This window comes from Lacerta agilis, chromosome 4 (assembly GCF_009819535.1).
Source record: "Lacerta agilis isolate rLacAgi1 chromosome 4, rLacAgi1.pri, whole genome shotgun sequence".
NCBI lineage: Eukaryota > Metazoa > Chordata > Lepidosauria > Squamata > Lacertidae > Lacerta > Lacerta agilis.
In genome coordinates, this window is record NC_046315.1 from 11,215,044 (window position 1) to 11,337,499 (window position 122,456).

General features: G+C 45.2%; 3 protein-coding genes across 6 annotated transcripts; 1 reads left to right on the forward strand and 2 right to left on the reverse strand.

Moving 5' to 3' along the window:
* Positions 1 to 7,768: 7,768 nt before the first annotated feature.
* PRCP (prolylcarboxypeptidase) lies at positions 7,769 to 35,779 on the reverse strand. The gene is made up of 9 exons (XM_033146030.1): positions 35,616 to 35,779; positions 19,319 to 19,459; positions 18,041 to 18,142; positions 17,178 to 17,359; positions 15,127 to 15,284; positions 13,872 to 14,044; positions 11,253 to 11,417; positions 10,047 to 10,234; positions 7,769 to 9,291 (listed from the first exon to the last, which is right to left on the reverse strand). Exons 1-9 carry the CDS (start codon positions 35,775 to 35,777, stop codon positions 9,081 to 9,083), a joined length of 1,482 nt encoding a protein of 493 aa, XP_033001921.1. The 5' UTR covers positions 35,778 to 35,779; the 3' UTR covers positions 7,769 to 9,080.
* Positions 35,780 to 36,258: 479 nt separating this feature from the next.
* Positions 36,259 to 56,396, forward strand: DDIAS (DNA damage induced apoptosis suppressor). 4 transcript variants are annotated; one of them, XM_033146034.1, is made up of 6 exons: positions 36,259 to 36,372; positions 42,085 to 42,219; positions 43,949 to 44,074; positions 46,138 to 46,299; positions 47,764 to 47,881; positions 55,873 to 56,396. In XM_033146034.1, the coding sequence occupies exons 3-6, from the start codon at positions 43,965 to 43,967 to the stop codon at positions 55,933 to 55,935; spliced, it is 453 nt and encodes a 150-aa protein (XP_033001925.1). In that variant the 5' UTR covers positions 36,259 to 36,372; positions 42,085 to 42,219; positions 43,949 to 43,964; the 3' UTR covers positions 55,936 to 56,396. The 4 variants fall into 4 exon arrangements, with proteins under 4 accessions (XP_033001925.1, XP_033001922.1, XP_033001924.1 ...); XM_033146031.1 differs by lacking the exon at positions 55,873 to 56,396 and adding an exon at positions 50,506 to 52,990; XM_033146032.1 differs by lacking the exons at positions 42,085 to 42,219; positions 55,873 to 56,396 and adding exons at positions 38,395 to 38,530; positions 50,506 to 52,990 and having other exon boundaries at positions 36,271 to 36,372.
* A 1,217-nt stretch (positions 56,397 to 57,613) lies between these two features.
* On the reverse strand, positions 57,614 to 95,633 carry RAB30 (RAB30, member RAS oncogene family). Its single transcript, XM_033146035.1, has 5 exons — positions 95,254 to 95,633; positions 64,576 to 64,676; positions 62,470 to 62,553; positions 60,192 to 60,375; positions 57,614 to 58,093 (listed from the first exon to the last, which is right to left on the reverse strand). Exons 2-5 carry the CDS (start codon positions 64,666 to 64,668, stop codon positions 57,843 to 57,845), a joined length of 612 nt encoding a protein of 203 aa, XP_033001926.1. The 5' UTR covers positions 64,669 to 64,676; positions 95,254 to 95,633; the 3' UTR covers positions 57,614 to 57,842.
* Positions 95,634 to 122,456: the final 26,823 nt, after the last annotated feature.

Below are 122,456 nucleotides of genomic sequence, written 5' to 3' on the forward strand. Positions count from 1 at the left end.
CCAATGCCACCCCCAAAAGCAAAGTCTAGACAGCAGTCCTAGAGTCTGCAGCAAAGAGATTGACTTCTGAGCGGACATGTATACAATTACAGTATACCATAACTTTATACAGTTAATTTTTAATTAATGCTAGGTCTTTAGCTCTTGCGCAGTTGGTGACATATCCAAAGTTTTCATATTTTGCACCTGCCATTTGGGAGTGGGGATTCTTTAATACTTACAGGTGAAACTCGAAAAATTAGTCGAAACAAAATAGGAAATTCTTTCCAGTAGCACCTTAGAGACCAACTGAGTTTGTTCTTGGTATGAGCTTTCGTGTGCATGCACACTTCTTCAGATACACAAGTGTGCATGCACACGAAAGCTCATACCAAGAACAAACTCAGTTGGTCTCTAAGGTGCTACTGGAATGAATTTCCTATTTTGTTTCGACTATGGTAGACCAACACGGCTACCCACCTGTAACTCGAAAAATTAGAATATCACAGAAAAGTCCATTTATGTAAGCAATTGTTTTCATTAGCTACTGGAGTTTAATATATGAGATAGACTCATGACACGCAAAGCGAGATATGTCAAGCCTTTGTTTGTTATAATTGTGATGATTATGGCATACAGCTGATGAAAACCCCAAAGTTGAGATTGTTAATTTGGGGTTCTCATCAGCTGTACACCATAATCATCACAATTATAACAAATAAAGGCTTGTCATATCTCGCTTTGCATGTCACGAGTCTATCTCATATATTAGTTTCACCTTTTAAATTGAATTACTGAAAGAAATGAACCTTTCCACGATATTCTAATTTTTCGAGTTTCACCTGTATCGTGTGCAGTAGCATTTGCAGAAAATAACTTCAAGGAAGTACCAGATCTCAGCAGGGCCTACCACAAGAAAGATGTGTCCTGGTAGCTGGGGCAAGGCGAGGTAAAACTACAGAAATTCCAAGGATTAGAAAATGGCACAGAAGCAGGAAAAGTGCAAGGAAGGAGGGGACACCAGAGAAAGCAACAGAGAAGAGGTTGGCTTGTTTTTTTTTTTAAAAAGACCATCTCATCCAAGAGGGACTCGATTTCACCTTTCTGTTTCAAGTGACCCGGTTACATTGCCATGACAGCTTATTCCCACGCTGTGTGTGATAAGTGTTTTTTTTTTTTTTTTAAGCAGAAAAGGTTTACGTTGCTTGCTGGTTATTAATTTAAAATGATTCTGGGGTGCCAGGAAATGCTTTGCTCCCACCTCATCTCATCTCCACAGGTGGGTATTGACGAGAGCGCAGAGATGATACATGGACAAGACCAGGACCAATGAGAAGGGGGCGCCCATTTGGCCTTCAGCTCAAAAGGGGCCATCAAATTTAAACACTGGCTCATTTTTTTGCGGGGGGTGGAGTGGGGTGGAGAGATTTCATTAGTTTCACAACTTCTTTCCTGCATGCACCAGGCCAAAATGTGACACCCCTCTGCAAATCTAAGCCAAGTGAGAGATGGGATGATTTTCTCATTAGCCGACAAGAGATTTATCAGATTAACAATTCATAGATATTAATAATAATAGATCAGGTTCTAATGGTTGGGAACATGCAAGGATGGAAGGGACCTGAGACTTTTTGGAATGCTAAGAGGCCAGTCTGGAGCACATAGGGGGCGGCAGTAGCATGGGGGCAGGAGGGGCAGTCACCCACCACCACCACCACTACGAACAAGGAGCTTGCCCCCCATTTGATGGACTCCCCTCATTAACGTTTAGTTATTTTTCTTTCAGAGATCTTCGCATGTGAGAAGCAACTCACCCACCTAGAAGTATACTTTGCCCCTTCTGTGCCCCTGCCTATAATTCCTGCCCCCCCCGAAGTTGCCACTGCTGAGCACCTGTTCCTCCATAGTCAGCCCACCACCCTACAAACAAACAAACAAACAAACAAACAAACAAACAAACACTGATGCAGCTCACAAAAAAGCCCTATTGGAGAAAATGTTAGGAAAAGCTCTATTTTCTCATCACGCCCTTATTAAACCCTAATTCAAGTTTCCCACTGAATCCGGGCCACTGGGGATCCTTTAGCTCAGTTGCCTGAGTCGGGTTTCTTTTCTCTGCGGTATAAACACCCTGCTGTTTGTTGATAGTATTAATAATATGAGCAGCAGGAGTCCCTAGACGTTTGGGGCCTAGGCTGCGGGAATTGTTCTCGGATGACATCGGGCCGCCTCTGTAAATTACTCCGCGACCTGGGATTTCGGCAGGTTACCGCTATAACTCAAGGGCCTGCGGTTATTGCGTTTGCCCTCCTGCTGCCTCCCCGCTTATTGGCCTCTTCTCGACATGAAGAGGTGGCAGGCCCCGTCACTTCGGGAGAGACCTTGGAAGCGGTGTCTCGCAAAGGTCTTGTGCCATTGTTTCTACAAAAGCCTCAAGCACGGAGCTCAGGAAATTAAAGGGAGGGCATGAGACTGAGAGCTGCCGCTTCTCTTGAAAATGGTTCTTCCCGACTCAAAAGGCGAAGGCGGGCCAGTCGCGCCTGTTCGTTTTTGGAAAGAGGTGTGTCTGCATTAGAACGCCAGAAAAGCCATCAAGGCCAGCATCCCATTCTCCCGGCGGCCGACCAGATGCCCGTGGGAAGCAAGAAAGCAGGATTCAAGCAAAAGGGAGCTTTCCCTTTCTGTGGCTTCCAGCAATTGGCCTTCAGAAGCATTGCTCCCTGCAACTGTGGTGCCAGAACAAAGCCATTATGGCTAGTAGCCCTTGAAAGTTGCAGAGCTGGGAATTCTGGGTATCTCCACCTGGCTTATTTAAGGGACCGCCTCTCCTGGTATGTCCCATGTAGGACCTTAAGGTCCTCAAATAATAATCTTTTGGAGGTCCCAAGCAACAAAGACGTTAGGTTGGCCTCAACTAGGGCCAGGGCCTTCTCAATATTGGCCCCGACTTAGTGGAACAGCCTATCACAAGAGACCAGGGCCCTGCGGGATTTGGCATCTTTCCGCAGGGCCTGCAAGACGGAGCTGTTCCACCTGGCCTTTGGGTTGGTTTCTGTTTAATATTTATGCTTCATCTTTTACTGGTGGGATATTTTGAAATTGAGACCTGCAGCTTTAATTGAATTTTTAAATTTGTATTTTAATCTGTTATTTTAAATTGATCGTTTTTATGTTGCTTGCTGTGATTTTAATTGATGTTAGCCGCCCTGAGCCCGGTTTTCTGGCTGGGAAGGGCGGGGTATAAATAAAATTATTATTATTATTATTATTATTATTATTATTATTATTATTATTATTATGCTGGCCCAAGAACCTTTGCTGCCTGAGGTGACACAGCAGCAAGCATGTTGCTTACCTGACCTCACCCTCCACGCCCGACAGGGAGAAGCATACTTTCTGGAACCCCTTCCCCGCCTGACAACACAGCTTTGCAGTGGCTCCTCCCTTCAGGAAAAGCTGGAGCAAAGCCCTGCCACACTGCCAGGGCCCCCTGCCCAGCAGCAAAGTTGGGTGGTGGAAGACCTCCCCTCATGCCAAATTGGTGGAAGGGGAGGCGTTCTGCAGAGCTTTGCTGCCGGTCCCTCTCTGCCCCAGAGGCTGGGGAGATCAGTGGCAAAGTTGGGCAGCAGAACACGGGCGATGCCCCTTAGAGAGTGCCGCCTGAGGCAGCCACCTCATTCTGCCTCATGGGCAGGCCGGCTCCACCTGGCTGTAATGCATCCTTGTGTTGTGAATATTCATCTCACTTTCTTGGGTGGCAGATTAAGAGATGTGTGTGGATGCTGCAGAAGAGTCCTGTCTATTGCTCCGTGCCCTTTTACTTCTGGGCTTGCATGCAGCCTCAAGACATTTGGCCAAGGAAATGTGGCCCTCAGTCCAGAAAAGGTTGCCCAACGCCTGGGCTACAGCTATTGGCTAAAATGTTCCAGGCCTGTGTTCCAGTCTTGCCGCAGTCAGGAAACCACTGGGAGTCCTTGAGACAAGGCCGTCTCCTACCACTCTCTGCAATAGGGAGTAAATTCTGATTCGCCTCACAGTGCTGTTGTGCTGCTTCCGTGAAATGTAAGTAAAAACACTCTGCTCAAACTGCCACTTACCCACAATTGCGGAGCTCCAGGGAGGAACAGTCTAGGAAATCTAGGATGACGACGGCAGTCCCTGCTTCCCATGGACAGGGGCCAACCAACCAACCAATGTGGCACCATCCATCAGATGAAGAAGACTCACTTTCCTTTCCCTTCCCTGTTTGATTTTCCTTTTGTGTCATGTCTGAGATTGTGAACGTGCAGGCAGGGACTTATCCTTCAATAAATGTAGTTGCTGTTGGCATCCGTCAACAATGGAGTGTGCCTCTGGGGGTGACATCAAACTGAAATGACCTCCCCAGGTGACACAAGCTTGGGCAGTGTGTATAGAGGCGCTGGGCTGCCCAGGTGACAAGACGCCCCCCCCCAGCCTCACTGAGGGGGTCCAACAGAAAGCAGAGCAAGACATTTGGCACCAGCTTGGCTACAGGAGTTGCTGGAAGGAGGCATACAAAGACACAATCTAACCATTTTAGGGACATCACTCTGGATTTGTGTTTACTCCTTAGCCTTTTCTTCTGTAGAAGATATCCCACAAGGCAACAGAGGTTTGGGATCAGTATTTTCCTTCCCAGGTTCACAAGCCCTATCTGCCCCTCACTTCTCTCTACAGCAGGTGCAGAAACTGCCTTCTTTACCAATGAACCAACTATTGGTCTCGTCTGCTCAATCCACTGGAGCCTGTCTTCATATGCAGGGGAAGTCCCTAACTCACAAAGGGTTTGAGACCCATTGGCTACCCTCACCTGGTTTAGCCACGATGATGGCATAAATTGGTGGATGCTGAAGTGGGTGGTACTGCCCCATGGGGGGAGGTGGGATTACCTTGGGGTGCTTAGAGGGAAGTGCGGCAAGCAGGGGACACTGTAGGTACAAATGGCTTTGAAAAGCTGCTACCACTGGCTCAAGTTCAGCAGCTTTGTTGCATTAATTCAGCTAAATGGTTTTAACTGGATTTTGAATAAACATGCAACTAATTGTTCTCACTTTGGATTTTATTGTTATTATCTCCCTTAGTGGGTCTTGCAGACAACTATTCTGAATAATGCTTTTGGCGGGAGGCACAGTGGATGAATTTGTGGAACTATGGGGGAAACGGCCCCCAAACATCTGGGAACCACTGCTTTGATATATGCAGGTATGTACAGCACTCAGAATATTTTAGGTAATTTGCTGCAGCCGTACATAACACATTCTTGAAGACAAACCCTCTTGCCCGTTCAGTATTATGCACTGAATTGGCTGGTAAGGATCTGTTTCTGCAATGAAAGAAAATTCAGCAATGCTTAGTTTTCGGTTGTTAGCTTGCTAACGTTATTAATATTGTTTTGTGGGTTACGAGAGCTGTAATGCTTTGTGAATTTTGCAATATGACTTTTCTCATAGTTGTACTGTTTAGCCTATTTTTTAAGTTGTTTTGTTACTGGTGTTTTATGGAAGGTGGTTGTTTTACTGATGATTTGTTTATGTTGTGGTGTTCTACTATGTTATTCATGGTATGTAAGCAGCCTTGTGACTCGTGTGAGTGAAAAGCGGAAATACAATAATCATGATGAATTTATATTATATAGTTCCAAAACATTTTGGGCAGCTGGAGGCAAAACAAATGCTCATCTTGCTTCAAATTCCACAATTTAGCTTTTGTGAGGTTTTTTTTTAATATATATATATAATGCTTTTCAGAGTGCTCCTTAGCTACTTCCAGCAGCTTTGGTGGTTGTGTTTTTCTTCCCCCCCTTTTTTTTCTTTAAAAAGCGAGAGGCATTAGAAAAAGTGTTTTAAAAAGCTGCCAGCTACTCATAACCTCTGCAGACTAAGCATTTGCTCCTGTATTGAAAGAGCGACTGCCTCCCAATAGCATTGTCCAGCACATTAGAGAAAAGGATTAAGCCGATACATTCAGCTATTCTAACAGATTTCCTTTACGCCTTCAATACCCCACTCTCACATTCACTTGGATAATCACATTAGTTTTGTCGTTAAGAAAGGAGGGCACATCACCTCCCCTTCTATGGCAAATACCTAAACTGCTTACCCACCACCCAAAGGGGTTGCATAGATTAGGGAAACAAGACAATCGGAAGGGATTTGCCATCCTGCAGTTCAATGTTTCAGGACAACCCTTTATTTTTTTCCACAGCCAGGAGATGGAACTAAAAAAAAAAAAAATTCCCCTTTGCAAATGGAAACTGGGGGCTGCTGGTGCAGCAGAGAGGAAGCAACAGAAACCAGAGGCGATGGTTATGCAGAAGATGGGAAGGCATCTGAAAAACAATGGCACCCTCTTCAGTTAGCACCTTGAATAACAAGTTTCTAGGGGGTCACATTTCTGGATCTGCACAAACTAGCACTGTTGGCAAGAGCTTCCTACCTTCCTTCCTTCATTTATTTACAATTCCCTTCTAATTAATGATAAAATAAATGGGAAGAGCCTGGTGTATCAGGCCAATGGCCCATCTTGTCCATCTCTCGCAGCGGCCAACCAAACTTGGTTCTAATCCCTCCTGCAGCTGCCAAGATGCAGAAAGCTCGCCACTGGAAACGTAATTTTACATTACCTCTGGAAGGATGGTGCAGTCAAGTTTGGAATTTGGTGCAACCAGACTCACCCAATGAAGGAGGCTTGGCAGAAGAGCAATAAAATCCAACAAATATGAGATTATGCAGTGGCTCTTTTATTTATCCTATGCAACCAGAATGTATGAGACATCATCCTGGTTGCCACTTGCCTTTCTGATCTGTTTATCTCAACCCTAAGCTGCTGTACGTCCTTTTCTTGTGTGGGCCAATATATTTTCTTTTCTCATTGTACCTAGATTCCCTATATCCTTTTTAATGTTTTGTGCATATGCATGTGTTTAGAGCCCTCTCTGTGTATAGGTAACTTCTTCTCTTTATTATTTATTGCATCATTATTTGTTCCTTGTTTTTTATTGTTACTTGCTACATTGAAAACCAATACAAAAATTGATTTTTTTTTAAAGGAATAAGTAGTAGATTCCCCCACCCACCCCCGCGCGCATTCAGGTCTCCACTGCAGAATGTTGCAGGTGTGCTTGTCCATAGTGGGAGCAGCAGAATGGGCTTTCTGCTTCTAATAACAAATCTATGCGTGGCAAATTGGTGAGAATGGTGAACGGAACGCAATTCAAAGGAAAACATCAATGTTGCAACCACTCTAGACCCCAGAATATTCATTCATTTAAAACACCTGCCAGTTTAAGATGAGGGATAAGGCTTTGTCATATTGGCTCAAGCTGGCCGGTTCACATTAGCGGACAAAAATCCTCTCTCATACCTACTCTTTTAAGTAGTTTGACATAGTTTCTTTTGTCTAAATGGCATATAAAGAAATAGGAGAGTAGTTGTGTATAGTCTTCAAAGTGCCACAGACTGGGGTTTTCACTCCCGATACCATGGACTAACTGCAATTATTTAAAAAGGGCATAAGCTTTCATAGGCCAGCACCTACTTCCTCAGATGCATACACGAAGAATCAGACTGGGTGGATAGACAGTTGACTCAACTTCTTACCTATCCGATTACAGGGTCATTAAGCTCAGGAACACAAGATCTTAACTTCAAAACAACCTCAAGGTGGCATATGACTCCTGTTAGACTAAAATAAGTAACCATGATTGTTTATAGTTTTGTTTGTTGTAAAATCTGCTATGATTTAAAACTCAGTAACACACACACACACATATAAGCTTTAGCCTACAAAAACTGATACCATAATAAAAACAGTCGTTCACATCCCACAGACTCTTTCCTGTTGTTTTTCATGGTGACTAAGACACACTCACGGCCAACTGCAACAGAACAGTTATTGTCCCTGTAAAATATATTGAAGGTTTTATTTTTGTTTAATATTGTGGAGGCTCTTAGCTTATCTGGCCTTTTTTTTTTCTTAACAGCTTTGCAATCCGTTGGGCCCAACTGAGGCCTTGCAGTTCATGTGCCAATGAAAAGGTGAAGCTAGCCTAAGCCACCCTGTTTAAGGCAGGGTATAAATTCTTAGCAAACAAACACACAAACAAAATTACTGGCAAATAGGAACAAAGCCCCAGAGAATCATGGTAAAAGTGGTACAACACAGAGATGGGGCGGTCCTGTGCTGCAGCAGCTACTGTTGCAACTGAGTCTATCAGGTGAGACATTCAATATGCCTGGCACTGTTTGCTGGGGGAATTTGGGGGGGGGAGAAGCTTGAGCCCAACAGCGCCCCCCGAAAAAGTTTACACCTATGTCATAAACTGTGTAGCTTAACACAAGTGCATTGCTGCATCAGGCCAAGGATCCATCTAGTTCAGCATCCTGTTTTCTAACCACAGCCAGTGAGCTGCCTTCATGCCCTGCTTGTGGGCTTCTTGGAAGCAACAACCTTCTGCCATTCTTGTGATTCCCAGCAACAGGAATTCAGACAGAAATTCCATGATCAGGGACTTTGAGTCATAATGCCTTATAATCACTGATTTGTCATCTGTGAATTTACGCACTACAGCTTTAAACCCAGTGGATATTATAAGTTACTTATGTGCCAGCTTCCCACACATGAGGGGTGCTTGTGGGACAAGAAAGGAAAGCCTCTTCCCCCAACACCCTACAAACATACCCTACACTCCCAGTTTGGGTTCCAGTGCTCAACCAGGAGCAGTGGGAAATTCCTCTAAAGCAGCTTTCTTCCATAAGAGATGGTGGAGTGGGTGGGACCCTAAACGGCGACAATGCCATTTGAACTCTGCCAAAATTGTGAAGCGCCAGAAGAACATCAAGGAAGAGCCACCCATTTGGAGCCATACATTGCAAGGTTTAGGTTTGCCGCCTCAAAAGATCCTTTGTACAGCAAGACATCTGCCATACAAATAAGATGCTTCGGTTAGGAGAGAAAGAGGAAAGTAGGCATGAAACAATGAGGGGGGGAAACACTTGTGTGAAGTCAGCCATCCAGCCAGCAGATCCTCTCTCTCGGCGCTCACATGAGAAAGCAGAAACCACGAAACCCAGCTCTTTCAGTTACTTCGAACCATTACGACGATAGTTCCGCATCCAGAGTCTCATGTAGTGAACTTCCAAAAGACGGGCTTTCAGCACGGAGTCCGGGTCGTAAGGGCTGTTGGAGCGCAGGTCCAAGTGGTGAGCACCTTCTGGGATCACTATGGCAACGAGAGTGTCCGTGATATTCTGTGTTACTCCACCCCCAGACCAGGGGTCGAGCCCACCATTGCTGGAAGGGAAAGGGGGAGAAAGAAATGAACACCTATCTGCATGTTAGGAACATCCCAACTAACAAAAGGTTTGTATCCCATCCTAGCAATCTCTGCAGGTCAATGGAAAGGCTCGTTTTGTATTGTCACCCTGGAAACTGGATCAGGGTGTCAACTGTAAAGCAACTGTCAGGGGCCCCGAAGGTCGTGTGTGTGTGTGTGTGTGTGTGTGTGTGTCCATCACACCAATATGCCCCTGATTATATTGTACATTTGCACCAATTCTACTTGCAAGCCATTGTGGAAAGTAATCTTGGCTGAAAAGTGGGCCATGAATGTAAGATTCCAGCAAAAATTCAAGCTGACTCCTGCTATCTACTTCTGCACATGCACGTCTAAGACACCTGTTCCCAACAAAAGTCAGTCCTACGTTTAGCAAGCTATGCGAAGTGAGTGCAAGGCTGACCACATAAATCTCTTACTCATGCCATTCCAATATGCAATTATGCTATCATCCCCACTGCTGGCGTGGCATCAGGTTTGCATCATTTGCTGACTATTCCAAGTACTACTACCTTGCATAAAATGGAAAATGTAGACAAGAGAAGCAGTCTATTATTACAGTAGCTTCTGTTGGCCGACAAAGAGTCACAATACAGTCACGGGAGGAATTCTATGCTGCTCCAGAACAGCACCAAACGCCATCAGCTAGTGACAAAACTCACATTCCAGCCATGTCCAACACTTATGATTGACAGATGCACCAACACCTCACCTGAAGATGATGTTGCTGTGAGCACTGATGTTCTTCCCCCCATAGAGTGTGGGGATCCAGTCAGGACGAGGTCTCACCCCCCAAGTTTTGAAGCATTCATCTGAGTAGGTTTTCAAGTCCCACTTTTCGGGCTCAAACATGTCGTTGACGCCATCTGAACACATGGGCATCACCATTTCAGTGCAAGCCTGGAGCAGAAGCGTGAAGAGGAAAACAATGAAATTAGTTTAGAGAAGTAGACCACCTTTTTTAAGGGGGGGGAATGAACCAACTTATGATCCTCTGTAAAGCAATAGGCAGGTACATCAAGATTGCTGTATAAATAAGGCAGCCAGTCCACTTCTAAAACAATCGAGTTTTCTACTTCAATTTCTTACGGTACAAGTTCACCATAACATGAGGACAATAGAAAAGTGTGACTATTCAGCTCTTATTGCTTCATTGTTCTAAACTCCTGAGGCTCAGTGTATATCCGGAATGGGCACTCTTGAAACTGCAGTCAGTATTTTAAGTTTTTTTCTTCCAAGCTGCCCAACTTTGCTGTTGTCTTCCCTGGACATATTTCACAAGGCTACAGGAGGTCCAGTTCAACCTCAATGTCTATACATTTCTGTCGCAACTTGATGGCTTTTCACCAACCCTCAGGTGTGTATAATGAAAACAACTTCCATAGTGTCCTGTTTCACCCCTGCCTCCTCCAGTAGCTCAGATGGCACACTCTTCAGAGCAGGGACCCAGCTGGCCTCCTGTGCTCTATTATGCACCAGGCAGACTGAGAGCATCACATAATGGATGAAGAACCCTTTTCCACCCAAGAGCTACATTTCTCCACGGAGAATCTTCTGGGATTACTTAAAAATATATTACAATTTGGACATTTAAATATGATGAATTAGATCACAGAAATGAGTAGATAAACCTTTCCCAATGACTCAGGATTAAATGGAACATATTGTAAAAGGACTTAAATATTGAGATGGATCTATAACTGGGTCTTTATTGTGTTTCATACCAGGTTAGACCAGTTGCACCTGTAACCTTATCTCACAGTCTTTCCTATTACCTGCAACCTCCTGATCCTATATTTTTTAAATTGTAGCTGTCGGGAGATCAAACCTAGAACGTTCTGCATTCACATATGGGTCTCAAGTAAAGAGCCCCACTTTGTGCCACAGTTTCACAGAGCAAATAATGCTGCATACATACCTGATAATACCAGCCCTTAATCCCAAGGCTTTTTGTGGCAGTCTGAGTTAAATTAAGGCATGAAGCACGTCCTGTGTAGTTATAGTAGACATCTACTGCCTGCAAGATGTTTTGCAGCAGCAATTTGTCTGGCAGTTTGGGATTCCTCAAGTATGTACAAACTGCCTATAGAAAGACAGAAAAGGAGAAGAGATTTTTTTTAAAAAGAGTGTGTGTAAAGAAATCAGCAATAGACTAAACCTGCAGACAGGAGATGCTGCGTTTTCTGTAGACTCAGTTTGTCGGCTCTGGTTAGTGACAGCAGATAAGCAACCTCTAAACTACAGATAAGCAAATCAACTTTGCATCTTGGCATGGCCAAAACATTTGTTACTTCTACCAATAAACCAAATCATTACCACAGATCTGCAGCAAGAGGATTTCCTTCATTATACTTTAATAAAAGCAGGGGTGAGGAACCTGTGGTCCTCAAAATGTTGCTGGACTTCATTCCCCATTATCCCTTGGCCAGGACTGATGGGAGTTGAAAGTCCAGAAACATCTGGAGTCACAGGTTAGCCACCCTTGCTTTAAAGAACTCTGAGAGTTTAAGCTTACTAACCCCAAATGATTTTCATAGAGGGAAATCATCTACTGTTGAAGGCAGTACGTTACTGAATACAGGTTACTGGGAATTCTAAATGGGGAGAGAACTGCTATGCTCAGATCCTGCTTGCGAGCTTCCCATAGGCGTGTGGCTGGCTGCTGTGAGGGCAGGATGCTAGACCAGATCAAGCAGCCACTTATGTTCTTAGGTGCAGCTCCTGCAGAGCTGTTTGGTCTCTCCAAAAAGATTCATTCTAGTTTAAGATGGCTCCTTTGCAGCATAATTGTGGCTGCTACGGCAAACAGGCTGAGGATGAGGTAACAATCTATTTTACATTACTTTGAGACATTGATGTTCTGGTGCCTTAGTAAGGTGCAGGGGCGGGGGCGGGGAGTTCCAACAGCTTCGGTATTCACTTCTTGGCTCACTGAGCGAAGGGTGAAGAGCATGGGGGGGGGGAGTTAATCACTTATTAAGACGACTTCTAGCCTTTTCCAGCCTACTGAGCAGCTTCTCAGCTGGAAGACCAAGGATTCCTGAAAACTCCTTTACTAGCACAGATGTGCCATACGGAAGTTAAAGAGCGGCTTTAAGAGGCGGCAACCTTTTATGAAGGGCAGCGGGGAAAGGGGGTAGGTTTGGGGGGAAAGAGGGAAAGCCTGCACTTCCCCAGAGGACCATGGGCCCCATTACAGAGGAGGATTAAGCAGATATATTCAACTGTTCGAATGGATTCTTTCCCCTAAGCTCTCAATACACCTCTAAGTCTCACTCAGGATAATCACATTAGTTTTGTCATTGAAGTCCCCCCCCCCCCGTTTGAAAAGAAAGGAAGGGAGGAAACTGGAACAGCTTATGCCACCCAGAAAGGCTGCATACATTTTTCTCTTTTAAAAAAAATTTTTGCAACAAAAGAGAAGGAAATCTCTTGGTTTTAGGTGTTGGGGAACTGAAGTGCCTTGTCAAAAGGCTCACAAAGAAGGCTGCCCCCTCCCGAAATGGTTTCCAGCCATTAAAAAACCTCTAAAGCAAGCAATAACGAACAAAACAAATTTGGTTTCCAAGGTTTACCAAACCTGGATTTCCACGTATCTTCCCTCACCCCCCCCCCATAAAAGGCCATTAAACTGTCCCAAAGTCCTAGACTGGGCTTGAAGAATCTCTGGGCTGTGGACAATGCAACATCTTCCCACCAATCTGCGTCCTCCCTGGACTTTTAGGTACCTAAAGAGTCACCTCTGCCTATAAAAACGTGTTCATGCACTTGGATCTTTAAGGGAGGTTATTGTGTCATTGCTCCACTGGAGGTAGACTTGGCAGGTACAAAGGACAGGGCCTTCTTCAGTAGTGGTTCCTGAACTATGACCGTAGGTTCTTCTGGAAGCCTTTTGCCTCTATGTGCCATATCCTAGCATAGGAAACACAGCTCACTGAAGAATACACGTCCCCTACAATAAAGCTACTGCTTTCAACTACTATCTCGTAGCTCACTCCTTTTGCTCTTCTGTGGTGTGTGTGTGTGTGTGTGTGTGTGTGTGTGTGTGTGTGGGCAGGGGTGCTCCCCTCTCCCTGCTTAGGTTACATCACATCTTGGCTCTAGAAATTCTGCTAACCCCCTTATTTAAAAAGCATGCATCTCTTCTATCTTCAGGCATCAATTAAAAGCAATTATTTAGAAACAACTCACAATGCTGAAAACCACAATTTATGTCTGTGGCTGTGATGCCTAACGTGCTGGCTGCTTTTGCACACTGATGGTTTTAACTGAAATTATTTGCTGCCTTGGGAGTACCACTGTGGAGCCAAGAGGCAGAATAAAAATCCATTTAATGTTCAGTTATTATTGAACTACAACCTCCTCAATAAAGGAAAATCATCTGGAGGTTGTGCGATCAACCAAATTATGCTTAGAATTCTCTTATTATGGAATCCTTGGGCATCTTGTGTCATTGATATTTATACATGTTTGACCTCCTAGAGTCTTTTAAAAGAGGGGATAGTGAGCAAATGAAAAGATGCATTTGTTCAGTTACCTTAATAGGCCAGGCAGGGAGAGGTTGCAAGAAGTCAGCTTTATATGGGTAGTCAACCATTGCCAAATTAACCCAAGTCTCACTTAGCCATCCTTTGAAAGCAGCAGCATCTGTCACAGTTTTCAGTGGGCTACACAGGCGAAATGTACACGAAAGCCAATGCAAGCCTTCCTCTAGAAAGGAGAAAATACAGAGATTCAGTTAACGCATATTAAGCTGCCTTATGCCAAGTCAAACCATGGCTCCCTCTAGTCCAGTTGTTTCTCCTCTCTGGGCAGTGGCTCTTCTTGGGGTCTTTTCCAAGTCCTCCTATCCAGGAGTCTTAAAAAAAAAAAAAAAAAACTGGAGATGTTAGCAACTGAACTTCTATACTGAGTGGGAACCCCCCCCCCTTTTTTTTGGCTCAAGGGGCAAATTTCCTCATTGCCAACTTCCCGGGGGCTGCACTAATATTGGTGGGTGAGGCCAGAGACAAAAAGTGGGCAGGGGAACAAATGCAACTCTTTTTCCAGGAGGTTACATTCAAGCCACACAAAAGTCACACAACACAACCCTCTTCAGGGAAGCAAGAGGCATTACCTGGGTTCAAGGGCACATTTCACCCAGGCAGAAGACCTGAAGGGGGGCATCGAGTAGGGCTAGTGAGGTGAGCACCAAGTGCTAGATAGAGCAGCCTAGAAATGGCTCCTCCCCACCGTCAGTACGAAGAGTGCAGAAAAGAGGCTCTTAACATCTTGGGAGAGCCCTGAGTGAGATCCTATGGCCACTTCCAACAGGGATTACACAAGCAAAAAAAATGTGTGTGAAATGTATTTGGGCAGCATCATGAGCATCTACTGCATACTGCCTGTGCCCCAATAGGCTACAGATGACAACTCCCACCACCCCCAGCATTTGCACTTCTTAAAACCAAGCTGGGAAGAAAGTACCTGGTCATTATAATGTGTGAGATATGTAAAGGAAAGTGCAATCTCTGGAGAGTGAATGAAGTGGTAGCCTATTAAATCTGTATACCATCCTACACCCATAGGTCTCAGGGTGGTTCCCAACCTAAAGTTGCAATATTAAAATAAACACAAAATACATAAAACAATACTAATTTCTCCAAACTAATAAAAAACACACTTAATGATTAAAAACCCTTAAAAATCCCCAAGGCAGGCATGCTTTATAGAACTGCTAGGAGCACATCACAGCAGAGATCGAAGGCCTAGAGAAGGCTCTAGACTAGTTAGTCTCTTCATGAGCTGCCTACCTGTGGAAGCAAGACGGTCAATGGCTGCCCAGGAGTTCCTGATGCTTTCTGAGCAACAGTTTCCACTCTTTTTGAAATCTTCAGTTACAATACGATAAAAGGTGCCACAGGGAACCAGGCTGTCGAACTGCCAGATAGGGGCTGAAGCTGCAAGAGCTCTGTGAGCCAAGGGGGGGAAAGAGAGAAGATCAATGAATAAGGAGATTGAACAGCACTTGTGGCAACAAGAGCTTTTGCCATGGATCCAAACCTAGCAGTGAGCCAAATGAATCATCCTCCAAAGCCATTCAGTCTTGGCTTGTTTTTCGTAAGCTTTCCCCCTTCAATTAACAGCCTTCCTCACAGAGCTGTTGCTTTGTCGTTCTTCAACATGGGGGTTGCAACCCATGACTTGCTTGTGCCAATCTTAAGAGTGAGGATATGACAGTGGCAACAGCACTGTTTTTTAAAAAGGAGAAAGGGTAGTGGAGAAAGGTCACAAGACAAAATTAAAATGTGTCTTAACTTGCTGGACTGAGATCAAAATATAGCTATTAGATAAATGTGTGGTGAATTTCCAGGTGGGAAAAAGGCTGGAGGTTGCAGCTTTTGTTAATTCAGTTCTGCCCTGCCTTCTCAAAAGCAGCAAAGGTGACTTATGAAATAGGAGTCCAACGGCAAAGCATATGCCCGCGCTGCCCAGTTCAGGGTAGGAGAGGGTTGGGGAAGCTGCTGCTCACTCTCCTCCTGCTCTCCGCAGCTGGGTCAGACATGACCCAGCAATGGAGCTGCTGTGGCCGGGTGCGCCTCTCCATGGCTCAGAAGAGCAGCCGCCAGGTTAGAAGAGCAGCTGCTCCTGGGCGCAAGGTGTGCCGCCCACTCACCTGCCATTTTGTCACCCCACTCAGTCATGACACCCGGGGCAGACTGCACCCACCACACCCCCCTGCCTACGCCTCGGGAGGAGTGAAAAAACATTTGCACAGAGAAGCATTATAGAAATGATTGCACATGTAGGCACTGCTCGACTTACAGAGCAAACCTATGCAGGTCTGCCCAGAAACAAGTCCCACTGGGTTCAATGTGGATTAACTTCCAGGTTAAATGTGTGTTGTGTTTGTAGCTTTAATCACAGATAAATTCAGGGTGGTTTTCCCCTGCTCTCAGAACAAAGGGGAAGGAAGGGGAAGAACTTGGGCTCAGTGGCTCAATGAGAACAAACACTGAGTTGTTAGTGAAGCAGCACAAGCAGAGGTTGAGCTAAGGGAGGCTCCCAGTCTTAGGAAAGAGCACAAGCAAAAGGGCTGGACATACAGAGCAAATATTCTATCCAGAATACCCAAAGTCATATTTGAGAGGCTCAGAAGACCACCCTCCATTTTTTGCAAAGCCGTTCATTTTGGCCATACAGTCCTCCACATATGTTGTTGGAGTACAATGCTATTCGTTCCTGACCACTGGCAGTATTTGCTGATGTGTGTTTAGAGTCCAAAATATCTAGAGATCAAGATGCTGGGGGAGGTTGTAAAGGACTGTGATGTGTATGCCATCTGATGCATATAGTTAATGGATGCTATTGCAGATGCTGAAACACCAACAAATACTTCTGATGTCTTCAACTGGTTCCTAAATGTGGAAATTTCCTGAAGCACCAAGAACAGCTGGTCAGAGTCAGTACAAGAGAATTCAGATGCCATGGCCCATTTCATCCAGACCCACTCCAACCTTCCTAACATTCCTGAGAGCTAGCCCTTCTTAGATAAGAGTCCGTGCCTCTGTGTCCACTGTAAACTGCTGGTCCCCCCAAACTGAAGTAGTTTGCTCTTGTAATAAAGGAGTTTGTGTGTTTGTGCACGCGCATGTATGCACGCACACACACACCTTATCCATGAGATGAACACATCTACAAACACACACACACAAATCTGATATAATATATGTATTTATTTGTGTGTGTGTATTTGATTATTGGATATTTAAATCCAATTAGTGATAGCTGGTTCCCTGTGAAATATGCAGAATTTCCTATCAGACAAGATCATTTTCTGATACTCTTTTTGTACTGCACTCACCCAATTACTATATGAGGATATTTCATTCGAAACCATGCAGCAAGCATCCCTCCATAAGATCCCCCTATGGCAATGACAGGAGTGTCCTGGGTCCCAGGGATAGTATTCTTCAGGTATTGAACGAGTACTGCAAAATCAGCCAGAGCTTGCTCTGAAGACAGGTAATTCAGATGCTTGGCATCCTGAAACAAGATTGCATGACATTTGCATTTAACAACAGAAAATTGACTCTTAGTCTTTGCTACCCCAATGCAGGAGGTGAAAACGCTATTCATTTCTCACATGGCTCAATGGAAAGAGCACCAGAAACAATGATGTGGGAGCTCAGCAAAAAGGTACAGAAGAATCCACACACGGCAGCAGACTTGACTACTCACTGCACAGCAGCTCACATGGTTTCTACTGCAAAAGAGCAGGAATGTGTCTGGGATGTTCCCAACTACTTTGGATAGCACAAGCTCCACCTATATGACCATGTGATACAACTGCATCCTGAAATTGTGTGTTGTGGGAGGGATTATGCCATAGTTGGGTAAAGCTACGACAGTGGGCGAAACCCTGTCTACTTTTACCAAAGGAACCCTTGCAAATGTCACACGGCAAGACTGCCACCTCCAATGTAGCAGGACTATGAGGGAAGACACTGAGTTTTAGCTGTATTTAACAGGCTACCCTTGCTGAAACTCATCCCTATACCTCAAATTTCCATTTTGCAATTGCTCCAGAGCTCTCTATTATTTATGTATAAATTGCTTATGTTTTTTTTTCTATTACTGCACCCGTATCTCCCATTCTAGTTGTCCTCTAAAATTCTAAATTTTCTATTGAACCAATGACTAACCTGAATGCAAGGGGCTACTTACACTGAATGATTTGTTTCCAAAGGGCAGGGACTCTCCATAGTATCGGTGTTCAGCAAATACCAATATGGCATCAAGCTCTTCTGCTATGTTCCACATAAGACCCTGGAAGGAAGTAAAGAGAAAAACCAAGCAGAATAAATGTTATCTATTTACAAACTACCAACCACTAAACCATTTAACCATAATTTTAAGTTAGAGAACATCCTATGCATATATAATTACTACAAAGCAAAAGAGTTGTAAGGTTGTATATTCTGAAATTTATCATTCCAATTCATATACTATATATTTTGTAAAGCTGTTTGTTCACTATGCATTTGGAAATCTCTTAAGATATGATAACCAAATTGTGCATGATGGTTCCTGAGACCAAGGAGCAAGCTTTCATCTATGTTTGGATACACTTAGATGCCTTTTTGAATCAACATGAAAACTGAGCATTTGAAAACTGACCTGAATTTAAGCACTAGGGTTTTTTTTTTGGGGGGGGGGCATATTCTTAGAATTGATGAGCAATACCAGGTAGTAGGTTGTTAGTCTCAAATAAAGTTCATATTACTGATTATTCTTCTGTAATATGTTAATTTAGGGAGCAAAGAAAACTCAACAGCAGTCAGGACAAACAAGTTGGGATCCAGTGGATTTCTGGCTCAGTTAATTCCCAGCACACCAAGGCTATGCTAGCAAAAGTACCACATCCCAGCCTAACTCCCTTGTCCCAGATCAGCCAGGGTAAGCTCTGCCTGAGCTGAGACCAGTGGTTATTATGTTGGCATAAGCCCTGAAATAAATGGACATTCCAGGGGGGTGAGCAGAACTGGGCAGGGTGGCTTGCATTGGCTCCTAACTCCATTCAGATCAGCCACATGACCTGGCAACCAGTGTGAGCATATGCTGGCAAAAAGGGTGATATAAGCAAAATTTATGCTGGCATATTTCAAGCAACTTTGTCAGCTTCCTATAGTTAGGATTGTTCTGTTAGACATATTCTGTTCTACCATTCTGAAAAGGATGGAACAGTATTCTTTTTCCAGTTTTTTTGCTTTATGCATTTTTGCAGCAGCAGGATTTGTCACCACTTCCAAATCATTTAGAACAAAGTTCTTTAAATAATACAAATGGGATATTTTTTGCTCCAGAAATTATCCAGTCATTTCCATTATTATACTCCAATCCCAAAATATATGTAGGAAATTAGAATGCCAACGGTCTTCTAAGAACTGTACAAATAATAAATGGCAAGAGAGTTCCTACCTAGAATACCAGAATCTCCCTTACCGTATTATTGGCAAACCAAGTGATATCTCCTTCATTGCCAGTATAGAAGAGCATCGACCCGATATTTCTCTTCCAGTGCTGGTCTGCAATGAGGTAGCGTTGCTTGAATGTGCCATCTTCAGAAAAACCAAAGTGGTCGATCTGCAGCAACAGACAGAAGAGAGCTCATGATATGGAAAGCAGGTAAAACTCACCAATAAGGAATTTCCTAATTTTAGACCATTCTATCTGCAACTCTCTGAGTAATGAGATTCACAAGCTATTTATTTATTTATTACATATCCCACCTTTCCCCCACAAGGAGTTCGAGGTGGCATACATAGCCCTCCTCATTTTATCCCAAAAATAACCCTGTGAGGTAGGTTAGGCAGAGTGTGACTGGCCCTATGTTACCCAGTGAATTTCATGGCTGAGTGGGGTTTTGAATCCTGGTCTCCCTGGTCCTAGTCTGACACCGTAACCACTACACCAACTGGCTCATGTGCTATTCAGACATGCAGAACCTATCACAGTAGAAACAGACTCAAGGAAACATACTCAGCAAAGAAGACTGGGATGGGAGAAAGACAGTAGATGGAGCTGTTGCATAAACTAAAACCTTCTTCCTGTTAAAGCAAAAGATGTGATCTGAAGCTTTGTGCATTTGGGACTACAGTACTCCGATGGGAGCCCATATATGTTTCAAGAAAGGCTACAAACAGAGCCGTCTCATCCATAGAAGCCGGTGGCGCGGTGCGCCAGGGCGCTGGGCGCCCCAGGGGCGCCCCCGCGAGCCCGCCGGCATACCGGGCTCCTCCTCCCCAACCCGCCCCCGCCCCCACGGGCAGGCGGGCACTCGCGCGCCGGCGGGCGGGCTGTAAGCCGCCCGCCCTCGCCTCCCAGAGCCCCAGCTGGAGCGGCGCGGGGCTTTGCGCGACCTTCCAGCACTCCAGCTGGGGCTCTGGGAGGCGAGGGCGGCCGGCTCGCACTCCCGCGCGCAGCCGGCCGCCCGCCCGATGCAGCGCGAGCTGCCCAGCAGCGCCGCGCCGTCCAGCTGCGCGCGGAGCGCGAGCTGCGCGGGAGCGCGAGCCGGCCACCCTCGCCTCCCATCCCGGAAGCGCTGGAAGGGCGCGCAGAGCCCCGCGCCGCTCCAGCGCCACGCCCCTCACCCCCCGCTCGCCCACCCCCCTCCCAAGGGGCGGCAAGCGCGGGAGGGAGGCGGCGAGAGGCGGCATGGCGGGGGCGCCGGAGGGATAGCCGCGCCAGGGCGGCAGATCCCCTTAAGACGGCTCTGGCTACAAACAGTAACAGTGCTGAAGAAGTGACCTTTGAGGATCCTCAGAGATACTCAGAGAAGTTATTCAGTTCAGTATAGTCAAAACACATTGGGTTCAATGGGAGGTGGGGCTGCCAAAGTCTTTTTTCATGGATGCCCACCCCCTTTCCGCCTATTTATTTATTTGCCAGGCGTGTAAAGCTGAATACACACAAGTTTTTTTTTTAATGTATTTTTATTAAAAGATATTCTTGGTTTACAAAAGTATGTGCAATCTCTCTCTTTTTTCAAGTAACATTTTTTACAGATCAGTTTCATTTGTTAAGACATTAGGAAGAAAAGGGGGAGAGAGGCGGAGGGGGGAGAGGTGAGTGGAGTCGGGTGGCAATGTTTCTATTTTACTTAATATATGTGGGGGTTTGTGTCAGCATCGCTTGTGCAGGTTCTCTGCTATTCACTTGTGTTCCTTTGATGGTGAGAGAGGTTGGGGTTAGCCTAGGGTGTGGTTGTTCATTTGTGATTGGCTGTGGTGGTTGTTGTTTTCATGTGTGAGTGGGGTGGGTGGGTGTTTTGGATCAGGTTAGCCATATTGATTCATATGCTGTTGGTGGATTTTTGTCATTGTCTTGCTGGGCTGTGTATGTGATAAAGGGGAGCCATACCAGGGTGAAGGAGTCTTCTTCTGTTTGTCCCCATGTCAGTTTCAGTTTATTGGTTAATTTTTCTAGTAGGGCTGTTTCCCATACTGCCGGTATTTTGTACCATTGGTCCATGCTTACTCCTGACAAGTGGCAAGTCTCTCCAGTGTCTGGTTATGATGTTTCTGGCTGCTGAAAGTAGGTGGGTTATGAGTTCTTTGTGGTGTAAATGGGCATTATTGTCTCGGAAGATGTTTAGCAGGGCCAATTCTGGGGAGATTTCTAATACTTGTACACACAAGTTAATTGTGTGTAAGTTGTGGGCTTACTGTGCAGAATAGCAGTGGTGCTGCAATGGCAGGGCTTCTGAGGCAGGAGTCCAGAGCCCTGCTCAACACAAGGTTTTAAACTGAATGAAGCAATGCAAATTGTTTTATTGGTAACCAAAGAACAAACCCAGGTTGCAGAATGTGGTTACACTTGGAGTGAGATCACAAGCCTAGGTTCAGATTCAACATCAAGCCAAGCCATGGCTTAGTTCCCAGTAGCATGGCAGCAATAAGAGCAAGAGAAAAGCAGAGTGGCCACAGTTTTCTCTCCGTCAACAAACATGTTCATTGTGTGAATGGAATCTATTTGCACTATAGAATCATAGAATTGTAGGGCTGGAAGGGACCCCAAGGGTCATCTAGTCCAACCCCTGCAATGCAGTAATCCCAGCTAAAGCATCCATAATAGATGGCCATCCAACCAGTGCTTAAAAACCTCCAAGGAAGGAGAGTCCTTGACAAGATGGTATCTGCAGGCTGTCTTCCCCTGCAGATTGCCGTGATAGGTTAGGTATGCTGGAGATAAGACAGTCTTTAAGGAATCCCAACACTCCATTTTGTTCATCTATTAATTTCATTCCCTTGGTGGCTGTATTATCCCTCTGTGGAGCAAAGCTAATGTTGGGACTTTCATCCCTTGCTTTTTTCCAAAAGCCAGAGCAAAATAGGATATTACTCTCACACACTGCAATTTAGGTGCTGGTGCTGGATCCAAGCGTAAAGGAGTATCACTCTATGGATAAAATGTAACTAGTACAATTTTCTGATCATGGGGAAAGGCTTTAAGAATTCACACTAGTCCCAAATAAGACATGGCAGAGGGCAACAGGGCACATCCTGTCTATATTATTGTCCTTGTAAAAAGATTCGGGGAAGTCACAGGATATCCTCCTGCAGCTTACAAGCCCATGTCAAGAAGTCAAGGCTTCTTAAATCTCAGTTTTAAACGAAGTCTTACTTTTTAAAACATGTAATCAAATTTTTGCAACATCAAGAAGGGCAGGAGTAGGTACAGTGGCAAGGCTAAACATAGCAATCCTATGCATATTAATTCAGAAGTCTCACTGTGTTCAATAGGACTACTCCCCAGGAAGCATGTTTAGGGTTGATTCAGCATTTTTACACTGCTGAATCAAACGTCTGTCAGTTCATCTTAATTCTCAAAGCACTGATCGAACCCTAGCCCCCAGGAACCTAGAGGGGCTCAGGGCACCCACAAACCCATAACAATACTTTGTCTGGGAAAAGACATGTGTGAGCAAGAGTTACGGGGCAAGTCAGTCAAGACACATTATTACAAAGGTCCAAAAGTCCTTATACACAAGACTCGTCAACTGTGGATCTACCAAGAAAGCTTGTTCACTGCCTTTCACTCATTGGTCCTAACTTAAGGTAAGTTACCTACATAAAATGCAATACATATAGATGCATCTTTACCTGTTAATGAAAGGCATACAGTGTTAGTGCAAGATGAAAGGGGAGGTCACATTTCAGAGCCTGGAGGCAACCAGAATTATCATCATTATAGCAGGGTATTAACTAGGTAGACCTTTGCAAGGTTGCTTTATTTGTGTCTGTTCTGCATCACAGCAACAAAATTGGATCAAGTGACACTTAGTTCCAGGGCACCCTAAAGGCAAATGTTGTGGCACAAGCTCTCACATGTACTAGCGAAACAAAAGAAACAAAACTTATTCTGAAAGCTACTGTATTTGTTAGTTCTTCCTCAAAGTGTCTCAAAACAGCTGGTTCCGTTTGCTACACTAAGATGGTCATAACTCCTTTGCTAGAATTAGATTGGTGGAGTTTTACCACATGCCAGTTTTTAAAAGCTAAGGAGGAGAAAGTTAAATTGTGAAAACACGTACAAAAAAGGAAGCCAGCCTGGAAGCAGTTTCACAAAGCATCTTTAATTCCTGGCCCAGATACTGAAGAAAGATCAACACCTTTGTCACTGTAGTCACATTAAAGTAAAAGCAGGAAGTTTCAAAAAGCAGAAGGGGGGGCAGGAAGGAAGGATGGGAGAGACAGAGAATGTCTCTTCCCCAGAATGGAGGACTTATTCCATTCTGGTGGTTGTTCCACATGTAGTTTTTATTCAGAATCTTATTTTGCACAGGCATTCCCCTCGCCCCAGGAGAACTTCTGCTTTATCAGTGATGTACTGAGCATCATGAGGAACATGAAACTCATGCAGAGGATTTTCCAAGCTACCACTCCCAATCTTAGCTCACACACCCAGGTGAGGACAGTGGTTTACTCAAAGAACGGCAGGAACTCCACAGCCCAGGCATGCAATGAAGAGGGTGCTCAACACATGGGCCAGGCTTGCTTCCTTTCACTGAAGGAAGGGGAAAGATCAGTGTTCAGGTATCTACATAAACTACAAACACATACAACCATTCCTCTCTACTACAGAAGAACCACCTACAGACAGGCAAGTCCCTAGGTCCCCTAAACAAGACAAGGAACAACTTACCACCCCTCCCTGGCAATGCAGTAGAGGAGGAACTAGGAATCAATCTACCCTTGTTGCAGTGACTAAGGAGTGCATAATAACCACGTGGCAGAACCATCCTTCATAGTTAAGCTGGCAGAAAGGAGTCAGCAAGAGGCTTCAAAGCACAATGTGAAAAGAATCTATAATGTTGTGGGGAATGAAACTGCAGTGTTTCTAAAGATTTAATTGTTTAATTCAAGGTATGCATGGATTATGCCATGTCCCTCAGCAGTTGTTTCGTGACTGGCACCCACAGCAATCTACCGAAATGCCAAGTGTGCCCACTGGCCATAGAAAAGTTGCCAAGCCCTGATGCAAAGTCAATCACCATGTTTTATTGCAATACATGGAGATGCTTCATGCTGGCACCACATATTCTCAGCTGTCTGAGAGATGCCATTTCAACTGCATCTCTGACACCCAGTGTGGCTGGATGAAGATATGGCAACAGCTCCCTACTATCCATAATTTGAAAGATGGAAGCAAGCCTTGAGACTATGTGCCCTCCATCCTTCAAAGGGATTATCTATTTCAATCCTGGCCTAAACCATCTTTGTCATATTTTAGGACAAAATCTGGTTTGCCAATCCATCAATTTCAGATTTATAAGGGAACTGAGATTTTTGTCTGTATAAATCTCATGTGAAGTCACAGCTACTGGGGGAAGGGGGGGAATCTGGTCTGAAGGGTAGGTAACATGGGGTGAGGAATATAGATCCTTCAGGACCCTTCCCATTTTGTAAACCATGATTTGTCAAGCCTCTGCCTCAATCAGACAGGATCAGCCCCCTGAGGACCAGATGACCCTTAGGGTCCCTTCCAACTCTACAATTCTATGATTCAATCTTCTGATAAATCCTTGTCTAAAACCAAGACATTCATATTTCCTCCTCCCTTTTCACCTTTGGTAAGCCTCTTCACCTTTGGAAATTTTGCTCTACTTCTGCTTTTCCAAAGATAATCTTCAATCTATGTTTTTTAAAAAGGAGATGTTGCATCATGGTGTTTATATTGGATTCAAAATGCAAATTGACTCTTGCTTCCCTCTGCATCTTCCCAATCATAACTTCCCTCTAATACACACTGCAAGCTTAACGTTTGCTTGAAACGTATTCCCAGAATATATATAACCTTAAAACTGGTCATAAAATGTGAGCACTTTTATATAGATAGCTGAGTAATTAGATTTTATGGCTTGATTTATTTTCATCAGCAAGCGTGTGCTCCAGACACTCAACACAGGAATTGAAAATATCAGGTAGCAAGGGATGGGAAAACCTCTGCCCCAAATCCTGGACAGCTACCGCCACTCAGAGTATGTTACTAGCTCATTTCGGGGCATGAATCTGTGTGCATGACTAAAGTGATCATACCGGAAGCTGTGGAACAGAAGCAGACTTTGGTCATTAAGACTCTGGCTCATGGTTTAAGCAGGCTTGGATGCCATAAGCCAGGCTTCCTCAACCTCGGCCCTCCAGATGTTTTCGGCCTACAACTCCCATGATCCCTAGCTAGCAAGACCAGTGGTCAGGGATGATGGGAACTGTAGTCTCAAAACATCTGGAGGGCCGAGGTTGAGGAAGCCTGCTATAAGCTTTAAGGGCAGAAAATCCCATGTCTACCTTGACCCCTTCGTGGAACATGAGGAACAAAAGGCTTGGCAAGGCTTTGGCTGAACTGAGATCATGTGCCAGGTGAAGAAGATGCAAAACTCGTTAGCAGCTGAGTGACCTTCATGAAACTCTTTGTGCCCTGATAAGACTTGAGAATATGTCACTTCCCCAAAATAATTAAGTAAAACTAAAATACCTTTCTTTTTCTTTTACAGGAGTCTGCTACTGATGTCACTTAACTACATAATTTAATTTTAGTGAGAAAAGGTGATGTGAGAGAAATGAGTGAATTAGAAGACAGGAAAATTACTTTTGCTAGTTTTATGGTATAATTTTGCTGCTTTGATGAAGTCATGCAGAGTTCTTGGCACACAATCCACTGATAAAGATACCCAGATGGCAGTGGAAAGAGGGAAGTCCAATAGGAACTTCTACAAAGTCCTTCGACCCTACAGACAACAATAAAGACTCCTATTGTCAAATAAATCCCCCAGTGATTTGTTCACAATACATAACTATTTTTAAACAGCTCTTACGATATACCAACTCTTTCCATCCTAAAATTTTGATTAACCAAGGATGTTTTTCAATGAGAGTTTGATACTGGTTTCCGTTTGCTTGGGATCACTTGTATTTTAATTACAAATGCAGCCATCCCTACCCCTGCCTGATTTTTTTTTTTTACTACAGTGCAACCTTGATTGTCGAACGTAATCCATTCCAGAAGACTGCTTGACTTCCGAAACCTTTGACAACTGAGGCACAATTGCCGGTTGACATTTAAAAATAAAATAAAATGGAGAAACGTGCCTTGGAAGCTGTTTGGCTTCCGAGGCATGTTCAAAAATGGAAGCATTCACTTCTGAGTTGTCGGTGTTCGGGTTCCGAATTGTTCAGCTTTCGAAGCGTTCCAACAACGAAGGTTCCACTGTATATGGTTCAGTATTTCATGAAGCACATCACTCAATACTTCCAAGGTCAATTATTGCATAGTCCTGGAACATATTGCTTGCAGCACTGACATCAAGATCTTGACTTTAAAGGCTATTATAACCTAAGACCAGATATAAAGAGCTCTATTAGGTTGCTGTAAACATGATCAAGCCTGCCTGAGTCTATAGAGGCGCTCATTTCATCCAAAGTGGGAGCCTCCCGCCAACCCTAATGTATTTTAGAGGTACATTCAAAGATAAACAATAGGCCAGGAGCTTGCTAGTAAATACATACTGTTGTTCTGAACAAGAAGTCCAAGTAGATGTTCTCACAGAGGAGCACAATGTACACTTGCATACCAATCACACCGATGTTCTACAAACGACAAGCTTTCACTTTATTCAGGTTACAGCTTCTTTACACAGCAGTGTCAAAATATGCGACCTCACATCATTAATTTCTTCAGAGACGATATGTTTGCCTTCCTCCCCTCAAAATGGGTGTCTGAACTCCTACACCACTTCCTGTGACTAGAGATGGGAAGGCCTGGAAAAAAGCGGTTTTTTAGAAGTCCATGAGAAAAATGACAAAGAGGAAGAAGAAATGGAAAATGATAGCAGTAGTTCAGAAAATGAGAAAGAATAAACTGCATGTATATGTTGTGTCTTCTGTTGTTGTTGTTGTTGTTGTTGTTGTTGTTTTTAAAGCACTACTCAAAGGGTAGACCTTCTATGGAGCTTAAATATTGAGGTAGACCTTAACTTTATTTGCTGTTGGTGCTAAGGGGCAAATCTGATTATTATTTATGTTGATGGTTTCTTGCATTTTTTGTTGCTTTTGAGGGAAAGGGGGGTGGTTACCTGTTTTTTTGCAAGCATAATACTATCCACGCAATTTGTAAAACTACTCCACACTGAACTTTTTTTTTCAATTTTTCCAAAATTTCCATTTTTCCGGGAAGAAACCATTTTTTCCCCATGGCTTCAAAATTTCCAGAAATTTTACATCTCTACTTGTGACAGACTGGTGCACACAACCAGCATTCGAAACTCCCATTGTTCTAGGAACATTTTGCAACAGGGAATTTCACTGTGAGCAGTTTCTGAGCTCAGAAACCGCTCGCGCTAATGAAATTCCCTGTCGCATAATGTGCCTAGAACAATGGAAGTTTCAAACACTGGCTAAATGTTGCTTTTGTGCAGTTTGGTTTCAACATTTGACAATGTACATTCAAAAAGTTTACTATCCTTTGTTTTTAGTTCTGCCACCCAAGGAAGATACTATCTAGTAGGATATATCTACAAGGGCAGCTCTTCTAGAGTCAGATTCATAGGGCAGTTCCAGCCAAACTGAAAATAGGTGTCTTCGGGAGTTCCATGCTTGGGTGTGGTGGAAAGCCATCATACCACACAAAACTACTAGTCACACCTTTCCATTCTAATGAGTTTTAGGGCACGACAACATTTAAGCAACCATGATACTCCATTGTTAAGAAGGTATTGCTTAGTCAATGACAGCCTTCTCTTGGAATGTCAGGTGCTAAATCAGGATAGGATAATAAGGATAGATAATCCTATATTATATGTGCCACAGAAACAATCCTAATTTGGTATATGGATATGAAAGATGACTGAAGTAATTCCAGTAAGGAGTTTAGGGTCAAAGCAGACATGATGAGGGCTGAAGTAGACATATGCATCCCTGTATTGGCACCAATGGGTAGCAGGATTTCCTCCCCATTCCAGCTTCAGAGAAAGACTTCCCTCGGAACTACAGTAGAGGAAAGAACAGTGAAGCTCTCCCTCCACTGCTGCTCTTACCCTGTTAATTATCCTAGAATGCTACTTGTTGTTTTGGCCCTTTACTTACTACAATACCATGGCTTAAGAGTGGAATGAGCCCAGGTGAGAGCTGGGAGGGCACACCTTTCTTTGTAGAGGATGAAAGTTAAGATATAGTGATGAGGAAGAATCTTGTAGTTTCTTTATCTGTTTGTTCTTTATTTTGTTTGTTTCTTTTCTGTATTTCCTGTAGATTAGTTTGTTTCTTTTATTTTATTGTGAAAACTTCAATAAACTCCCCCCCCAAAAAAATAAAAAGAATTTAAAAAAAACACCACTGGTTAACTTGCCCATATTGTGACTTCTTCACTATTAGGGGGCCATTCCACAAGTTATACAATAACCAGCATGGACTTGCTTCCAAGCATACATTCAGCAGAAGTTGCAGCCAACCTTTGCTCTTTTAAGAGATGCACTTAAAGGACATGTGTTTTCAAAGCACTAGCTTGTCAGTCACATTAGTGACACACTTATGTGTTGCGTGCCCAGACATATGCTTTTGCCCTACAGAGTTTACAGTCGTACCTTGGTTGTCGAACTTAATCCATTCCAGGCGTCCGTTCAACTCCTGAAACAGTTCAAAAACCAAGGCATGACTTCCAATTGGCTGCAGCAGCTTCCTGCAATCAATTGGAAGCTGTCAGGTTTGCAGCATTCGGGAGCCAAAACATCCAAGTACCAAAGCGTTTGAGAACCAAGGTACAACTATTTCACAATCTTGGTCCCTCAAAAGTTTGCTTGGCTCCCAAAAAGTTTAGAAATTCTAGCCCTTGTGGCTTTTGGAAAGGCGATTACAGTGGTACCTCTGGTTACGTACATAATTCGTTCCGGAGGTCCATTCTTAACCTGAAACTGTTCTTAAACTGAAGCACCACTTTAGCTAATGGGACCTCCCGCTGCCGCTGCGCCACCAGAGCACAATTTCTGTTCTTATCCTGAAGCAAAGTTCTTAACCTGAAGTGTTATTTCGGGGTTAGCTGAGTATGTAACCTGAAGCGTATGTAACCTGAGGTACCACTGTACGTACCTGACTGAACCTCAACTAGAAAGCAATGTCGTGATTGCCCAAGACTTGTAATCTTACACAGTAAATCTTGCTTGAAGCTACAGTTATTTTAAATGAAGGCTTGCATTCTTTGCCCTGTGAGGCGCTTATACTAAGATTATGAAGGCTATGTAGTAAAACTCAGGGGTAAGAAGACAGCTCCTTTCTCCACAGGTCTATCCTAGGCAAGCCAAAATGGGACACCATGAAATGATTAAGGGATCCTGCCATGCCAAGCTTTTTGTGTGAGCATGTGTGGAGGGGAGGGGTTGATGAAGTGAGGGAGTGCACATATCTAAGCCTTTGTTACTGCATTAAGCACTGAAGTGAAGGAAAATGCTGGAAATTATGAAAAGGAAACTCTTCATTTACAGACATCCTTAAAGAGTCATGTCTGCAGTCTGACCTACAGATTAAGTGCATAAAAATAAAGTTTCACTGAGAAAACACAAGCAACTACTTCCACTGTTTCCGAGGACTATTGTTCAAAGGCCTATTGTTTCACTCACAGTTTCTTTTGTCCCTCACTGCATCCTCACTATGCAAACATCTGCCAAAAAGGACTCAAATGAGCAACGCTGGCTAGCAACCTCTAAGAGACAATCACTTATTTTAAGAACAAGATAGAGAAAATCTGACACCTCTTTCAACTGGTGTATGATGGAGGCAATGACTCTGAAAAGCGAGTTATGAAATACAATACAAATTTAAAAAATACTCCAGGATCCACTCCATTAAGACCTAGCCATTTATGCATGCCCCAGAACAGTGTTCTTCAAGCTTGGCTAAGGTAGCAGGGGATGTTGGGAGTTGTAGTCCAATAACATCCAAGGACTCAAGGATTAAGAGAACTACCTTAGAAACTCTTGCAGCAAAATATTGCAAGGGAAAGCTGGCAACACTGTAATGCGGAAGCATGCTTGCCATTACTATTCTTCTTTTGAAAAATCCACAATGAAATTTCAAGGTTCTTCATGGTTTATAGGTGCTAAGACATTGCACTGAACAGTTGAGTCTACAGCATTCTGATGAAGGTGATCTGTGCCATCTGTTTTAACTGCCTGGGAGAATGGAAGACTGCATTTTCATCTGTGCATAATTACTTTCATGTATGAAACCAGGAAAAACACTAATTACACATCCGTCAAAACAAATTGATGGCAAGCGAAACTGCCATGTGCTCTCCTCCCTTCTGCAGGCAATCCGAGAAAATTATTAAACCAATAAGCTATTTGGCTTGCAACATCTTTCCTTCCGCCCTAGAGTTATTTTTACTGAGCCACCCAGGGACAAGGCATTACTACACTTACAGAAACGCAAAGATCCATGCTTCTACTTGAAAGGCTTTCTTAGTTTGTTGGGCTATATTACAAGAAGGGTTATGGTTTTTAGTGGTACCTTGAGTTACAAATGCCACAGGTTACAAATGCTTCAGGTTACAAACTCTGTTAACCTGGAAGAGTTACCTCGAGTTGAGAACTTTGCCCCAGGATGAGAAAGGAAATTGTGTGCCGGCGGCGCAGCAGCAGCAAGAGGCCCCATTAGCAAAAGCACGCCTCTAGTTAAGAACAGTTTCAGGTTAAGAACAGACCTGCGGAACGAATTAAGTTTGTAAGTAGAGGTACCACTGTATATCTGTTGGAAGCCACCCAGAGTGGCTGGGGCACCCAGTCAGATTGGCAGAGTACAAATAACAAAATTATTATTATAAGGCTAATTCCACATGCTGCGAACAGTTGCCCCTTCTACTTAAAACCTGTAACTTGCCTTAAGCCTTATTAAAATACAGTGGTACCTCGACTTCCGAGCGACTCGACTTCCGTATTTTTCGACTTCCGAATGACCTCTGGAAGCGAAAAAATGGCCGCCGTTCCGAGATGGCGCCTTCGACTTACGAAGATTTCGACTTACGAGCGCGCCTTCAGAACGGATTACTTTCGTAAGTCGAGGTACCACTGTAGTAAAGCTTTCTCCTAAGCAACCAGACACAAAGGAGGGCATGTTACTGGACCTCTAGGGGAGAAAATGTTGGCCAAGTGTAAGTTGTCAGGCAAGGATAATCTGAACTGTTAAAATGCAAAACCCACCCCCCACCCCAGAACACCCCTTAAAAACCAAAGGAAGAGCTACGCCAACTTCCTGCACTTTTGAAGTAAGGAGCAAGTGTCTCTAGACAAGAAAGTGGTCTATCCCACCCACTGCTAACGAGCTGGTCACATTCTCTTAGTACATAACAGGCAGCCACCATAATAAATTCCAGCTACTATGCAAGCCCTTCTCGGAGCTATGAGGAAGAGGAATTGCACACAACTGGATTTTGAAGTTGGGAAACTACACATACCTTCAGTGATTTGCAGGGCCAACAGGGTTATGTCATAATACAACTCTTCTCACAGCAATTAAAGGTTCCCAATATATGCATACACCATCTGAGTTTGTGTGTGTGTTCCAAGTCTACATGTGCAGCCTTATTTATTTATTTGTTACATTTCTATAGCACCTTTTCTTCCAAGGAACTCAAAGTGGTGTACATGGTTCCCCTCCTCTCCATTTCATCTTCACAACAACCCTGTGAGGTAGGTTAGGCTGAGAGATGGCCCAAGGTCACCTGTCTTCCAGGTCAAAGTCCAACGCCCTAAGCATTATGCTACACTGGCTCTCAGCCTTGGCATATTTATATGTGATTTACACATTACCGGTAACTCTCTTCAGTCAGGTGATCATATGGTATTCTGCCACGCAACTGCCTCGCCTGCTACAATAGCATGGGGCTTTGTGCTGCTTATTCCAAGACAAAAGTACAAGTCGTAATTCAAGCTTTGTCCTGACCCTCTGATCAGTCTGATCACTCCAGTCTCAGCACCTCAGACTAGTTAATAGAACAGACTTCCATACTGACAAGAGACATACCTTAATTATCAATCATGGAAGAGGTCACTAAACTGATTGCTTCAAGGCAAGCAGAATGCATTTAAATACCAAGCTTCAAGTTATGTGCTGTCCCCATGACTTCTCCAAATCACATCCTCATTTTCTGGTGGCATTTCCATGAAGATAAACATGAAACAGATTCCGCATGATCTCCCAACATAAATTATTGAGTTTTAGCCCAGGGGAAGGGACACTCTGCCCCACAGAACAAATGTGGCCCACCAGTCCTCCTCATTCAACTCATGAGAACATTTCCCCCAAGCCATACCCACCTGCCCAAGACCAGACACATGGGGAAGAGAGAAAAAGTGACCCCCCCCAAAAAAAAATATTAAAGTGATGCACAGGAAACTTAATCTTTCTAGGGCAGAATCTCATCCCACTCTACAGGCAAATTTTGACAAATGAGCAGGTTAACCCACCTGTCATTCCCCCCAACTTCATTTTTTCCATGAACTTATTAGTTTTGTTCTACAAAATGCATCTGAAGGTGACTTACAAAAAATATGATGCGCAGTAAAACCACCACAGAACTAAAAGAGAGTACAAGCTAAAACACATTCCTATTTCTATAAAGACATATCCCACCCACTGAGGGCCACAGATAATTAAATACCAAAGACCTGGCAGAAAAGAAAAGTTTTTCCTGGCGTCCAAAGTTCACTTAATAGTCACAGCCAATAGCCGTGTTTTATGTTCAAAAGTACTTCACATACATTATAATCTCATCAATCTTTACAAGGCTACTATTGATGAAACTCATGAAATTTTAGTGTTTTTGGCACTGAGGTTTTAATCTCCTCTTCCTAGGAATCAACTAACAGTTTACAGCACAATTCTCTGGGACTTTCTTCTAAGAAAGCATGCAACATGTTCAACTGGGATTACCCGGTACTCTCAGGCAAGTGTATATAAGAGCTACTACCAGAGGATGTTAGTTAATAGGAAAAGCCCAAGAAACCTGCAAACTAATATTGAAAGGATAGGTTAAAATTAGATGAACTCATAGCCAAAAAGTTTAATAAGGTACAATGGTTCTGTCTCTAAACACCAGTTGCTGGGAAAACCAAGGAGAGAGAGTGCTATTGTGCATCAAGCTGGACACAGTGAAAACAGAATGCTGATCCAGTAAGCCTGTGGTGTGATCCAGCAGGGCTCCCTCTTATGTACTTACAAAGACAACTGACTAAGTAGAAGGGAGAGACCAGAGTTTGCACAAGAGCAGAAGGGCATAAGGCTCCATTAGCAGAGGATGGCAACTGTGTCAAGGAAAACTGGCTGGGCTAACTGAAGATATCTCCTAGTCAAATAGAAACACCATAGTTAGCTGAAACCCAGTTTCTAGCTTTTGCGTTCGTGCCCTAGTGGTGGGTTTCTGAAGAGCACTTGTCTAGTCACTGCTGAAAAACAGAATAACCATGAGTTCATGTAAGCTTAATGTAAGAAAGCAGCAGCCTGGAGCTACAGAGCTGTGAGAAAGCACACGCTGTCATTCAAACAGGGACCAAGCACCACTGGGAGATTACACCACCTGCTTTCCTGGAAGAACATTATGGACAAGGGTGAAGTCAACGTGGCTCCATCGGCTACCCAAAGAAAAGCAGCTGCAAGAAGCTTGGTTCACCCCCTCCCGCCAGAAATTACATTTATTAAGCAACTTCCAACTGAAACACTAGTGTCAAGAGTATGTATGCATTTTTCCTCCTCCCTCAAAATCTTTTTCCTCTTACGTATCTCTATCTTTTTAGGACTGAGCTTGAAGATGCGAGCAGTCTTATTACTGATCCTTGAGAGTCACTCTGGGGGGTCTTCTTAAAAAGGCAAGTACTTTTTTAAGTATGTAAGAATACTTAACTTGACACGGGGGCCCTCCAGTCACACTCATCCTGACCTCCTTTCACAAACATTGTCACAGAGGTTAGTTTATATCCCATATTCACTGAGTCTTCCATCTTTGCTGAGCATATATTCCAATTAGTTTATGGGGCAGTTAGACAATACTGAGCATTCAACCCATCTCCGTCCTGATTTATATGTTTTCCCATGGCTCACTCATCTGCCCCACACTTTTCAATGCCTGCCACTTTCCAAACTTAAAAAAGCCTTATTTTTAAACGTGGCTCTGTTGCACTATGGAGGCAGGGCCCATTGACCCACCTGAATTGCAGTTACATTGTAAATTCCTATTGCTATTAATAAATTACCAATAATAAATTTAATAGAATATTTAATTTAATACTATTAATTTATTGTTGATGGGAAACTTATTAAAAACAAATTATTCAGAAACTATTGTCATTGATTTAATATTGATTCATTTATTACCAATAGCAAACTATCAATAAGTTATAAATTATTATTAATGAATGACTATCAATAAGAAAATTATTACTAGTATTATTATTACTTTTAAATATATGCATGTAAACTTTTGTCCTTATTTCCTGTCACTTTCCAAACTGGGAAAAAACTTTTTATTCTTTTGAAACGTGGCTCTGTCGCACTGGGGTACAGGGAACATTGCCCCACCTGAAGCGAGAACACCTTTGCCAATGACTACTTTTAGATATACTAGTTACAGGTAGGTAGCCATGTTGGTCTGCCATAGTCAAAACAAAATAAAAAATTCCAGTAGCACCTTAGAGACCAACTAAGTTTGTTCTTGGTATGAGCTTTCATGTGCATGCACACTTCTTCATGGTATCTGACCCACTTGAAAGTCTTCATGGTATCTGACCCACTTAGAATCATAGTTGGAAGAGACCACAAGAGCCATCCAGTCCAACCCCCTGCCCAGCAGGAAACACCATCAAAGCATTCCTGACAGATGGCTGTCAAGCCTCTGCTTAAAGACCTCCAAAGAAGGAGACTCCACCACACTCCTTGGTAGCAAATTCCACTGCCGAACAGCTCTTACTGTCAGGAAGTTCTTCCTAATGTTTAGGTGGAATCTTCTTTCTTGTAGTTTGAATCCATTGCCCCGTGTCCGCTTCTCTGGAGCAGCAGAAAACAACCTTTCACCCTCCTCTATATGACATCCTTTGATATATTTGACCCACTTGAAAGTCTTCATGGTATCTGAAGAAGTGTGCATGCACACGAAAGCTCATACCAAAAACAAACTTAGTTGGTCTCTAAGGTGCTACTGGAATGAATTTTTTTATTTTTTGATATATTGTACAGTATGCCTTTCAGCTTATTCCCCGCCTTACCTTCTGGGTGACATAGCAGGTGCGGTAAATGCGGGAGTCATGGCTGAGGCCGGAGTCGGGGCGGGACGCCGTGTGGAGAGAAGTGGGTCCAGAGACGACGACGCCCCCCGAGACAAGGCACACAGCCGCCAACAACACCGCTAGAAGCCCCGGAAGCCTCATGATAAGACTACCTCAGCCTCAGCAGCGCACCGCCCGTTTTATAGCTGAGCATCGTGAGGGCGGGGCCGGGGGAAGGGAGAGAGCCGGTCCCGAGGTGGCTCCTGGCTCCGCCCATAGCCGTGAGGGGAACCGAAACCAAATCCGTTGGACAGTGAGGAGGAGGAGGGGCGGGAGGCCCCCAGCTGCGCTAAACCCCGCCCTCCTCCAAGCCGATTGGCTGGCAGATGGGGCCCTCCTCATTGAAGGGCGGGAGGTCGGCTGCCGAGGCTTTCCGCGATTGGCTAGCTCGGCGGCCAAGCAGGACAAGACCGCGCCCACTCGGGCGCGCGGGACTGACGGTTGGAAGCAGAGAAAGCGAGCTGATTGGTCGGTGGGCGCGGTAGGGCAGGGAGGTCGGGCGGGGCTTCAGCGGCGATTGGCTGCCTTCGGCCGAGGCGGAAAAAACAGACCTCGTTGGCTTTGCCGGCGGTGCCTCGGGTATCGCGCGGGGCTCTCTTCCCCCTCTCTGATTGGTGCGCTACTCTGGTGTCGTCACTTCCTCTGGAGCGTGAGGAGGATGTGTGGTAGGGGGCGTGAGGGAACTTGAAAGTCTGTGGTGAGTGAGATGTTTCCTGTCCCATTTCTCTAACCAGTGTCTCTTTTTTCCTCTTTGTAAACTTCCTTGCCCTCCCTCACTGGCCCCTTAGTGTTCCGCACTAAATTTTTGGTAAAACATGGGGGTCTCCCTTCCCCCAATAAACCCGTCCCCGATAAAGATTACTAAATTTCTGAGGTTCACAGGGCGGTTTACGCTATAAAAACCTAGATATTACATACCGTAGTAGCAGATAAAAAAACCATTTTAAAAATCTATAGATTGTTTAATCCAGAGTTTCTCAAACTTTGGTCTCTTCCTGTTTCTGGTTCTGCTAGCTGGGAATGATGGGAGTTGTAGTTCAAAAAACAGCTGGAGACCCAAGTTTTGGAAACCCTGGTTTAATCAGCCAAATGCCTGAGAGAAGAGGAATGTTTTCTCCTAAATATATATATAATGAAGGTGCCAGGTGAGCCTCCCTGGGGAGAGCATTTCCCAAATAGGGAGCTACTGCAGAAAATGGCCCATTCTCGTGATGCCTCCCTCCAGATCTCAGGGCCTCAGGATGATTTCAGGCTCCAGGTCAGTTCATATGGAGAGAGGTGTTCCTTGAGGTATTGTGGTCCTGAGCTGTTTAAGGCTTCAGAGATCAAAACTAGTGCCAGTGGTTGGTAGTAGTAGTGGACTACTACTGCCATTATTACTGCTATTAATTCAATTTATATACCACCCTTTATCGAAAGACCTCAGGGTGGTGTACAACGTTAAAAAAAATTACAGAACATCAATTATAAAGACATAAAAAGCATACTGACAGATAATAAAATAGTCATCATAATAACAGTCCTCTCCCCTACACTTTCACAAGCCATAGATTGTTTAATAGCTATAGGCATGGGTAAAGAGGAATGCTTTTGCCTGGCACCTAGACATGTAATGAAGGCTCCAGGCAAGCCTCTGCAGAGAGCATTCCACAATCGGGGAGCCACCACTCTTGTTGCCACCCTCTCTTGTCACTAGGCAGCTCCCAACTCCCTGCTTTACCATTTTGTTTCTTTTTAAAAGTTTTTATTTCATTTTGCAACATGCAGCAAAGGAGGACTGTTGCAGACATCTTGACTGCCTTTGCATTATTCATCCATAAGAGCTTTCAGGATATTGTGAATGAAGAGGAAAATACATTATCACACCACACAAATGGCATACAAAGAAAGAGTACATACTCTACTCAAGGAGAACTCTCCAATGGTCCACCACGAGACTGGGAATGCAGGAGTCCTTGTTTTCTCTTCCTGTCTCATCTAACATACAAATGGTCACCGTACCAAGTAAAAAAAGAAAAGGGGTTTTGCCCTTCCTTTAGCCACATGGTTTCATTTTGTTTCTTTAATGTATTTGTATTCTGTCATTCTCCCATGATGGCATTCATTATTATTATTTTTCAAAATATGTAAAATGTAAAGTAACAAAACCAGTAACTAAATACAGTACAGTAAGCCTGCAATATATGTGAGGTTACATAGATAGATAGATAGATACTTAGATACTTAGATACTTTGTTGTCATTGTACATAGTACAACAAAATTGAATGCCATCACACATTTACAGCCACATATGTGCATTTATACATTTACAGCCACACATACACATACATGCCATCTATCACAACTCCTCAAGATCATATCATTTGGTTACAGCATTTAAAATAGTTATAGCTCTTGGATAAAAACTGTTTTTTAGTCTATTCATTCTTGATTTAATTGTTCTGTATCTCTTGCTCAGGCATCATGGCCATTGGGATTTTTTCCTGGATGCCTGCCCTTTTTTCACCCCTTAATTTTTTTTTTAATTGCCAAGCAGGCAAAGCAGAATGTACACAAGTTAAATGTGCGTAAGTTGTGGGCTTACTGTGCATCAAAACAAATTTACAACCACCAGTGCTTGCTTGCTATTTAAAAGGGCAAAGATTACCAGTAAGTTGTACTAGTTAAAAACGTATAAAGCACAGGGCTTTCCCCTTTCTTTAATGTGTTGTCCTCCAGGCACCCTTTTCCAGATTGACTCCTCTGGCCAAGGAAATCCTGATGTGCACATTCTGCTATGGATCCCCAGGCTCATTGCAGAGGATTCTGCGACATGTTTTAAGGCATGCCTTAAAGTCCTTCCAACCAAAACCAGGTACAAAATAATGGCTTGGCATTGAGCCAGTTATCTACCCCATGGATTTTATACACTAGGAAATTTGCAGTATAACTACAATCGGCACCTGCATTACCACAGACCAAGGATTCCAATAGCTAAAGGCAGACTCTCCAAGTGTCACTATTTTCCAGGGACAGTCCCATATTTACAGAAACCGTCCCAGTTTCTGATTTGATCCCAGAATGTCCCTCTGTTCCTTAGAATGTCCCTACTTTTCATCAGAGAAGTGTTGGAGGGTACGGTAAGACATCTCTATTTTTGTCAGAGAAATGGTTGGAGGGTATGCTAAAGTGGGGGTGACAACGTTTTTGTTGCTGCTGCTGTGAAATAACTGGAAATTTGAAACCATTGTATCTCAGCTGAAAATCATGTAGCAATCCATCAGTGCATCCAAATCTATATTTCCTCTGCCTGTTTTTTTAAGGTATAGCTGTTGGACCTCACTACATGCTCATTAAAGCATACACAACACCATCTTGTGGTTGTACACTGCAGGGGAAGTGTACAAGCTTTCTTTCAGGGAAACTGAGAAACTAAGGTTTATTGGAATGTATTGCAAACAATCAGCATATTACTGTATTTTTATTTTGAAATGGATTTTGTAGCTTAGGGGCCAGAATGTCTGTTTAGTATGAATGCTTTTTATCCCACACTGACTTGATGGTTGTGGCAGGTCCCAAAGCTTATTTTTATATGTATATCACACCTTCCTTCCAAGGAGCTCAGAATGACTGGCATACATCATCTCTTCCCCCTTCCCATAAGTTGAGGGATAGCAACTTGTCAAAAAATACCCAGAGAGCTTTATGACTTGAGTACAGATTTGAACCCAGGTCTCTGTGTTCCAAGTTGTGCACTATTCTGTCCAATTCACCATACTGTCTCTTTAAAACATACAGTATTGAACAGTTTATAAAAACGTAGAAGCCATGTTAGGGAAAAAGAAAAGTGTAATTTCTTACCTAACATTTTGCTTCTCTGCTGTTCTTGTGTGCACTTCCCTCATAACATCTCCCAATCCACATATTTCTTACAAGTCACCCTACCAGTTTATTGAGTGTTAATTAATCCAAAATTACTCAAACACAGCTGGTTGTGCAGTCACAAGCAATAAGGTGCATTAGTACCCTGAGGTAAATTAGGCAGAAATATGATTGCTCCAGAAGTACTAGATTTAAGTTGCTGCACCTGCAAGCTACATCTTAGCAGCTGCTTGCGCCCATGACTCTCATTAGCGTTATTCTTGCAACATTAAAATCAAGTTTATTTTTGCTCTTTACCTGAGCTGAAGTGGTATTGGTCCTTTGGTAATCTTTGCTGCTGTACAGTCCAGGGTTTAAGTGCTTGAGTTGCAATCCTCATTTTTATTGTATTTCCTCTAGTACTGATTTGTTGCCTTTCATAACAAACCAGGTGCTAGAATGCTAGTATAATCCCCAGGGCCCCAGTTGTAGGCAAAATGGGTGAAGGTGATTGTTCATTTTAAAATAGGGTTAGACAAAAAAGAAAAAGCTTCCAGCCAGCCTACCCAGACAAATAATTTAGCCATATATATCATTTAGCCATATATCAGTCAGTCTATCTGCGAATCATTGATAATTGTTTTACTGTATATAATTTTGTATACTTAGGTGGCTTTTTATTATTAAGCAGTCTACATTTTTCTAAATAAAATAAATGAATACATTTATGGAGAATAAGGCTACTAGCCACGATGGCAGCACAATACATCTTTGAAGACCAGTTTTTGGGGAACACAAGTGGGAAGAATGTTGCGCTCATGCCCTGCTTGTGGACTTTCTCATAGGCACCTGTTTTGCCACTGTGAGAACAGGATGCTGGGCTTGATGGAAATTTGGCCTGGTAAGAACATAAAAAGAACCTCCTGAATCAGGCTAAAGGCCCATGTAGTGCAGTATCCAGATATCACAGTGACCAACCAGATTTCTGAACGCAACAGCACTCTTCACTTCTGTGGTTTCCAGCAACTGATACTCAGAAGCTTACAGTCTCTGACAGTGAAGGGAGAACACAGTCATTGATCCACTTGCAGGGTTCTTCTTATGTTCATATGTTATTATTTTTATTATTTTATTATTTATTCAACTTATACGCCACCCTATACCCGGAGGTCTCAGGGCGGTTCACAACAAGACCACAACATATAAAATCAAACCAAAAGCAGTAACCCAGTAACAACCCCCGCCCCCCCAAAAGCCACATTCTAAAAAGGTGTTGGATGTCAATAAGATCAACCAAAGGCCTGGTTAAAAAGGAATGTTTTTGCCTGACGCCTAAAGGTGTATAATGAAGGTGCCAGGCGAACTTACCTAGAGAGAGCATTGCATAGAAAGGGAGCGACTACAGAGAAGGCACGTTCTCATGGTACCACCTCTGGACCTCTCAAGGAGGAGGCACACGAAGGAGGGCCTCAGAATAAGATTTCGGGGAACGGGTAGGTTCATATGGGAAGAGGCGGTCCTTGAGGTATTGTGGTCCTGAACCGTTTAAGACTTTATAGGTCAAAACCAGCACTTTGAATTGGGCTCGGAAACTAATTGGTAGCCAATTCAGTTGGACTAGGATCGGTGTAATATGCTCAAACCGCCTAGCTCCAGTGAGCAGCCTGGCCGCTGATTTCTTCAAAAGCTGAAGTTATATACTTCCGTGGAATATTTTGAGGAGGAAATCCTTGTGATGTGGAATTTGAATTAAGTAAGTCTGCTTCAAAACTAGAGGGCTGAAATCTGCCTACAGCTCCAGTAGCTGAAAATATCATACTTCACCAAGATTTACTTTGGGAACATGTAAATGCATTGTAAGAACTAACACTTTTAGCATAGCATTAAATCTCTGGTCCTAAACCTCCTCTGCCTTTTGGGATATCTTCAGAAGAAAAAGCCAAGGAGTAAACCCTATACAAATCCAGAGTGGAGTCCCTAAGATGGATGGCGTCTTGTATGCCTCCTTCCAGCAATGCCTGCAGCCAAATGCCTGCAGCTGGTGCCAAATGTATTGCTCTGCTTTGCTTTGGACCATATCAGCAAGGCCAAGAGGGGGGTCTTGTTGTCTGCGCAGCCCAGAACCTGAATGCACACTGGCCAGGCTTGTGCCTGGACAGGTCACTTCAGTGCTGCTAACCTAGTGGTTTGACTTCACCCCCAGAAGCACATTCCATTGTCCCTTGATACAGAAGGATGCCAACAATGCCCAGCAGGATGCATGAAGTAGTCGCTTAAGTCTTTAAAAAAAAAAAAAAAACAGGAAAAAGGGAAAGAAGGCAGGGAATACAAAATATGTAGAAGCAAGAGTGGGGAAGAGAGATGAGATTAACAAAACTGAGTGGGGAAAACTTTCCTGGTAAACGTAAATGTGCAGCACGATTGCTGAAAATTTAGGTTACCCTGAAGAGCAATGAAAGTAGTCAGAAAGTAGATATTAAGCCTAACTGTTATATCTTCCTTAGGTTATTGCTGTACAGAGCCCATTTCTAACCAAAACTGCTTTTCTTTTGCATTTCTATACTGCAGGTGCTGATCTTGCATTCTGCTGTAGCAAATGAGTCACTAAGGCATTAGCCAGTCCTGTAGATGAGGAAATACATGTGCCAGTTTGTTTTGCCTTCTGCTTTGAAACCCAAGAGCATATCTTGGTGAAATGTTTTGGGTTGTGCTTTCCCAACTTTAGACCCCTGCTCTCCCCAATTCCATAATTTAAAATTGGATTTTTTACTCTTGTATCTGAAAAACTTCTAATTTTTAAGGAATCCTGATAATAATACTTACCTACCCTCAGAGAACGGGACGTGGGTGACGCTGTGGGTTAAACCACAGAGCCTAGGGCTTGTCGATCAGAAGGTCGGCGGTTCGAATCCCCGTGACAGGGTGAGCTCCTGTTGCTCGGTCCCTGTTCCTGCCAACCTAGCAGTTCGAAAGCACATCAAAGTGCAAGTAGATAAATAGCTACCGCTCCGGCGGGAAGGTAAACGGCGTTTCCATGCGCTGCTCTGGTTCACCAGAAGCGGCTTAGTCATGCTGGCCACATGACCTGGAAGCTGTACGCCGGCTCCCTCGGCCAATAAAGCAAGATAAGCACCGCAACCCCAGAGTCGTCCGCGACTGGACCTAATGGTCAGGGGTCCCTTTACCTTTACCTTTACCCTCAGAGAAGCATGCTTTCTGTATTCACCTCCTCCCTAGAAGGAAGCAAGTTCTGTACAATGAGTTATGCAGAGATGAAACGGATAAGGTTATTGGTGAATGAGCTGCCACAGTTCACAAGAGAGTTTCGGTGGGGAGCTCTAGTGTAGCCAGTCCCATCCATGTTTGCTGTCAGTGTTGATCAGCCGGCCATTGATGTCAGCAAGCTCTTGTTTGCAAAGGAACAATATAGAGCTTACTTTGATTACCCCTTTGTAGCCATGTCCTTACCTGCTTCGCACCTCACATCACATCTTATGTCAGGTGAGGGGCCAAATTTGAACCGGTGCTGGACCTAATTAGGCCTATGGGCTGGAAGTTGCCAACCCCTGGCTTTGGCAGTGGAGCTAATTACCTGTTGCACTCCATGGGCCACACTATAGGATGATCTGTATATGTAACTACAAATCTACAACCTGAATTACTACATATCAGGGACTCTAACAGTCCAAGTAGTTTTTATTTTTTATACAATACAATATTAAAATCAGTTTGAAATAAATTATATTCAAGAGAATAGGGTCCTAATATATGTACATTTATGTGTGTGTGGTGGTGTTGTTGTTGTTTAGTCGTGTCTGACTCTTCGCGACCCCATGGACCAGAGCACGCCAGGCACTCCTGTCTTCCACTGCCTCCCACAGTTTGGTCAGACTCATTTGGTAGCTTCAAGAACACTGTCCAACCACCTCGTCCTCTGTCGTCCCCTTCTCCTTGTGCCCTCCATCTTTCCCAACATCAAGGTCTTTTCCGGGGAGTCTTCTCTTCTCATGAGGTGTCCAAAGTATTGGAGCCTCAGCGTCAGGATCTGTCCTTCCAGTGAGCACTCAGGCCTGATTTCCTTCAGAATGGATAGGTTTGATCTTCTTGCAGTCCATGGGACTCTCAAGAGTCTCCTCCAGCACCATAATTCAAAAGCATCAATTCTTCGGCGATCAGCCTTCTTTATGGTCCAGCTCTCACTTCCATACAAGATGTGTATGTCAAGATGTGTGTGTGTATCAAGTGTCAAAGGCCAGGGTAAATTGCAAACAATAAAGCTTTTTGTCAATTAAAATAACAGAGAGTCAGAATTGGTGGCTGCTTTAGTACAAATCTCATTGAGTGATGCATGTCTAGGTTAAGAAACATTCACACTGTAGGAATGTGAGCAGACTTGGTATGACTAACAATAAACTATGTTGTCTCTTGGTAGCTAACCCTGGGAGCACATGAATGCAAGACATCTCCTGACTGCTTCTGTAATTTCTGTCCAGAACTCCAACTTTGTGTATCCTTCATGTCAAAACTGCTTTTCCAGGCTACTCCTAGATTTGAAGCGGTAAGTCCACTCCAGAGCACTGGTAAACTTGGACTACCATCTAGCACAGCACAAATGGGGACCCTCCAAATATTGGGCTTTGACTCCCATAAACTCAAGCCAGCATAGCCAGTGATCACAGATTATGGGAGTTGTAGTCTAATAACACCTGGGGGGCCACAATTCAGAAAGTGTGCAATGAATTCTCTAGGCCTGGGGTCAGTATGAAACGACATTGTTTCCCCACTTGCATGACATTTGGAGCTATATGGTAATGGGTAATTTGCATACAAAATTCAAATGAACTTTTATTATTGATTGATTGAATGAATTTATATAGGCGCTGTGGTCTAAACCACAGAGCCTAGGGCTTGCCAATCAGAAGGTTGGCAGTTCGAATCCCTGCAACAGGGTGAGCTCCTATTGTTCAGTCCCAGCTCCTGCCCACCTAGCAGTTCGAAAGCACGTCAAAGTGCAAGTAGATAAATAGGTACCGCTCCGGCGGGAAGGTAAACGGCGTTTCCGTGCGCTGCTCTGGTTTTTCAGAAGCGGCTTAGTCATGCTGGCCACATGACCCAGAAGCTGTACGCTGGCTCCCTCGGCCAATAAAGCAAGATGAGCGCTGCAATCCCAGAGTCGTCTGTGACTGGACTTAACTGTCAGGGGTCCTTTACCTTTACTTTTATACCCAGAGGTCTTAAGTCTGCTTGTCATGCAACTGAAGCTTGCTTTGCTGTAGTGGAGACCAGGCCATGGCATTACAGATGTACAAGACTTCCATCAGCCATTTGACCATTATGCACTATGAGGCTAACACCATGTTGTGATAGTTTAATTTATCTGGCCATATTAAGTAAATGGCAGTTTGTGGGCATTCTCTAAAGTTGGATGGGCATTCTCAGCTGGGGCCACACTCTCTTGGTGGGCAAGCTTCCAAATGCAGCATACCAGTGGCGGGTGGGACCATAGGCAAAAGTAGCTGGAGCAATGGGGTGTGATTCTGACCTTTGTACAGTAGGCTACATTCCAGCCATACAAAAGCCAGATATTTTCCTTTAAATGACCACACACACAACCTTCAAGCAGGCAAGTAAGAGGACTTGTCACAGTTCAAGGACACCTTCCAGACAGGCAAAGCATCCAAGGACATGGAGTAGGGTCAGTGAGGGAGTGTGGCCTTGAGAGAGTAGAATAGAGAAAGTCCTAAGGAACAGATAGTGGGGCCTCATTCGATCCTCAGGCTTGAAAGTTAATCACATGGGGCAGCAGAAGGCAAATGCCATAGTTTAAACTGCGGTGAAAAACTGAGTATTTGGAACTGCAGTTGAAAGATTCGCCACACAGGGGAGCTGCATGGTTCAGCGGTATGTGATAAGTGAAGCCTAGTCCAGAAAAGCTTCTCCTTTAATAAATCTGTTAACATTTACACTCTAAAGTATGTCAATATTGTTTCCAGTAATCTGTAATTCCTCTAACACAAAATAGATTAATTCTCATTTTCAATTGTTCACCAAGTAGCCCACCTTTCATTGTGATGCATTGCCAGGTTTAATTCCCCCTTTAGGGCTTAATCTGAAGCAGGGCATAGCTCTGGCCTCTAAAGGGTCAGCTCTCTCTTTTAGAACATACGAAATGACGAAGAGTGCACAAAGGGTATATAACTGCAACCAGTTCTGTCCCCCGGGAGGTCACAGAGTCAGTCTCCCATACAGGATTGTTTCCCACCGCTTCTCACTAATGAAATAAAATTTTCTGTTGCAAATGGGGACTGTCTTTTCCTAACCACTTCTGTGAGTTCAAATTTGAGCTGAGGTTTGAATCCAGGTTTCCTCCGCTCAGAACCTGTGAAAGCAGGTCGCTTTTGGCATTTTCATTAATTGTTTCCTAAGGCAACAATCCCAAGTACACTTACTAGGGAGTAAATCTAATGGGACTCAGTGGAACTTGCTTCCGAGCAAATATGCAAAGGATTGTGCTGTTAGATTATTAAGATAACAGGTGATCAAAGACTTAGGTTGGGAAGCTGGTATGCACCTGCAATATTTGTCAGCATCCAGTAGCTTTTTCATCTTGTCTTTTAACAGGTACAGTTGCCTGAAATGTGGCTGCTCAGGTGACCCTAGGGAAGCGAACTACAGGTATCGACTCTCACTAGAGGTAGCTGACAGTCGTGATATATTTGAGGTGACAGTATTTGGAAGCTGTTTGGATACTTTCTTTGGAGTGACAGCAAAGGGACTGCAGAGGTAAGGAATGCAACATCATTTCTCTGCTGGAAATGAGTGTGTGTGTCGTCCCCGTCCCCCAGTACGTCCCAGACTGCATGTGATGTAATTATGTCTCTAAAAACAGTTGCAGCACATTTTGCTGCTTGGATACCAAGCTGGTATTTATTAATAGGGGCAATTAAATCTGTGCAGCTATGAAATTTGTGGGCATTCAGCAAACCCAGCATATTCTAGTGGGGTTGATCCCTGGACAAATCTGGACTCAAATCCCCTCTCAGCTTTCCTAAAAACATTTTTTAAATTGATGTTTGTGTATATAAACATCCATCTGTAAGATGAAAGAAGAGCAAACAATGACTACATCTTGCCACCTAACCCTGATTTCAGTTTCTAAGAAAAGGGGAGCATGATTGCTTCATGCCCTGTATTTTTTTTTAAAATGGCAATAATCAGTCTTTGTCCAGAAAATTCAAGCTCTACACTGCATGTTTAGCAGTGAGTAACACACAGGTAAGTTGGAGCAAAGCAGGTACAGCATAATGTAGCATACTTAAGTTAAACTGTCTTGCAGGATTTGAACATTTCTGTTGCAGAAGGAGATGAGCCACTGATGGACAAAAATGAAGGGCTCTGATAACAGTCAGAGGCCATGAGAAAATGCTTTTGTGTTCTCAAACCTCTATGCTTTATAAGAGAACGCTGATTTGGACCAAGGTTTGAAACAGTGGGGGAGGGGGCCAAAAACTGTATTTTTAAAAAAGAAGCAAAGTAAAGATTCTCAGGAACCTTGATTGATGCTAACTAGGCCCAGATAGCAGTCTGTTGTCATATGAGTCACTTCTATATCTGATACTAAGCCAGCCTTCTTAGCTACCTGGGAGCCATTTAAAGCTTCTCTGAGCTCTTTTGGGGAAGAGCAGGGTGCAAGTGAAAGAAATGATAACCAAAGAATTGACTGAGTTGCTTAAATTCATATGTGGACTTTGGTACCTTATTCCAGTACTCCATTAAAGGTAGCCAGATAATAACAGAAGCAACAACTTGCAAAATTCTCTCTCCATGCAATTCAAAAAGGCTGTCTTCATATGGGGATAGACATGGTAACATTCCCCGCTTTGCTAGGAGAAGGGCAGGGAGAAGAAACGCCATGGTGCATCTGCAGCAGCACAACCAGACACCGTCATCTGCCCCAGCTGCAACAAAACATGTCTCTCCCACATCCGTCTCTACAGCACAGCAGGCACTGCAACCTTCCAAAAGCTTGAGTACCTCCCCAAAGGCACAATCCTCCATCATCTCTGGCTGGTGATGTCCTGGCTATTTGAATGGAAGTGCATTTTGCAAATTTTTCTCTTTGCAGCTTGCTGTAACGTGTAACACAGCAATACTGTATTATTTTGACACTTGGACCTTAAATTCCTTATAGGTCTCAGAAGCCAAGCAGTATCCAGACAGTAATTTTTTGTAACACTTTTATTCAAGGTACATTGAAGAACTGAAACAAGAAGCAAGAGAACCAGACAGGGATGCAGTTCCGGGTGTGGTATTTCAAGCAGTTGAAACGTGCTTCCTTGGGAAGAAATTTGTCTTTGGAGTTAAGGTAACTCACCCCCACCCCGCTAGCATGTTTTGCTCAAAGAATGCGCAACTCATTCTTGGGGGAGATGAGCATCATTCGGGGGGGGGGGGAGGTGGATGAAAGCTGCCAAATTTTGTGCATGACTGCCTTGTTTCTATATTTCACACACCGCACCCCTCAGATACCCTGGAACATTTTTAGCATCTGGGGCATTCTAGAGGGTGTGGAATAGCTGCCCCAAGAAGCTGAATTGTTTGAAATGTAGAAAGAGAAATAACTTGCTTCTGCATTATATCAATGGCAAGCCCTACCCCATCCCCCCGCCCAGAAAAAAAATCACTCATCACCAAAATCCACATACGCTCCAAAATGTCTACATGTGAATGGGGTGAAGAATTGGAGAAGATTTTTTCATTTTCGCACTAGTTACTTCACAATTGGTATTTTAACTAAAATTAAGACACCAAACATGACTAGTATTTCCTTCGGTAAAACATTAAGGTAAAACATTAAAGTCTGGCTGTATTTCAAAATTAGAAGAGGAGGGGGAATTTGTGTACGGATCACTTTGCTTCCAAGCAGGAACATAGAGGCAGTTACCAAAAATGAGGCTTGAATTTCTCGATCCATAAGGTGTGAACAACTAATATATATGCCTCCAGCGTTCTGACTTTCCCAAGTGATGGCTATGAGACCATCCAGTTCCAACTGCTAAAAGTAAACACATGCCATCAACAGCTCCTTGAAGCATGTTTGGTGTTTTCCCCGCTCCCCCTTCAATCAAAGGCACAGCTCCTGGGAGAGGTACAAAATCAAATCATTGCAACAATAATCCTACTTTAGGCTTGCTGATTTTATTTTTTTCATCTTCAATCTCTCTGTTCAACAACCTAGAGTTGGAAATAGGTAGACTGTTTGTGATCAGAGAGAGAGAGAGAGATTACTGTCAGTTTGCACAGATATCCTCTGAGTTTGGGCATCTGCCTCCAGACACCTTACATGTGAGGAATTATAATGAGCAGTATTGATGAGAATAAAGCTGCTTATGAGGAAGGGTCTCTTCCTCCGAATATCTATTTTGTGACTGTTAGATTCTAGGAAGAGCAAAAACCAAGGCTTCCTTCTCACCGAAGTAAATCTGTTTCTGGGGCACACCGCCTGAGGGTGCAGATGTGTGCTCATGTGAACATGCTAGTTTCCTATATGCAGAGACTTTCTAATATGAGGGAGGAGTCGTTTTGAACTGAATTTGCCCCTTACACTTGTCGTGGTTGAAGAGATTTGGTGCTGGGCTTGCTTTAGTGCCCTCATCAGTTTGCAGTTTGGATTGACCCTCCTTGTACTATAGACAGGAGGGAGTCCTGCCTTGTAAACTGAAGCATTTGGGTTCAAAAAATGAAATCCCCTTACAGCAGGCACACCAACTCCAAAGGGCATAGGTGTCTTCAGCCTCCTCAAAATCTCCTGATGGGGCCGGGCCGCCTCCATGTTAAGGGGCGGCGGAGGCTGAGTGCAGTGTGCTTTTGTGGCTGGCTCCTCCTGAGCACAACATTGTCATGCATCGTGCACATGACACCACACACATGACATCAGATGCATGTCACATGCCAGGTCCCCCTAATATTGGGCACAAGACGGCACTTCTGCCTTACGGTATGACTTCCAAGTGAACCCAGCCAGCTAGCCTCTTCTGCTATTCTGTGGTTGAAAAGAACCCTCCACTGGTTGTAGAGAAAGTGTTTCTGTATAAACTACCTCTTGGCCCTTGAGTACTTAACAGATGCTTACTAGATAACTTAAAAGTATGGAGTTACAGGAACTTGAAATTCCAATCCTGTGTATCTGGAGTTTTGGAGCAAGAGATTGTTTCCCATGGCCCCATAGGTGCAACGATCTGTGCAAAATTTGTGATAGAAATTGAAGTTAATGAGAGCCTTGTCTGCCATAAGAAGCAAAAGTCCAATATCAAAGAGTAGCTGTAGGTTCCCAAGGGAGAAGAGCAGTGTCTTTCTGCAGAGTTTCTTCAACTCTGCTTGCTAATATGCAAGAGTAGCTTTCGGGCCCTCCTGTTTGTCCTCCTTACCTGAAATCCTAATAGGTTTCACCTGTTCTTGTCTAACTGCCTGTGACTGCAACCACCCAGATCTAGCCCAAGTCCTTACTCAATCACAGTCCTGCAGCTCAGTCTCTAATGCAGTCTGTCTGCAACAATAAATATCCTCCTTATTGACATGCGGATACCAAATAAAACTATAATGCTGTTCCCCAATAACATCACTTTAAAGAAAACCCAGCTGTATCCATGTGTACCTTGCTGATAGACGTGCAGATGCAGAACCCAGGTGTACAACTACCATAGATGATTATGAAAATGGGAATGTTTGCTTCATAACTGAAGCATTCCGTCTTGGTGCAATTCTGCTGGACTACAACTCTCATCATCCTTGGCTATTGGAAATACTGGCTGGGGCTGATGGGAGTTGTAATCCAGCAACATCTAGAGGCCCATAGGTTCCTGATCTGAAGTAATCAGCTTCATGAAAGTGATTGGTCCAGAGAAACATCTTAAGATTTTTGAGCTATGAAATAGAAGTACCTTCTTGTAAAGTATGCTAGCTGATAGAGCACCTTCTATTGTCTTGCAGGATTCTGATAAGCAGGATGGCACTGGCTCCATGCAAAATAGCTGCCGAATTGACAAGAACTCCAGCGCTCTCACTGCCTGTCAGATGTTTGTACCAAACTCTGGTCTTGTGGGCTGCACTGTTATCCAATACCTCCAGGAGCTGCAATGTTCTTACCCCAAGTGTAGCCATGGGGGCTTCTGGTCTCCTGACCACTTTGCGGCAGTTGATCAACCAAGCAGAGAGTTCAGTGGCCTGTATGGCTCTGGAACCTTGGGTGCAGTTCCATCATGTTGCATAGATGTTCTTTCAAGTCTCTGGCCTCAATCGTTTGGACTAAATTCCTCCAGTGTTTCTTCAGGAACAACCGCTGATCTTGTAGCTCTAAGTACAAGCAAGGCTGCCCAGGATGAGCCAAACTCGGATGATAGTCCAATTTCCTTGCATAGCCTGTCAGTCTTCAAGCCCCAGGACCGTAACCTGACTGTGAATACGAAAAAAGAACAGAAAGATAAGAAATGTCATTTGCACCATCGCACTGAAAAGAGTGAAGCAGGCTATTCCTCATTAAGAAGAAAAGTCTGCAGATCATTGCTGAGCCCATTAATTTTAGAGGACAGAGACTCTCCTCTGAGAAAAATTAGCACCCAGTGCAGCGATGGGCTTGAAAAATCATGGACCTCATTGCCACCCCAGACATACGATGGATCTCTTCCCCCCCTTGCTCCATCTTCCAGTCACATTAGAGCAAGTGGAAACTCTCAAGAAGACCCATGGCTTTGGGATGAGCTGCCATCATCTGAAAGTTTCAATGAATTCATTGCCAAAATTGAAAATGACAAAGCCACGGTGTTGCCAACAGAAGCTGGTGTTCTGGAGCATTTCCCCAGTCAGGGGGCTGATGAATTTCATGGACCTTTTAAGCAGTCGTCTCCTAAGCCAGGCATTTGCAGTGCCAATTTCATTACTGAAGAGTCAGGTGAGAAACTGAAGAAGCTAGCTGGGAAGATGGAAATGTGCAAAGAAGATAATTTCCCTTGCCACCAGCTGAATCTTCCATGCTTCAGTAGCAACAGATATCACCAAGAAGCCTCTTACACCTCTTTACCCACTGAAGAAAAGGAAAATTGGGGGTGTTGGGCCACCCAGCACCCAGATCTTTCACCTTGGTCCACCCTAACTGGAATTAAATGTTCTCATTCAAAGGGAAGCTGTCTGTCATCAAAGGAAGGAGTTGGCCAAGATGTCAGTAGTTGTAAGAGTCTCAATTCCTGCTCATCTACCAACAACAGTCTCAAAAGCCCTTGTTTACAAACCAGGAAGACTACCCACTTAAACTGTAAAGGTGATGGTAATTTAGGCAAATGGGAAAATAAAGGAAGTGTTAACGATCAGCTAAACCAAATGGCTGATCTCATAAACACCCAGGAACAGGGTTTCACCCAGGCAACTTGTGAAAAAACAGACAAAGTTTGTGAAAAAGAGAGAGAGTTGTTCTCAGAAGTGCAAAATTATAATTTTAGTGAGGCTGAGGTCAGCGGTTCCGATTGTCCTGAGGGTAGTTACAATGCTTCAGCTGATCTCTTTGATGCTAGTACCAGACAGGCAGAAGCCACTGTACGAATGTTCAACTTGGCACAAGCTTTCTCTCCACAGGAGGGCACACTGAACAAGGAGTGTATAAGATCTGAAGCCACGCTGAGCGAGCAAGATGCTAGCTGGAATACTTCTTGGCATGGGCTGTCCTTACATAAAATGTTCACTACGCCTCATCAGAAAACAAGCACCCCAGTTGCTGGTTCCATATCTGAGTTTGAGCACAGCCTTGCAAGTACTCCAGGCTTTGTGCCTGATTCCCAGTCAACTCCTCTTTCCAGACCTTGTCGACAAGTAAGCCTCCCTAGAGGGAGGGAATCCATTCTTACCAAATTGCCACAGAATAAATTGTCTTGGATCAATGCCAGATGCAAAAGACCCAGGCCTTCCTTGAATTTTTTTTTAGCGAAACAGCTTTTCAGCAAGTTCCCGCAATCTAGAAGGTCGAGCGATGCAAATTCTGTTAGCATCAGTGCATCTGGTCCTCAGCAGCTATCTATCAAAGGAAGTCCAGCCCAGAGGCTGTCTGAAAACGATGATGAGGAATGGATTCCTCCGTCGGATAAAAAATGGATACGTCCAATTGCTTTCCAGAATGGAAAAACTTTGAGGAGCGATGCCAATTGTCAAGTTGCAGAAAAGTCTCCTCTTTCTGAAAACAAAGTAAGGTTTGTGATTCCAAAGTCTAATGTTAGCTTAAGGAAGGTGGAATTCATTCATAAAAGGCAACAGCTGACAGAGACTAGATTTGAGGATGGACCTGTTCCTGAAGATGGTGTTCATCTCAGACAGCTCATGAGTGAATCCCCTGGCAGCATGCATAACACTGCAGATTGGTCTTCTGAACTGTTCATGTAATAAAACAGCCAGCTCTCCTGCTTGGAGGCCACTTTGTCAAATTCATCTGCTTGTAGGTTTCCTTTCAAAACATCCTTTTTGGTCAGCGTTGAGCCTTTTCACATGTTCTCAATCGTGAGTAGTTTTCTGAAGTGATTGTGCAATGGGAAAGGGCTATTTTGAAGAAAAAAACTATTGTTTGTTATTCCTCTTGGCACTTTTAAACAATGAATTATGTCTATTGGGCTGAGCATTAAGTGACTATTTGCTAGAAGACAAAATAAAATGTTGCCTGTATCTGGGTATTTTTTTATCAATAGCTTTGAATTGGTGGCTGCTCTATCACTGTGTAATATAGAGGGCAACATAAGGGTACAGAGTGCCCACGTGGCACACGAAAGAGAGGTGATTTGGGTAGCCCCTCCAGTGCTTACAGGCAAGCTTATGCTAAGCTGCGTTCACTCTGGGGCCCACCTTCAGTGGCTGCTCCACCAGAACCTTTATTTACACCCCAGTGATATAGAATCATAGAATTGTAGGGCTGGAAGGGTCCACAGGGTCATCTAGTCCAACCCCAATCTTTTGCCCAACATGAGGCTTGAACCCACGATGCAAGATTAAGAATCTCATGCTCTAAATGCTGCTTGCAGCGAATATGGCAGAAGATAGGCTTTGCCCTGTTGGGAAGGGTATCTGTTCTAGAGGATTGGTGAATAAGGCTGCACCCACTTACATGGAAATAGGTCCTGTGCCATTGAACTCAGATGTACATCTGAACAGACACCTGAAATCAATTCCACAAGTTTTTTTCTATGCAGCCTGATCGTGTAAATGAGTGGTAGGGAACCTGTGCCACTTCCTGATGTTCTTGGGATACATACCCCATCATCTCTGAACACTGGCTATGCTTTTGGGGGGCGATGGGAGTTGATAGTCCAACAAGACCTGGAGGCCCACAGATTTCTCATCCTGGTTTGAGAGAATGCAGAGGCATTCCCTTCATTTCTGTCCAAAGGAAGAGGGTTCACAAAATCCTTGTGAACTGAGCTGTATCTCCCATCAGCACTGCTTCCTATGAGCATTAGAAGAAGCACTGCTGGGTTTTGTGTACCTAAGGTAAAGGTAAAGGTACCCCTGACTGTTAGGTCCAGTCGCGGACGACTCTGGGGTTGCGGTGCTCATTTCACTCTATAGGCTGAGAGAGCCGGCGTTTGTCTGCAGACAGCTTCTGGGTCATGTGCCAGCATGACTAAGCCGCTTCTGGCGAACCAGAGCAGCGCACGGAAACGCTATTTACCTTCCCGCCGGAGCAGTACATATTTATCTACTTGCACTTTGACGTACTTTCGAACTGCTAGGTTGGCAGGAGCAGGGACCAAACTACGGGAGCTCACCCCATTGCACGGATTTGAACTACAGATTGTTGAATATACAGATTGTTTATTGGGGATGAAATCTAGGATGCCCATTTATAGTATACACAGGTTTCAGCATGACCATTTGCAGTATGCACAAGTTTCTGTAGCACGCCACTAACTTGTACTGGATTTTCTGTACAAAATTGGGGGAGGGGGAGAGAAAAGCTGCTTTGAACAATCGAGGGGAAACTACTAAAATGGAAATAATTGTAGCTGCTCTGCTCTACCAGAAAGGAGTTTTTTGGGCTTTGGTGTGCAGCTGTGGGAAATGAAAGCAACATCTGGAATGCAGCTCTTATAAAAACCCAGGAATATAGAACAATACACCGCTGATTGATTGATTGATCCATCCAATGTGTGTGGTTAAAACTGGGTGCCTTGACACAATGGGTTACTTGCTTCCAGTTTGCCTTGTGGCATTCCAAAAGCACATCTTTTGGTATCCAAATGTGTCCAGAAAGCTTTTTTAGTATTCCTGCAACTACTCTGACTTTGCAAATACGGTACTTTATACCATGAGTTCTGCATGTGTACAGCTTGAGGGGGGCAGTAGAGGAAGAGGAAGAGTTAATGGTGTCTCCAAAAAGCGTGTCAGCTGCAGTGTGTAAGTGTGTCGTACGAGCGCTCTCCACAATCCTCCCAGGGCTGGAAAGGGGTTAGTTTAACCTCAAGTTTGGTAGTAAAACTGAATTACTGTGACATGAAATAGTGCATGTCTAAAAAGTGTGTCACAGACATGAAAAGTTTAGAAATCTGAGTTAAGGGCCAAACTAAAGTTTTACCCAGTCAAGTTTAACTTGGTCATGTTCGTTAATATAAATAGGTCTACTCTTGAGTTGAATACCACCCTATGCATTCATTTCATGGCAACTTCCTTTGTCTGTATTATGCAACTCTCCACATAAAAATAAAAACCCTAGGGGTATATTTGATCATGCCACATGTAGTTTCACCCATAACATTCTTTTAAAATCTCATCTCTTGTGTGTTTCTGCTGGTGATAAGGGAAAATAGGAAATTGCCTTACACCAAGTCAGACTCCATCTAGTTTCTGGCTGGCAGTAGCCATCCAAGGTCTCAACACAGAGGTCTTTTCCATCTCTTGCTACCTGCTTTTTTCACAGGAGATACCACAGAATGAACCTTTTGCCTGTGATTTATCACTGCAGTCCACTCCCTTTATTTTGATAAAACCTTGTAGGGGGCAGAGAGAAGACACACACTTTTTAAAATGTCAACTTTATTCTCAAAAAAAGGCTAAAACTTTAGCAGCTTCTTTTTCAATGCAGAAGAGATCGCCTTGTTGGTGATCGGGCACAGCCTCCTAGAAGCACCTCGAGTAAAAGCAATCCCTCTTTAAACGAAGGGTTGATACGCAGAGCGCATCGTGTATCCATGTATCCTTTTCACATGTTCCCCTTTCACCAGGGGAGATGCACCTGTCCAGTCCCCAATCTTCTTCTGCACATAATTGAACTAATTAATACTAAATACAGAATAACCAGCGAATTAATACTAAAATTACAATCCATTGCAGGTCCATCATGAACCAGACAGTTCGCCCTTCCTTGCAGGGTATGTGAGTCAACACAAGATCTGAGGGAAAAAGCTGGCTATCTCTGCCCCTGTGATTCTTCTTCCAGCATCCAATTTGCAGAACCTGGTGCGTTCTTTGAGCATGGCACAAGAGGTGCAGTAACAATGGAGATGAGGGCAGGACACATTTCACACTACTTCCAACTTTCGTGGTTTGGGACTGAGGGGAATGCCCAAGCCAACAGTTTTACACACAGACACACACACACACACGAGCCCAGGAGAGCGCAGCGGACAAATTAGATGAACTACAATCGTGAGCCTGCAAGCGACTACATTATAAAGGGAGGCTTTTTGACACTGCAATTTGAATTTGCTTCTCAGGAGCTACAGCTTTGCAAGATGGTCACAGCCTCAGTAAAGATCAGAACATGCGCTGCCATTTTCTGTTTTATTCCTAAAGCATATAAAAACCCTATGAAATTGTGCGCTCACTTCCTGATGAGAAATACATTTCCACAAATGGATTTGAGTCCAGTACCATGGCAGCGGCTGCTTCTGTTTTAATTAAAAGCACGCTCAGAATCGATCCTTTTGCAGACTGTACTGCTGTTTTTGGACAGCTATTATCAGGACTGATCTTGGGGTTTTACTCCTTTGGTAAGGTCTTCCTCACACTTTTTTTTTTACATTTAGCAGTGCACACCGCGTGTGGCATCTGTGCTTAAAGTGGACACACGGATATAATTGGCCAGCCTTGCCAAAATCTCAGAATCCTTAAGTGTTGCAATATGCCTTTAAACAGACAACTCTATATTGCTGACCAAATTCCCAAGTTACCCAGCATTCCAATGAACCAGTCCTGGAGCTATTTCTGCTAACTCCTGAAAGAATTAACTATATTCAAAACACCTTTATCGGGTCACTTCCGTAGGAGGGAAAATGGGAACAGAAAGCTCCACTATATGCCAGGACGGTGCAAGAACGCTGATTTTAACTGCAAACTTCAGAACGCTTATTTGTTCAGGTCAAGTTCGCAGAGGATTTTTAATACTCCTCTTTAATAAGCTAAAACCAACTCTTTCAACCCACGGAAATGGCATCCAGGCAAAATGAGGCCCATGGTGTAATTGTTTCTACCAGCAAAAAAAGGTTTTTTGTTTAGTTTTTACAATTGGCGCTTCCTACTGAACAGTTCCTGGCTTCTGTACAAAACAGAGCGGGCAGTAATGGATCGCATCTAAAATTTCGCCTGGGGGAAAAGTTAGCCAAACTATTAGTACCCAAAGAATTGAGAGAGCCAATCTCCACTCTTGTTGGTTTCAAAATATTGGCATCTCTATTTTTAACTTCCATGTCGATGAAAGTGTATGGACATGAGAGGCATTAACACTTATTTCCCACCCCAAGCCCCCCAAAAAGAAACATATTTTCAGGAGCTGTGCCCTAAAAACCAAATGATTTGGGCCATATCTATATACACAGGTCACTGCCTAGCTGGTAGGCTATGACCGCTGCATGATGGCTAATGTGCATTACACTTATTAAAAGGTCCGTTGGGGGGGCGGAGAATGGTACAACAGAGATATTGCATTACTCTGCAATTCCAAAGAAGTTTTCCTAGTTGCTTCCTGGAAGTGAAATGAAGACCTGGCTTCCGCTTGCCATCGGATACCTATAGCACCCTTGTGAATCCTCACCACCTCCAGATTACAGGGGAATTACATTTATATATATGTATGTATGTATTTATTTGTGTGTGTGTGTGTATATATATCTTAAAAAAATTAAACCAGGTTATATTTCTGCTACGCTGACCCCGCAGGCGAAGTGGGCAGCCTGCCATGCTTCAAGGTTGTGAACCTGACGACATCCGCCAGTCAGATTGGATTGAGGTGGCAGGAGCGGCCTTTGTCAAGACAGGCCTTGGTGAGAAGGAAGAGTCATAACCCTCGGGGGCTCGACTGGTTATCAGTTGAAATTGCAGCAAGTCAAATAGCTGATACTTTTCCCTTCCCCGGGCAACGGGGATTCCACATTGTTCACAAGCGTGTTTTGCCGCGCTTCGCCGATCAGCCGGCAAGCCAAGTCGAGAAAGAGTTTTTCCACGTTATCCGATTCTTTAGCCGAAGTCTCCAGATAGTACATGTCTTGGGCTTCGGAAAATTCCTCCGCTCTTTGTTGGGAGACTTCTCTTTTATCCGCTAAATCAATCTTGTTCCCTGCATAAACAAAGCAGACGGAGGAGATTAGCTTGACTGCAGAAGCCAACGAAAACTAAAAACCCCACCCTACAGAGCAGTGGAGGCTGGTCCATTAGGATGAATGGGGCACTGACCCACCAACCCTCAGCTACTCCCCACCTTGCCTGCCTTTTTATGACCAGCCCAGGCTGCCAGCTTCCTCCCTAGTCTCAGCCATGGGTGGGCAAACTAAGGCCCGGGGGCCAGATGCGGCCCAATCACCTTCTAAATCTGGCCTGCAGACGGTCCAGGAATCAGTGTGTTTTTACATGAGTAGAATGTATCCTTTTATTTGAAATGCATCTCTGGGTTATTTGTGGGGCCTGCCTGGTGTTTTTACATGAGTAGAATGTGTGCATTTATTTAAAATGCATCTCGGTTATTTGTGGGGCATAGGAATCCGTTCATATATTTTTTTTCAAAATATAGTCCTGCCCCCCACAAGGTCAGAGGGATAGTGGACCAGACCCCTGCTGAAAAAGTTTGCTGACCCCTCTCAGCGTTGCCTTTGCAGAACTCGACAGGAAGGAGGAGGGGCACAAAACCAGAATAACTCAGACTTCCAGATTTGTCATCCACACCCTCACCTTCCCAGGTATGGGCACTACCACAATCTAAAGGGGGTGGGCAGCAGCTCTGCATGCCTCCCATTTTCTCTCCCTGTCCCTTGCCTGTATTCAAGGGGTAAATGTGTTTCATACTATTAGGCTGCAGGCACAAAGCCAATGAGAAACAGCTGCGGTTCCATTGCAGCTGCCCAGCTGCCCTAACTAAGCCTCCCAAAACTAGCTCATCTTGGAATGGTAGAACTGTAGAGTTGGAAGGGACCCTGAAGGTCAGTTAGCACAACCCCCTGCAATGCAGGAATCTCAACTAAAGCATCTGCTTTCTGTCATCAAGTCCAATTATTTCAAACAGGAAAGAAAGCCTTAAGTTTTGTTGTAGCTTTTTTAAAATAAGACAAAAAGTGGTCAATATATCTATGTACAATCCCTGGTGCCCATTTTGTACCCCTGTCCCAACGCACTTAAACGACTGGAAGAGGCTCCATTTGAAAAGGAGCCAGCGGAGAAGATGCAGCCAAGCATGGGGAAGTGTCAAGCCAGTGAGGCCTCCTGGGAGCGGGGTGGGTGGAGAGAACCACATTACTTTTCTGGGTGATCAGAATAAAATTTCAGTGCTGAAAGAGCAGGTAGATGCAACCATGGGTTTCTGAGCTACAAGTGGGGGCTGCAACAAAATATTAAGGTGCAGGATACTCCAGTTCTGGAGACTTCATTTGATTCTCCCTCCCCATTTGCTCCCTCAGTCCTCACGAAGAAAAGCATTCCATGGCCACTGGGCTAATGCATTTCTCATTCAGCTATGTTTTTGGGGAAGCTGTTTCTCCCTTCCCCTTTTGCACTGTTTCCCTAGAGGGTGGGGTGGGGGGTTTGGTACGGGCAAATCTTGGGGTTTCCCTGAGCCTGCAGATGTTTCCTTCCTGTGCACAGATACTGGTGTTTTGGCTGCATAAGCAACGTCAATCACCTCTGAAAACTGGTCTCGTGCAGTTTTTCCAGTTGATTGATAAAGATGAAATGCAGCTGAGCTGCAATCCTGAGACTGGGGAGGGAGTCCCCTTAAATGAGGGGCTTGCGTCCAAGAAAATGGGCAGGGGGAGCAGGCTGCTCAGTTAATTTAAGAGAACGCTGCAATTTGTGGGCTTGCCGTCATGACGTACAAAACTCGCAAGAGAGGTGAAGCATGGAAGTCTGGACTCTTTCTCCTTCCTTCCCTGCTGTCCTTGAAAGTGGCCAGCCCTGCCTGCATGCAGCCTCTCCACCACTCCAATAAAATCTGCCAACGGCAATCAACAGCTCTATAAAATTGCTCCAGGAGCCGTTTGAGACCTTGGGCCTCCATATCCTTGCTAAAAATCGCTGGCATTAAGCATAGCTGTGTCCAAAGAAGGCAGGCCACACATATCTCCCTTCTGCAAATGCTTCCAATGGCCCTGTGCTCCTACTCCCCCCCCCCACAACTCTGCCACCCATGGATTTGCTATTAAGGCTCCTTTTGCATCAATGCCTCTTACCCACTAGGACGGTGATGACCTTATTGCTGGCGTACTGCTCTATCTCCCGCAGCCACTCTGGGAGGCATCGGAAGGACTCTTCACAGGTGATGTCATAGGTCAGTATTAATGCATTAGCACTGCGATAGTAACTTTGAGTAATGGACCGAAATCGCTCTTGTCCTGCCGTGTCCCAGATCTGCAGCTTTTTTTCCATAACAGGAGAGGAAAAATGATTGAGGTGGGTGGGTTGGAAGGAGAAAGTGACTGCATTAGTACAAAATCCTCAACTATAATGTCTCATTGACCCTAATTTCCTTCCCGAGAATGTCTCAGCATAGGCATTTTTTTTTCCGTATGCCACCCGATAAACTCAACCCCGTTTTAAGAATGTCGAAAAGTGCCTTGCTGGATCTGTTTAAAACAAGGTTGTATTACATTGTCAAAAGACCCACGGCTTCACGCTGAATTTTATTAGGAGAAATGGAAGGGATGGATCGCTCTCTCTTAGCTCCTTCCATGATTCATGATGATATAAACTTCTATCGTGCCCTGTCTGCTTTATGGCACAGACACAACCCTTTCTGCATTTTGAGATTTACAACAGGATGCATGAAGCTGAGATGACTCTTGGGCTGGGGTATTTTTGGGGGGTCGGGAGGGTTGTTGAGAGGGGAGCTGTTGCTGTTAATAATATTAATTTTTCTATCTTTATTTTATGTGAAAATTGTTTAATTCTGGTTGTGTACTTTTGATACTTTATTTATTGTTTATTACTACTTTTGCTATGTTTGTATTTATGTAATTCTTTTAAAGCCACCTTGAGCATGGTTTCAGCTATGGAAAAGCAACATACAAATAAAATTATGTATGTATGCATGACATCCACGGTGATTCTCCTTGGAGCAGCCCCATGTGGATATATGCATGCAAAGAGACTAGGCAGGTGGGCAGCCCTTCCGAGGCTGGGATAAGAAACGGGCTGCCCACCAGAAAAGGTCCCCTACCCTTGCCCTACAACAACTCAGTGTCCCTCCAGACTGGTGGGTTCCCCCCCCACACACACACCCCAGGTGTATTCTGCAACATGTCATTGAATCCAACAATATTCCATTAGTGCTCAACAACTTTTCTGTCCATTAAAGGTAAAGGGACCCCTGACCATTAGGTCCAGTCACGGACGACTCTGGGGTTGCGGCACTCATCTCGCTGTATTGGCCGAGGGAGCTGGCGTACAGCTTCCGGGTCATGTGGCCAGCATGACTAAGCCGCTTCTGGCGAACCAGACCAGCACACGGAAACGCTGTTTACCTTCCCGCTGGAGCGGTACCTATTTATCTACTTGCACTTTGACGTGCTTTCGAACTGCTAGGTTGGCAGGAGCAGGGACCAAGCAACGGGAGCTCACCCGGTTGCGGGGATTCGAACCGCCGACCTTCTGATCGGCAAGCCCTAGGCTCTGTGGTTTAACCCACAGCGCCACCCGCATCCCTTTCTGTCCATAGTTACACTGTTTTAAATATGGCAACCCTAGAATGTAAGATATTTCAGCAGGAAGTGAAGGGACATGCACCAAACTGAAGCAAAGCAGAATGTCCTTCCGAAAACCTTTGCAGGTGCAAATAATGTTGAATGCAGGAGCACGCATAACCAACCTGACCATATTAAGCACAAATAATATTGAATGCACAAAAAAGGGTGCTTGTAGGGGCCCTTAGGCAATCTGCACTTGCCATGCTATAGCAACCATTCACAATAACCCTTCCAAAGCCACCAGTATACTTATAGGTTGCCAGCTAAGCCCAGTAGTAGAGGCCATTTGTTAGACTCTGGATTGCCAGTGTTCACCTCCAACATGCAAAGCAAGTGCCAGGAGGGATTTTCAGTAGAGAGAAGCCACAGGTGGGAGAGTGTGATGCTTAACCCCTAGCCTCCCAGCCACTTTCCTCTACAATCTCTTTCTTAGTTGCCTTCTCCCAATTGATTGGGAAACCTGATCTTTGGTTCTTATGGGGTGGGGGTGCAGAGGCAGCGGGAAAGACAGGGGAAATGAGATACCTCTATGGGAATCCCCACTGCTGCCACAGGGAAGTTCCATATGAAGGGGCAACTCCTAGGATGCAGAGTTTTCATACATCACACTACATGGCGCCAATATGAGAGTTCCAATCCCAAAATCCCAGGTATTTCCCTGAGTGGTCATATAGTTTAACAGAGAAAACTGTTTTTCCTTATGTCATCTAACACATAAATCAACTCAAGGTGGAGTCAGAAAAAAAATAACCGAGCAAACCCTTACCTTTACTTTTTCACCATTTATCTCCACTGTCTTAATCATAAAGTCAACGCCGATGGTGGCTCCTTGCCCTGGTGGGAAAAGACCCTTGAGAAGGGAAAACAAACATTGTTCAAAAAACATTTTCAGCATAAGGAATGTTGGACATTTCACATTGCCATTGTCCAAGTGGAAGAATCTTGTGAACACTGATCAATGTTCTGACTTGAGGCTCTGTGTCATTACATGCATCTTCTGACTCTCTTCTTTACGGAAGGCTAGAGGGAAATTTTCAGATTTCCTGCAACAGTAGTATTTTGCTCAAGGCAACAGCCCTGCAGCACAATGGCAATCAATGAGCAAATTCCAGGCACCACCAAAAGGTCCAATTCTAGTTTTTTTTTTGCAGGCAAGGAGGCATCATTCAGTGGCTGGGGAATGTGGCCAAGGAGTTGACATCTGCAGTTCTGTGCACAGATGGTCTCCAGAGTCCCTCGGGGACATTGTCCTCCCTTCGTAAAGCGCTTAGACAATACTCTCCTGAGTTGCACACTTTGGATTTCATTTGGATTTCTCGTACACTGTTCTTCCTCGACCAGCTCGGAGAAACCACTTCACAAACCCCCACCACAAGCTACGGTTCTGCGGCTGGTTTTTCAGAAGATGGGGGGCCAAGTTGTGCAAATCCCATCTGACATGGAGGACTAGCCCACCGGAGGGGAAAAAAATAAAAAAATTGTCTGGAAGCTATCAGAGGTAGCTGAAAAAGCCCAAGTATTTCTCATTGAGTTAAATATGTGCAGGTTCTCTCTCACCCCCCAACTTTTTATACAGAAGAGATGTTTGGGTGGTTTTGTTCTCCCCCGTGTGCACAGCAAGCAAGATTTATGTTCCTTGCAAAGGAACACAAATCACCTGGAGATGTCTCCCAGAAACCGCCGAATCACAGCGGGTTCGGTCAGTCTGCAGTGCTCCCAGCAGAATTTTAAGTCGGCGCTGTTGGAACAGAGCAAGCAAGCAAGCAAGCAAGGACCAGCTGCCTCTTTTGTTAGCTCTGCACCACAACTTGTTCCTCTTGTTTCGTTGGGCACATCCATCCCTCAGAACACCTACAGGGACGGGCTGTATAAAGCTGGATAAGCTGGTGTTTTGATTCCCCCCACCCCCACTTCCCCGGGGGTGGGGGTGGGGGTCAACTTCGCTCCAGCCCCCATGGCAGGTTGCCCATAGAAAAGAGAATATTTCCAGGCACATTCTTTGAAAGGTCTCCACGGGGAAGAAGTGCTGACTGTTTAAGATGCAGAACTGCCAAGAAACATTCCGTGCGTTACGCAACCGCTCCTTTCTACCAGGCAAATGCAACGTCGCCATTGACCCTTTCAATGTCTTCTTGCACAGAAAGGGAAGGGGAAAGCCCATTTTTCTGTTGTTACTTTTCTTCCACCAAAGTGGGCATCACCTGCTCACAGAAATATAACAAGAGCCCATCTGGGTCTGCATCCTATGGGATGTCTGCAGCACAACAGCACGCTGCCCTGCAACTGGGTCATCTAGTCCAACCCCCCAGCGATGCAGGAACCACAGCTGAAGAATGGCCACCCATCCTGTGTTTAAACACCTCCAAGTTCAGTTCCTGTTTTGATGCTGCAACCCTCAAATGATGTGCATGGTCCAACAGGATTTCCCCAGCCTGTCTTCACCCATGAGGTTCGTCCTGCCCCCAAACCTAGCAGCAGCAGAGCCTGCAGTTCAAAGATGGAGAGACTGCAGCTCTTCAAATGCTGTTGGACTCCAACTCCCATAATCCCTGACAAGAGGCCAATCTGGCTGGGGATGATGGGAGTTGGAGTCCAAAAACATATGGAGTTCGCAATACTGGCCACCCTGATACAAGAATATGGGAACACCCGGAAGGTCACAGGCAAGCCACTCCTGCTTTGGCTGATGCCCAATCTTACTATACTGTATAATGGTACAGCCTGCCTCATACCAGGAGAAGATGGCCGAGGCTCTCCTGGGTCCTAGCTCCTTCCTCCTGCGCACTAACACATATATGAATGTGCTGCGTACACATCTGCCCTGTCCTTCTCGAATGCCCGAAGCATCAACAACACTGAAATGCCACCTTACCTGAGTAAACCGCCGCACTAAGCAGGTCTTCCCAACGCCAGCGTTCCCAATTAAAACTATTTTGAAGAGAAAGTCATAATCTTCCATACTCATTTACACAGCTGCAAGGGAAAGGAAAACAAGGAATTAAAAAAAGAAATCCCCAAAGGGCTTCCGTTGCAGTCGGTCTTCTCCAAAGGGCTTTAACTCCCGCTGGTTAAAGGAGCACCAGGTTTCCAGTAAAGCTCCCTGGAATCCACCGGCGATACAGAATCAGAAGCAAAATACATAAAAGGAGGGACGTTAGAAGACCCAGTGACTTATTTCATTATTGACGGACTTTGATCCTCCAGGTATTCAAGGCAAAGGTCACTGCGGTATTGGCAATTTCTCACCAGCACACAGAAGTCATGGCAGCACATGAACCCAGGAACTACTGCTGTCTATGCTCTGGTAACCTCTAGGTTAGATTACTGCAATGTCTTGTACGTAGGACTGCCCCTGAATTTGGCAACCAGGTTGCTCACCGGGCCAAAACAGTTTGAGCATATCACACCAATCTTGGCCCGACTGCACTGGCTACCAATTAGTTTCCGGGCCCAATTCAAAGTGCTGGTTTTGACCTATAAAGCCTTAAAGGGCTCCAGACTGCAATACCTCAAGAACCGCCTCTCCCCATATAAACCGACCCGGACTCTGTTATCATCCTCCGAGACCCTTCTTTGTGTGTCTCCTCCACATGAGGTCCAGAAGGTGGCAACACAAGAACAGGCCTTTTCTGTGGTGGCTCCCCAGGGAGGTTCGTCTGCGGCCTTCATTATACACCTTTAGGCTCCAGGTGAAAACATTCCTCTTCAACCAGGCCCTGACTAAATGACATTCAATGCCCTTTTAAATGTGCTGTGGGAACAGGGACTGTTTCGTGGTTTGTTGTTGTTCTTATTTATACTACGAATTTCGTGGTTTCAATATTGTAATTTTATATTTTGAACTGCCCTGGGATCTGTGGATGAAGGATGGTATGCAAATTTAATAAATAATAATATAGTTCCCTTATACAGCATTCAGAGCAACAGTTCCCAAACTCCTTTGGGCCACCAACCCTTTGGTTTCATAAACTTATCCCCAGTTCTCCCTAGCCTACAAAAAGCATTACAGTGGCACCTCTAGTTGCGGACTCGAACTGTTCCGGGGTGCTGTTCGCACCCCAAAAAGTCCACAGCTAGAGTGCTGCTTCTGCGCATACACGCGGCGCAATAGAGAGCTTCTGCGTGTGTGGCAAACCCGGAAGTACCGCAAACACTTCCGGGTTTGCTGCGTTCGTAACCTGAAAAGACGCAACATGAAGCGAATGCAACACGAGGTATGACTGTATTCAGAATAGCAGTCTGAACAACCCGCTAAGGAAGATAATAACAGAATTTGAGAAAAATTAAAACAGTAACAAGAGATTGCACATTTATTCAAAATCCAATTAAAACTACCAAGTTTAATTAATTCAACAACATTGGTGAATTTGATCCATTGATACCAGCTTTTCAAAGCCTGGTAGTCATTTACAACTCCAGCGTCCCCCTCTGCTGCCCCACCCACTTTGAGAACCATTGATTCAGAGACCATTGGGCCACCTAGCCAGCAATGGCTCCTCCATCTGCCCCAGGCTCTCAGGGAGAGAGAGGTCTTTGACAGCTCTGGCTATGTTGGCCTCCATATCCCTCGAGAGACAATGGAGTGCGCCTCCAGGGGTGAAATCAAACCACTGCATCACATAAGTGATCTCCCCGGGGGCACAAGCCTAGGCAGTGAGTATGGAGGTCCTGGGCTGCCCAGATGACAAGACCCCCCCTCTCGGTCTCGCTGATGTGGTCCAAAGGAAAGCAGAGCAAGACGTTTGGCACCAGCTGGGATGCAGGATTAGCCAGAAGGAGGCGTACAAGGGTACCAGAGATCTTTTTACCTAGAGATGCTGGGAGAGAAGGTGGTACAAAGGGCCACATCACACATTTACAAAGGCTCCCATGGATGGATCAGTGTTAGAAACTGGAATAGAAAAGCTAGGAGCTAAATGGCTCCTGGGACCTGGATTGTGGGCGCCAAAACAGAATGTCTAGTTGCCATGGTGGGGGGAAGTCAGCAACACTTTATTATTTTAATAAGCATGAACTAATACACAATTCACATAAGTGACACACTGTTAATATCACATTTTAACAGAAATCATTAATATATGTTTAATGTGTTTACAACAAAAAATATTGATACCATGCTTCAGTTTTCAAAACGCTCTACTCTCTATTGTTAAACTCCTTAACATATACAGGTTCAAAGCACATACATTTCAGTAATCCTTGAGTGTCAGCCAGGCACAAAAAATGGCACCCAGACTTTTTGAGGTGCTCGCAAATGGAGAATCTTTAAGTGTGAAATGCGCCTGGCGCCCTGCTAATTTCGAACCCTGGGGTGGATGTGGAAAGCAAGTTGGTAGCCCCCTTTGGAGCCAACTTTGTCATCTCAACCTCGTCACGCGAACATGGCTGCAACTGGACTTTGGCTTCAGCCAACTTGCTTCTCGCCTGTTGCTGTTTCTATCCTTCACTGACAACACCGCCATTACAGATGCAGCCATGCGTCACACTCAGTGCTCAGTGACCCTCGGGCAGCTCGAGGTATAAAACCTCAGACGGCAGCTCCTGGGTGTTGTTCAACTTTTTGTCTGTAATTGCACCGAAGCCACGGGATGGTTTTGGAAGAAGGCCTTCGGTTTCCCTCTGCTAAACACGGAAAGTTAATTCAGTGTTTAAAGCGGTAAGAAGAGCCCTGGTGGCTCAGACTGAAGGTCTATCTAGTCTGCTTCCCACAGCAGCCCCCAACCAGATGCCTCCAGGAAGACCAAAAGCAGGAAGTGGTGCAAGAGCCCTCTCTCGCTGTTCTTCTCTAGCATCTGGTACTCGGAGGCATGCTGCCTCTGTTTCTGGAAGTAGTATACTGCACAGTCAGCACGGTATCATGGTTAGAGTGTTTGGCTATGACCTGGGAGATTGGGGTCTGAATCCCTACTCAACCATGAAGCTCCCTGGGTGACCTTGGGCTCTTCCACTGTCTCTCAGCCTAAACTACCTTGCAGGGTTGCTGTGAGTACCACATACACCACCTAGAGCTCCTTGGAGCTAACCTTACCCTCCACGAATATGTCTTAAATCCCTGTTCAAAGCAGCCCGGAGATGTTCATGCATACCTCGTGGTAGCAAATTCCATATGGGCTGCGTGAAGATCACCTCCTTGGTCTATCCTGAACTCCCGCCAACATTCAGCGTCACTGAATGGCCCTGGGCTCTGATATTGTAAAAGAAATCTCTCTGATCACTTCATCCACTCTGCCCATTATCTTGAATGTTCCGTTTTATTATGTCTACTTGTTTGATTTTATTGGTATTGCAGTCATAACAGCCTCAACCAGAAGCCAACATCACTTTTGACTTTCAGGCATCTCCTGAATATTTTTTATTTAAATGCTTTGTGGCTGTTTAATTAGCCAGTCACTTTATTATTATTATTATTGTTATTATTATTATTATTATTAGTAGTAGTAGTAGTACACCACCCTGATAATTCATGATACAACAGTAAAGGGGTGTTTTTATGAATGAATAAAATAAATAAGAAAGATTATGAATACGTAAACCACTCAGAGTGTTAAAAAAAGTGGTAAATAAATCTTGTAAAATATCCATATACTGTATAAACTATCTGTGAACCCTGCCTTAGTCAGCCAAAAACTAGAAAAAACCAAATGCCTTTAGTGTTTCCTCTAGGGTAATGGCTCCCAATTAGCTAAGCACTGTGGACCCCCTGTTTTTCAAAAGCCAAGTTATGGACCCCCTACTTTTGAAAATCTGGTGACTTCCAATTCAGTGTATCTGAAGAAGTGTGCATGCACACAAAAGCTCATACCAAGAACAAACTTAGTTGGTCTCTAAGGTGCTACTGGAAGGAATTTTTTTATTTTATTTTGTTTAGACATCTCTTTGTCAGTTTTTGTCATGTGAATGGTGTCACCATACCTTCCAACATTCCTCAGTGCAAAACTGGGCCATACTCCCATGCGAGTCACATGACCCACGCGAGATCACAGCCCCCCAAAACAGGATATCCCCATTGACGGGGATATTTGGAGAAAAACGTGGAATATAAATGCAATAAATGAAACTGAATTTTGGTTGCTCTTCTCTTCACCTTTTCCAACATTGCATATATTGGAAAAGCGGGAACCAGAATGACACAATATTCCAAATGGGTCAGGACCACAGATGTACAGAAAGACATTATCACACGGTTCCTGCACACTGGATCAACGTTTGCATTGAGCAATCTACCATTACCCAAAATTTCTTTCCTGGTCAGCCACCACCAGCTCAGATCGCATCAATGCCATGTGACATTAGGAATTTATTTTATTTTACTATAAACAATCACTTGGAATGTAGAACATATCCCATTTGACATGTTGTGGCCCGTTTGCCCATTTTGGAGAGATCCTTTGGGAGCTCTCTGCAGTCTGCTTGAATCTTCGCAGTTTCATATAATTTGGGGCTATCCACAAACCAAAAAGACCTCACTGCTCTTTCCTGACTCCACTTCCAACCTGCTTTAACAAATAAAAACAATAGGGTCTTGCGCACTGGGGAAATTATCTAATTTAGCGTGGTCTGGGATTTCAAAAAATAAACACAGGTAACATTCGTGAGTCCATCAACTATAGTGAAGAAGATTCAATCACGTGCGAGGAAAAGCTTATATAAGCATACTGCTAGCAGCAGCGCTGTGCATGAGTTAATCAACTGCAGTAAACAAGATTAAATTAGCAAGGGTGGAGAAGTCCTTGGGGTACAGCAAAATCCCAACCCTTTGAAGCCTAAAGCTGGATTTGCAGGGCATCACATTAGAGATCACTATAGCTTGCAAAAGCCTTAAGAAGGTAAGAAGAGTCTGCTGGATCAGACCAATGGCCCACCCACTCCAGCATCGTGTTGTCAGGGTGGCCAACCAGATGCCCCACCGGTTTCCAGCAACTGGCATTCAGTACTACCTCCAACCACATGGGCAGAGCACAGCCACCCATGTCTAGTAGCCATTGAGAGCCTTACCCTCTGTGAATTTGCCTTGTATTTAAGCACTAGCCTGGTAGCCAAAGGTGAACAGGAATTGCACGCAGGCAACACTTTACAGCACTTTACATCAGCTGTGCCTGTGAGCCTCTTTGCGCTTTCCCCCACCCTTCCCCTTGAATGTGCGTGACTGGCTTCTTTTCAGCTATTGCATGTGTCAGGGCCACACAGATAAGGATGATCCTTTGTCCCTGTCTGTGCAGACACAGGGGGAAAGGACACCCAGAGGAAAAATACTAAAGGGGGCAGGGGGACTAAGCTGGTTTTATTGGAAGCAGAAGGCAAAGAGCAGCCAAAACACATTCTGAAAAGGAGAAGGGGGGGGGGAGAGAGAGTAAGATGGAAACACCCATCTCCAAAGTCTAAATATTTCTTGGAAATCTTCCTGGCTGCTGCAGATGCATTTCTGGCCTCTGGAATGTGGTGTCAGGGTTGTTACAAGCACTCACAGCTGGCCAGAACAATCAGCTCCCTTGGAGAAGATTGCCAAAGGTCCAGGGCAAATAGAAAACCAACAGACCCTTTGACCCAGGTGCACAATTGCTACAAAGCATACTGATGAAAAGACTGGCTTTTAGGGATACTATGAAAACAGCTGAAACACTGCTTCAGAAAATGAGGGTGGGAGTGCAAGAAAGACCAAGGCTCTGCCAGGTTTAGATTTCTTCTCTGCCACAAAGCAATGTCTGAGTAAGTTCAGGGACTAGATGAATTCAAGCTATATAAATATTAAGCCCTATCACATGGCCATAAAATTCTGCAGTAAGAGCCAAATTATGTGCTGCTCCAGAAATCCATTATTCTGCTATTGCTGCTACCTGTTTGGCTATGCAGAGCACTAGAATCACACCTGTTGAGTGCTGGGGGGGTCAGATTCAGCATTCGGTTTTCATTAGTTTGTTTTCAGTCATAAGGACCAGGAACTTGTGCTCTCTCGCTCTCTGTCAAATTCTGTGCTTGCAGAAAAGTGTAAGCATCACTCTATATTTATGATTGTGTACGTTTTATTGCCTTCGCAAGCCGTGTTTCTCCCAGCAAAGAGCCCAAGGCAACGTACATGTTTCCCCCATGCAGTCTCCCATCCTGGCACTGACCCAACCTGGACCTTCTTAGCATCTGCAAGGTGTTCACCTCCTCTGCCTTCAGACCACGCCCTGGGATCTTACGCTGCAGAGATCTCTGCAGTGACTAACCCCATCTCTTCTTGTGTTCACCTGGAATGTTGCTGCTGTCAGGAGGCCGGATGTTTGGCTATGAACAGCTGCTAACGGGACACAACAGAGCAGTCCTGCTCCATGCCTCTTCCAAACCACCACCGAAGCTCCAAGGCTCAAGGGTGTCAGAAAAAGCACGTCTCAAAACACTTCCCCGGTTTGGGCAGACTTACTTCAGGATGTTGTCTAGACAAAGGAACTGAATGCCTCCCCTCTCTCTTTGCACCCCAGGCGTGTACAGGGAAGGAAGGAACCTGGGCTCCGTCCCTCACCACGCCGGCGTGCAGAATATCTGCCCAGGAACAGGAACGCAGAGAGGAGGAGTCAGAGGGAGCAGCCAGGCTGTCGGTCAGCCAGAGCATGCATGCTGCTTGTGGAGAAAAGCCAGCATCAGAGTATATTCCCCATTATGCGCTCTGAGGTGGCTGGCTGCAGAAAAGGGAGGAGAGGGGGAAATGTAGAAAATAAAAGTTTTCAGATGCAGTAGAGCCTGAAATGCTAACTCACTATGTGTGTGAGAGAAAGGGAAGGGGGCCGGTGGCACTATGGGCATGTGGCTCTTTTTGCTGAGGGACGACGTCTCTTGCAGAATTGTGGATTTTTTTTTATGGCTACACACTAGCCAGGCTTTAAGTTTTTTTACTCATTTATTACATCTCTCCCAACACTTAATCCAAAGAGCTCAGCTCAGCACGCATGGTTCTCCCCAACATACACATGATTATTTTTTATTTTATTTTTTGCCCTTTCTGGGCTCTTTTAGGGCTGTTTCTACATTTTTTAAGTTACAGGTGGGTAGCCGTGTTGGTCTGCCATAGTCAAAACAAAATCGAAAATTCTTTCTAGTAGCACCTTAGAGACCAACTGAGTTTGTTCCTGGTATGAGCTTTCGTGTGCATGCACACTTCTTCAGATACACCATTCTTTCTAGTAGCACCTTAGAGACCAACTGAGTTTGTTCCTGGTATGAGCTTTCGTGTGCATGCACACTTCTTCAGATACACGTGTATCTGAAGTGTGCATGCACACGAAAGCTCATACCAGGAACAAACTCAGTTGGTCTCTAAGGTGCTACTAGAAAGAACGTGTATCTGAAGAAGTGTGCATGCACACGAAAGCTCATACCAGGAACAAACTCAGTTGGTCTCTAAGGTGCTACTAGAAAGAATTTTCGATTGGTGTATCTGAAGAAGTGTGCATGCACACGAAAGCTCATACCAGGAACAAACTCAGTTGGTCTCTAAGGTGCTACTAGAAAGAATTTTCGATTTTGTTTCTACATTTTTTAAGTCACTTCCAGGTTCAACGTGATGCACGCATGCATGGGTTGTGTGTCAATCTGATGCATGTAAATGGGGAGTTGCCTGTGTAGCAAGCTTGGGGAGAAATGCTCCTGGTTTTGCAGACAGGTTGTGCATGTGGTTTTCTTCAGCACCTGAATTTCCAAGCAGCCTAAGCGCTTTGGAGGTCTCTGTTTCAGTCCAAAGCCCTGTGGAGAGATGGTGCTTTGGCCTGGACAAGTGCTGAATCTGTGTCCAAATACTGTCTGCTTCAGGTCTTTATTTGTGACCCTTCCAAAACTCCTCCACACCCCTAAGATGAAGCACTGAAACACCCCAAGTTATGCTAATAAAGTATTATTCTGCTGATGTGAAGAATGAATGACAGATAACATCTGGACAGCAAAATGATGCTCCAATTCCATTAGTCTCAAGATTCCTGATTCTCACCTGCACCTTCACAAGCATCACTTGCAAAGTTGCTACTCACTTCTTGAAAGGAGAGAAGTGTTGCCAGACCCCTCCTCTGGGTGGCTTGAGACAACCCACAGATACCTCAGAGGAGCCATTTCCTGAAGCAGCAGAAAACCACAGGAGGAAACATCTTTTAAATCCCAGAAGGACAATTTAGCCTCGGCACAGAGGGGAAGAGAGAGCCAGATGAAGGCTAAAACCATCTTGCCCTTTTCACACAGAAAGAGAAGCCAAGAGTGTGTTGCTTTCTTAAAGTAAAATAAAAAAATACTGTGACAGGAGACTAAGCAGCCAGAAAAATGAAAAATGCAAACTGAAAGCCGCAAACTTGGCTTCTGAGCATCATCAGCTCAGGCCTGGTTCCGACACAAGGCTAAAGGCCAACTACACATGTCCAGGAAAGGAGGGGGGGAGTGCATGGTCACCACTGACCTACATCTCCTCCCATACGGTAGTGATTATTTACAGAGCCAAGACAGTGCAGTGGTTAGAGTTGGGCATGGGCCAAGGAGAGGCCACATGTCCAACTTTAGAAAAGGACTGTTGTCTGTTGGAAGGGATGGCCGGGCTGAGTTTGTATTGGGAGAAGCCTAAGAACAAGAAACTTCAACTGTTCCAATATGGAGCAGCCGGATTCCTGGCTGGGGTTCTGTTTAGAATTCGCATAACCCCAGTTTTGAAACAGCACCAGTGAAACCCAGCTTGCTCCCGGGTACAATTCAATATGCTCACATTAGCGTTTAAAGCCTTAAACAACTAAGACCCCCAAGTATCTGAAAAAGCACCCCCTTCCCTGTGGACCCTTCTTAGATGTTAACATTGGCATCCGCAGATGCTTGCGGGCATGTCGCCCAAGAGAGGGCATTCTCTGTGGTCGCCCCAAAGTTGTGGAATTCTGGTTTCTTCACCATGCAGCTTTCAGCTGAAGACACTTTATCTTTATTGTGGCCTTTGACACCAGAGATTTATATTACTGCATGCCACCCCAATCTCCAAGTGGTGCAAAATTCCAGGGATTCCGGGTGCTTTTACCCGGGGTTCATATTTCCTTTGGAATAAGAGACAGCAGAGACTGTGGTGTCTTTATGATATATGGTTTATTTACACATATATACAACCTGAGCTGACGATGGAGAGGCTCACAGCATTAGCACCCCAAGAGGGTCTTGCTTCACCCATAGCCACAGCCTTGGAGATATATATATATATATATATATATATATATATATATATATGTATACCATCTGTGTAAACTACAGAGACAGTAGGAAAAAATACAAAAATGCAATAAAGCATTGTTATATAAAAAGACGGGGGCACAGCTTAATAATCAGGGAAACCCATGGAGGAGTTCCAGTTACAGGTGGGTAGCCGTGTTGGTCTGCCATAGTCAAAACAAAATCGAAAATTCTTTCTAGTAGCACCTTAGAGACCAACTGAGTTTGTTCCTGGTATGAGCTTTCGTGTGCATGCACACTTCTTCAGATACACTGAAACAGAAGTCACCAGATCCTTAAATATAGTGAGGGAGTGGGGAGGGGTATTGCTCAGAAGGGTGGTGGGAATGGGTGATCAGCTGATAGGTGTGGAAAACCTGTGGACGACTCTTAACGGCTGTAATTAGTCTTGCAGGGAAAGGCAAGTGGTGAGATGGCTAAAGATAGCTTTGTTATGTATAATGAGATAAGAATCCAATGTCTTTGTTCAGACCAGGTTTCTCCGTGGTTTTAAGTTTGGTGATTAGTTGTAATTCAGCCACTTCTCTTTCCAGTCTATTTCTGAAATTTCTTTGTATTAAGAAATTTGTCCAATATATTGGACAAACAGGCCAAACCCTACGCCAAAGGATAAATGGACATAAATCTGATATCAGGAATCACAAGACAGAGAAACCAGTAGGAGAACACTTCAATCTCCCAGGACATTCTATAAAAGATCTCAAAGTAGCTGTCTTAATACAAAGACAAGGCAGTGATCCCTTCATGGATCACTGCCTTGTCGTGGCGAAGGGGCTTGAATTACTCAGGGAAGCTATGAGCTATGCCGTGCAGGGCCACCCAAGATGGACAGGTCATAGTGGAGAGTTTGGACCAAATGTGATCCACCTGGAGGAGGAACTGGCAACCCACTCCAGTATCCCTGCCAAGAAAACTCCATGGACAAAGACAACAGGCATATAAAAGATATGACGCTGGAAGATGAGCCCCTCAGGTCGGAAGGCGTCCAACATGCTACTGGGGAAGAGCGGAGGACAAGTACAAGTAGATCCAAAGCTGATGAAGCGGCTGGGCCAAAACCGAAAGGACACTCAGTTGCGGATATGCCTGGAAGCGAAAGGAAAGTCCAATGCTGTAAAGAAAAGTATTGCATAGGAACCTGGAATGTAAGAACCATGAACCTTGGTAAGCTGGATGTGGTCAAAAATGAGATGGCAAGAATAAACATTGACATCCTAGGCATCAGTGAACTAAAATGGACGGGAATGGGCGAATTCAGTTCAGATGACTATCATATCTACTACTGCGGGCAGGAATCCCGTAAAAGAAATGGAGTGGCCCTCATAGTCAACAAAAGAGTGGCGAAAGCTGTACTGGGATGCAATTTCAAAAATGATAGATTGATCTCGATACGAATCCAAGGCAGTCCTTTTAACATCACAGTAATCCAAGTTTATGCACCAACTTCCAGTGCTGAAGAAACTGAAATTGACCAATTCTATGAAGACTTACAACACCTTATAGAAATGACACCAAAGAAGGATGTTCTTCTCATTATAGGGGATTGGAATGCTAAAGTAGGGAGTCAAGAGATAAAAGGAACAACTGGCAAGTTTGGCCTTGGAGTTCAAAATGAAGCAGGGCAAAGGCTAATAGAGTTCTGTCAGGAGAACAAGCTGGTCATCACAAACACTCTTTTCCAACAACACAAGAGACGACTCTACACATGGACATCACCAGATGGGCGACATCGAAATCAGATTGATTATATTCTCTGCAGCCAAAGATGGAGAAGCTCTATACACTCAGCAAAAACAAGACCTGGAGCTGACTGTGGCTCTGATCATCAGCTTCTTATAGCAAAATTCCAGCTTAAACTGAAGAAAGTAGGAAAAACCACTGGGCCAGTAAGATACAATCTAAATCAAATTCCTTATGAATACACAGTTGAAGTGAAAAACAGGTTTAAGGACTTAGATTTGGTGGATAGAGTGCCTGAAGAACTGTGGATGGATGCTCGTAACATTATACAGGAGGCAGCAACGAAAACCATCCCAATGAAAAAGAAATGCAAGAAAGCAAAGTGGCTGTCCAATGAGGCCTTAAAAATAGCGGGGGAGAGAAGGCAAGCAAAATGCGAGGGAGATAGTGAAAGATACAGGAAATTGAATGCAGATTTCCAAAGAATAGCAAGGAGAGACAAGAGGGCCTTTTTAAACGAGCAATGCAAAGAAATAGAGGAAAATAACAGAATGGGAAAAACCAGAGATCTGTTCAAGAAAATTGGAGATATGAAAGGAACATTTCGTACAAAGATTACCACAATTAAGGACAAAAGTGGAAAGGACCTAACAGAAGCAGAAGACATCAAGAAGAGGTGGCAAGAATACACAGAGGAACTATACCAGAAAGATATAGATGTCTCATACACCCCAGGTAGTGTGGTTGCTGACCTTGAGCCAGACATCCTGGAGAGTGAAGTCAAATGGGCCTTAGAAAGCCTCGCTAACAACAAGGCCAGTGGAAGTGATGATATTCCAGCTGAACTATTTAAAATCCTAAAAGATGATGCTGTTAAGGTGCTACACTCAATATGCCAACAAGTTTGGAAAACTCAGCAGTGGCCAGAGGATTGGAGAAGATCAGTTTACATCCCAATCCCAAAGAAGGGCAGTGCCAAAGAATGCTCTAACTACCGCACAATTGCACTCATTTCACACGCTAGCAAGGTTATGCTTAAAATTCTACAAGGCAGGCTTAAGCAGTACGTGGACCGAGAACTCCCAGAAGTGCAAGCTGGATTTCGAAGGGGCAGAGGAACCAGAGACCAAATTGCAAACATGCGCTGGATTATGGAGAAAGCTAGAGAGTTCCAGAAAAACATCTACTTCTGCTTCATTGACTACGCAAAAGCATTTGACTGTGTCGACCACAGCAAACTATGGAAAGTTCTTAAAGAAATGGGAGTGCCTGATCACCTCATCCGTCTCCTGAGAAATCTGTATGTGGGACAAGAAGCTACAGTTAGAACTGGATATGGAATAACTGATTGGTTCAAAATTGGGAAAGGAGTACGACAAGGCTGTATATTGTCTCCTGGCTTATTTAACTTATATGCAGAATTCATCATGCGAAAGGCTGGGCTGGATGAATCCCAAACCGGAATTAAGATTGCCGGAAAAAATATCAACAACCTCAGATATGCTGATGATACAACCTTGATGGCAGAAAGTGAGGAGGAATTGAAGAACCTTTTAATGAGGGTAAAAGAGGAGAGCGCAAAATATGGTCTGAAGCTCAACATCAAAAAAACTAAGATCATGGCCACTGGTCCCATCACCTCCTGGCAAATAGAAGGGGAAGAAATGGAGGCAGTAAGAGATTTCACTTTCTTGGGTTCCATGATCACAGCAGATGGTGACAGCAGTCACGAAATTAGAAGACGCCTGCTTCTTGGGAGAAAAGCAATGACAAACCTAGACAGCATCTTAAAAAGCAAAGACATCACCTTGCCAACAAAGGTCCGTATAGTTAAAGCTATGGTTTTCCCAGTAGTAATGTACGGAAGTGAGAGCTGGACCATCAAGAAGGCTGATCGCCGAAGAATTGATGCTTTTGAATTATGGTGCTGGAGGAGACTCTTGAGAGTCCCATGGACTGCAAGAAGATCAAACCTATCCATTCTCAAGGAAATCGGCCCTGAGTGCTCACTAGAAGGACAGATCCTGAAGTTGAGGCTCCAGTACTTTGGCCACCTCATGAGAAGAGAAGACTCCCTGGAAAAGACCCTGATGTTGGGAAAGATGGAGGGCACAAGGAGAAGGGGACGACAAAGGATGAGATGGTTGGACAGTATTCTCGAAGCTACTAACATGAGTTTGGCCAAACTGCGGGAGGCAGTGAAGGATAGGCGTGCCTGGCGTGCTCTGGTCCATGGGGTCACGAAGAGTCGGACACGACTGAACGACTGAACAACAACAACAACAATACAAAGAAATTTCAGAAATAGACTGGAAAGAGAAGTGGCTGAATTACAACTAATCACCAAACTTAAAACCACGGAGAAACCTGGTCTGAACAAAGACATTGGATTCTTATCTCATTATACATAACAAAGCTATCTTTAGCCATCTCACCACTTGCCTTTCCCTGCAAGACTAATTACAGCCGTTAAGAGTCGTCCACAGGTTTTCCACACCTATCAGCTGATCACCCATTCCCACCACCCTTCTGAGCAATACCCCTCCCCACTCCCTCACTATATTTAAGGATCTGGTGACTTCTGTTTCAGTGTATCTGAAGAAGTGTGCATGCACACGAAAGCTCATACCAGGAACAAACTCAGTTGGTCTCTAAGGTGCTACTAGAAAGAATTTTCGATTTTGTTTTGACCATGGAGGAGTTGCATCTTCAAATATGTCTACAGTAACTGGTGGCGCTTTCCAACAGGCAGGGGAAAGAGAGTTCAAAGTTATGCAGAATAAATCATGTAAACTAGTTAAAAATTAAAGCATAATTTATGCAAAAATAAGAGAAATGATGCAAAGTTGCCCAGTTTGCATGATTAATATCCAAGAGGTTATTCCTTTCCATCTGCCCCACCCCCCGCCATTTTATCCTCACAACAATCCTGGAAGGTAGACTGGGACAGTTCAAAGTCACCTTGTGAGATTCACTGTTGAGTCAGGCTTTGAGTTTGGGCACCTCCTTCCTCCTCCTCAGTCGTCCCCAACATACAAGTCCCAGCCTCCCATCCCAGCATCTGCAGATTCCAAACCTGCAAGGACTCTGTGGCTCTTCTCTCTTACATTTGTTCATCATCTAGCTGTGCTCCTGCATTCCCCCCTCACCTCCTCAAAAAGCAATATACAGTAGTCCCTTTCTCAAAATGTAGATAGATGCTGTTCTACCTGAGCTCAGGAGCCTTGCCAGGAGCAAGAAGGCAGCCAAGCAGATACAGATGTTGGCTAGATATGTTCTCTCATAGCCAAGGACATCAGAGATGAGATGTCTGCAACCACCCATTACACGGTCTAGCCATTAACTTAAAACATCGAGATAGCTTCTCTCTCTGTAGTCGCCGCATCTCCCGACTTGGATCCTAAATGTAGTCTGGCTCTGTGGCTGTCTTTAGCTCTCAAAGGAGAGAGGGATGAAAGACTTACTGAAAAGTAAACCCAAGATTGCACTGTAAAAGACTGAGGAACACAGGTATAGCCATCTTCAACCTTTTCAGGCAAAGACCTTATCTTTACCCCTAACATTCAAAAAGGGACCCATTTAAAATTTTAAGCTGTATGTTTGTCTTTCTCCCATCTCTTCCAATCCACTCCCAGACATTTTAAACTCATCCTCTGTGTCCCTCTCCCTCTGCTACCCCCCTCTTCCTTGGAACAATTTGAAGAAAGCAAGAATGAAAATGGTCCTGGCGCTAGTGGTCTGACCCACCTTGGGTTGGGGGCTGCTGGACCCTGTTATGGGTCACCACCCAACAGCCAAAAAACCATGATCAAGCCTGCAGTGCTATACCTGGAAGGAAGATGCAATGATCTCAATGGACTTGCTTCCACGTAAGCATGCAAAGAGATGTCACAAGTGATAACCAATTACATTACTTTCCGAAGACATCTGAAGGCAGCCCTGTATCAGGAAGTTTTCAATGTGTGATGTCTTCAGAAAGTAATGTAATATAGGATTGTGCTGCTGAATGCTAGACTCTTAAAGTGGGCTGTCATAATTTGTGGTGCACCAAGGCGCACACACAATTATGACTGGCCAGGTGCTTGCCAACACCTCCTCTCCTGCAATCCTGATTTTGGAAATCCAAAGCAGGCAGGAAAAACAGCCTCTGGGTCACCATTTGTGGGTGGTGGGCTTATCTCGGTTGGTGGGCCACAAACTGTGCAGATGTTCCTTGTTAGCAGGCAAAGCCGAAGCAAGAAAACATCTGCATCTTTGTGGACAAGAACTACTGACATACAAATCTCACTCGCAGTCAATACACAAAGCATTCTGGGTAGTTTGCCAAGTTTTGCGTGCATACAAAAAGCTGTCTGCCCTCAATGAGTTTACAATCAGCACTTAGGGGAAAACAACAAAGAGCAGGGAGGAACAGGAGGGGCAAGAGTAGCTATGGAAGAGTGCGAGCAAATGCAGTCACATTTCAACTTAAATGTTGAATCCCTGTTCTCCAGCATCGGCTTCAAGATACAGGCGGCACTGTGGCAAGGCTCTGCTCAGGAACAGAGCTATGGTGGTATGTCAAATCATGTGGTGTAGGACCCCACACACCAGCCCTACCCCAAATGTCCCCACACACATGCCAGCCTGCCCCCTGCACTACCAACCTCCCCAGATTGAGCAGAAAAGTCTGAACGTTCCCCGCAATCGGGAACCCAGCATGACAGGGGTGCTCAGGTATGGAGAGGCTCATAAGTGCATCCAGCCCAATGTGCTTAGAATTCCCCTCCAGGCATTCTTGCTCAACAGGACCTCCCAGCCAACAGCTGGAAAGGAGGCTTAATTGTGAGCAGATATGCAGAAAAGCAAAGCCCTCTATATGCACATACATGTTCAAAGTGAATGTGTGAAGTCAGGCACACATTACTCTCACAGAAGATATTGGCACATGGAATCACGAAGGTCGGAAACGGGCTTCTAAGTGCACTCAGATGAACACTCTTAGAAGACCCTTTCGGGCCAAGAAGGTTGGGAGTTTGCATGCAGGGCAGGGGTGTTAGAAGCGATGACTGCATGTGTTCCCCCACACCCCCTAGACAACCCCCTACCTACTTTTTAACCCGCCCGTCAATCTTTCACAACAGCCCTGCGAGGAAGGTCAGTTTTATCCCCAGACAGGAGACGAACGAGAAGGGAGCGAGGCTTGCCTGTGGTGAACGAGTGAAGAAGGGATTTGTGGTCACTTCCTTTGAATTGAAATAAATGGCTGTATTTTCATTTTAAAGCCAAAGTGCCTTCACGCAGGCTTGCAATGTAAACAGATACAAAAAACGAGGAAGGACGAATGAGAACAAGAGGGGGCGGGGTGAGAGATTGGGAAGGTAAGAAAAATGGATTTTTCCCTTCTTCCAAGACATAAAAAATTGATGCCTCGATGGCAAAACCCAGCACATTACCAATCCTATGGATGAGAGTTGCATTTTATAGGCAGCAACTGGGGGTGGCAGGTGTTAGCTCGATGTCCTTGGTCTGATTATGTCGCTGGCTTCAAAAGAAGCAGACTCGGGCCCTTTAATTAGGATGCATGGCGGAGCTGATTTTATGCCTCTGCCCAGCGCAGAGCAAGCAAGCCTCCTCAAGCAGGACAGCCCCCTTGGGGAATTTTTCTCCGCAGAGCTCTATTAAACGCACAGGTGTTAATGCAACTGCATTCTGGCACACAGGGAACGTGCAGCATCTCATGGCTCACACGCTGCTCTAGGAAGCGGAAATCAAGGCTGGCATCAAAGCCTATTCCCAGCTATGCTACAGACCATAAGTTTTAAGGGTCTTGGAAGGAGTCCTTCTGATAAAATGAAAAAAAAAAAAAAACAGGCACTGCCTTGGAGATAGATACCACAATCTCTCTTCGGTTAAAAAAAAAGGTTTTGTGGGTTTAAGAATCTGGGTGAGAGCCTGCTTTGCTGGTTCAGATACACAGTCCACCTAAACCAGCATTTTGTTAGCTGCTGGTCACTATTCCTGACTTGTTCCCGACAGTTGTAGTGACAAGTAGGGCCTGCAACAAAATGTTGCAGCGCTCCTGTGCAGCACTCCAGCCAACCAGCCGTGCTTTATATCAGTCCCTTGCACCCTCCTGCAACCTGTAGGGCGCACTGGCACTGATGCCTGCCTTCAGCTAAACCGATGGCAACAGCAGCAGCACATGGCCATTTTGATTTCCCACAATGCCACGGGCATAGTGTTGCTCTGGGGCATTGTGGGAATTTGAATTCTGCCTGCTGGCCAGATGCTTATCTTTCCCCTCTTCACGCCCATCGCCTCTGCTGGCAAAATCTGAGAGGCAGGCAGGGCTGCCAACCTGTCAATGGCCTGACTTCACAACTGCACACGGTTTGAAATCAGCTGAGCTTAGGGCATAATGGGAAATTTAAACAGAGCCTGCTGCTGCCAGGTGAGGCTAAGGCCAGTCAGCCCACTAGTGGAAATTTTAGCAAGGGGGTTCTGGAAACCTGGAGCTAGACCTCAAGAGACCCAGGAGCACTGCCCCGAGAGAAGGCAGAGAGGGACTGTCGGTATCTGTCTCAAGAGACAACAGAGTGTGCCTCTGGGGGTGAAGTCAAACTGCTGTATTAGCAGCACCGAAGTGACCTCCCTGGGGCACAAGCCTGGGCAGTGTGTATGGAGGTCCTGGGCTGCCCAGACTATAAGACCCCCCCCCCTCTCAACCTTGGTCCAAAGGAAAGAAGAGCAAGACGTTTGGCACCAGCTTGGCTGCAGGAGTTGCTGGAAGGAGGCGTACAAGACGCCACCCAACCATCTTATGGATTCCACCGCATTTGTGTAGGGTTTACTCCTTGGCCTGTACTTATACCAAAGATATCCCACAAGGTGGTGGAGGTTTTGGGTCAGAGTTTTCCTTCTCTTAGGTGGGCTCCCTTGCCAGGTGGACAAGCTGCATCTGCCCCCCACTTCCTTCTACAGCATGTGCAGAAACTGCCTTATTGACCATTGGATCCACAACTGATCTGATCTGTTCAATCCACCGGAGCCTTTCTTCACAATCAAGGGAAGCCCCTAACTCACTGAGGATTTGAGACTCTTCGGCTACCCTCACCTGGTTTAGCTGTGGTCTAAACCACTGAGCCTAGGGCTTGCCGATCGGAAGGTCGGAGGTTCGAATCCCCACGACGGGGTGAGCTCTCGTTGTTCGGTCCCAGTTCCTGCCAACCTAGCAGTTCGAAAGCACGTCAAAGTGCAAGTAGATAAATAGGTACTGCTCCGGTGGGAAGGTAAATGGCGTTTCCGTGCTCTGCTCTGGTTTTGCCAGAAGCGGCTTAGTCATGCTGGCCACATGACCTAGAAAAACTGTTGGCGGACAAACGTCGGCTTCCTCGGCCAGTAAAGCAAAATGAGCACTGCAACCCCAGAGTCATTCGCAACTGGACTTAACTGTCAGGGGTCCTTTACCTTTTTCAGAAGCTGTTCCTGGGGTACAGCCGCTGTCACATGCTGACAGCTTCCAGGAGCCACAAGGGAGCATGGGGACCCGGCAAACTACCCCAGAAGGAGCACGACGTGTCCCCCATCAGGGGTACTGCCCCTCCCCTAACACCCCATACATGCCAGGCAGAGAGGGATAAGACATCAATAAACGAATAAAATCTGGCTTCAAGCTGAAAGATGATCCTCAAGGCTCTAAACCTCTCCTTCCTAAATAGTCTCTCACACACACACACACACACACACACAGAGAGAGAGAGAGAGAGAGAGAGAGAGACTTCTCTTCTTCCTCCTGGATCAGTTTGACTTCATGCAGGACTGCTTGAAATTCAATAGCTACAGCCTGTCCCGGAAAGGAAAAAAAGGGGGGGGGAACCTTCCCCAGATGCACAGAAATATGTAATAAACTGTCTTGTGCTTTCATGGCATGTGAAAACCCCGAGGCTGAAAAGATTGTGCTGAAATGAGGTTTCAAAGCCGTAATGGGACAATATTGCTGAATAATCAGAAGAGGCTGACAAGAACCCACAGTGCCAGAAGCATGTGAATGGGAAACCAATTTTTCCTCTTTTTAAAAATCAAAATAAAATCAAAATAAACCCACACACCAGGCTGCAAGATCCTATCCTTTCTACTAGAAACCAGAGTTATGCTTCCCAAGCTACGCAGCACACGAGGGAGAATATTTCTTTTTACAATTTGTTGGCCTCCCCTTCGGAGGTACCGCTCACAACGAAGTGACCTAAAGTGGCTTTACAAACACAACTGTCAACACTAAAGCCAACTGCAATGAAGACGAAAAATAAAACCCAAGAACCGTATCTATACAAATAAAAGAGCCGTCCCACAGAACCTGCCCCCGCCCCAGCTAAAGCCCCCTTCAGTCTCCGTCTGGGGGAAAAGCAGGATATAAATATACTAGTAACAATCTTGACAGTAGAAAATCAGGGGGCAAAGGTTCCCCAACAACACCTTGCCAAAAGTGCTTGTCATGTGTTGCATATTATTACAAACTGTATATATGGAAAGTGTTTTAAATGTTTGAATTTTATTTGAGCTATGGAGAGCTATATCTCCAACGTTAGCTCCAGTCACAGGATAGCTGTCGAAATAAATCAGCAGGACTAACTCACATCCTTTTATTTCAGCAGGTCTACTTTTGAGTTGAATTTACGTTTAGCACAACCCTGTGAACATGCGGTGTTTATTATTCCCATTATTAACTGAATTTATATCCTGCCTCTCCTCCCGAAGCAGCTCATGTTCTACTAAATCGCCATACTGCAAACTGCCTTTTGCGGCCTCTTGAACAATGGGAAGCATATAAATTTCTTAAATAAATACAGCCCGCCACCCCCACCCCACAAAACAAAACCCTGGAGCTTGGTGCAGCTTGCTGTTTGTTAGCTTTTCTCCCACGTCCTCCCTGCTCCTCGGCCCATTTCTTGATTTCCCTCTTTGTGCTGCAAACACAATTACTCTCCACTCCCCATCTTTCGCCTGCCGCTCAAGGGGCAGGAGACCAGCCCACCGATACATTCCACACGGAGCTGGAGCACGTGACGGCTCCTGCAGCAGCTAAATTGCAACCCCAGAGAACAGAGAATCAAAGATCCAGCCGGAAAGCTGCTTCTCCGGACCCCGCCAGAACCAGGCAGCCCGGCGCACGCCAGGCCTCTCCCAGCTGGCTGCCTCGCGCATCAAAATTGAGAGCTGTCAACTTCCATTGGCAGGATGGGTTTAGGGGGAGAGAAGAAATGTGCAGGATGAGACACATGTGGAATCCCAATTATTTCTGCCACTCTCCCCCCCCCCCCCGGTTGCCTGGCGAAACAACCTAGCCTGACAAAGAGTTCCAATAATATGGAGATATAGAGATAGATACACACAGAGAGAGAGAGAGAGAGAGAGTCATACCTCATGTTGCAAACGCAGTGGGTTATGATTTTTCGGGTTGCGCTCACGCCAAACCTGGAAGTACCGGAACGGGTTTTCTGGGTTTCGGTGCTCGTGCATGCACAGAAGCACTAAATCGTGCTTCACGCAGAAGCAGCGAATCTTGACCCGCACATGCGCAGGAGCAGCACTGCAAGTTGCGAACGCTGCGGGTTGCGAACGTGAGCGTCCACTGTAGTGTCATTTTTCTTTCAGGCCAATCTGGCTTCCTTTGCTTTTTAACTGGGGTTTCCACATCACCAGCTGATCTGGACCCAGCCAATGGGGATGGTAAGAGTTGTTAATGATTCAAGGCAAATGGTTCTATCAGCAGAGGGAAGTTTCTTAATGACATCCATTTAGATGGACACTTATCAGATGGCTAGTTCATTAGGAAGTGGATTGGGTCTGATGGGTGCGAGACGGCTCCCTGGGGGCATGTCTGCTATTTCCTGGCCTGTAAGTAATAGGCAAGTTGATGTACCATAACTTGGAGCCAGTTTTCACTGACAGATAGTGGATGTGCCAAAAACAAAAAGTAAACAAGACCAGGTCTTCCACTTGATAAGGTGCCCAGCTGCAGCTCTGCTGTATGTAACAGAGGTGCAGTTAGGCCGACCACATAAGCCTCCTGGTTCTGCTGCCAAAAAAACACACAAACCCAATGGTTTTACAGGGCACTCAAACAATTCATGACAAGGAACCACAACTGTTAAAAGTGTGACCTCCCTCACCTGTTCTGTCTGAAAAAGCACAGCGGGGGTAACCATGTATAAACAGCACAGCCTTTCTCAACAGATTTGCTCTGTTGAAGCGTGGTCGCAATTGCTGACTGCAAGCAGCACAAAAAGTTTGGGATCCTTAAAAAGATTATTTAAAAAGAAGAAGAAGCAGGGAGGCCACAGGAACAGCATGGCGGAAGGAGAAGAAAATGAATTCAATCCCAAATGCCATCAGGAGGACCCAATACATGCATTTCCCTGTTGCAGACTTAATTGCAATGATGGACCGAATGTGATTATCAGTTAAGAACAGTCGGCTAGTTCGGATGACAACCATGAGCTAGGTTAAGAACTTTGGGAACTTAAAAAAGAAATGTCACTTGATACAGGGACAGTCCGCATATATATTGGCCTATTCCAGCCTCTTTTTCTTAATGGTGACTGCTCCTGCTCAGAAAGTACAGAAAAAGCTTTTTGGTTCCTGAAATTCATTCCGATTGTGCTGGTAAAATATAACTCATAGAATTCTACAGGATGTGGTATTAGTGTGTGAAAACAGTCAAGATCCAGTGATCCCCAGGCATTCATCTCCAGAGGGTGCACAACGCACCTAGCGCCTGGCTAATTTCAAACACTGGCAAACCAGTGGTCATTTCACAAACTACAGTTCCTATCCTGAAACACTCTGGGTTCTGTGTCCAGTTCTAGATTCCACATTTTTAGGAGGACATTGACAAACTGGAGTGTGTTCAAAGGAGGGATACCAGAATGGTAAGAGGTCTGCAAACCAAGTCCTACAAAGCACAGCTGAAAGAGTATATTTAGCATGGAGAAGAGAAGACAAAGGAGAGGAGAGATAGCTACCTCCAAAATACCTAAAAGGATTCCACATAGAAGATGAGGCAGATTTGCATTGTTGCTCCAGGGGGTAGGAGTGGAACCAATGGGTGTAAATTTCAGGGAACCACCTCTTCCATTCTAACCTTGCAAAATCTCCTCTTCTTCCTCTTGCTTACCATCCTTGCCCTTTCTGTTTCCAGAGCATGTCAATCTGTCCGCGATGCCAGTGCACAAGAGGAAAAGGAGGTCTCTTTGCAAGGTAAGGAAGAGGCACAACTGCAAGGGGGCTGGTAGGCCATTCCAAACACCTTGATAGGCCAGATCTGGCCCATGGGTTGCAGGTTCCCTACCCTGACCCTGACCCACAGGATGGGAGAACTACCAGAAAGACCTTTCCTATTTTGAATGACCAGGGATAGCTCAGTTGGTTAATAACCCCAAGCTTGTTAGGGAGAAATGATCTCTAAAGAAAGAGTTAAGGCAAAAAGCTCAGCTATTAGAACTGCAGGCGTTGCTACAAATAAAACTAAAGTTGTGCCACTAACTGAACAGCTTATTTACTGCAGGATGAAATTTCATGAACTGTTGAGAAGGATGAGAGGAAAAAATGGTCACCCTTTCCTAAGCTAATGCAAAATATATGGCGCTCTGCAAGTACTTTGTCCTTTGTTCTCTGCTTCAGATGATTTCCCAAGGTACTGAACGCAACTAATCATAAAAGATCATCATATTTAAAGACCCCTTGAAAGAAGCAGTGGTTAACCACTGCACCAAGATTTTACATGCATACCCCACACTAAGGGCTCCGCTCGCTGGCCCCACCTACCCCTTTGCCCAACCAACACTCCCCTCATACACATCACCCTCCCTCACACACACACACACACACACACCATTTCTCTCCCATTTGAGGCAAATTCCATCAATGACTCACAAACTTGCTACATCCAATTACAGTGCTTCGCCTGGAAGTGCCTTTAAACACAGTTCACCAATCAGCTCAAACGGTGTCTGCCGTGTAGGAGCAAAACTGTTGGCATCTTCAGAAACAAACTGGCGGCCAACACTGCTGACTGACCTCTAAAGCCCCAGGTCTTTTCAGGACAAGTGTGGGGAAGCTTTGGTCCTCCAGATGTTGCTGGACTCCCATCATCCCAAGCCACCGGCCATGCTTGCAGGGGCTGATGGGAATCGTAGCTTGACAACTTCTGGAGGCTGAAATGCTTAGGTGGGTATATCAAGGACAGATTGCACACACCTTAAACTACCCAAGCCTGGAGATCAATACGGCCCTTACGACTAGCAATAGGATTTGAAGCAGGTTGTGTATGGACTGCATTTGGGCATTCCTTACAGCAAGTTCTTGAAGACTACTTATCTCCTCTTGAAAACATGACTGTGCTTAGACTTCCCTGATCCCCTGGATTCTGTACCTCTGCATTTCCAATATTCTCCTGACGTTTTTAATGATTTTATGCTATTTCTATAGTTTATATGTGCACTGCTTAGAGTCTTTCCCTCCTAATATTAAGCAGACCAAATGTTTTCTCAGACAAGTGAATAAATAGAGGTGGAACTATCCTACTCAGGTCCTCACCAGACAGCCTACGGCCTTCTCTAACCTAGCTGAGCCATAAATACTCCCAGGTCACGGCTGCGGTGTTGCCTGTGCCAATGGCCTATTTTAAGCCATGCCTGTCTGGCTGACCATCTCCATGCAGCTGCCTCCTGCTCACTTCAGGACACTGCATCTTAGACCCCAAACCATGAATGTTCTGCATGAACCTCAGGCCAACAGCTCCAATGCCAGCCCCCTCACCCCAAAATCCAGCAGGCGCTCGTGTTAGTTCCTGCTGCTGTAGCCTACAACCCAGTGCTGGCAGTGAGTGACAAAATTAGACCTTACATATAGCTTAACTTTTCCGTTATGCCACTTGAACAAAACAGGCAGTCCGCAACCCCTGTTTCAGTTAAAATTACATAGGATTGTCAACAAGGTACAGTTACTGCAAAGGGATTGTTTCGCCATTTAAATCATCACACTGAAAGGAGGCAGCACAACAAAGAAGACTCCTTATTCATCAAGAAAGGCCACCGCAGAATCCTCCAGGGTGCTGCTAATTCCCACATTTATTTCCAAACTGCTTGTCTGTTAATTTGCTTACAGTGTGAGTAGTTGATGTGTTAGTCAGGTACAGAAACCTACAAGGCTAGAATCTCTGGCTTCACGTGCAGGGGGCTTATATCAGCCTTATATCAGCCTGGATAGATGAGTTGGTAAGAGCATGGTGCTGATAATGCCAAGGTTGCAAGTTCAATCCCTGTATGGGACAATTGCATATTCCTGCATTGCAGGGGGTTGGACTAGATGATATGTCCCAATTCTATGATATAGATCAACATACAGCTTCCATCCCACCCAACAATCATCTCATATGATGAAGCAAGCCTTAGAACTGCCAGGGAACAGATGTAGTTCAGCGGTAGAACATCTACATTGCATGCAGAAAGCCCCCAGATTCAGTCCCCAGCATCTCCAGGGACAAGCTGGAAGAGATCCCTGCCTGAAATTCTGGAGAGCTGCTGAAAGTTAGCGCTGTAGACAATACTAATCTAGATGGACCAATCTAGATGGACCAATGGTCTGATTGCTACCTATGTTCCACCAATCCCGCAGGCAGCTGTATGGGAAAGGGCCTCCCCGGTCTAGACCTGGCTGGCGAAACAGTTCCATGTCACAAACATTCTAGTTTCACTGAAAGTGAATTCCGTCCTGGATCTCCTGGCTGCTTTTTAATCAGGGCTAGCCATCTTATTTTGCACATAAGATGATAAGAACGGATTTTTTTAAAAAAATAAAACCTTTTATTCCCCAGTCTCAAGACCAAAAATCAATATGCTGGTGCTGTGCAGGGAAGAAGAAAAATAAAAAGTAAAGATGCCTAGGCAACTCAGTGTCTGGGATATCTTTTAAACGCAAACTATAAACATACTTCCTCTATGACTTGCATGTATTTTTTGCTGGATATAGTTACATACCCTCCAACATTTCTTTGATGAACATAGGGACGTCCTTTTTTCATCATCATAATAATAATATTCATACCCCGCCCATCTGATTGGGTTGCCCCAGCCAATCTGGGCGGTTTCCAACACGTATAAAAACAATAAAACACTAAACATTAAAAAAAACTTTCCTATATAGATGTCTTCTAAGGGTTGTATGTATAATTACTTATCTCCTTAGCTTGGTGATTGTCTAACACCATACCCTCCAACATTTCTTTGACAAAAATAGGAACGTTCTAAGGAAAAGCGGGACCTTTCGGAATCAAATCAGAAACTGGGACAGCTTCTGTAAATCCGGGTCTGTCCTGGGAAAATAGGGACACTTGGGGGGAAATGCAAAGGCTCTCACCCCCCGTCCTTCATAACATATGTTGCATTTTGCTCAAATGCTTTAAAGGCTCTCCAAAAAGAAGAATTACTGCCATACTAATTATTTAGTGGTAGGAAATAAAAGACTAATAGGCTGATCCACAAATAATTGAATCAGGCTATCTGAGTCTGGCCTTTGAGATGTCAGGGTGGGCATGCTAGTTTGAATCCCAGTGGGTCAGCTCAACTGACTTCTGAAGCAGCTTGGAAAGAGTCCATTCTGCAAAGCTGCTGTCCAGTTGAAATCACTGAGATGGCCCTAAGATAAAGGAGACCACCAGCAATCCCATGTCTCTGACCAAGCTCTATGAGCTTGCAATAAACAGCAGGCCCAGATGGAGAAGCACATCTACACCCCAAAGTGCCATTCAATGGGGCCCAAATGAGCATCCAGAAGTATCTCCACGGCAGCTGCACTTGCAAAAGCTTATTTCCGCACAGGCTCTTCTTCTCTACAGACTCTTAAGTGGGTGGATTTTCCACTCGGAATAAAGCACTACAGCAACACAGCGCTTTCCTTAACTTTGCAGTCCAGTCCAATGGCGTTTGGAACAAACAGGCATTGGACTAGACTGCAAAGCTCAGGAAAGTGTTACGGTGGGTGGGTGACAACACCATTATTAAAATTAAGTTTGCATGCTTATACTGTACTTGGGGTAAATCACATTGAACTTGTTGGGGCTTAACTTAAGAGTAAAGCCCCACAAAGCGATTTGCCCCAATTAAGTGTGCACAGAACTGAAACTATAAAGAGTTGTTGTTGTTGTCATTGTTTATAATTTGTATTTTGGATAATGGCATCGTTACCCACCCATCCCAAATGTTAGGAACAATGGTTAGTAAGGCATTTTTTAAATAAAAACAAAACAACATGAACAATGAACAAGCCCACAATAACACAAATGACTTTAACAACTATATGAACAACATATGCTCCAAAAGCGCTATGTTTGGATTGGAGACTCCAACACGCCCTTTTTCCTAAAGTCCTTGCATAGTTTTCTCATAGCTCACATATCACCAGTTCACCAAGGAAGCCCCCAGCACAAACTTATCAGGCTGAACTTTCAAAGCTCCGTCCTTCTGGGCCAAGGCAAATCGCTCCTAGAAAAACCTCTGCTTTTATAGCCAGCGCAGGAAACTGCGTATTTCTGTACCCCCAACTTGCCAAGAAAAAGGGGTGGGGGTGCAGATGATGTGGAGGGTAAAATAAAATAAGCAATTCCAGGCACAAAAGAAATAAAGAAATCTATGGCAAGCAGAAGGGACCTGGGCTGTTGCTGCATTGTTGCTCTCCTTTGACAACAATAAGAAAGGAAGGAAAAGAGATCAGATAAAATATAAATGCAAGGCAGTTGAGCTGAGGAATGTCAATCCCTCGGGAAGGGAATTGCACACGCAAGATTAAAGAAAATGATATCAAATAGGATGTGCTGCAATATTGGCTTTTGTGGCCATTGTGTCAGTGTTTACAAACGCGTTGATCTCAAGGAACAGGGGGGTTCATTGTTCATCCCGAACTCATGTCACGCAGGGCAATGCGATTCCAATGAAAGTTTGCCAGAGGACAAAACAGTGTCAGTTACACAAGGGAAGCGCAGGAACAAATCTATGCAGTAGCGGCGGAGGAGAGGCAGCTAGCCGGCCATATGGATTCAATTCGAGCCGTTCCCTTCCAGGGAAGGAACTCTGTACAGGAACCAACACAATGACGCCAGGCCTATAATCCACAAACCACTTAAGACAGATCACACTCACACTCACACTCTGTCTCTCTCTCTCTCACACACACACACACCAGTTTTTCTCCTCTGTATGCTTTTACTTGGACAGGCTGCTGAAATCAGTGGGATTTAACTTGGGATCCCACTGTTCTTCCACATAATGCTTTCATCAATTGCATTAATTATAGGCGATGGGGGGAGGGGTCTCTTAATAAAACCCATAAGCCCAACTGCCTGACTCTTTAGCCAAATCCCATAACACCCTCCCCAAAAGCATTGTAAACCCAGTAGCTATTGGGGGTGGGGCACTGAATAGAAAGTCCTGCTGCTTGTCAAAGAGCTTGCTTCCAACCACAGTCCAGAATACACTTAAACCACAGAACCACAGTACTGCAGAATTGGAAGGGACCCTGGGGGTCATCTAGTCCAACCCCCTGCACTGCAGGAATCTTTCACCCAACGTAAGGCTCAAAGCCACAACCCTGAGATTAAAAGTCTCATGCTGAGCTACCCTTATTTGGGAGCAATCCTTTGGTTTATTTGAGATTTTATGCTGCCAGAGTATATGTTTGCATAAGAAACATATACTCTGGCAACATATAATCCCCAAACCCCTATCATTGCTCCCAAATAAGGTGTGAGAGCTCAAGTTAGGATAAGGGCTCCAGAGCCAGTGACAAGATGCAGCATCCTGGGCAGCTCCTAGTGCCCCAGCACCCCAGCAGGATGCCTTTGATCCCAGCTGGGCAGCTGGATGTGGGGAGCTGCTATTTTAATTTCCCACACTGCCCATGACTGATGCTGCATCAGGAGCATTGGGGAAATTCAAAAGCAGCAGCCGAAATTGCTATGGCTGCCCACCCCTGCCAGGGAGGCTCTCCAGGTGAGGGGGAAGCTAATGACACATGAGGCGTTCCACCAGAGGGCACTATGCCAAGAGCTCCCTGAAACCTGGAGCCAGTTCTGCAGAATCCCATTGCAGCCAGCGCATCTCAAATGCACTGAGGTCTCAATCCGAAGCACATTTATTTGGAAACAAGCCCCTTCGGATTGCACTGGAACAACAGGTGATGAGGCCGATAGAGGTGCTACTCACCCTGCATGCAGGCTGCAGAAAATCCCTTCCCTAAGGAACAACACTGTATGCAGGGAACGCAATGTTTTTGAAGCTCCTTCCCTGTGCATGGAGCATTTATCCGCCTGCGGCGCAGCATATTTCTGCCAATGGTAGCACAGAATGTGCAGTCAGGAGTTCTTGCAAGTTAGAATAATAAACCCTTACAATCCCTATAATGCAGTAGGGCCATAGCTGTCAACCTTTCCCTTTTTTTCAGGAAATTCCCTTATTATAGCATTGGGAAACAGCAAGGAGGGTTGACAGCTATGTATATAGCAGTGGGGAACAGCAGGGAGGGTTGACAGCTATGAGAGACCAAAACACTGATTTGTCATACGCTAAACTGCTAGGCTGAGCAGACCTAACTCATTCTCCCTTACCCACACACAACTTCATGTTGGGGGGGGGGGGGGAAGGTGATTTGCCTCTTCTAATCTCTTCTCCACACACTGGATTCTCAATCCACAAGAGAAAAAGCTGTCACATTTAGTTTTGCAGATTCCCACACAGTCCACACAATTAATATTTGGCAGTGGGGGAGAGAGCAATGATGACCCCTCACTAAAATTCAGCCTTATCAGAAACGCAAGTACTGTATTTCAACTGTATGGCTTTTGACAAAAGTGCACTTTATTCATCAGGGTGCCCAAGCATCTGAAACACAGCTGCAAGCTATGCAAACTTGCTGAACTCAGTGATGCTTACTTCCAAGTTGACATTCAGAGGCTTGGGCTACATAGACCCACCTTTGCAAAACTGAGGATGGTTCCTGAAAAATATGAAGAGGACCAATAGGAATCTTTCAGACTATTTTAAGACGCCAGTCATCCCAGGAGAAAGAGCAGAACAGCCCAAGTCCTTGCTGTGTCAATGTTTGCTTTTCTCCTCGCCAATCAGGCGTTTATCCTGACATTCCCAGGGCCTTCCATCTCTCTGAGCATCTTGGCAGCACTAAGAACAGTGAGTGACTGATTCTGGTTGCCAAGAGAATAAAACTGGACCAGTACAGCCGCTTCCCTGACAATTTATGGCTTGCATATGGTCATTTGGAATTTGTCGTTAGTGTGTGGCCAAAGTTTTTACAGAGTTGAAAACACACACACAGAGAGAGAGAGAGAAATAGAGATAGATAGAGAGAGAGAGAGAGAGAGATTCCAAGCCTGTTAGCAACCATTGGAAAGAAAAGGAAAAACAGGAGGTGGGAATACTCATTGCAACATACTGGCTATGTAGCGGGATAGGATGCAGTCTTCCTCAGAAACAAGTCCCACCAAGCTGAATTAAACTTCCTTCCTAGTAAGCACGCTTAGGATCTCAGCCTTACCATACATGCATGCAAAGGTATGTCTTATAGAAAAATCTTTTCAAATATGCTTGGTGGAAGCAAGTCCCATTTTATTCAACAGGATCAACTTCCAAGTGAGAGTAGGACTGCACCCTCCCTATAGGAAATTACAGTGTGATCCTATGTCCTTTACTCAGAAGTAAATCCCACTAAGTCCAAGGGTGCTTAGGACTGCAGCCCACCAAACTCTTTGGAGCTTACTTCTGAGTAAATGTACCCAGGGCGTGGGGTTCCTGGAGGGCTATTGTTTTATCTCTATCTTAAACACCACTCGCCTACCCCTATGACTATTGCTTATGTCATTTTTCTTTAAATAAAAAAAAGACGAGAGCCATTTTCAATAGTAAACATTTCTGACATTTAAACACACACACACATTTATATCATCCACTGATCTTGCAAAAAAGGAGGCAGAAAGAGTGATGGGGAAGGAGCTGACTCAACTCTTCGAAGCTTGCATTAAATCATCTCTTTCGCACCCAGTAATTGTTCAACGTGCCAAAGACTCTCCACCGCAGCCCCCCAAAACACGAACACACCCGGCTATGTTCAGTCAATGCCACAATTAGGTGCTTCAACCGTCCCAGACACTCACACCCCAACATCTGGAAAGGGGAAGAAAGAGGAGAGAGGCAGGCAGAGAAACACTGTCTGATAAGCATTCAGCAAGCAAGCCCTTCTCCTGTAGGGATTCTGCACATGTAACCTTTCCTTTCCCAAAAAGAAAAAAAAAGACAGGAGGAGGAGGATGGGGGAAAACACCAGGTCTGCAGACAACTCCAAGGCTTTGTTGCTGGGGCTCATCAATAATCTTCAGAGTTAAGAGGCGGCTCATTATCATTATCACTTTGCTTTGGGCGATGTTGCATCCAAACAGCAGGGAGGGGAGAGAAACCAAGAGACAAAGCGTGTTTCCCCCCTCCTCCCCACGCCGCCGCCAATGCACAACACGTTCCCGATTTTAGGCAGACTAGCAAGCTGATATATATGAAGAAGGGAAAATAATGCTTTAAATAAAATAAAATAAAAGCATCGCGCAACTCACCTGGTTTGGGACGGCTGCTCCCTGCCCTTTACAAAGAACATAAGCCAAGAGGCCAGGTTGGAAACCAAGTCACTTAATTAGACATGAGCGGGGAAAAGCTTGCGAAGCAGTTCCCTTGGGATGCAAACTGTAGAAGGTCGTGTGTGCGCGCCGCTTCCTCCCCAACCAACCAAGCCACCCACTCCCGCCCCCTTTTGCTTGGGATTCAGTCACTGGTGCTGGTGGTGCTGCTGCCCTGGTTGCTGGAAGCAGCAACAGCAGGCGGAGGAGGGGAGGGAGGAGGAGGCTGCACACCGATCTGGGTCTGGCACAATGAATTGCAGCGCAGAAGGACCGCCCCGCCCTTCAAGCCGCTTTGCAATTACATCATCCTTCTGTGGCTCGGGAGGGGGCGGAGGCGGAGGGGGGCGGGGAAAAGGGAAGACAAAGCCTTCCCATTGGCCCTTCCGGGCAGGCGTCACTTGGGTCCCTGGGAAACGTAGTCCCGTGGCGCGGTTCCGCCCCGAGGCACTACAGGCGCGTCTGGTCGTCCTTGGCACTACAACTCCCGTGAAGCCCCGCGCGGCGCGGCCTCAGAAAGGAGCTGCGGGGGGAGAGGGAGGGCCTTAAGGCTTCGGGAGCCGAGCCCGCTCGCTCCCTCAGAGCGGCCATATTGGCGGCGGTGATGACGGCGGCGGTGGCAGTGCAGTTCTCGACGGGCGTCCTGCGGAGAGGAGGAGCGGCCCTAAGGAAGCCGGGTTTAAAGTAGCGGTGCGGTGGGAGAGAAGGGGTGGGGGTGGGGGAGCGATTGGGGGGGGGTGGGAATAAAGCGAACCGGAGCGGTTGAGGAGAGCTTTGCAACCTGAGGGGGGGGGGGGAAGCGACGGTGGGCGCGAGGAGGTCAAAAGTCCTCGGGTGCGTTTGGCTATTCTCTCTCTCTCTCTCTCTCTGGCACCTCTCCCCTTCCCTTCGTGATAAGTGACGGGCGGAGGCGCGCGCTGGGGGGCGGGGTGGCGTGTTGCCGTGGGAACCCCCTACGGGAGCGCGGCTGCGCCTTCCCCGCCCCTTCATAGGTGTCTCCAGACCGTAGCGTTCCGCGCTTGCCGCGGGTGGCGCAGAGGTTAGAGCGCTCGTTGCGGGCGTCTCCGGAAGCCCCGCGTTCGGTTCCCGGGCGCCTATCTCTCGGGACGGGTTCCCCTAATGGCAGTTTAAACACCGAAACAATCGTTTGCTGCGGCACTAGTGCAGAGCGCAAGTCCTGAGCCAGGAAATAAATCCCATTATTTCCTGGCTCAGGACTGGCATGGAGAATCTGTCCAGATTGCGGCTGTAATATTACAGCAAAGTGGTCGAACACTTACTTGCATGCAGGGAGTCCCCAGGTTGAATCCCCGGGGGATCTGCTGCCAGTCAGTGTAGACAGCGCTGAGCTAGAAGGACCAATATTGCAGTTCAGGGTGAGGCAGCTTCCTAATCTAGACAAATTCCCCAACAAAGTTGATGAAAGACAGCAGAGTTATAATAGTTTTAAACTTTGGAATTCCCCCGCCCCACCCCCACTGCTGATGTCCCTTGTTTCCAAGCATTGTTTGGTCTACTCAAGATATACCTTAACAGTGCAACTCTGTACATCTTTACTCAAAAGGTCCCACTGAGTTCAGTGGGGCTTACTTGGAAATAAGTGGGACTGCAGCTTTAAAAATACCGTATTTTTCCGTCTATAAGACTTCCCCCCATGTACAGTATAAGACGCCCCCTATTTCTGGGGACTCTGGCTTAAGAAAATGGGGAAAGATCTATCTGTGTATAAGACGCCCCCAAATTTTGGACCTTATTTTTAGGGGGGGGGAACCTAGTCTTATACATGGAAAAATACAGTAATTTTCTCCTTCTTGACAAGATCTCTGGGATCTTATTTGAAATGTGAGGTAGAAATCCCTGTAACAAATAAATCATACCTATGATAGTTTAGATTGTGTTGGACTTTCAGAGCAATAGAATGGAGCTCCATTGAACTAGTTTGCAAGTGGTTGTGGTTGCATAGTCCTAAAATAGTGAGGTTTCAACGTTCCTGTTTTAATCTGCTACATATACTACGGTCATACCTCGTGTTACGTTTGCTTCATGTTGCGGCTTTTCAGGTTATGAACACGGCAAACCCAGAAGTGTTTACTTCCGGGTTTGCCACATGCGCAGAAGCAATCTGCGTGCTTCACGCAGTAGCGGCGCTCTACTTACGGACTTTTCAGGATGCAAACGGCACCCCGAAACGGATCGCGTTCGTAAGTAGAGGTACCACTGTATTATGCTAGTATCCTGTCTGTTTGTTTGTTGTACAACGAACATTCCAGGTGGCTAAAAAGTTTATTTACAAAGCATTATAAAAGCCTAGTGAAAACAGATATCACAACAGGGCAGTAGCTGAAAGTATAAGGACAAATTAATGAGAAGGGTCATCCTTGTTTTGCATTCAGCAGAATCACATCTTTAACCATCAAGCCCCGAAGATATTCTTGTGTTGCAGGAAATAGATGACTCTTGGTCAATGGAGCATCATTGACGGATATCAAAGAGCTCAAATGTGTGGATGTTAAACTAGTTCCCTTTTGTTTGGTGAATACTTCTTCCAGAGCAGGAATGGGGAATGTTTGGCCCTGCAGATCTTGCTGGGCTTCAGTTCCCATCATTCCTCATCAACAGCCATGCTACCCGGGGCGAGTGGGTGTTTGTCTCTAGAAGAAAGACCAGAAGGACTGGGCTGTTGAACAGAAGATGAATACAGGGGCCTCTTCAGAAGCATTTAGCTGCTGTGTTCTCTTACCAGTTTTGGTGTTAACCATGTTCTGTGTATCCATCAGAGAGTTTGAGTCCAGCAGCTTTCCTATCGCTGCTGTGGAACTACAAAATCTACATTAAGGCCACTGCTTTGCTTTGCAGAACTACAATTCCCAGAGTTCCCTGGGAAAAAAGGATTGTTAAACTCACCATCTATAGCAGGGGTCAGCAAACTTTTTCAGCAGGGGGCCAGTCCACTGTCCCTCAGACCTTGTGGGGGGCTGGACTATATTTTGAAAAAAAATATGAACACATTCCTATGCCCCACAAATAACCCAGAGATGCATTTTAAATAAAAGGACACATTCTACTCATGTAAAAACACTAGGCAGGCCCCACAAAACACCAGAGATGCATTTTAAATAAAAGGACACATTCTACTCATGTAAAAACACGCTGACTCCTGGACCGTCCACGGGCCGGATTTAGAAGGCGATTGGGCCACATCCAGCCCCCAGGCCTTAGTTTGGGGATCCTCGATCTATAGTATTGTGAAATGTGTGTATGTGTGTCTGTAAAAAATCAGCTTCTTGCACACATGTATATTTTAGGAAGGAGAAAAACTCACTGCTTGACCACTTTTTAATTCCTTCTATATTCCTAACGCCAGGAAATGTTCTTACCCCACCACAGCTTTATAGGGAGATGAAGCGTTCTGCATTATCTTTAGAGAGGACCTCTATAAAGAGCATTCAGGGGGCTATTTTATCTCTGATCTTAGCGCTAAGCACCACAATGCTGAGATCAGAAAGTTAGCATTTAACTTTTCACAGATCTAGACCTCCAAAGTGCTGAGCACTGGGGAGGGGGCTGGAAATGCTGGTGGTGTGTGCATCAGCACCTGTCTTTTGTGTGTGATAACGTATGTAAGAGTGTGTCTAGTGTTTGTGCTGTGTGTGTGTGTGTGTGTGTGTCTCCATGCATGTGTACACTGACCACTTTCACCACTGGCATCTGGCCTTCAGAAAAGTGGTTGGCCATCAGTGTGGCCCTCAGACCAGAAAAGACTAGCTGTTCCTTGTTCACACCAAGCAGTCTCACCTGATCGTACATTTGGGGTTTGAGATTATATTAATACACAGGCTGAGCCAGTAAGGCTTGTGATCTGGTCACATAAGCATTTGTTACGGTCATTCTAAACCAGGGGTTGTCTTCCTTTTGGACCAGTGGGCCCATTTCTAATGTTGGAGGCCACCAGTTACAAAATAGCTGCTATTGCAATTGGGGAGGGGATAGTGGAGGATAACCCAAAATGGTTTCCACAGGGAGTGTGGCGACATGCAAAATTAGGTACCCAGCCACCCACAACAACTTTTCGCTTTCCGTGGGAAGTCCTACCTGTCCCAATTGTGGAGATACACAGCCATGGGTGTAGCGGGGGGGGGGGGGAGACGGGACTCCCCCCCCCATCAAGTAAAACAAAAGGAATGCTTAACTAACTGACCAATCACATTGGGTCTGCCCCCCTTAACAAAAGTTCTCCCCCCCCACAAGAATTCTGGCTATGTCCATGCAAACAGCACTGATTTTAACCACACACTGATCCTGCTGCTGAACATTTTGCTCTATAACATTATTTCTAGGAGGCCTGGAGACTCGCTTAAAAAGAAGAACGAAAGCACGAAGTCTGGGGCATGTGCCCAGGTGGAAGCCTTTGCTTGGTGCCCGCAGGTGCCATGTTGGTAGCCCTAGTTCTAAACTTAAAAGCAGAAATGCAACACAGTCTTATGTGTGTTTACTCAGAAGCAGTGCTTTTTTTCTAAAAAATAAAAATGTTTAGGGGTACTCTCATTTTCCTACTCATATTGAAATATTTCCCCTCAATGAGGCCAAACTTAGATTCACAGAATGTTTAGGGGTATGCGTACCCCTGTGTCCCCTCAGGAAAAAAGCACTGCTCAAAAGTAATCCCTGCTGTGTCCCAAGGGACTTTACTCTTAAATCAGTGTTCTTAGGGTTTCAGCCTTATGCTGAAAGCTCTCTTAGACACCATGAGGCTTACTTCTAAGTAAACGTGTAGTAGTGAATTGACACTGGGTTGGTGCACTGAGCTTAAGCCCACCAAAATTACTAGTCAGCCTATCTAGGAATTTTTAGCTGCAACACATGGGCAGACTCTGTTGGGGGGCAGGGTGGAGTGCCTAGACTTTCAAAAGTTTCTTTCCAGGTGAGTGGCCTGGGGAGGACATAAAGCAATGATGGGAAACCTGTGACCTACCAGGTGTTGCTGGAATCTAGCTCCGATCATCCCCAGCCAGAGTGGACTATAGGGATGATGGGTGGTAGTAGGCCACAGTCTCTCCATCCCTTGTAAGGTAAGCAATTAATGAGAAATGCAAAGTGCTTAATGTTCAGTTCTGCGTTCTCTTTCAGGAGCTGCCAGAGCAGAGAATGTGACTTCTACGCCGCCTCTTCGTCTCTTAATTGAGTCATACTAGAGATCTGGGCTTTATCTGCCGTTTCTGGACAATTTCTTGGAAGGACGAGAGCGTGCTGCTTATCCCATGACCCAGCAAGAATTGAAGCAACAGTGCATTCATTTTATCATGGCTAGTTGGGGTGTGTGTGTGTGTGTGTGTGTGTGGAGGTAATTTCTTCAAAGCTCTTCTGCAAACACTTCACTCAAACCTTATTCATTCCTCCTCAATCCCTTTCCCTTCACAGCAGGTAGATCTGTAACACCCGAAGAAAATGTTTATTGAGGGCTTTAATATCTGATCAGGCTCAGGATGTTCTCTTCTGAGTGTCAGAACATCCTGTTTTTGAGACCTGTCAAATTGAATCTCCACCACAGCAGCAATCCATTCATAGGTAAAGGCAGTAAGTATTTTGAAAAGCCCTGCCAGCATCTTGTTTCTGTAAAGCAGCATCTGACAAAGGTTTCACTGAATGTTGGCTAAAATGTTACTACAGACGAATTAGGTGCTTTTTGCCGCCTTCTATAGAGTCAAACCTTGATCTATATATTGTTTACTCTGGCTGCTAGTTGTTCTGCAGGGTCTCAGGTTAAGGGGTATTTTACAAACCCTTCAGTGCGAGATCTTTGAAATGGAGATGCCAGAGATGAACGCAAGACCCTCGGGCATGCAAAGCATGTCCTGTACAACCGAGTTACTTTGTTCCGACATTTTTGGGATGGTGCTATTGTTATAAATAGTCCCATCGGTCGGCTGCAAAGTGACAAAAAATAACAGCCAGATGCTTACTCCCGAGGAGTTTGCAAAGTAAATTTCAGCTGTGGGTGGGTTTGGAGGAAAGGCAAAAAAAAAAAAAAAAAATCTAAAGAGGGAAGGGTTGTGCTAGGAATCGGCAACTGAAGACTGCACCAATTTGAGCCCACAGTAAGTTGCAGACCACGAGTTCAGGTCTGTACACAGAATAGTGGCGTCAGCTTTGAGAGATGGCCCTCCAGCCTCAATTACTAAAGCTCTGACTTGGAAAGGAGCACAGTGGAGTGTGTGAACTGCTGATCCAATTGCACAGCAATTGTCTGTGACCTATAGACGGGACTTCTTTTAAAATTTCTTCTGCAAGAGGAGACAGCAGGGACCAGGTAAAAAAATGAGTCTGGTTGCACTTTGGTCTCTCCGTACTGTGTAAAGCCCCTACATAGTATGTGGATCAGCAAGATTATATAAACTCAGAGGGGTTGACATACTGGAGACTGAATTTTTTTTTGCACACTTCATATTTTCAACTCATTCTCAACTTGGAATCGCTTAAGCCCAGTTGTAGTTAAGAGCTGCAGCCTCACGCAGTGATCATAACAAGCTTAAAGGTAAAGGGACCCCTGACCATTAGGTCCAGTCATGTCCGACACTGGGGTTGCGGCGCTCATCTCGTGTTACTGGCCGAGGGAGCCAGCGTACAGCTTCCAGGTCATGTGGCCAGCACGACAAAGCCGCTTCTGGCAAACCAGAGCAGCGCACGGAAACACTTATCATAACAAGCTCATGTAGAAGTAAATCCAGTTGGTTGCACAGTGGAACTTGGTTCCTGCTCCTAAAGATAATGCAGGTGTCTGTTTACCAGGTACAAGGAAGTGGCCAGTTGCTATTTTCTTGGGTCTATTTTATTAGACAATTCAAATGGCTTTTGTGGCCAGATCTTATAAACAACCTAATCAAATGACTGATTTCTTTTCGTAAGCTACGTTTACATATACCTTTTACTGTTTTATCCTTTGGAACCAAATACAGTGGTGCCTCGCAAGACGAAATTAATTTGTTCCACGAGTCGTTTCATATTGCGAAAAATTCGTCTTGCGAAGCACGGTTTCCCATAGGAATGCATTGAAATTTAATTCCCATAGGAATGCATTGAAATTTTCGTCTTGCGAAGCACGACCATAGAAAAATTCGTCTTGCGAGTCAACCTAAAAAATCGCAAAAACCTTTTGTCTAGCGAGTTTTTCGTTGTGCGAGGCATTCGTCTTGCGAGGTACCACTGTACGTGTTGAATTTAATTTCCAGATGGACCTTCTTTCAGTCTCCTTCAGGTTTCCAAAGCAATACTTTTGCTTACCATTATCCATTCCACTGATGCTGCTTTTTTTTAGAATGGAGCTATTCAGTGCTGCTGCTGACCTATCCGCTCACAAGGGTTTGACCCTGCTGGAGAGAGAGACTTCATTGCCTCTTATGCACAGCAGGAGTGCGGAGGCTTTGTCCCTGCAGACTTTACTCAGCTACAGTTTCCAGCATCCCTGCTGATAGACCATGCTGGCATGGTCTGATGGGAGTTGGCTTTCCTCTGGAGTCTGGGGGGCAATAGGTTCCCTTTCCCTGACAACACAAGATAGATTTTAACCTGGTGGCTAATTTAATGCTCAACAATTAATTTCATACTAGAAGGGTTTGATTTTAATATGCAGAAAAACACGGATAACTATCAAGTAATGATGGTTTCTTTCCACAGTTTTCCATATGCTGAATGCTCCTTACCACAGTCCTCTGGAAAGCCTGATGCCATCCTTGTGCCGTAGAAGCAGATACAGTAGTAACCTTTTTTTGAGGAAATCTGGAATGTCTGTCAACGGCTCCTTGCTGATCTCAGTGCATGGCAGTCTCTCCTAACCTGGTGCCTTCCAGCTAGTTTAGAAGTCTTTCATTCCAGTCGGCCTTTGCAAGCATGGACAGTGTTCAGAGATCGATGGGAGTCTTACCTGACAAAATGGGTATAAGCCACAGATTGGCTTTAAAAAGCATGTTACGCTCTGGCAGAGGAGGGAGTCTGGTTTTGGTAAGATGGTCTTGCAAGGCTGACCCACCCATGGGGCATGTTAAAGGCAGCTGCCTCAGGCAGCAGCATCCACAGGGTTAGAAGATCTGACCTGCAAGGAAGGCTGGGAATGTGGCCTCTACAGCAGCCTTGTTCTTGATGTAGATCTTCAATCACCCCTTCCCTGATGGGTGGGCATTGGGTGTTTTGCCTGAGGTGCCAAAATGCCTTTGGCCGGCCCTGTATTTGTGGACCATCAAATCAAGATGTTCATGTTTTCTTCCCAACCCAAGGCTGGCAGTTGTGTTGGAACCACTGAGCCAATGGTAGGCAGAGAGACTGTCATCACAGGTGTGAGTGCAAAGTCAAGTAGCTGAACATTGCTACCCCCGTTTTTATCCCACCTTTCTTCCGAGGGGCTTAAGGGTTTGCGTGGTTCTTCCCTCACAACCCAAGCTGTCCCAGCAAACTTCCTGGCTTAGCAGGGGATTTGAACTCTGGTGTCCGAAGTCTTAGTCCAACATTCTAACCACGGCTCCACATTGCCAATCTTGCAAGAAAATGAAAAAGCCTACGAGGAGATGGCAAGAACAAGTGACCCATACAATGCATAGAAAACCAGTACGAATGGGCATTTTCCAGAACGGTAGCCCTGTTAGCCTCTTGCAGCAACCTTCCCCCCCCCCCCGATAATCTTGTAGCACCTTGAAGAGTTGACAGCAGATGTAGCAGGTGCCGTCTCCACCCCATCGCTATGCCTCTTCCCTGGGCTGCTCAGTGGCAGCAGTTTCCAGGGAAATCTCATGAGATTCATGCTCTCCTTGAGATCTCATGAGATTTTGACAAGGTCTTGCTGGAAACGGCTGCCAGCAGAGGCAAGGTAGGTGCCTTCTTTTGGACTTCCACCACTTGAGGTGAGTGCCTCACCCTGCCTCATCAGTGGACCGGGCCTGGTTAACAGGCTTAGTGAGCCAGCCTTCTCTGCTCCGGCTTGTAGGAATGCTTTCCCTCTCCACTCTCGAAGACATGTTCTAAATAGGTTTGTGCGAGAGGAGGTTGCCTACCCCCAAGGCTGCTGCAGGAGGATTATGAGCAGGATCTGGAAAAGGGCCGAGCGTCCCTCTTCCTGCTCCTTTGCCCCATTTTTGTGCAAAAATTAAATGGGCCCTTGAATGTTTGTGTAATACTGTAGTCAGATACATTTGGATTGGGCCATGAATGGACCGATGCTAGATGTCACCATCCAACCAAGAAGGGGTCCTCTGTTCTGGTGTTTATGGAGTGAGGGGGGTTCAGTAATCACAAGCAAGTTGAGAACAGCATTTAACTGGAATTGCCTGTAGAGAGCTTGCGTGCCTAAGGATCCTCCCAGCACTCCTACAGGTGCAATGGTGACCCGCATTTGCTAGCTTAACAACATTCCAGTGTGAAATATTTCGCACCTGCATGCACCTTAACAGCAGATCGTGCTATTTTGTCTATTAAACCGGTGTTGTCGTCAGCTCTCCTGAGCCTCGAACAAAGGAAACAAATCTCTGCCAGCCCCCTGATCCCTTTTAAGCTGGCAGCGGTCCTGGGCCTCTCTGTGTGCATATCAGATGCTTTGGCACAGAGTTGGGGTCCCTTGTACATTCCAGGTGTATGTAGGTAAATATATCCTGGAGGTGGGGTTAGGGACTGCGTGCCTGCAGCGCTTTGTGTTTTAAGAACTGCACTCGTATCCATTCAAAAGGAGTGCCATCTGTTTCACAATTTTGTTTCTCCATAGGCAAAAATCTTGACTGCCTGTTCCCTTTCTTTAGGGTCATTTGCTGTTGAAAGACAAAACCTTCCGGGGAAACGGGGATGGGTGAAAACTGAACATGTGTGTGTGTTGGTCGGTTGATGGGAGCAGGCAAAGTGTTAATCAGGAAAACGTGACCCAATTATCTGTAGAGCTAAGATGCATTTGCTTCTGTGTCGAAACGGCATTTCTTAATACATTTTTAAGTGACTCACACAGGCATTAACAACTTGTACAGGAAATTAGAAAGCCATGACTCAGCTGGGAAGAGACCTTTTACAACAAGACTGTGTAACCAACTCTTTTCTCCGTAGGCTGCTAGAACTACACTCATGCTAATCTTTTGTCTTTTCAGCCTAAAAGGCCACAGTCAGTCGGTGCTTTGATGGAGGCCCAGGAACAGCTTCTTACAATGCAAATGGCAAAACAGGACTGGGAAGTCAAGATAAACTTAAATCGGCTGACTTGCTTTTCAGAGCTGCCACCAGGTTGTCACGTTGGAAAGTTCATTAATTGTTCGGTGGATCGTAAGCTGCTTAGCAGAAACCTAGATCTGCACTTGTTAATAGGACATCAGCACCGTTCTTCGTCCAGTAGGGGGAGAAAGAGACGTCGGGCACAGTGAATCGAAAATGCACCAGTTGCGGGAAGATCCCAAACATGTTTTCTGCTTAGATGGCAGGAAAGCGGCCGCACCTCCAGGCTGTTTGTTTCGGAGCAAAGGAGCAGGCTTGTACACTTAGTCACAAGTAGGCAAATGCTGTAAAGGCTCCAGTCTTCCAAATACGTCACCACCCGTTCGTCAGGCAAACAAATGTTGCTTGCGTAAGGGGCAAGATATAGGTGCCGTAGCAGTGGAGGAGAGATGATGGCACCCCCTCTTTGCAGACCCAACTGTGCAGGTTGTGTTACTCCACAGGGGAACTGGAACATCAAAGCACCCTGATAAATCAACTTGGGGGGCGGGCCTGTGGCCCTCCAATAAGCAGGGATTGTGGGAGTTGTAGTCCAGCAACATCTGGAGGCCACAGGTCCTGACAGAAATGCTAAATCGCTGGGAGCAAGGATTAAAAGTTGGCGATAAATTGTGGAGGAAGGTTGTGCTTCACTTCTAACGAAAGATCTAACACGAGTAGCTCGGCCGGTCATTTAGTGGCTGTTAACACCCCCCAGGGAAGCAAAAGCAATGCAGGTGTTTGCCCCCTTTATCCTTCTGTATGTTCTGTGTGCTGTGGACTACAACTTCCATAATCCCCATTCCAGCATAGCAAAGCTGGATGGGCCTGATAGGAGATCCGTTCCAAAACTTGCAGGTTGGCAGAGGATGTTGGGTATGGCCCTTTTCTCTGCCTTGCCCCCAGCTTTTCCTGCAGGTAGAAGGAGAGATGGTTTGGACTTAATATTCAGCATTTATTTAGCATGGGTCCCAAGTGCTGTAAACTACACGCGGTCCCTTACAACAACACTGTAAAGTAGGCCAGTATTACCACTCTACTGCAGATGAAGGACTGAAAGAGGGTTTTTTCTGTTCTTGCTAGCTTTGCCTCTGTGGTACCCTAGCTAAATAGCATGAGCTCATTTATCCCAGCCTACGCTGTATATGAAAAGTGTAGTTTCTGTCTATTGTCTGAGTTCTGCTCTCGATGGCCTCACCTGCTGTGACTCATGCTATCTACTTTGCTGCCTGCTTGGTGGCATCAGATCATGATGTTCCTTCCAGTGCCAATTGGAAACCATCCGGGAGGTGCTGCAAATGAGATTACGTCTCTCCCAGCAGGCACCTGCTATGACATCTTAAGAAGAAACGTAGCATTTGCCATAACCAGATATCAGCTCTCTGATCTTATTATCCTTTGCACATTCTACATACTAGGCACGGTTCTATTTGGCTTGATGCATTTGTGCAAATCCAAAAGCTCAGGCTGTTACATTAGCTGATACCTCTTATCACAGCCTCCCCCCCACAAAAAAGTGTGTTTGCTGATTACACCATCACATACAGCAGGGGTGGGGGAACATTTGTCCATACAAATGTTGCCAACCCACACCTCCCATAAAGTTAAATTCTGGCCTGTGTATGTTGAAAGAGGACAGAATGTGGAACTAAGCTTCCTGAGAAACATTACTCTCTCTTTCTCTTTTTCTTTCTTTTTAAGCAAGTTGCTGGATCTTATGACCACAAGGACATGCCCAACAGTGAAGAATGTCTTACTGAATCTCCAAAGCCGGAGGTTTTGGTTCAACACTTTCCTGCTCCTGAAAACCTGGGCAGCAGGTGCCAGTCAATGTACACAAGGAGTGAGGAACTCTTAGCCCTCCAGATGTTGTTGAGTTAGAGCTGTCACCATTCCTGGCCATTGACCATGCTTGATGGGATCAACCCTGCAAGTAGGCATCGCAAGTAGGCATCGCTTTGCATCTGCTCCCAACCCAACAACCTGATCCAGCAAGATACCAGGCCCAATGGCAACGCATGCTGCTGAGAGATCGAGGAAAGCTGGCAGAGACATACTCCCAAATGTCCCTCTCCCAACAGAAGTCATTAATTATGGTGACGGGCCTTTTCTGTGCCAAAACTAGACTAGCACTTAGACTGAAATTGAGCAAGTGTCTCCATCAGGGAAGTGGGTAATGCCCCTCCCACAATGATGCATTAACCACCCCTGGGCCTAGCCAGTCAGTCCCCTCCAAGTAGATGTTAATAACCACAAAGGGCAAGAGTCAAATATGGACGTGGTCAGTTGGACTCCTTATCGGCATCCTCGGACTTCAATAACTAAAACTGATCCTACACAGGTAGGTAGCCATGTTGGTCTGCCATAGTCAAAACATGCACACGAAAGCTCATACCAAGAACAAACTTAAGTTGGTCTCTAAGGTGCTACTGGAAGGAAATTTTTTATTTTGTTTTGATCCTACACAATCTGACTAGGTGGTGCACTGGACATCTCCATAGGATCCTTGCCAATAGTGGCATTGAGTTCAGAATGAGAGTGAGTGACCTTGCTCCCAAAGTTCCTTGCAAACCTGTCCCAACAGGCCTCTGAGGGCTCCAGCACCTCCACTTGGGACAGATTTTGGCGATCCTTGCACCACTCAGAAAAGCTCTATTGGGGATGCAATGGTGGCCCTCTTTGCTGTCATCACTGCCACACAATAATGTTATCTGTGCCTGGATACCCATCCCTGCTTAAGGACATCCTTTCCCCATGGAATTCATGAATCGTACCTCATGCTTCCCATTTTGACCTTACAACAACCTTGGTTGGTAGATTAGGCTGAGACAGAGTTAGTCACCCTGGAAGCTTGACTGCTGGGATAGCTCAGTTGGTAGAGCATGGAACTTAATCTTAGGGTTGTGGGTTCAAGCCCCACGGGCAAATGATTCCTGCATTGCAAGAGGTTGGACTAGATGACTCTTGTGGTTCCTTCCAACTCTACAATTCTACCATTGTAGCCCTTGTTACACTGGATAACCCCCCCCCCCCCAATGATCCCTGTCTGCTAATCCATTTAGATCTTGCTTCAGGTCTGGTGGTGGAATGTGGATAAAATCCTCAGTTTTAATATTACGCATCTTCTCACCAGATCAGTTCAGAATACCAAATTGGTACATTTTGACTGTCTGCATTATCAAGATTTTGTTCCCTTCATACCCTCTCTGGCTTGATTCAGGAACATACGCACCAGGGCCATTAGCCAATCTGACTCATCCCTCCACTTGGTAAACAATAATTTTCAAAATCCAGACGCTGACTCCCAGAAGATCTTACGTCTGTGAGAAATGGGATCTGGGCCTCTGGTTAGAAGCTTCTAATTCCTAAGGGAAATACGGATGGGATTAATGACCCAGCCCAAAAGGATTATGCTGAAAAGTTCGCTCGCGGTTTGAAAGTGTGTTACACAGAAGTGGTCCCCCAGAATAATAGGAATTGACATTCTGAAATTCAGATTGCGCATTGAAAACCTTTGCACTAGTTTGACAATTCTCAATAAAAGAGAAAAGAACGAATAGAGATTTCAGGAATAGGCAGCTTTTACTAAGGCTGGTCCTATAGTTAGTCTGAGTGAGGTGTTCTCTCAGGCAAAGAGATCCTGCTGATCTCAACCTCTGGCCCTCGTCCCATCACATTCACTACTGCTGAACTTGGGACATGTGCACCATATATTTGAAGCACTATTGTACCATTTTAACAGTCATGGCTTCCCCCTCAAAATCTTAGGAGCTGTAGATAAGGGTACTGAGAGTTGTTAGGAGGCACCAATTTCCCTCACAGCTACAATTCCCAGAGTTCCTTGGGAGGAACGGTGGGTTGTTAAACCATAGCTGATAACGATCACTTTAAATGTATGGTACAAATATGGCCTTAGAGTCAACAGCCAGGTTTTTCAGGATTTGGCATGGCGGTGGAGGTGCTCTGCTTCCTCATCTCAGACAGCGACATGTCTTGAGTCAGCTATGTAAATGCGTCTAATTTAAGAAGCTGGTCCGTCGAAAAAAGAAAAAGCCACAGTAGGGTGACATTTTGGTTGGCCCTACTGTGGATTTTCCTAATTCAGGGAGTTTACCCGCCATAGGGACGCGGGTGGCACTGTGGGTTAAACCACAGAGCCTAGGGCTTGCTGATCAGAAGGTTGGCGGTTTGAATCCCCGCAATGGGGTAAGTTCCCGTTGCTTGGTCCCTGCTGCCAATGTAGCAGTTCGAAAGCACATCAAAGTGCAAGTAGATAAATAGGTACTGCTCTGGCAGGAAGGTAAACGGTGTTTCCGTGCGCTGCTCTGGTTCGCCAGAAGCGGCTTAGTCATGCTGGCCACATGACCTGGAAGCTGTCTGCGGACAAACGCCGGCTCCCTTGGCCTATAGAGATGAGTGCCGCAACCCCAGAGTCGTCTACAACTAGACCTAATGGTCAGGGGTCCCTTTACCTTTACCTTACCTGCCATAGTATTACTGTTACTATATTTTATTTTATTTATACCCCACCCATCTGGCTGGGTTTCCCCAGCTGCTCTGGGCGGCTTCCAGCAAAATAGAGAAAACATAATAAAACGTCAAACATTACAAACTTCCCGATTCAGGGCTGCTTTTGCAAGAGAAACAAAAACCTCCAACCAAACCACAGTGACTTATTTCCCTGAATCAAAACAGAAGTCCAGAAGTGCATGCCACATTTGTAGAAAGAAATGCAAAAAGCAGAACAATTGTTGCAGTGTCTGGGAGCACCGAGCACCCACAACCAATAGATCACAGATCTGTTTGGTGGTGCCCAGTGACTTGGAATATTGCACTCTCTGTTCCTTGAAAGACAATGCTCCCTGCACAATGCTCCCCTTGGGCTTCTTTTCTCTTCTGGGCCTGGGCATTTTAATTGCCTATATAGTTCAAAACTCGTTTCAAGCTTGGCCATCAATGACAGCTCTTGGAGATTTAGGGCGTTCTCTTTGTGTGGCTGCGGCGTGATGCCCCATGGAATGGAGTTTCCCCAGCTGCACTATGCAGATGTAAGAATTCCTTGATATATTTTTTTCCACACATAGATCTGACTGCGAAGAGTCATGGGAGAGCTGAGCAATGGATCAAGTTGGAACTAGAGAACTATGAAGGACCTGTGACTTTATTTATTTATTTATTTATTTATTTATTTATTGTGTCATAAGATTGTCAGTTGCACAAAGTGGTCCTCAGTAGCCTTCTCTCTCTCTCTCTCTCTCTCTCTCTCTCTCACACACACACACACACACACACACACACACCTCTCTAAATAATATAGTTTGTCCCATGAAGCTTTATTATCACATATCTGTACTCCACCATTTTCCCTGATGGGGACCCAATAAAAGGCTAAGTAGTAAACCCTACACAAATCCAAAGCAAGAGTCCCAAATTTCTAACACCATGCAGCTTGCAGTCACTACTTTTTAAACTGGCGTTACAGAAATCTACATAATTTCATTTCCTTTGAACTGCTTTAGATGCTAGCCACGTGCATACATTCTGGTTCAAATAAAGGTGCTGTTTTCAAGGTGCTTGTTCAATGACATGCTGCTTTATGGAACCATTTGTGCAGTAAGCTTAGTTTAGTAAACTCTTACACATTTCTTGTTCAGACTGGCAAGCCAGAGATAGAGGAGGCTCTCATGGCATCATGATTAGATTAATGAGTACATCAGAGACAAAAGGCGACTTTTCAGCAATTTGATGATGGCATCAAGAGATAACGTAATTACAAGCAATGTTTTGCTTTGGCTACTACAGAACATTTGTGTGTGAGAAAACGAGCAAAGGCTTTGCATATTCTTTGACTTGTGCATTCAGTGATCTACCCTTCCAAATCATTTAAAAAGAAAGAAAGAAACTTGGAGGGGGGGTTAAGAGCGCAATTCACATTTATTTCCTCCTTTCAATATCACATGCCTTTACCCACCAAGTGAACTCAAAAAGGTTTGCAAAACTGTGCCACATAATAACAGTAAAAAGAAGATTGTGTTTATTTCATAAAACTTGTATACTGCTTGACTGTAAAAAACACACACACACACACACACACACGCCAATGCGGTTTACGAAAATAATAATAAAATTATCAGTAAAAGCAATTATAAACCGCTCTCAGTATACTCAAGGAAGACCCACTGAAATTGGTGAGAATCCAACATTAGTAATATTCAGAGCAGATGATTGAATTCAATGGTCTTTAGTTACATTGATTTCAAGGCGTCTTCTGAGTTTAAGTTGGACATCACTGAGTGGACTTAAGTTTATGTACATCAGATTCCCCATAAAAGATTGCTGCCACCCCCCAGTCTATGGTGGTCCCAACTGTCCCAACCCCACTTCACATTTTAGAGTGTAAGAAATGAAGATTTTTTCCCCCACCTCAATTTTTGATAATAGGCCGTCATTCTTTATGTTTGGTATAAAAAAATGATATGTACATTTTGTTTAAAAATTCAGGGTTGCATCCAACTAGGCTACTCTTGAGTAGGTACATTGAAATCAATGGACCTAAATCAGATCTATTTATTCAGTCATTCTACACTGAGCAGGACTAACATTGGTTAGAACCCATAGCAAGTCCAGAAGGAAAAAGCGATTCCTTACATCAGCAGAGTGTGTTACAGCTCAGTCGCTGAGCATAAGTTGAGCAACATGGGAGAGTCAAGCTGTGTTTGAACTTCTTGGTCCTCCTGGCTGACAGGCAGAACCTGTTTTGAAGTATCTCATAAGAGACACTCAGCAGTCTTTCTGTTTTAAGTTCTAGGGTGTGGGCAGTTGGGTCACTGTGTGGGTTCAGGGTTTGTGGGGAAGGGCTACAAAATATGCCCTCTTTGAGTGGGTCCAGCTCATGTGCTTCACATGGCCCAGTCCTCACCACTGCACAGAGGAGGTTGTTTCTCCTCTTCCTTGTTCTTGTTACTGCTCACATACTTGAAAAGATAGGGCCAGCTCTGGCAGTAAACCAGGGCTGGGGAACATTTTTTCTGCCTGAGCCAGGCACTCCCATGTCCCATCTGGCCAGCATTCTGCCAGTGGAGGGTAGGGCCAGAAGGAAAAGTGGGAAGAGCCACAGCTCACATACCCTCAAACATTTATTCGATGAAAATAGGGACGTCCCATTCCATAATGATAATTTTACTATTTTATACCCCACATACCTTACTGGGTTGCCCCAGCCACTCTGGGCAGCTTTCAACATACAGTTGTACCTTGGAAGCTAAGCGCCTTGCGAGTCGAATGTTTTGGCTCCTGAACACCACAAACCCAGAGGTGAGTGTTCCGGTTTGTGGACCTCCTTTGGAAGCCGAATGTCCAATATGGCTTCCGCATCTTCTGATTGTGTGCAGGAAGCTCCTGCAGCCAATCAGAAGCCGCACCTTGGTTATTGAATGTTTTGGAAGTCGAACATACTTCCAAAATGGATTCCGTTCAGCTTCCAAGGTACAACTGTATATAAAACTTTCCCTATACAGGATTGCCTTCAGATGGCTTGGGGGTTGGATAACTCCATACCCTCCAACATTTCTCCAGTGAAAATAGGGACATCCTAAGGAAAAGTGGGACATTCCAGGATCAAATCAGAAACCAGGACAGCTTCTCTAAATCAGGGGCATCCCTGGAAAATAAGGACACTTGGAGAGTCAGAGCTCAATGGCAGAACGTCTCCCTTGCAAGCAGAAGGTCCCAAGTTCAATCCCTGGCATCTCCAGGTAGGGCTGGGAGAAATTTCCACCTGAAATCCTGGAGAGGCACTGCCAGTCAGAGTAGGCAGCGCGGAGCTAGATGGACCAATGGTCTGACTTGATATGAGGCAGCTTCCTATGTCCCTAAGAGCAATGGATGTAGATTATAGATTTGCACAGTTGCCTATCCGCCATCCAGGGAAGCAGGAAGTTGAAGGGTGCATTCCAGCTACACAAAAACACTCAAGGAGGGTGCAAAGCAGAGCTGGTGAGAGACCTGATCTGGGGAGAAGGGGTGCGGCCTGGGGAGAGTCCCAAGGGCCCGCCAGAAAGGCCTTGAGAGCCACCTTTGGCCCCTGGTCCTGAAGTTCCCCATCCCTGCATTAGGCAGAGAGGAGCTGCTTGAAGCAACAGGTGCTGAGGGATGGGTAGGTGACCCAGAGAGAGCCTGCCCCGCATGCCCTAATCTAATCTACTGCCCTCTGGTACCTTGGAGGGGGTGTTGTCCCCTCACCAGAGATGAGGTAAGGTACAACTGCCATCATGAGTGGCTTCTGTGCATGGAATGAGGGAGGTGCCATATTGTGCTTTACCTCAGGTGGCAAAATACCTTGAGCCGGCCCTGTGCAAGAGGGCATGTGAGCAGGGAGCAGCAGGGAGAAACAGAAGGAACAGGCCCAGCAGGTTCTTGCAGGTTGTAGCCTTTGGCAGCTGGCTGACGGTGACAAGCACTGTTATAAGTCGCAGTGGAAAGGGTCCAGAATTTGCAAAGAATGGCTGTGGAAAAATTGGCAGGATGTCTGGGGAGGTCACAGGAGGCAGGCAGGCAGGCAGACTCATTTCTTTATTATTATATGCACATCCCATCTTCTCTCTAAGGAGCTCAAGGTGTTCACATCTTCTCCCCCTCCCGTTTTATCACACAACAACCCTGTGAGGTAGGTTAGGTGGAGAATCAGTGAGGTGGTGCAGAGCGGGGATTTGAACCCTGGTCTCCCAGGTCCAACATCCTAACCAGTACACAACACGCAGCATCCCTGGACTACTCCTGGGGCTTCAGTGCCGTGGCAGGACCCATCCCTCATACTTGCTCTGTCCCCTCCCCACTTTAAACAAAGGAAGGTTGGAAGCCATCATTTAAACTTCCCACAATGCCCTAGCATAGCATTGCTCCAGTGCATTGTGGGGGCTGCAGAGACTCGCCAAGATAGGAGAGGGCTCAGGGGGAGGGCATTTTGCCAAGGATCCTCTCAAGCCTGGAGCTGCCACTGACCTAGCTTTTCTGGAAAATAAGTGGCTTTGTGAGCATCGCGGCAGTTGGAGCATACCAGCCACGCACTGCAAGAAGCGTGTGTCTGTTTAGACACAAAGAGCCTGAGGGCAGAAAGCGAGAAGGTCAACCCATCTTTCTGCATAAAATAAAGTTCCTTCCAGTAGCACCTTAGAGACCAACTGAGTTTGTTCTTGGTATGAGCTTTCGTGTGCATGCACACTTCTTCAGATGCAGTGAAACAGAAGTCACCAGACGCTTTAATAATAATAATAATAATAATAATAATAATAATAATAATAATAATATTTATTATTTGTACCCCGCCCATCTGGCTGGATTTCCCCAGCCACTCTGGGCGGCTTCCAACAAAAATCAAATACAAAAATATCACACATTAAAAACTTCCCTGAAAAGGGCTGCCTTCAGGTATTTTCTGAATGTCAGGTAGTTTATCTCCTTGACCTGTGATGGGAGGGCGTTCCACAGGGCGGGCGCCACTACCGAGAAGGCCCTCTGCCTGGTTTCCTGTAGCTTTGCTTCTCGCAGTGAGGGAACCGCCAGAAGGCCCTCGGGGACTGGATGTCAGTGTCCGGGCTGAATGATGGGGGTGGAGACGCTCCTTCAGGTATACAGGACCGAGGCCGTTTAGGGCTTTAAATGTCAGCACCAACACTTTGAATTGTGCTCGGAAATGTACAGTGAGAGGGTGGGGAGGGGTATTACTCAGAAGGGAATGGGTGATTGGCTGATAGGTGTGGAAAACCTGTTGACGACTGTTAACAATTACAATTGGTCTTACAGGAAAAAGCAAGGGGTGAGATGGCTAAAAATTGCTTTATCATGTATAATGAGATAAAAATCTGAAGAAGTGTGCATGCACACGAAAGCTCATACCAATAACAAAGTTGGTGTAATAAGCAAAACTCTGCCCTTATTCCCTTATGGGGTACACAAGAGCCCTTGTAAAGTCCTTTGCAGGTTCTCCATCGGTAGGAGTAAAAAACAGAGGCCAACCAGAGAATAATTAGAAGCAAAGCAGCTAGTAAGCTTGATCTTTATTGAAGCTGTTGCAACAGGGTACCTTCCTCACACACAGGTGAGCAGGGAAGGACCTCAAAGGGCTGCCTGTCCTTAAAAAAAAAAAGACATTTCATAAAATTCCCCTCGGAGCCCACCCCCATCCCCCAGAAACATCATCAATACATCACAGAAGGGGTGTAACCCAAGACCACCACCCCAGATACATCAGACCTACATCACAAATTGGGAAGGTCAGAGGAGGTAACCTGATAATTCTCACACCTGTGCCATCTCTCCGTGACCCCTCCCAGACACACATTTCTGCAAAACAAAAGGTTTCCTGCCCTGGCCTGTAGGGCTAATGCAACACTAATGGCCGTCCTTTGTGAGGGAAATGGCCCATCATGTGGCACTCAGGCAGAGGGCTGCTCACCTCCTCCCTCCTTGCAGAGAAAACACTTGGTCAGCTGGGAGTCAAAAAATGGTGTCAGGCCTGCTGCTTCAGACATGTGGCCTTGTTTGCTTGGTACATTAATAAAAATTATTATATATAAATAAAAGACCTTAATATTCTTACAACATTGGTCTCTAAGGTGCTACTGGAAGGATTTATTATTACTGTATTATTTATTTCGACTATGGCAGACCAACATGGCTACCAACCTGTAGCTCCAAATGGCTCAGGTTCTAAAAGTCTCCTGCCGCAGCCTGGTGCCATCCAGATGTTTTAGACTGCAGCTGTCATCCTGGGTTATAGGAGTTGAAGCCCCAAATATCTGGAGGGTACAAGGGTGAGGAAGGCAGCTATAGAACACACACACACAATGGTATCTGAAGAAGTGTGCATGCACACGAAAGCTCATACCAAGAACAAACTTAGTTGGTCTCTAAGGTGCTACTGGAAATAAATTTTTATTTTGTTTTGACTATGGCAGACCAACACGGCTACCCACCTGTAACACACACACACAGTGCATTTTTAAATAAACGCATGCACCTGAACAGGAAATGTGGCTGACATAATGAAAGAGGGCCTGATGTGGGGTTGCATTGCAGTCTCTCTCAAAAGAATATTCTCAGCTTGGGGGGGGGGGAACAATTTCAATAGCACTAACTTTGAAAACAGACATTACAACACAGTGTGTCACCTTTTGTTCAATATTGTAGGGATGGCAGCTAATCTAATCACACTTGCTTTCCTTCAACCCTTTAATCTCAGAGCAAAGATCACAGGACTGCAGAACCAGAGAATTATTTATGGCCAAATCCCTGCTGAAAGCATGAGTGATATCAGAGAATCTGGAGTGATTGGATTTATAGGTTTTCCATAACAACCTAGAATCTCGCCTAGGGATAAAAGGTTGCCCAAATAGTCACACAGCTAAGGTAAAAGCCAGGATGAATAGCCCTGGACAAAAGAGAGAGCTGATGAATACCTGCACACACATTATGAAGTGGGACTGAGGTACTTGTGGGTCATGAGATTTATTTGTCCTCTATATGCACACAGCAGGGATGCAGGTGGCGCTGTGGTCTAAACCACAGAGCCTAGGGCTTGCTGATCAGAAGGTTGGCGGTTCGAATCCCAGCGACAGGGTGAGCTCCTGTTGCTCGGTCCCTGCTCCTGCCCACCCAGCAGTTCGAAAGCACGTCAAAGTGCAAGTAGATAAATAGGTACCGCTCTGGCAGGAAGGTAAACGGCATTTCCATGCGCTGCTCTGGTTCGCCAGAAGCGACCCAGCAGCTGTACGCCGGCTCCCTCAGCCAATAAAGCGACATGAGCGCCGCAATCCCAGAGTCGTCCGCAACTGGACCTAATGGTCAGGGGTCCCTTTTCCTTTACCTTATGCACACAGCACGTAATTAAACTTTGGGAGGCAGTGGTGGTCACCAATGTGGATGTAATTTGAGAGGGATAATGTCATCAGCACCTTATCTAGGCAAAACCACTCATGGATTGTGTGAAAGATAAGGGGTGTGGCCTTTGGGAGTGTCCTGAAAGCCATATGGAACATGCCCAGAGGGTCAGTTTTGACCCCTTGGCCTGAACTTCCCCACCTTTGCATTGAGATGGTGGTTTTCAAACTGTGTACTGTACCAAAGAACTCTGAGTGAATGCTCCAAGAATTTTTTTTGGGGGGGGCATGCAGGCAGAGTCCTTGAACAAGTGACCTTAAGTGAGCTTCTATGCACTCTGAGAGGCCCACATCATCCTGCACCATTCCCACTGTCCACTTGCTTTGCCTCTTCCTCTGTGCCCAATCCATTCAGCCCCCCAGAAAGAAAGAGCAGTTCCCCCTTTTTGTTCCTGTTTTTTGGGGAAGGTGAAGAGGGACTGACAGCAAGAGGAAACAGCAGCAGGACTAGGGGGTACCTGGGGGTTCACAGTGGGTTCCTTGCTCAGGCATGGACCTCTGGAGATGCCATGTGATGCCAACCCATATTATAGGTCTTTCCCATATCCTGGAAGAGGTGATGCTTGCAGATAAGAGGCAGCCTTGTGGCCATGAGCCCCCCCCCGACTGTTCTTCTGCAAATGTCCAAGTTCACTGCTCTGCAGTCTCTTAGCTGCACGGCTGGCCTTATCATTAGGAAAAGTGAGGGGGCACGTGCTGATGTGGGGTCGGGCAGGTTGTGCCAATGTAATCAGCTTACCCTGACCCCCCTGGCAGCTCTTTTCTGCTGTAATTCAGAGTTGTGTATGCCAAACAGCCTGTCTCATGCCCCAAACAAGCCTGATGCCCTCAGGCCCAGAGGAGACGATGCTGTCATGTCGCCAGTCTTAAAAGTCAGATTCAACCGCTGGGCTGGTTGGCCCGTTGCCAGATCTGCATGGGGTTACACTCTTTCTGAAAGAGCAGGTACTCAGTCTGAGAGTGCTCCTGGATTAGGCTTTGTCAGCAATATTGATAATTTTCAACGTATTGGCCACTTGCCACATAGAGAGTCTCCAAGTGACATGCCATTCTTTTCAGAGCATAGGACAGTTTCCACAAGTGTGGTGATGTGTGGCTACACAATGCCACTTCCCCTTCTCCTCCTCTCCCTGTGTGTTCGTCTGGGCGTTGGTAACTTCCAGATTGGATTATTGCAATACATTCTGTGTGGGATTTCTCTTGCAGTTCCTCCAGAAGGTGTAGTCAGTGCAGAAGACTACATCATGATTGCTGACAGGACAGGAGATGCTGCCAGCATGTTACACCTTTGTTGAATGATCTGCACTGGCTCCTGACTTCTTACCTGGCCAAGTTCAAGGTATTGCTTTTAGCATATAAAGCCCTTAATAGCTCGGGACCAGTTTACTTGAGGGATCTGCTTGCTCCGTACGTAGTTTCTCAACCCCTTTAATGTGTGGAATGTGGACTCTTGCCCGCACGCATCATAGTGCCTGTGTTCTGAAATTCCCAGATTATTGACATTAGCTAATTTTGCTGTTTCGCTGCCTGCTAAAAATTATTTTTCCGTTAAGCCTACCTGCAAGTTGTGTATACTGTACATGTGTGTGTCCCCCCTCTCCAATTTTGATTATTTAATTTGGATATGGATCATTGTTTCAAATTGCTTTATGTACACATCTTAGGAATTCTTTAAGTTTTATAAATTATTCTAAATAAATAAAATGCTGGTAGTGTGTGGTGTGCATTTTCTGCCCCTTTTGAAAATGGTGGCCAAGGTTTTTCACAAAGGGTTAGAGAAGAGTTAGAGAATACTAACTGCAGCTAGAATACCTTGGCTATCATAAGCAACCACATTACAAACTGACTATTGTTTTCGTCATCTTGGGGCGAGGTCTCTGTGGAACTTTGGAGGCAAGGTGGGTGGTGAACCAAGATAGGGTCTTATCAGTGGTGACCCATTGTGAAATGCCTCGAGACAGAGGCTTGTGCGGTGCTCACTTCATTATATTCTCAGCTCCTGGTGAAGACTTCTTGGTTTGCCCACATTTTTGAATTCAGTTTTAATAAAATGGTTTGCACTTGGCTCTCATTTTAATATCTGAGTTTACTGTTCTGCTGTTTCTTAACTATTATATTTGCTGCCATATTGCTTGTTCTTGATATTCCAGTTTTGTGAGTCATTCTGGGAAGAAGAGCGGAAGGAAAATACATACAATAAAAATCATCTCTCTCTCTCTCTCTCTCTATATATATATATATATATATCTATATCTATATATATTCTACCTCTCCAGTCACATTGTCATGGTTCTCCTCACTAACCACCCTTGTGCACTGAAAGAACTTCCTCCCATCCACCAGCCAGATGTTTGCCCTGCACACATACCAACTGATGTAAAAATTGGGGTTTGGCTTTCGCTGCCCAACTCCCCATGGGACTCCAAGTCCCCTAAGTCCATGATTGGTCAGAGAAAAATGGACGGAGGCAGGATCCAGTGGAAAGCAAGGCAACAGAGTTCCCTACCCTCCTTCCAAGGAGGGAGAGACCCTGAACGAAAGTGTGCAAGAACCTTTAAAGACTTTTGATATTAGCCAAAGACATCATACGTGCGTCATAGGAGGCGGCCCACATCATAAATCCTGTCTGCAAGGATAGTCTACCTGGTAATATTCGCTGATTGCGTTGCCTGGGCTGCCTGGCCATTCTTTTGCGATACTTTAGTTCAGGGGTCGGCAAACCTTTTGAGCAGGGGGCCGGTCCACTGTCCCTCAGCCCTTGTGGGGGACTGGAGTACCGGGATCTGCCGGTACATGCATTCCTTCACGGTGAGGGCGGTGGCGGCAGTAAGGACACCGCCTGGCCTCTCCCGTCCAGACCCCACGAAGTGGCAGCGGCGGCCTCTGGCGCAGCCAGGGCCGCCCAGTGGGCAGGAGGGGAGAGCGACCGGGGTGCCTGGCGAGATCTGCTGCTGCGTGTCAGCTGCGGCTCGGCGGGTGAGGGACCGCGTCGGAGCTTTCCTCAGCGCGGCACGGAAACTGATTGGTCAGTCCCTGCACCGTGCTGAGGTGGGCTCTGGCGTAGCTTTTCATTCGTTGAGCCGCTGCACAGCCGCCGCCTGCCCATTGGCCAGGGCCTCACACAGCTTTGCAGGCGATTGGCCGTGACTGGCACCCGCCTTTGCTCGCACTTTAAGTAGGAGAGAGGGAGGAGGCGCCAGCACGGTGCGTGAGAGGGAGGGGGAAATGGCGGCGCAGAAAAAACAATGGCTGCCGGGGGAGTAAAAGAAAAAAAGAGAACAGAACTCCACTGCCCATGCCGATCCACGGACCGTTTGCGGGCTGGATCCTGAAGGCAATTGGGCCGAATCCGGCCCGCGGGCCTTAGTTTGCCGACCCCTGCTTTACTTCCTGAATCCAGGTCACAGGCTCACCCTATTCATACACAAATACACCCTTAAGACAGGATTTGCAAGCAAGAAGACAATGGGAAGGCTTTCCCCCGTTTGCCTCCCTTACTGCAGAGGAATACAGTCATACCGGTAGATATGAACACTGCGTGTTGCGTTCGTCACGGGTTACGAACGCGCCGAACCCAGAAGTACTGGAAGGGGTTACTTCCGGGTTCGGCGGTTCGCGCTTGCGCAGAAGCGCCGAATCGTGTCGCGCACATGTGCAGACGCGGCGCTTCAGGTTGCGCGCTGCTCATGTTGCGAACGGAGCTCCGGAACGGATCCTGTTAGCAACCAGAGGTATGACTGTACCAGTATTTGAGGTCATTGGGAGAGTCAAAATGCCTTCAGGATTGCTCTCCTGTACTATTTCAGACCCATGGTTTATATATTTAGATATTTGTGCATTTATGAATATTTATTATATATTTGAGACCTTAGAATTACACAACATATACACAAGATCTTTTACACATTTGGAGGCAGTTCTGGATATGACCCCCTAAAAACACAAGCAGACAAACAAGCAAGCAAGCAAAGCACACTTTCAATGCCTTAGGGACTTCAGGTGATGCCCTGCACCAAACACATACATTATAAAAACAGAGGTGGCCTAATAGCTGATGGAGTGGGGAAGAATGATAAAGATGAATTGTAAATATGGATTGTGAAACGGTTTGCCTAGTAAGATATAAATTATACATTATAAAATAAATATTATATAAATGGTTAAGGACTGTAAGTGTATGGCATTGAAAAAAGTGGAGCACATCCACCTTTAACCACACAACACAAATGACCCTGTTTCCCCCCGCACAACTTCAAGATGGGTCCCGTGTGGGTTTTCATCGTGTCTGGGAAAGGTCATTAGTTTGTTTTGGTTGAATTTTAAATAAAGATTGGTGTGCCTAGCTAGACATATTCCTGGAGGTTTCATCACATGGCATGCCAGAGACGAAACCGCTTGTCCTTAGGGGAAAATGAAGTGTATTTGTGTATCCAAGGGAGTTATCACATTACCAGGACGTATGAATGTCAACAGTAAAATGGCAGCATTAATCTAATTCAGAGATCAATATTCCTTGAAATAATTTGGAGTTTATGGAAAGCCTACTTGGGCCTATTTGAAATTAATTTAATTTAATTTGTATGTGTGTAATGAATTTACATTGGCTATCAGCAAAACGCCATCCAAAATATTAGCTGCTTAGTAAACGTTAATGGTCTGGATTAAGCAGCATTGACAAAACCTCAACAAATGCCAGTAACGGCCCCTAGTGTGGTGGTTTCTATACAGTAGTGCGGAATGTAGCCGTGTGACTTTTAGGTAGGCCCCAAAAGGCCTTCATTCCCATAGCAACAGTTGAGCAACCGAACGGACCAATAGGAAACGAGGTCTCCTGCGCGGCCTTTGACCAAACAAGTTTAAGGGACGCCGAGCGGGAGGGGGAGAGCGAACCCGCCGACATGCAGGCGGAGAAGAACAAACCATTCCCAACGTCACACTACTACGAAGAGGCGGGGGTTGTATTCGGAAGGCCCAACCAGATGTCAAAAGAGATAA

What these genes read in the sequence shown, in the direction of transcription:
- PRCP (XM_033146030.1), bottom strand. Translation starts at nt 35,777, where the DNA reads ATGAGGCTTCCGGGGCTTCTAGCGGTGTTGTTGGCGGCTGTGTGCCTT. An exon ending in CTTGGTTTGCCAATAATACG is followed by an intron (nt 18,143 to 19,318) that starts GTAAGGGAGATT and finishes ACTTCCTTCCAG; the next exon opens with GGTCTTATGTGGAACATAGC. An exon ending in TCCCTGCCTGGCCTATTAAG is followed by an intron (nt 11,418 to 13,871) that starts GTAACTGAACAA and finishes GTCTTTCTATAG; the next exon opens with GCAGTTTGTACATACTTGAG.
- RAB30 (XM_033146035.1), bottom strand. Translation starts at nt 64,668, where the DNA reads ATGAGTATGGAAGATTATGACTTTCTCTTCAAAATAGTTTTAATTGGG. An exon ending in TAAATGGTGAAAAAGTAAAG is followed by an intron (nt 60,376 to 62,469) that starts GTAAGGGTTTGC and finishes ATGGAAAAAAAG; the next exon opens with CTGCAGATCTGGGACACGGC. An exon ending in GGTCATCACCGTCCTAGTGG is followed by an intron (nt 58,094 to 60,191) that starts GTAAGAGGCATT and finishes TTGTTTATGCAG; the next exon opens with GGAACAAGATTGATTTAGCG.
- DDIAS (XM_033146031.1), top strand. Translation starts at nt 43,965, where the DNA reads ATGAATGCAAGACATCTCCTGACTGCTTCTGTAATTTCTGTCCAGAAC. An exon ending in ACAGCAAAGGGACTGCAGAG is followed by an intron (nt 46,300 to 47,763) that starts GTAAGGAATGCA and finishes CTTTTATTCAAG; the next exon opens with GTACATTGAAGAACTGAAAC. An exon ending in AATTTGTCTTTGGAGTTAAG is followed by an intron (nt 47,882 to 50,505) that starts GTAACTCACCCC and finishes ATTGTCTTGCAG; the next exon opens with GATTCTGATAAGCAGGATGG.